Here is a 109,321-nt window from a genome sequence, read left to right as displayed (position 1 = left end):
GTGATTTTTTTTAATTTTAATTTCGACTGTGTTGGGTCTTAGTTGCGGCACACAGGATCATTCATTGTGGTGTGCAGGCTCTTTGTTGAGGTGTGCGGGCTTTTTTCTAGTTGTGGCGTGCGGGTTTTCTCTTCTCTAGTTGTAGCACACAGGCTCCGGGGCGCATGGGCTCTGTAGTTGTGGCGTGCGGGTTCCAGAGTGCGTGGGCTCTGTAGTTTGCTGCACGCAGGCTGTCCAGTTGAGGCGCGCGAGCTCAGTAGTTGTGGCACGCCGGCCTGTGGGATCCTAGTTCCCGGACCAGGGATTGAACCCGCATCCCCTGCATTGCAAGGTGGATTCTTTACCACTGGACCACCAGGGAAGTCCCGATAAGTGTTGTTTTAATAACTATAGTTTTTGTTGCACACTCTGCCTATTGTAATCTTTGCTCTTTTCTTGACTGAGCGAAAAGTTAAGAAAGGAACAGACAGTTAACCCTGTCTGGCAACAGAAGATATAATTTGTTTGAGGAGAAAAAGTATTTCAGTTAAAAAATGGAAAGAATAATTAAATCCATTGCCTGCCTTAAGTCCTTCAATTGCACTGCATACCTATTCTTACTTCTTCCCCTTAGTCAGTCCGTCATGACAAAGGTATGGTTCCCATCTCTGTGACGCTTGAGTGTATGATGAGCGATGAAATAACTCATTCATTCACTCCGCAGATATTAAGTAAGCTCTGACTATTTACCAGATATTGCTTTTGACACTGGGGATAGTGCAGTCAACAAAACAGGAATCCCCATGCTCATGTTGGTATGTGCATACCAGTGGGAAAACAACTACAAACGGATAAGTAATGTATATGTATATTAGGAGGAGACGAGCGCTGGAGAGAAATTGAAGGAAGTGAATGAGACCTTAGGAGAGTAGAGTGGGGAGGAAAATCTTAAATAGTGTGGTCAGGGAGGCCCTTAATGAAAAGGTGACATTTGAGTCAACATTTGAAGGAGATGAAGGAATGATCCGTGAGGACAAATGCGGGAAGAGCATTCTAGGCCAAGAGGAAAGAAAGACTTGCTCAGCACTGAAGCACGTTAGAGGAACAGCAAGGAAGCTGGTGTAAACGGAGCAGAGTAAAGGAGGGGGAGAAGAGTTAAGAATACAGGGGAGGAGGATATATTGTAAAGGCCCTTGTGCCCCATTACATGGACTTTGTCTTCTCTGAGAGATATTGTAGGCCCCTGGCAGGTTTTGAGCAGCGGGCTGACGTGATCTGACTAACATTTTAATGCTGCGTTGAGGACACTGGTTGGGAGGTAGGGGTGGGAGCAGGGAGGCTCGTTAGGAGGCTATGGTACTAATCTCAGCACGAGCAGTAGAAATGGTGAAAGTGGTCAGATTCTGGAAATGTTTTGAAGGTTCAGTCCGAGAGTTTGCTGACAGATTGAATTTGTGTATGAGAGCAATGGAGGAGTCAAGAATGACTCCAGGGCTTTTGTTCTGATGATAAGTTAGAAGGACAGAGTTACCGTCAACCAAGAGAGGAACACTGTGAAAGAGTGGTTTCTTAGGGGAAGATCAGGGGGTTGATTTTGAACATGTTAAATTGGAGATGCCTATTAGACATCTGAGTAAGAGATGTTGAGGAGATGAACGTGACAGGAATCTGGGTTCAGGAGAGAGGTCTAGACTGGAGACACTTATATGGTATTCATCAGCTTATATGTAAACCCATGAAACTGGATGAGAGTCCCAAAGGAGTGGCAGAAATGGAAAAAAAGAGCCTCCCAAATGACTTCTGAGGGCTCTCCAAAATGCAGAGGATGGTGGAGTCAAGATGGCGGACTAGGAGGATGCAGAATTCGCATCTCTGTACAACTAGGGCACCTGCCAGGCACCAGTGGGGGACCACGGACACCTAAGGGGTCAGGAGGAATCCACAGTGACCAGGTAGGACATGGGGCGTGGGGGGGAGTGAGGGGGGAGGAGAAGTGGAGGCACTACGGGACTGGTGCCCCTGAGGGGCGGCTGGGGGACACGAAGGGATCCCATGCCCGAAGGGGGAAATTGGGGGACCACTGGGAGGGCAGAGGATCAAAAGGGAGTGTGGACAGGTTTCCCCTGCCCACTTGGGCCCCCGGGAGCCTGCTGAGATCCTGGGCCTGATCCTCTGCCCACCGAGGCCCCCTCCAGCCACGGGTCCTGAGGGAGTGGGAGGGAGGGAAGGGGAAGCAAAAATAAAAGCCGGACCTCCCGGACCGGCATCCCTGAGGGGCGGCTGGGGGAGGGGAGGAGTTCCTACACCCAGTGGGACCCACCCACGGTTAGGGGTCTGGTGGTGGCAATGGGGGAGACCCTTGGGGGAGGCCCTTGGCTGGGGTGGTGGGGGAGCAGAGAAACGGAAGGGAACGCAGCCAGCTCTTTCCCTGTCCACTTAGGCACCAGGGAGCCTACTGGGCTCCTGGGCCTAATCCTGCCCTCGGAGCCTCCCTCCTGCTACGCAGACCCCCAAGCCCCACTCCCTACACCCCCACCCAGGGCCCCACCTCTACGCTCGGAGACCCCCTCCCTCCAGCGTGCTGGGCCTAAACTCCACCCACAAACCCTCACTCAAGGGCCCTACCGCCAAACCCTGGAAGTCCACACTGCAGAGGCCCCCCTTTGGGCATACTGCCTCTCCCCTTCTGCACAGGACCTAAGCAGAGGCCCCACCCCATGCTTGAACGTTACCCCACCTAGGCACTGTCCCCGAGGCCTTTTCCAGCTGCACCGGCCCTGAGCCTAGGCCCTGCCACACGCTCATACATCACCCTGCTGCCTGCCTCGGTCCTGCCCCACCCTAAACCCCGCCCCTAAACTCCACCCCCGCCTAAACTCCACTCCCGTAGCCAAGGCCTTTTTTTTCTTTCTTCTTTTAGGTTGGGGTTCTGTTTTACCTTGTTGTTGTTGATTCATTTATATATATATATTTTCTAATCTTTTATTTTTCTAATTTTATTTTATTCTTTATACTTTGTTATTCTCCTTTTGGCTTGTCTTCTCCTTTTTTTTTTCATTTTTTTGTTGTGGTTTTGTTTTACCTTGTTGCCATTGTTTCAATTATATTTTTATTTTTCCTAATATATTTTTTTATCTTTCTAATTTTATTTTATTTTTTATTCTTTGTTATTGTACTGCCCTTATTTTCCTTTGTTTTTTTGGTTTTTTTTTGCTGTGCCATGTGGCTCGCAGGATCTTTGTTCCCAGGCTGGAGGTTGGGCCCGAGCTCCTGTTTTGGGAGCACCAAGTCCAAACTTATGGACTAATAGAGACCTCAAACCCCAAGGAATATTAATTGGAGTGAGGCCTCCCAGAGGTCTTCATCTTGGCACCAAGACCCGGCTCTACCCAACTGCCTGCAAACTCCAGTGCTGGATGCCTCAGGCCAAACAACCAGTAAGACAGGAATACAGCCCCACCTATCCAAAAAAAAAGAAATGACAAAAAAAAAAGTTACAGACGAAGAAGCAAGGTAAAAACCTACAAGACCAAATAAATGAAGATGAAATAGGCAACCTACCTGAAAAAGAATTCAGAGTAATGATAGCAAAGATGATCCAAAATCTCAGAAACAGAATGGAGAAAATACAAGAAACGCTTAACAAGGGTCTAGAAGAATGAAAGAGAAAAGTGATGAACAACACAGTAACTGAAATTAAAAATACTCTAGAAGGAATCAATAGCAGAATAACTGAGGCAGAAGAACGGATAGGTGAGCTGGAAGATAAAATGGTGGAAATAACTGCCGGGCAGCAGAATAAATAAAAAAGAATGAAAAGAATAGAGGACAGTCTCAGAGACCTGGGACAACATTAAACGCACCAACATTCAAATTATAGAGGTCCCAGAAGAAGAACAGAAAGAGAAAGGGTCTGAGAAAATATTTGAAGAGATTATAGTAGAAAACTTCCATAACATGGGAAAGGAAATAAGTCCAGGAAGTGCAGAGAGTCCCATACAGGATAAACCCAAAGAGAAACACACCGAGACATATATTAATCAAATTATCAAAAATTAAATACAAAGAAAATATATTAAAAGCATCAAAGGAAAATCAACAAATAACATACAAGGGAATCCCCATAAGGTTAACAGCTGATCTTTCAGCAGAAACTCTGCAAGCCAGAAGTGAGTGGCAGGACATACTTAAAATGATGAAAGGGAAAAACCTACCCAGCAAGGATCTCATTCAGACTTGACGGAGAAGTCAAAAGCTTTACAGACAAGCAAAGGCTACAAGAATTCAGCACCACCAAACCAGCTTTACAAAAAATGCTAAAGGAACTTCTCTAAGCGGGAAACACAAGAAGAAAAAGACGCACAAGAACAAACCCAAATCAATTAAGAAAATGGTAATAGGAACATACATTCAAGATAGTCACCTTGAATGTAAATGGATTAAATGCTCCAGCCAAAAGACACAGACTGGCTGAATGGATACAAAAATAAGACCCTTATATATGCTGTCTATAAGAAACCCACTTCAGACCTAGTGACACATACAGACTGAAAGTGAAGGGATGGAAGATATTCCATCAAATGGAAATCAAAAGAAAGCTGGAGTAGCAATACTCGTATCAGATGAAATAGACTTTAAAATGACTGTTACAAGAGATAAGGAAGGACACTACATAATGATTAAGGGATCAGTCTAAGAAGAAAACAACAATTATAAATATTTATGCACCCAACATAGGAGCACCTCAATACATAAGGCAAATGCTAACAGCCATAAAAGGAGAAATCAACAGTAACGCAATAGTAGTGGGGGACTTTAACACCCCACTTACACCCATAGATCATCTAGACAGAAAATAAATAAGGAAACACAAGCTTTAAATGACACAATAGAGCAGATAGAGTTAATTGATATTTTTAGGATATTCTGCTGGAAAGAGGAAGAATACACTTTCTTCTCAAGTGCACATGGAACCTTCTCCAGAATAGATCACATCTTGGGTCACAAATCAAGCCTTGGAAAATTTAAGAAAACTGAAATCATATCAAGCATCTTTTCCAACCACAAATGCTATGAGATTAGAAATTAATTACAGGAAAAAAACCCACAAATACATGGAGGCTAAACAGTGCGCTGCTAAATAACCAAGAGATCACGGAAGAAATCAAAGGAGAAATTCAAAAAAACCTAGAAACAAATGACAACAAAAACACCATGATCATGCTGATCCAAAACCTATGGGACACAGCAAAAGAAGTTCTAAGAGGGCAGTTCATAGCAATTCAAACTCACCTCAATTTTCTCACCTTTTATTTGAGAAAAATCTCAAATAAACAGCCTAACCTTACATTTAGAGCAACTAGAAAAAGAAGAACAAAGAAAACCCAAAGTTAATAGAAGGAAAGAAAGCATAAGGATCAGAACAGAGATAATTGAAATAGAAATGAAGAAAACAGTAGCAAAGATCAATAAAACTAAAAGTTGGTTCTTTGAGAAGATAAACAAAATTGATAAACCTTTAGCCAGACTCATCGAGAAAAAAAGGGAGAGGGCTCTAATCAGTAAAATTAGAAATGAAAAATGAGAAGTTACAATGGATACCACAGAAATACAAAGGATCATAAGAGACTACTACAAGCCACTATATGCCAATAAAATGGACAACCTGTAAGAAATGGACAAATTCTTGGAAAAGTACAACCTTCCAAGATTGAACCAGGAAGAATTAGAAAATATAAGCAGACAAATCACACGTAATGAAAATGAAACTGTAATTAAAAATCTTCCAGCAAACAAAAGTCCAGGACCAGATGGCTTCACAGGTTAATTCTATCAATCATTTAGAGAAGAGTTAACACCTATCCTCAAACTCTTCCAAAAAATTGCAGAGGGAGGAACACCCCCAAACTCATTCTACAAGGCCACCATCACCCTCGTAGCAAAACCAGAGAAAGGTAACACAAAAAGGAAAATTATAGTCCAATATCACTGATGAACATAGACACAAAAATCCTCAACAAAATACTAGCAAACAGAATCCAACAACACATTAAAAGGATCATACACCATGATCAAGTGGGATTTATCCCAGGGGTCCAAGGATTCTTCAATATATGTAAAACAATCAATGTGATACACCACATCGACAAACTGAAGAATAAAAACCATATGATCATCTCAATAGATGCAGAAAAAGCTTTTGACAAAATTCAACACCCATTTATGATAAAAACTCTCCAGAAAGTGGGCATAGAGGGAACCTACCTCAACATAATAAAAGCCATATATGACAAATCCACAGCCAACATCATTCTCAATGGTGAAAAACTGAAAGCATTTCCTCTAAGATCAGGAACATGACAAGGATGTCCACTCTCACCACTATTATTCAACATATTATTGGAAGTCCTAGCCACAGCAATCAGGGAAGAAAAAGAAATAAAAGGAATACAAATTGGAAAAGAAGAAGTAAAACTGTCACTGTTTGCCGGTGACATGATACTATGCATAGAAAATCCTAAAGATGCCACCAGAAAACTACTAGAACTAATCAATGAATTTATTTGGTAATGTTAACAGCAGGATACAAAATTAATGTACAGAATCTTTTGCATTCCTGTACACTAACAATGAAAGATCAGAAAGAGAAATTAAGGAAACACTTCCATTTACCATTGCAACAACAACAAAAAAAATACCTAGAATAAACCTAAGGAGGTAAAAGACCTGTACTCAGAAAACTATAAAACACTGATAAAAGAAATCAAAGATAACATAAACAGATGGAGAGATATACCATACTCCTGGATTGGAAGAATCAATATTGTGAATATGACTCTACTACCTAAAGCAATCTACAGGTTCAGTGCAATCCCTATCAAATTACCAGTGGCGTTTTTCACAGAACTAGAACAAGAAATTTTACAATTTGCATGGAAACAGAAAAGACCCCGAATAGCCAAAGCAATCTTAAGAAAGATAAATGGAGCTGGAGGAATCAGGCTCGCTGACTTCAGACTATACTACAGAGCTACAGTAATCAAGACAGTATGGTACTGGCACAAAAACAGAAATATAGATCAATGGAACAGGATAGAAAGCCCAGGGATAAACCCGTGCACGTATGGTCACCTTATCTTTGACAAAGGAGGCAAAAATATACAGTGGAGAAGATAGCCTCTTCAACAAGTCGTGCTGGAAAAAATGGATAGATACATGTAAAAGAATGAAATTAGGGTGTTAGAAGTTAGGGTGTTAGAACACACCCTAACACCATACACAAAAATAAACTCAAAATGGATTAAATGCCTAAATGTGAGGCCAGCCACTATAAAACACTTAGAGGAAAACATAGGCAGAACACTCTATGACATAAATCACCACAAGATCCTTTCTGACCCACCTCCTAGAGGAAGGGAAATAAAAATAAACAAATGGGACCTAATTAAACTTAAAAGCTTTTTCACAGCAAAGGAATCTATAAACAAGACAAAAAGACCTCAGAATGGGAGAAAATGTTTTCAAGTGAAACAACAGACAAAGGATTAATCTGCAAAATATACAAGCAGCTCATTCAGCTCGATATCACACACAAAAAAACAACCCAATCCATAAATGGGCAGAAGACCTAAACAGACATTTCCCCAAAGAAGACATCCAGTTGGCCAACAAATACATGAACAGATGCTCAACATTGCTAATCATCCGAGAAATGCAAGTCAAAACCACAATGAGGTATCACCTCACACCGATCAGAATGGCCATCATCAAAAAATCTAGAAACAATAAATGCTGGAGAGGGTGTGGAGAAAAGGGAACCCTCTTGCACTGTTGATGGGAATGTAAATTGATACAGCCACTATAGAGAACAGTATGGAGGTTCCTTAAAAAACTAAAAACAGAACTACCATGTGACCCAGCAACCCCATTACTGGGCATATACCCTGAGAAAACCATAATTCAAAAAGATACACGTGGGACTTCCCTGGTGGCGCAGTGGTTAAGAATCCACCTGCCAATGCAGGGGACATGGGTTCGGTCCCTGTCCGGGAAGATTGCACATGCTGCGGAGCAACTAAGCCCATATGCCACATACTGAGCCGGTGTGCCACAACTACTGAAGCCCGCGCACCTAGAGCCCATGCTCCGCAACAAGAGAAGCCACCGCAATGAGAAGCCCACCCACCACAATGAAGAGTAGCCCCTGCTCGCCACAACTAGAGAAAACCCACGCACAGAAACGAAGACCCAATGCAGCCAAAAATTAACTAATTAAAAATAAAAAGATACATGTACCACAGTGTTCATTGCAGCACTATTTACAATAGCCAGGGCATGGAAGCAACTTAAATGTCCATTAATAGATGAATGGATAAAGAAGATGTGGCACATATATACAATGGAATATTACTCAGCCATAAAAAGGAACGAAATTGAGTTATTTGTAGTGAAATGGATGGATCTAGAATCTGTCATACAGAGTGAAGTAAGTCAGAAAGAGAAAAATATTGTATGCTAATGCATATATATGGGATTTAAAAAAGCGGTACTGATGAACCTAGTGGCTAGGCAGGAATAAAGACGCAGACGTACAGAATGGGTTTGAGGGCACGGCGGGAAAGGGGAAGCTAGGGTGAAGTGAGAGAGTAGCATTGACATGTATACACTACCAAATGTAAAATGGATGGCTAGTGGGAAGCAGCCGCATAGCACAGGGAGATCATCTTGATGCTTTGTGATGACCTAGAGGGGTGGGATAGGGAGGGTGGGAGGGAGGGGATATGGGGATATATGTATATATATGGCTGATTCACTTTGTTGTACAGCAGAAACTAACACATTGTAAAGCACTTACGCTCCAATGAAGATGTGAAAAAAAAAATGCAGAGATCACAGAGGCAAAGAGGAACCAACAAGAGAGAGTTGGAAAGAAGCAGCTAGTGTAGTAAATAGAAGGAAAACCGGAATAATATTCTAGAAGCGTGAAGGAGAAGGTGATTCAGGAAAGAGGAAGTTGATGACTATGCCCAAAACTGGTTAATGAGTTAAGATGAGAATGAAGAAGTGACTGTTGGATTTAACAATGTGGAGGTGACCTTGATAAGATCAGTTTTTGTGGAGTGTGGAGGTGAGAACATGATTGGAGGTGGTTCAAGGAGAATGTTAGAACAAGTCTGGATTCAGCAAGTATAGATGAATTGTTTGAGTCTTGCTTTAAGGCAAGAGAAGGAGAATAAAAGTAATGGAAGGTTAAGAGCAGTTTGTCCTAAAAATTAGGAAAGTGATAGCATGTTTGTAGTTGACGGGAAAGATCTAGTCAAGAAGAGAAGATGTAGGAATGAGATGGGATACCTGCCAGGGTGACACCCTTGTGAAGAAGAGGGTAGTTATGTGGTGCACAGGAGAAAGGGCCTGTCTCTGATGGAAGCGTGAACAACAGTTCACCCACAGTAACAGGAGTGCAGGCAGGGCAGTTGGGCTCAGATGTACATAGATGGGTCAATGTGGTGGTTTGTGAAATTTGTGGAGTTCTATTTTTCTATTCTTTAATAATTTATTTTAGGTATAATATCCATCTAGAAAAGTATAAAATTTCCAAATATATAGCTTGTAATTTTTACAAAGTGAACAAAGCTGTATTAACTAGAACCCAGATCAAGAAACAGAACATTACCAGCAACCCAGAGGGCTCCTGTGTCCCTTTCCAGTTACTACCCAAGCTGCCGCAAGGATAACCACTGTCCTGACACTGAAACTGAGCAGGACCCTGCAGGGCGCTCCTGGATGCAAGCCCTCCTGTGTCTCCAGTTCTGGTTTGTAGAAAAAGCTTTCCTTTCCTAGGCCTTCCTGAAGTTTCGAATAGCAGACTCAAATTAATGATTAGAGAAGTAGAAAATGTGAAACAAAGGGCTTGAACAATAGAGTCAGAGGACTCCTAGTTCCTCCTGAAGGGATATAGATAACAGTCTGATGCATATCTTTGAGTTGTTCTGCAGAAACTAAGACTCACATCTGGTGGAGGGTGTTGACTACATGTGGATCACAAGATCATAGACCCCAGACTGGTAGGAACCAGAAGATTAATGATGAATATTCCTGAAACTTCACCCTGTTACCTCACCACCAACCAATCAGAAGTAAGTCCACAAGCTGATCACGAATCCTGCAACCCTCACCCCTAAAGTTGCCTTTAAAAACCAAAAGCCATTGGGAAGTTTGGGTCTTTTGAGCATTAGCTGCTAATTCTCCTTGCTTGGTGCCTTGCAAATAAATGCAGTACTTTCCTTTATTACAGCCTGGTGTTAGATTGGCTTTGCTGCGTGTCAGGTGAGTGGACCCAAGTTGCGTTCAGTAACAACACCATAGGTTTTTTGGCCTGTTTTTGAATTTTTAAAATAAATACTATGTTCTCTTTTGTTTATGGCTCCTTAAGCTCAACATTGAGGTTCACCTATGTTGTTGTGTGTAGCCATAGCTCAATGATTTTTACTGCTGTGTAATATTCCCTATATGAATATACCATACTTTATTCTATTGCTGATGGACATTTGGGTTGCTTTCAGCTTTTATCTATATATTATGAATTGTGCTCTATGAACCTCTTGAAATGTTTTATAGGGAACATATGCATACATTTCAATCGAGTAGGTACGTAGGAGTGAAATTGCTGGGCCATAAGGTATACATATGTTTACCTTTGGTAAATACTGTCATATAGTTTTTACAACATGATCTACCAATTTAACTCTCGCCAGCAACGTGTGAGAGGTGCATTTGCTTCACTTCCTTGCTAATATTATTCATCTGTCTTGGTCATTTTAATCATTCTGCTGGGTGTTGGTGGTATCAGATGGTGGTTTTAATTTGCATTTCCCTAATGACTGATGATGTTAAGTATCAGTTTGGCCAAAAAGTTCTTTTGGGTTTTTCCGTAAGATGGCACAGAAAAACCCGAACGAAATTTTTGGCCAACCCGGTAGCTTCTCATACGCTTATTGCCATTTGGTTATCCTGGAAATTCTTTTTTGATTACCTTTGTTTTGTTCAGTGAAATAAAGATGACTTTATGAGATGTGTATGGGGGAAGAGATATTGGAGGTTTAGAAAAGAGGAAAATGTATTAAATGATTGTTTCAGATTGGAAACTGGAAAAGAAGCCAGATTAAGGGGGGAAAAATGATGCCTGGCAGTATTAAGAACCCAATGACATTAGGGAAAGTGAGTTTGAAAAGAAATCAGCCACTCATTCACGTTCAGCTTCAAGACTACAGGCATACAGTAGGCAGAGGGTAGCATTTACTCAGGTTTGTGATTTATCCTAGCAAGTACGAGCGAGAGGCAAAGGAGCTGAGGTTACATTAAAGGGAGTGATCATAACGATGGACCATAGAATTTTATCTGAGTAACGTGGGGAGGGGAGGGGATGATGATGGGATGATATAAGGGGTGTACTGGAGTGTCATGTCCATGATGTGTTGGGATTGCTTTGAAGTGAGGGATTAATCCTACTTCAAGGAGTCTATTGAAGTGAGGGAGTAGTCCTATTTCAAGGAGTCTATTAAAGATTTTTAGAAACAGTGACACTTGAACTAGGTCTTGGAGTTCACAAAATGATGAAAGTAATGAAGGGTTTTCTAGGTAAGCAAGTGGGATTACCAAATGCACGAAAATACAGGGTATGTTCAGGGAAATAAATGTAGCTCTTTATAGGTAAAGAGGAGGTAGCTGGGAATGAGGCCAGGTGAAGATGAGCCTAGAAGGTGGCCAGATTACAGAAAACCTAGTGTTCTGCTTCTCTCAAGTAGTTTGGACTTTATCTGTAAGCAATGAGGATCTGTAGAAGATACTTTTAAAAGAGATCTTCAATCTGGAAATCTTCAAGCATATACGTAAATAGAGAGAATAGCATAATGAAATTCCCAAGTACCCATCATCCAGTTTCAAAAATTATCAACTCCTGACCACCCTTGTTTTATCTACCCTTGGCCTAAATTTCCAACCCCAACTGGGCTGTTTTGAAGTAAAGCCCAAATACATTTTTCCATTCATTCTTTAGTATGTATATCACAATTGAGATAAGTAATAAACATTTAAAAAACTCAACCAACTATATCATACCTAAAGTAGTAATAGTAATTCCTTAATTTAATGAGATACCAAATATTTTTAAATTTCCCCCACTGTGTCATAATTATGTTTTACAGTGGGTTATTTGAATTAAGACATGTTGGGTTGATATATCTCTTAAATCTCTTTTAATTGTAGATTCCTCCCTCTACGTTTATTGTATTGGCAGTTTATTTGTTGAACAAACTCGGTCTTTTTCCTCAACAGTTCCCCATATTTTGGATTCTGCTGATAGGATCTCAGCAATATTATTTAATATATTCCCATCCCCAATATTTCTTGTAAACTGGTATTTAGATTTAGAAGCTTGAAGGGATTCAGGTTTGAATTTTTGTCAAGAAAATTTCATTTTGGTATTTTGTATTTCCTATTCCATCACATCAGGAGGTACATATGTCTGTTTGGTCTGTTTTTTCTTCTTCTTCTTCTTTTTTAATGTTGGGATTGAACTGTGGGGTTTGGAAGTTGTCAGCCCGATTATACATTTCCCGTAACCTTTTTACCTAATCGTTTTAGTAGCCATTGATGATCACTGTTCTTTTATTTCATAACAAATTGCAAAATGGTGGTATCCTAATTCTACAAATTCCTTTTTTTTTTTTTTCGGTACGCAGGCCTCTCACTGTTGTGGCCTCTCCCGTTGTGGAGCACAGGCTCCTGAGGCGCAGGCTCAGCGGCCATGGCTCACGGGCCCAGCCGCTCCGCGGCACGTGGGATCTTCCCGGACCGGGGCACGAACCCGTGTCCCCTGCATCGGCAGGCGGACTCTCAACCACTGCGCCACCAGGGAAGCCCTACAAATCCTTTTTTATTTAAAAATTTTTATAAAGCAAAACTTTTCCTTATCAACAGTATTGCTACTCTGAAGAACAATTATTTCCCATTACCAGTTTTCAGAACAATGAATTGGTTACCTGATGACAAACAAATTTATGTGTATTCATTTAGCACTCAAGAATTGTTTAAAAAACACACACACACACACACACAAAACACCACATACTTCATATGCTGTGATTCACTGCAATTATTTGATGAAGCTCAAAATGCTCCATCTTTGGCTAGTGTATTTTCCTATGGCTACAGTACCAAATTATCACAAACATAGTGGCTTAAAACCATAGAAACTTATTGTTTCACAGTTCTGGATGCCAAAAGTTCAAAATCGGTTTCACTGGGCCAAGTCAAGGTGTTGGCGTGGCCACACTCCCTTTGGAGGCTTTAGGGGAGAATCTGTTCCTTGTCTCTTCCAGCTTCTGGTGGTTGCCAGCATTCCTTGGCTTGTAGCCACATCACTCTAAGCTCTACCTCCATGGTCATATTGCTTGCTTTTCTCCTGTATGTCAAATCTCCTTCTGCATCTCTCTTGTAAAAATACATGTGATTACACTTAGGACCTATCCTGATTATCCTATACTTTCCCCACCTCAAGATCCTTAGTAACATTTGCAAAATTTTTACCATATAAGGAAACATTTACACATTCTAGGGATTAGGACCTGATATCCCTGGGGACCATTATTCAGCATATGAAAACTAGTGAGAACCCTTTAAAGATGGCTCCTGTTTCCTTGTGACATGACTCTAGTAATTTTGGTTAACTTCCTTATTTTCTCTTTCAAGAAGACTTTCGAAGCTTATTATATTTCCTATCCCTTACCTTTAATCAGCCATTCTCATAGTTTTTATTTTTAAAGTGTGAATGGTATTTATAAACCACAATTCGTGCATTAGGGATGCTCTCTGCTAATGGGTTGTCATTGAATCAAAAGGTCCAGGAATCAAGGGGGTAAGTGAGAATGACACTTGGCAAAGTTACATCTAATAACCCACTCAAAGAATTTTTGCTTCCCGTACCTGTAATTTTGGGCTCTGCTGGTTGGGTCCCAAAGGAAGAACACATCCACTAGGAAACCAACAATGCTCCCAGTGAACTGGAAATTGAGACTCCCATTTGAGCATTTAGGGTTCTTGTGCCACTAGACCAATGGGAAAAGAAGGGGGTTATTATATTGACTGTGGTGCTTGATCCTAATTATCAAGGAACATATGGCTGCTGCTAAACAATGTGACTCTCTGGAGTGCCTCCTTAGTGCCCCCATATTCAGTTGTAAAAGTTAAGGCTATAGCAATTCATTAAAGGAAAATTCACTAAAAACTTAAATACTTCAGGAATGAAGTTTAGGGTCTCCCCACCAGGTAAAGACCCCCAGTCAGCTAAGGTGGTGACTGAAGGCAACTGGAAAATGATATGGGCTATGAAAAGAAAGATCAGTCTGATGGCTATTTAATTTATAAAAATGAGAACTATGCTGTCTGTTCCATGTGTGTGTGTGTGTGTGTGTGTGTGTGTGTGTGTATGTATAAACATTACATGTTAATCATTTCCCTCTCTCTTCTGTTGTTACATATAAAAGTTTCAGTGGCGACTAATTTTTATAACTTAGTCTTAACAGTACAGAATATCTGGGGAGTGGGTATGTGTGTTGAATTAACTAGGAAAGGAATTAACATCTCTAGCAGATGTTCATAGTGGTAGGAATTTGTGTCTTTCTTGTGGGGGACGGATTAAGCATATTTTGTAGAAGAGATAGTTTGTTGTTGTATGTAAACCTCAAAACAGGCAAAAGGACGGGAATATATGCTGAATATATATATATATATATATCCAGCACCTCTCAAAGGAGGGTGCTGGATATTCTCTTTTCTTTCAGATGCGTATCAACTCTTCTGTATTTCCCTTTGCACTGCTGTGGCAGGAGGAGATCCACAAGCTACATTCCCCAGACTCCCTGCAGCTGGATTTCTGTTTAGTTCTGCCTTTGAGAGGCACTACTGGGATACTGGAAGGTGAGAAGAAGGGAGAAACTACCTTTCTTAGACATTCTGGTAGTGTCACAAGCAACGGCAGTGATAGCAGAAGTGACAGTAGATGCAGTGGCAGCTGTGGCTGGTTAGTGTAGGACAATTAGTTTCTGATCAGGCAGATGGTTCAACAGTAGCAGCCTCAGTGGCATAGTGACTCTGGGCTCCGAGTCATACTGTTTTCCTTTTTGCTTCCTCCAGCACTAGGGATGTTAGCTGCTTCCTCAGTTCCTATTCTTTAGACACACTTACGTTTCATCTGTTGCTCAAGCTGTTTGAACACCTTTGTAACAAACTCCTTGTATTAAATTCCTTCCGTTTGAAATATTTAATGTGGTTTCTTTTTCCCAGTGGACAATGACCGATACATTTCCTCTAAAGTAGGCATAGACTTCCCTGGTGGCGCAGTGGTTGAGGATCTGCCTGCCAATGCAGGGGACACGGGTTCGAGCCCTGGTCCGGGAAGATCCCACATGCTGCAGAGCAGCTGAGCCTGTGCCTCACAACTACTGAGCCTGGGCTCTAGAGCCCATGAGCCACAACTACTGAAGCCCACACATCTAGAGCCGCAAGGAAGAGTAGCCCCCGCTCGCTGCAACTGGAGAGAACCCGCACGCAGCAACGAAAGACTCAACACAGCCAAAAAAAATAATAAATTTATTTAAAAAAATAAAGTAGGCACTAGAGGGGCCTCCAAACAAGCTGAAGACTTGGTCTTTTTCAAGGCTCCTGCAGGTTAAGTTTCAAGACAGGTAGATTACATAACACTACGTATGGTGGTCTGGGAGTTCAGGGGAGGTTAAGAAACGTGTGAAGCAGAATGGTGAGGAAATCTTAGAAGTGGTGAGGCTTGAGCAGAGCAAACAGATCTGTGATAGGCAGGGAGGAGACAGATTTTTCCCTCAGCATTTTTTATAAGTTTAATAACAGTTGTAAAATAGACATAAAATTTACCATCTTAATCATTTTTACGTGTACAGTTCATTCATGTTGTTGAGCAACCAATCTCCAGAACTTTTTCATTTTGCAAAACCAGAACTTTACACCCATTAAACAACTCAATCCTCTAGCCCTCACAGCCTGACAACCACCATTCTTTCTTTCTCTAAAAATTTGACTGCTCTCTATATAAATGGAATTATATAATGTTTATCTTTTTTTGACTGGCTTATTTCATTTAGCATAATGTCCTCAAGGTCCATCCATTTTAGCATGTGTCAGGATTTCTTTTTAAGGCCGAATGATATTTCATTGTATATGTATATACAATTTTGTTTATCCATTCAATTGTTGATAGACACTTGGGTTGCTTCCACCTTTTGGCTATTGTGAATAGTGCTGCTATGAACATGGGTGTACTGATATTTCTGAGTCTTTGCTTTCAATTCTTTTGGGTATAAATGCAGAAGTAAAGTTGCTGGATTATATCAAAATTCTATTTTTAACTTGTTTAGGAACTGCCATACTGTTTTCCATAGCAGCTGCAACATTTTACATTCACACCAACGGTGTACAAAAGTTCCAAGTTCTCTACATCCTCACCAACACATATTTTTTCTGTTTTTGATAGTGGCCATTTTAATGGATGTGAGGTGGCCCTTTTTAAGCACTTCTAAGATTTTGTTGTATTGTTTTCTAAGTACATAGTTTTTAACAAGAAACCCGTGGGTTATCTTCGTCTCTGTGGTTACAAAGTGACTTTTACCTCTGATTACTTAAAAAAATTTTCTCTTTATCACTGGTTTTTAGCAATGATATTATGAGGTATGTGGTTATCCTGTTTAGAGTTTATTAAGGCTTCTTTTCTCTGTTGATTTATCATTTTCATCAAATTTGGAAACATTTGGCTATTTCCTAAAAATTGTTCCTTTCCTTCTTGGGGTGGGGGGTGGTTGGCACACAATATGTAGAAATCTCCACTTGATATGATCCCGCACGTCACTGAGGCTCTTCATTTTCTCCAGTCTTTTTGTCTCTGTGCTGTATTTTTTTTTAAATTGGAGTATAATTGTTTTACAATGTTGTGTTAGTTTCTGCTGTACAATGCAGTGAATCAGCTATATGTATACCTATATTCCCTCCCTCTTGGACCTCCCTCCTACCCGCCCCCCCCCAACGCATCCCACCCATCTAGGTCGTCACAGAGCACCGAGCTGAGCTTCCTGTGCTTTATAGCTTGTTCCCACTAGCTGTCTATTTTCCTCATGGTAGTGTATATATGTCCATCCTAATCTCCCAATTCATCCCACCCTGCTCTTCCCTCACCCCCCACCCCGTGTCCACATGTCCATTCTCTACATCTATGTCTCTATTCCTGCCCTGTTCATTTGTACCATTTTTTTTCTCGGTTCCACATATATGTGTTAATATACGATATTTGTTTTTCTTTCTGGCCCACTTCACTCTGTATGACAGACTCTAGGTCCATCCACATCTCTACAAATGACCCAGTTTCATTCCTTTTTATGGCTGAGTAATATTCCATTGTATATACGTACCACACCTTTATCCATTCATCTGTCGTTGGACATTTAGGTTCTCCATAGCAGCTGTATCAATTTACATTCCCACCAACAGTACAAAAGGGTTCCCTTTTCTCCACACCCTCTCCAGCATTTATTGTTTGTAAATTTTTTGATGATGGCCATTCTGACTTGCGTGATTTGATACCTCATTGTAGTTTTGACTTGCATTTCTCTAATAATTAGTGATGTTGAGCATCTTTTCACGTGCCTCTTGGCCACCTGTATGTCTTCTTTGGAGAAATGTCTGTTTAGGTCTTCTGCCCATTTTTGGCTTGGGTTGTTTGCTTTTCTGATATTGAGTTCCATGAGCTGTTTGCATATTTTGGAGATTAATCCTTTGTCGCTTCATTTGCAAATATTTTCTCCCATTCTGAGGGTTGTCTTTTCGTCTTGTTTATGGTTTCCTTTGCTGTGCAAAAGCTTTTAAGTTTAATTAGGTCCCATTTGTTTATTTTTGTTCTTATTTTCATTATTCTAGGAGGTGGGTCAAAAAAAGAGCTTGCTGTGGTTTATGTCAGAGTATTTTTCCTGTTTTCCTCTAAGAGTTTTAGAGTGTCTAGTCTTACATTTAGGCCTTTAATCCATCTGGAGTTTATTTTTGTGTATGGTGTTAGGTAGTGTTCTAATTTCATTTCTACATTTAGCTGTCCAGTTTTCCCTGCACCACTTATCAAAGAGGCTGTCTTTTCTCCATTGTATGTTCTTGCCTCCTTTGTCATAGATTAGGTAGGTGACCATATGTGCGTGGGTTTATCTCTGGGCATTCTGTCCTGTAGCATTGATCTATATTTCTGTTTTTGTGCCAGTACCATACTGCCTTGGTTTACTGTAGTTTTGTAGTATGGTTTGAAGTTGGGGAGCCTGATTCCCCAAGCTCTATTTTTCTTTCTCAAGATTGCTTTGGCTATTCAGGGTCTTTTGTGTTCCCACACAAATTGTGGAATTTTTTGTCCTAATTCTGTGAAAACTGCTATATATATAAATGTTTTGACAATTATTTATTAATGTTTGATCCCCTCAAATCCTGTTTTTCACCTTAGCTAGGGTGGTTCTAAGCTAGAGTAGCTTTTACTCCATTTTAGCCTACTATTGAGGCATGACCCTCTGGGATCTCACTCTATTTGATGCCTTAGTGACTACTGAGAACAGTTTACTCTGGTTCCCCACCCTATGTGAGCTTTGGGAATTGCTGTTTATAACTAACTCCCTAGCTACTCTTTGCTTGGGTTTGTAAGGCGTCATTCTACTTATGTGCAACCAAGTACACAGCAAACACTCTAGGGGACCACTGTTTTGATTCCTTTCTAGAATGCTGCATCTTTCAATCATCTCAGCTTTCCTAAACTCTGATCTCAGAGTCTTCTCAACTCAGCAAGGTTGTCAGGCTCTGTTTAGGTTACCCTCTCCCTGTGTCTATAATCTGGGTATTTAAAAAAAAAAAAAAATATATATATATATATATTTATTTGGCTGCATCAGGTCTTAGTTGTGGCATGCAAGATCTTCGTTGCGGCATGTGGGATCTTTAGTTGTGGCATGCAGACTCTTAGTTGCGGCATGTGGGACCTAGTTCCCTGACTAGGGGTTGAACCTGGGCCCCCTGTACTGGGACCCAGTCTTAGCCACTGAACCACCAGGGAAGTTCCTAGAGTCTGGGTATTGCCTCCATGCAGTGAGATGGAAGGTTGTAGACCTCAACTATTGCTTTGCCCCCTTTCTCAGAGATTACAGCCTTGTGCTGCCTGTTTTCCAATGTCTGGAAAACACTTTCATATATTTTGTCTACTTTTCTAGTTGTTTATGGAAGGAAGTTAAGTCCTGTCCTTGTTATTCTGGAATGACTAGAAGTCTCTGAAGATGGGAACTTAAAAAAAAAAAATTGAGATTAAAATTGACATATAACATTAGTTTTAGGTGTACAAAATGGTGATTTTATATACATGTATACTGCAGAATGATTACCATCATGTTAATATCCATCACCATACAGTTAGAAATCTTTTTTCTTATGATGAGAACTTTTAAGATCTACTCTCAGCAACTTTTAAATATACACAGTTGACCCCTGAACAATGAGGGGGTTAGGGTTGCTGATCCTCTGCAGTTGAAAACCCATGTATAACTTATAGTTGGCCTTTTGTGTATGTGGTTCTTTTGCATCTGTGGTTCCACGTTTGTGGATTCAACCTACTGTGGACCGTGCAGCATTGTAGTATTTACTATTAAAAAATTCCTGTATAAGTGGACTCGCACAGTTCAAACTGGTGGTGTACAACACAGTATTGTTAACTATAGTCACTGTGCTGTACATTACGTTCCCTGGACTCGTTTATAACTGCACGTTTGCATCTCATGACCACTTTCCCTCATTTTGCTCACCCCGTCACCATCTGCCTCTGGCAACAACCCATCTGTTCTCTGTATCCATGAGTGCAATTTATTTGAGATTCCACATATGAGGTCATACATTATCTTTCTCTAACTTATTTCACTTGGCATAAGGCCCTCAGGATCCATCTGTTTTGTTGCAAATGACAGGATTTCCTTTTTTTAATGGCTGAATGATCTGGTCTTTGTGGGCCATAGATGACACATTTTCTTTATGCATTCATCCATCAATGGACACATATTTTCCTGTCTTGGCTATTGTAAATAATGCTGCTTTGAACATAGATGCAGATATCTTTTCAAGATAGTGATTTCATTCCCTTCACATAAATACCCAGAAGTGGAATTGCTGGATCATAAGGTAAATTTATTTTTAATTTTCTGAGGAATCTCCATACTTTTCCATACTGGTTGTACTAATTTACATTCTTCCCAGCAGTGCACGAGGGTTCCCTTTTCTCATCTTCACCAATGCTTGTTGTTTTTTGCTGGTAGCCATTCTAACAGGTGTGAGGTGATGTCTTACTGTGGTTTTGATTTGCATTTCCCTGGTTAATGATGAGCACAGTTTCATGTACCTGTTGGCTGTATTTATGTCTTCTTTGGGAAAATGTCTATTCAGAACTGTTTTTTAGCTATTGTCTGAATTCCTTATATTTTGGATATAAATCTATCAGGTATATAATTTGCAAATATTTTCTCCTCTTCTGTAGGCTGCCTGCTCATTTTATTGATGGTTTTTCCTTTGCTGTGCAGAGCTTTTTAGTTTGGTGTAGTTCCACTTAATTTTACTTTTGTTGCCTTCGCTTTTGGTATCAAACACAAAAAATTCACTGCCAAGACTGATGTCAGGGAGCTTTACACACGTTTTCTTCTAGTTTTATGGCTTCAGGTCTTAGGTTCAAGTCTAATTTAGTCCATTTTGGTTAATTTTTTGTGTGTAGTGTAAGAGAGTGGTCCAACACCATTTATGGACAAGACTGTCCTTTCCCCACTGTACACTCTTGCCTCCTTTGTCATAGATTAATTGACCATATACGTATGGCTTTATTTCTGGGCTCTCTATTCTGTTCCACTGATCTATGTGTCTGTTTTTATGCCAATATTATCATGCTGTTTTGATTACTATAGATTTGTAATATAGTCAGAAAGCAGGAAGGTGTGATGTTTTCAGCTTTGTTCTTGCTTTGGCTATTCAAGGTGTTTTGTGGCTCACTTTGGTAAACAGAATGAGTAAAAGCAGAGGAAGAAAGTATCAGAGAATAAGAGGACATTCACGAGAGAATACTGTTGACAGTTTTCTAGCACGATGCTCTCTTGAACTAATGCTGCTAAATCTTTTGCTGTATGTTGCAGAGTTCTTATACCTCTTACAAGGTAGAATGCCTTGCCCCAAACCCCAAGCACATTCTGTCTACCTATGTACTAGAAAAATAAGATTCTATTATTACTACGGCATATAAAAAAAATAGCTGGATGAATTTTCACCAAATTAGGGGGCATTTTTAGAATGGACTGACAGAACAAATGTTGCAGATTCTTATGGAGAATTTGCACTTTCCCTTACCATGCATTGTTTTATTGATTCCAAATTTTATAACTATGCTACAAATAATTGCTTCTCCAGTCGAGTGAAAACACACACATACGTTCCAATATATGTATGTATTTTACATATTTTACTATTAGTGATTCAATTCTGACCCACTCAAAACTGACGATAACATACCTTAAGACGCTGGGATTGATGTCAACCAATCTGTACTCCTGCCCAGGCGAAAAGAGAGGTGTGTATGTGGTGGCTGTCTATACCAGAATTGGTTTCAACTGGTGGAATGTGGTATAATCCCTAGGGTTTACACCTAGGTACACTATAAACCCTAGGTATTCCACACCAGTTACCTGGATGAGTATGAGTGAGCACTGAGAGTGATGTAAGTCCTTCCTGTCCTTTGCTGTGTTTTCTCATGACTCCTTTGTTAAGTAAGAGCTCACAAGGGAAGAGCTCAATATGGGTTGTACTCAGATACAAGCGGGTTTAAGTTTTGAATGATGGATAGGATCTTGATTCTGAAAGGAAAGTCATGAGAAATGAAGGAAACAGCATAACCAAGACAAAAGAGAAATCTGAGATCTGACTTGTTTCTTTCTCAAATTTAATTGGAGCAGACTATGTGCTCATTGGTAGGGAAGGTCACGAAGAGAACACTGGAATAGACTGTGCAGAATGGGCTACAAGGATGAAAGTTAGTTTTAATTTAAGAATCAAGGACTACACTGACGTGCTGAGGTAATACTAGGAGCACGAAGGCATTAGTCCAATTAGTAGGTCATGGCAGTCAACCACTTCCTGTAAGAAACTCATCATCTAGGTCAATGTTACTTTTGTATGTTTGAAAGCACAATCTAGTGACATCACTTATAGGATTTTAAATCCCCCAAAGTATACACCTCCAGCCCTGTACTTTTCTTAAGATCTCAGTGACTGTTAGTAACATGAAAAGAGTTTAAACCATAATTTACTCCTTAAGAAACAGAAATTTCTACAACCATTGTAAGTTTACTATCAACATAACCTGTCTCCTACCCATTATGTGGAACCTCCAAAATAAAAAGGTATTGATCTTGACCCACTGCAATTAAGAAAAATCCTAATTAGGTAACCTTTGGTAATTAAGCTTCTAAATCTGTAAAAGGGGAACAAAGTTCTTCCGGGGCTGTTGTGAGGATTATCCGGAAGAATATATGTAACGCAGCACTGATAATGAAGTTAGTGATGTTGGCCATTATCTTACATAGATCAGACCTGAGCACTGACTACTTAAAAATGATGAAACCTATTATATAACATGCTTCTACAACTAAAAAATAGGGCGACGGTGTGCAATATAAAGGTCTTTTTTAGTACTTTAATAGGTTTATGAAAAGCTATTTTGCTGACGATTACTGCCAACTCTATTCTCTCTCAGCAGTGAGAGTGAAAGGACGGCTTCACATTGAAAAGGGTTGAACTGGGAATGACCGCAGGATGGGGCTGTAAAAGCCTACTTCTACTAAATGATAAACATTCTCCCTCTGTGACATCTTAGAAATGCCACTTTCTTCATCATATATTCCTAGATTGACAAAGGAAACTTTTTCCTTCAAGTACACAAAGATATGGGATACGTTTAATAGGACTTTTTTTTTTTTTTTTTTTTTTTTGCAGTACGCAGGCCTCTCACTGTTGTGGCCTCTCCCGTTGCGGAGCACAGGCTCTGGACGTGCAGGCTCAGCGGCCATGGCTCACGGGCCCAGCCGCTCCGCGGCATGTGGGATCTTCCCGGACCGGGGCATGAACCCGTGTCCCCCTGCATCGGCAGGCGGACTCTCAACCACTGCGCCGCCGGAGAAGCCCGTAATAGGACTTTTTATTGAAAGTCCAATAACTGGTAAGATGTAGAATATTCTAAAAATGAAACCTGACTCATATGGACAATTTAAGAAATAATTTACATGTAAAGACTACATGCTGTTTAATTTTTCCTAGTTGAGTTCTACTTAGATTTTTCATGCCAATAATTACCCTTGGTTTTGTACTTCAAAACAAATTTTTGTAAGTAAAGTTCTAGTCTGGAATTTTGGTCTTGCCCCTGCTAATGCTTTCATCAGTTAAACTAACAATTGATAAAAACTAACTTTACTGAAATGAATGCATTTTCTAATTTCCTTTGCAAGGAACACGGTGCTCTGTCAAAATGCTTATCTAGTATCTCCATATTGCTCAGTAGCTCTAGCAGTTATTACTCACATTGAGTTTTAAAATGAATTTATTAAAGAATGGTCTTAGGAAGGCCACAATGTTTGAGTTGTCATTAAAAAAAAGTTCTGTTTCTTCATGCTGTATAATAAGGTAATGTAACAAGGTACAGAATTATAAGCTTCTTTCTACTGGAATTCTCTGATAGTACGGCACAGTGTAGTCATTTCTGCAATGCTAGAATAAATTAAAAAAAAAGGTCTCTTCTATGCTTCTCTTCAAAAAGCGATGAACAATAACAGGATGGCATTAAAAAGCCATTTTTTTCCTATTCATTCTGTAGTATTGGAGCCAGTATCTAGGAAACAGAGGAGAGACACAGTAAATTCAAGCAGCAACTTAAATTTAAATATGTTGAGAAAAATCTCTCTTTCAAAAGTAAAACAGGAACTAATGGTGGTGAAGAAGGGGAGACAAGGGTGGAAAAGAAAAGCTGACCACAGTAATACCTTGTGCACGTAAATGTCTTTTTCCCTCTGTCTTAAAAGGAAAGTTAACGCTCAGTCTCCACATTTACGTTAAGAGAAATCAAGTTATGCTACATTTGGTTCATACAGCTGCTATACTTTTTTTCAAGTCCTCTACTGTCCACAAATTTAAAACCACAAAGGACTATAACATAGAAGAGAATAGTTTTAATTCCTGGCGAGAAAAAGACCAAAATTCTAGCCACTATCAATCACTTTCTCTGCTTCTCTATTTGGAATTGAACTTTCTTTCAGAAAGCTGACTTTTAGAAGAAATGGGCTTATTTCGCAGTAGTACTGCCTTTATCTGGTTACTAAGGAATGGTATTATTAATTATTACTTAAGCTTCTACCTCTAAATGCCACAACTATTTCTACTTTAATGATTGATTGTATTTTCTGCTGACACGAGTGCATGGAACACAATCTAAGCTTTTCTTTCTTTCGATACGCGGGCCTCTCACTGTTGTGGCCTCTCCCGTTGCGGAGCACAGCCTCTGGACACGCAGGCTCAGCGGCCATGGCTCACGAGCCCAGCCGCTCCGCGGCATATGGGATCCTCCCGGACCGGGGCACGAACCCGCGTCCCCTGCAGCGGCAGGCAGACTCTCAACCACTGCGCCACCAGGGAAGCCCTAAGCTTTTCTTGAATACTCAACAATCGTTTCTTTGAAGAACAATTACTGTACTGTGCTGTAAGTGGGGCAAGTTCCTCAGAAGCCACTGCAGTAGGTAAGGCTGATTTGTATTTTATAGACACTGAAGTGTGAAAAAAACAGACAATCTTGTATCTTTAAGAAGCAAGAGAAATATACTCTAAAGACTACCTCTAAGTAAGATACATATGTTTACATGGACTCTTTGATATTATTAAGCTTGCTCAGGGGCCTTCACTGACTTTTTGGTTCTTGGCTATGTTTCAAATGATTGATCGATTGACACTCTACTAGTCTACATCTGTGCTGTCCAATGTGGTAGCTACTGGCTAACCACATGTGGCTATTTAAAGTTAAGAAAATTAAATAAAAATTAAAACATTAAATTTCTCACTTGCCCTAATCCATTTCAAGTGCTTAACAGTCAGATGTGGCTATTGGAGGGTACAGACAGGAAACATTTCCATCAGCATGCGAGTTTTATGAACAGTGCTGATCCATATCATTATTAACTCATTTTGATAGTGGTCTAGAAATTATACATTAATGCTCAAATTCTATAGTCTAGTAAAAATCTGAAAACCTAAGGGTTATAAGGGTACTATTAGCCTAAATTATAAGAAAGACATGAAAAAAGTATACATTATCTGACATACAGAAATGTTATCTGTGATCCAGGAACTATAAAATTATAAACAGAGATTTTTTTTGTTGTTACAGCAAAGAACAAGCTATTTGGTAATTATATAAAAAAGTCATCTTAAAGTTCTTAGAATGATTATCCCTAGTTAACCTTCCGAAATGAAATGTGTGAGCCACTGTAACATTGCTAGTTTCAGAGACTCTGACATCTGGAAGATATTTCTTTAAAAAGGGATAAAGGTATGTATATAATTCTAGGCAGCTACCAAAAATCAGGTTTAAGAGAACAGTTAATGACTTATGTGTGAAAAAGGATATATTTGCAGATGAGTACGTGCATACATATATTACTGTAAAGATATGTGTAAATAAAGACTAGAAGGTTACACATTAAAATATTAAGTGATAATGTTATCTCCAGATGACGTTACAAATGACGTTTTTCTTCTGTGTGGTTTTCTGTCTTTATAGCTTTTCAGTGATAGGGCATTTCTTTGAAACCCAAAACATAAAAACCTAACCTACAACCTGAGAAACGGAGGGTCCTGCTTTCTACATTTCTCTTTCTCTTGCTTTTCAAAATTCCCCTTCTTGGAAAGTGACAGTATTCTCTATTTAATTTCAGGAATAGCTGCTTTAAACGCAAATTGTTCAGATTACAAAGTAAAAGTAAGTATAATTTATATAGTTAAAATTCAACTAGTAAAAAGAAAATAATCAGGGAACAGAAAGCAGAGATGTATAGTTTTTGAAACATTTAAGGACCTGAAGAAGTTCCTAGGTCTGCTGTAAAAATATCTGCATGTAACAGATCAGAGGACTAGATATTTACTATTATGACTGATAAGGCTCTTATGGTTATTTAAAGTCTTTTGAATAATCATTTTTGAAATGTACGTATAGGTATCCAACAAAACAGAAACCACAGGATAAAATTGTTGAAATTAAACACTTCCTTAAAGAAAAAGGAAAGCTTTAGAAACACTTCAAATCTGCAACTGAAATAGGGAAGAAAAGCTGAGTAATATGCTTCCCCCCCCGACCCTGCACACAAAGTCAACCTGTGGAAGTAGTCTGTGTGTCCTATGAAATGTTTATGTTTATACCATATGAAATGTTTATACCTAAAGTTAGTAAGAGGACTATGTGAGATCTGGAATCCAGAATCTAGCTGAGAAAGAAGCCTGGTCTCTCTATCTGGGAGTGGATCACTGGCCCTTTTCTCCCTTAATGTCAGATGAAAGTTTTCTAAAGACTCATGAAAACAAGATTTCAAGTAGCTTTGCTTTCACAGTAATTAGGGCAAACACTTACTTTTACCATCACAGGCTACAATTTTCACTTTATCCACTTTAATAAGTTCTGTCACCTCTCTGAATTCAACATCATTCAATACAAAAGTCCACACATTATCGCAGAATCTGTATGTATTTAGAGAGCCCTTTAAAACAAAACATTTAGACAAACCATGAAAAGTCATTTTTTTTCTCCCTCACATTTTTCTCCAGACAATTTAAGAAAACCTAGCTACAAGTACATAATTCTCAAAATAGGATGAAAATTAAGGAAAATCTTAAGCAAGCACTCTTAAGTGTTAATCACTTACGGGAAGAGTTAAAAAATAGTTTAGTTAGCAGACTATTTTCAGCACTGGAAAAGCCTGCAAATTACTTACCTGAAATCTGAAGAAAAATTGAATGGAAATTTGAATCTGTATTTCTGCTGCCCTCATGTGGCTAAATTATGAAAATGCATTTGAATTTTTTATATAAATACTTTTTAAAAAATACTTTTTAAACGCAACCGATTTTACTGTGTATGTTGATTCTCTGAATTTGTACAAAAGCAGGGAATTCCTAGAAACGTTCATTTTCATCCTGTGACTTATAGCTCAGATGCACTACTGTATTAGCCACTAAAATTACATTATTGTCCTGTGCAACTCACATTCTTCTAATTAATTAATACATATTTCTCCTAAAAAAATTTTATCTGAACATTAAAAGGAACTTTTCGAAAAGTGTGATGAAGGTGCAAGGGTGGACACCAACAGAATATAATCAAAACCTGAGAGAGATATACAGGCACAAGTATTTACATATGAAATCTAGTATTCAATGAGACATTTATATGCCTTCAGAAAAAAAAATTCAGCACAAAACTGTTCCCTGCAGTGTTACTTGTGATATCAAAAATTGAGTTCTCATTAATGGCTTAAGTTAGAATGATTACGGGAATTATAATGGCTATGAATGAATAAATTTAATAAATATGAATAATTACTATTTGTTAGACTATACAAGGCACTGAGGACACAACGGTAAGCAATACACATAGGATCCCTGCCATCCAAGAAGCTTAGGTTAGCAGGGGAGATCACTAAAACAAGTAAATACATAGTGTAACAGTGCTATGAAAGATTGTTGCTGGGTACAATGGGAGTACAGTAGAGGCATCCAAGTAGGACAGAGAAAGCTTGACTCCCAAAGAATGAAAAAGAGTCAAGGGAAAGGTGGGACAGCAGAAAGAAAGACAAACACTTGGAATGGGATAGTAAGTTCCTGAAAGGAGAATATGACAGGAGGTCCTATGGTGAGAGAGATCATGGAGAACCTTGGGCAAGCTCTTCCCTATTGTGAGGGCATTAGGACGTCAATGAAGGATTTCAAGCAGAGGAGTAACATGATGAGATTTGCATTTTGCATTTTTGGTGATAACATGAACAGACTAGAGGGGAGTCTGACTGGAGGAAGGAGAGTCAAGCTAAGAAGCCGATAGCTTTTAGCTGGCTGAATCAGACAGGTGAAAGTGGCTGGGCGATAACAGAGGCAAGGGGATCCCGGGAAGTGGAGAGATTTTAAAAGGTAGATCTGTCAACGCTTGATAACCAACTGCATACGGTAGGGTGGGGAACACAGAAATCTTCGTTATTCCCAAGTTTCTGGCTTGTGTAACAACGCATTCATAGAAAAAACTGGTTTGGGAGGAAAGTTAAATTTGAGTTTCAGCTACATCTTACCATATCCAGTAAGCAGCTGGAGTGTAGAAGCAAGCATGGGAGCATATCAATTTTAAAGCCAAGGACTGGATGAGATCATTCAAGGAGAATATGTGGAGCCCTAGATAACCCTTAACGAAAACCAGCAATGAAGTGATGCAAAGTAGTCTGAGAAGAGAGGCCAGAGAATAGAAGAAAAAAGCCAGAATAGTAAGATTTCAAGGGAAGTATGCGTTTCAAAAGAGACTAATCAATAGTATCACTAATTATGCATTAGATTTAGCAATAAATAACTTGGCAAGAGAAGTTTCAGTGGAGAGGTGGGAGTAATGCATAGAAAATCACTCAGGACGTATTAAGTAAAAAGATGCAGAGTTGTAAACGTAAAAAAAAAATTTTTTTTTAATTAGATCTCTTCCTGGACTATAGTTTGAGCCGTTGGAAGGCTGAACAACCAAAGGCCAACCTCAGTGTTCATTTCTGGCTTGTGTATAATCAGTGATCTTATAAGTGTGTGGGTTACTGTCATATCCAGTTGGTGGCAGATGTATCAATGACTTGAACCAGGCAAGTCACTGCTATTTATGATTAGCATGTGAACATTCAACTATGCTGAAATTCTGTTCTTTATATTAAAAGTCTCCTTCTATATGATAGATAACATGTGGCTAAACTGTATCTTTAATGCACCTCTAATAAATACATATATTTTTTACATATATCTACTAACACTTTTTTACAGTTAATTTACCTTTTGCTAAAGAGATCCAAACTAGAAACCTACAATAATACAACTAGAAGACCACTCAGGCCTTGTGAACCCTACGACTCTGATAAGTAGTCAAACACATTTTCTACATGGGCAAGTATGTATCAACATGGATCAATTTAGAATTAAAGGATCAGGTTCTGAATGACAAACTAGGCACCGTTGTATGTAGGGTTGTACAAAAAGGAAGCTTTGCCAGCATTATTACTGTTAAACATTCAAGAATCCACTGATAAAATTTTATAAAGCCACGTTTTACTCCAGATAATTGTTAGGCATGTGAAAATCATGTGACTTATTTATATGAATATAAAATACATGCAGATTTTACCCCTTCACTAAAGTAAGTCAAACGGGGCCTGGCTTCTTTTGCCCTGTATACCCAATATCCAGAACAATGCCTCGTATTTAATAGGCATTGAAATGTTCGTTAAATAAATGATAAAATTTTTCTTTTGTGCTTTTCATCACAAACTAAAACCAAAAACCCCAAACACTGATGTTCTCTTAAATGCAAATTAACATCTATATTCTTTTCGTTTGTTGATTTTCATATCTTGTAATCTGAATTTACCATCGAATTGAGAAAGACAGTCTTGTTCAGTTTGGGATTTCAAAGTAGAAATGATTCAAATGAGACCAAGCTACCAGAAGAGACCATTATCTGCCAACAGGTCAGGTCTTTATAAAGAGTAGGTGGGAGGCTACGTGAAGTTTCTAGAAAGAACTCTGAACTTCCCTGGTCAGAGTTTAAAAAACATAACTGATCCTTAGAGATTACTCTCACTTACCTTCAATCCTGCAGATAATGTTTCAGACATTTGAAATCTCAGTAACTCTTCAGGGAAGGTAGCCAAACATACATAGGCTGATTTGTGAAAAACAATGGAATAAGAATCTAAAAACAACTCTGTATCTCACATTAAGTGGATGAACTTAGTATACAGATTTAATCAAGCAGGATTTAGTTGTTATCAAACAAGTTCCAAAGTTTGATTAAGCCATCTCTTTTTATGACTAATAAATATGTAGGTGTCCTAAAAAGCACTACTGTAACAACCATGGTGCAGCTTCTAGATTTAAGAAAATATCCTTACCCTGAAATTGACTCGGTTCCTGACCCTCTGTGCCAACGCTGAATTTATAGCCTTATCAAACTGAAGTAGAACTTGAAGGGCAAGCTGGGGGGTAATCTGTTGAGACTGAGAAAAAATAAAGGTCGTGAATCTTCTTAGAGAAGAACATTAAAGAAAAAATAAAACAAAAATACATGAATTATAGGGCTTCCCTGGTGGCACAGTGGTTGAGAGTCCGCCTGCCAATGCAGGGGACACGGGTTCGAGCCCTGGTCTGGGAAGATCCCACATGCCGCAGAGCAACTAAGCCCGTGAGCCACGACTACTGAGCCTGCGCGTCTGGAGCTTCTGCTCCACAACAAGAGAGGCCACGACAGTGAAAGGCCCACACACCGCGATGAAGAGCAGCCCCCGCTCGCCGCAACTAGAGAAAGCCCTCGCACAGAAACGAAGACCCAACACAGCAAAAAATAAAATTTTTCAAAAAGCTAAAAAAACAAAAAATTATGAATTATCATCTAAAATTTAACTGAGGTTAATTAACCAGAGCCTCTAAACTAGAATCCCTTTTTCTTTTTTTGCCATAACTGACAACTAAGAAGCAAAGGCTGACAATATTTTCTTGCATTATCTTGACACAAACATAATTTTGAAAAGAAAACATGCAGTGATGTTACAACACCAGGACAAAACTTTGTCTACCACTCCTTCACAGTATCTGGAAAGAAGTGTTCGATAAATTGAAGGAACCAAGTTTCTTTTAAATAAAAAACTTGGGACCAATAATACGTTAAAAAAAAAAAGTCTAATCTTATCAAAGCTCAAAATATATGAAAATAAATGGAAATATGTTCTTGGATGAGAGGTTTACATAAAAAGGTTAATTTTCCTAAAATTAAAATATAAATTCAAAATTCTAATTTAAATCTCAAGACTTGTATTAACTTATCCAAAGTTATCTTAAAGCTACGTAGACTATGCCATTCTCATAAGTATGAGAACAAGAATTATTATAGATCCATCTAAATAAAAATGTTGATTTTTACTCCCTCACCTGTATAAGCTCATCGAGGCTCTCCTGAAGACTGTTTCCCAAAGTGGTATTTCTGTACAACTGATATGCCATGGCTTAGGAGGGAGAAATTCTTTTTCTTGTTCAGGCTTGCATTGATATCCTAAAAATTTAATATGAAAGTATTAAAAAAATTATAAATTACATATGTAACAGTCTACTTCATATTTTCTAATATATACTATTAGCATACTATATAATAACTGAAGAATTGCAAGGAATAGTTAAAAATAGTTTTTCTATTTATTTTTTCTATTATTTCGACATAGGCATTTATACTCCTTTGTACAAAGTATAGATATATATATTAAAATGTACATCTTTACCATTTCTTTCAAATATCTACCTTTTGACCTAGTCTAGAATTTACCATGTACCATTCTTTTCTACTTACTGTCAAGCCACTGATCCAGACAATCTTCAGCTCACATTAGAATGCCTTCCCCCTCATTTTCCTGTTCTCTTACAATTCAGTATTTAGAGTGCCTACCCAGAAGATAGCACTGTGACAGGTACAATGGAGAGGAAGATAAAGAAACATACACTTCTGACCCTAAAAAATTTATACTTTAGAAAACGTAACAGACACATAAAAAAGTTAGAGAATAAGAACTGTGATAGAGATTATATAGAGTTATTATGGAGGCTGCCTGTGGACTGAATGAGTTGGCTAACAAAAGCTTCCTGATTCTTCAAGCTAGACTTTAGCCAAGCAAAGGAGGAAAGTCATCTTAGGCTGAAAAAATAAATAGAATGAGTAAAGCCATAGAAGGATGAAATACAGTCTGTAGACAGAACTATAAATTGTTCCATATTAGGGTATAGGTATGCATAGGAAGTGGTAGGAGATGAGGCTGAAAAAGATGACATGGATGGATTTGTCAGGAGAGGTGCCAGGATTTTATAATGCAGGTAATGGGGAGCCCCTGAAGCTTTCTAGACAGGAAAGGTCAGACAAATGGGCAGCAACGTAAACAATGTACTCAAGTGCAAGATTAGAAAGAGATGAGGGATGAGGGCTCTGAGAGGGTGCCAGTAGCACATATTCAGCAAATACTGAGCTTTTACTACATGTCATGTATTAGATACCTGACCTCATGGCACTTTCAGTTTAGAGATGGACAGAAGGAGACAGGCGTACTCAGGAGTAAACATCAGGTAAAACTCAGCAAAAATAATGTTATCAGTCTTCACATTACACACCTAGTGAGCATTTGATACACTTGATCATGTCTGCCTTCTTGAAGTCTTTTCTTTGGCTTCTGGGACCCCATACTCAGTTTTCTCCTCCCACCTCACTGGATAGTACTGTTTCTTGTTTCCTTCTGTTGGTTGCTCCTCAGCAATCTAACTTGTAACTGACTACTTGAGTGCCCCAAAGCTTCTCATGTCTTCTCTATACGCTTTACTCCCTTAGTTACCTCATCTAGGCTTATGGCTTTAAATATGTTCTATTTATCTGCTGATGATGTGCAAACTTACATTGCCAGTCCTGACCTTTTATATGCCCGTGTTGCCATGTATAAAACTGCCTACTTGACACACTGGATGGAAACATAAAGTGGTAGATCAAATTAAATTTGTTACAAACCAAATTCTGGATACTCCTTCAAACCTTTTCTGCCCTCGGTTTGTCCACCTCAATTAACAGTAAATCTAGTCTTCCAGTAAGACGGCCCCAAAACCTCATAGTCAAATTCTCTCTCACCCTGCGTGCCATCTGTCAGCCAATCCTTTCAGTTCTTCCTTCTGAATATAACCAGGATCCAACAACTTTGACCATCGCCACTGCTAGCACTAAGTCACCATCAACCTGTCACTAAGATTTATGGTGATAGCCAAGTAAGGCGTCTCCTTCTTTCTACCCTTGTCTATCCCACCCCTGCCCCCAGAGAAGCCATGCTGAGCCTTTTAAAACAAATAAAATCACATCACTCATCTGTTCAAAACCTCCCAACGCAGCATCCTATCTCAGAGTAAAAACCAAGGTCCTCCTAATGGTTTACAAGGCCTGCATGATCTGGGCCCCCCCGCCCCACTACCTCTCTGAACTTGACTTCTTCCACCTACTCCCTCATTCACTCTGCTTCAGCCATACTAGTCCCTTGCTCCAACATGGCAAGATGTTCCTGCTTTAGGGCCTTCGCACTGGCTGTTCTTTCTGTTTCAAATGTACTGCGCAGACACCTGCAGGGTTTACCTCTCATCCGATTCAGATCTCTGCTCAGATGTCACTTCATCAGAAATGACTTTTGTGACCAACCTATAAGAAGGAACTACCTCCCTTCCCCTTTACACTGCTTTATTTTCATTTATATCACTAATTGAAGCTGACATATATATGCTTATTCTATTTCCATCCACTAAAACAGACGTTCCCTCGAGATAAGACTTTTGCTCAGTTATATATTTACCATCTAGAACAATGCCTAGTATGAATTCAATAAGTATTTGTTAGTGAATAAATAACCAGGTGATATGTCAAAATGCTAATATCAAACTGTATTGCACTTAGATACATTTAGAATAGGTTTTCTACTTTACTGAGGAAAGTGAAGCAATGAAAACTTCAACTCTCAAAACTACATCTAACCACCTACCAATATCTACGCCCACATACTCTGCCTGTCACTACAGTCAAACTATCCATGCTGTTACCTAAATACAATCCTTCTAACTGTGGATCTGGTCCTATCTCCCCTGTTACAGACAGGATATTTTTCCAACAATTCAACTATTCCTTCTATCCCTATCAAATTTCCCATCTCTACGGATCCTTCCCATCAGCAAACAAACAGGCAGCACTTCTCCCATCTTAAAAAAAAATAGTCTCAACTCGCTTCTCTGGCCAGCTACACTCTATTTCTCTATTCCTCTTTGCAGCAAAAACTGCTGAGTTGTCTGTACTCACTGTCTCTCTTTCCTTTTCTCACATTTTCTCTTAAACTCACTCCTTATACAGTTTTGCCTCAAGCGCTCAAATGAAACATGGTGAAAACTCACCGGTGGCAATGCTAAAACTAATAATCCTCAATTCTTAGTTCTCACCAGACTTAATCATTTGACATGGCTGATTACTCCCTCCTCTTTGATAAAGGATCTTGGCTTAGCTTCTGGGACAGTACACTTTTTGGGCTGTTCTCTTAAACGCACTGGTTCATCCTTCTCAATATTGTTTGTTGGTTGAGGCTCTTCTCCCTTAACTCTTAATGTCACAAGACACCGCTTTGGTTCTCTGCTTTCTGTCTACACTTGTTCCTTGGTGATATCGCTTTGTGTCATGGTTTTACATACCATTGCTGATGATTCCCAAATTCATATACTAGAACCGACCTTGCCCTGAACTCTCACTCCTGGATCCAACTGCCTACTCAACATCTCTATGTGCTGTCCTTCCCATCTCCGTTGATGTAACTCCATACCTCTATGGGCTTAGGCAAAAACCTTCGCAGTTATTCCCGACCACCCCTCCCTACCCCCAGTCTGGCCATTTTACCTCCACATCCAATCCCTAGCATAACCTGTAAACTCTACCTTCAATATGGATTCAGAATCCAACCATTTCTCACCATGTCCATTGTTATCACCCTGGTATGTGCCACCATCACCTGTCATTGGGATTCCTGAAATAGCTTCCTAACTGCTTTCCCTGCTTCCATGCTTGCCCCTGAGATTCTAATCCCAATTCAGCAGTCAGGTGATCTTTTAAAACACAGGTTAGAACATATCTCTTCTCTGTGCAAACCTCCCATGGTTTCCATTTCATTCAGTCCTTATAATAATCTGGCTACCCATTATCTCACTGACCTCATTTGCCATCTCCCCCTTGATCTTGCCCTTCTCCAGACAAACTGGCTTCTCCTTGTTTTTCTTGGAACATGACAGACATGTTCCTGCCTATGTAAGCCTTTGTAAAGACTGTCCTTTTCACCCGGAATGCTCTTCTCCCAGATACCCTCTTGTTTTTCTTAATTCCTTCAAGTATAGCACATACTTAATGAGGCCTAAACAGACCACCATATTTAAAACCCCAACTCCCACCTCCACTCTGGAACTGCCCAATCCCCCTCACCCTGCTATGTTTCTTTGATGGCACCATCACCCTCTAACATGTTATACAGTTTCCTTAGTTTATGTTTATTTTCTGTATCCTTCAATAGACTGTACGACCTACCAGGACAGGGACTTTTGTCTGTTTTTGTTCACTGAAGTAAACCAGGCGTCTAGAACAAACACTACCTGAGACGTAATAGGAGACAATGAAATATTTGTTCAATAAATAAATGAACACAAAAAAAATCAGTTAGTAAAATGTATGTGGGTAGCTGAGGGGGGATAAAAAGGGCAAGAAGGGGTCCCAGTAAGAAGATATAAACTTGACAAAGTGAGAGTACAGAATCTTGTGTCCTGCCCATTTAACAAGTCTTAGAGTTACCAGAAAATAACTATAAGTTAATAATGAATTATCAGAAAGAGAAATAAGCCCATTTACGATTGCATCAAAAAGAACAAGATACTTAGAAATAAATTTAGCCAAAGAGAAATAAATTTAGCCAAAGAGATGAAAGACCTGGACATTGAAAACTATAAGACAATGATGAAAGAAACTGAATATGACACAAATGAACAGAAAGAAATTCCATGCACGTAGACTGGAAGAATCAAAATTATTAAAATATCCATACTACCTAGAGCAATCTACAGTTTCAACACAATTCCTATCAAAATTCCAATGGCATTTTTCAAAGAAATAGAACAAACAGTCCTAAAATATATATGAAACCACAAAGACGCCAAAATGCCAAAGCAATCTTGAGAAAGAAGGACAAAGCTCGAGGCATCATGTTTGCTGATATCTAATTCTATCACAAAGCTACAGTAATCAAAACAGTACATTACTGCCATAAAAACAGATGTTAGATGAATGGAATAGAATAAAGAGCCCAGAAATAAACTTACACATGTACGGTCAAGTAATTAACAACAAAGGAGGCGAGAATGTACAATTGGGAGGGCTTCCCTGATGGTGCAGTGGTTAACAATCTGCCTGCCACTGCAGGGGAACGGGTTTGGGCCCTGATCTGGGAAGATCCCACATGCCGCGGAGCAACTAAGCCCGTGCGCCACAGCTACTGAGCCTGCGCTGTAGATAGAGCCCCCCGCGCCTCAACTACTGAAGCCTGTGCGCCTAGAGCCTGTACTCTGCAACAAGAGAAGCCACTGCAATGAGACGCCCGCGCACCACAATGAAAAGTAGCCCCTGCTCGCTGCAACTAGAGAAAGACCGCGTGCAGCAACAAAGACCCAACACAGGGAGGGAGGGAGGGAGGGAGGGAGGGAAGGAAGGAAGGAAGGAAGGAAGGAAGCAAGGAAGGAAGGAAGGAAGGAAGAACAATGGGGAAAGGACAGTCTCTTCAATAAAGGGTGCTAGGAAAACTGGGCATCCACATCCAAGAAAAAAGACACTGGACCATTATCATACACCATACACAAAACTGAACTCAAAATGGATTAAAGGCTTGAAATGTAAGACCTAATACCATAAAACCCCTAAAACTCCTAGAAGAAAACATAGGTGGTAAGCTCCTTGACACAGGTCTTGGTGATGATTTTTTGAATCTGACACCAAAAGCAATAAAAGCAAAAATAAATGGGACAGGATAATACTAAAAAGCTTATGCACAGCAAAGGAAACCATAAAAAAAATAGGCTACCTACTGAATGGGGAAAAATATTTGCAAATCATGTATCTCATGTGGGCCTGATATCCAAAATATATAAAGAATACATAAAACTCAATAGTAAAAAAGAAAACAATCCAATTAAAAATTGGACAGAACATTTGCAGCAACATGGACGGACCTAGAGATGATCATATTAAGTAAAGACAGAGTAAGACAAAATATCATACGATATCACATGTGGAATCTAAAAAATGATATAAATAAACTTATTTACAAAACAGAAATCAACTCACAGACAGAAAACAAACTTATGGTTACCAAAAGAATTGGGGAGGGGAGGGGGCAGGGGATGAATCAGGAGTTTGGGATTAACATATACACAACACTACATATAAAATAGGTAAGCAACAAGGACCTACTGTATAGCAAAGGAAATTATACTCAATATCTTGTAATAACCTATAAGGGAAAAGAACTTGAAAATACATATATATATTTATAATATATGTATAACTGAATCACTTTGCTGTACACTTGAAACTAACACAATGTTGTAAATTAACTATACTTCTATAAAAAAAATTGGGCAAAGGATGTGAACACTTTTCCGAAGAACATATACAGATGGCCAACAGGTACATGAAAAGCTGCTCAACATCACTAATTATCAGGGAAATGCAAATCAAAACCACAGTGAAATATCACCTCACACCTGTTAAAATAACTATTATCAAAATGACAATTAATAGCAAGTGTCAGTGAAGATGTGGATTAAAGGGAACCCTTGTGCATTGTTGGTAGGCATGCAAAATGTGGTGCAGCCACTATGGACAAGTATGGACGTTTCTCAAAAAAGTAAAAGAGAACTCCCATATGATCCAACAATTCCACTTTGGAGTACTTATCCGAAGAAAAAGAAAACACTAACTGGAAGAGATATATGCACCCACATGTTCACTGTAGCACTATTCACAATAGCCAAGACATGAAAACAACTTAAGTGTCCATCAAAGGATGAATGGATAAAGAAACTGTGGGATGGGAGACAAGATGGCAGAGTAGAAGGACATGGGTTCACCTCCTCTCACAAAAACACTGAAATCACAACTAACTGCTGAACAACTATTGACAAAAAAAGACTGGAACCTACCGAAAAAGATATCCTATATCCAAAGACAAAGAAGAAGCCACATTGAGATGGCAGGATGGGCACAATCGCAATAAAATCAAATCCCATACCCAATGGGTGGGCGATCCACAAACTGGAAAATGATGATTACCACAGAGGTCATCTCATAGGAGTGAAAGTTCTGAGCCCCACATCAGGATCCCCAGCCTGGGAATCTGGCAATGGGAGGAGGAGCCCCCAGAGCATCTGGCTTTGAGCGTCTGTGGCGTTTGACTGCAGGAATTCCACAGGACTGGGGGAGACAGAAACTTCACTCTTAGCACACACAAGGTCTTGTGCACACCACGACCCAGGAGAAAAAGCAGTGAACTCACGGGATCCTGGGCCAGACCTACCTGCTGGTATTGGAGGGTCTCCTGTAGAGGCAGGGAGCAGCTGTGGCTCATTGCAGGTACAAAAACACAGGTGGAGGTAGTTCTGGGGAGTACTCATTGGTATGGGCCCTCCTAGAGGCCGCCATTTTCTCACCAACAGTTGGCCCCACCCAACACCCTCTAGGCTCCAGTGCGGGGACACCTCCGGCCAAAGAACTGACAGGGTGGGAACACATCCCACCCATCAGCAGACAGGCTGCCAAAAGTCATCCCGAGCCCACAGCTGCCTGCTAAACACACCTCTTTTTTTTTTTTTTTTTTTGTGGTACGCAGGCCTCTCACTGTTGTGGCCTCTCCCGTTGCGGAGCACAGGCTCCAGACGCGCAGGCTCAGTGGCCATGGCTCAAGGGCCTAGCCGCTCCGCGGCATGTGGGATCTTCCCAGACTGGGGCACGAACCCGTGTCCCCTGCATCGGCAGGCAGACTCTCAACCACTGCACCACGAGGGAAGCCCTAAACACACCTCTTGACACAGCCCTGCCCACCAGCGGGACAAGACCCAGCTGCACCCATCAGTGGGCAGGAACCAGTCCCTCCCACCAGGAAACCTGCAAAAGCCTCTTAGATCAGCCTCATCCACAAGGGGGCAGAAGCAAGAAGAACTACAACTCTGCAGCCTGTGGAACAGGCCCACAATACAGAAAGTCAGACAAAATGCGATATTGGAGAAATATGTCCCAGACGCAAAAACAAAATAAAGCCCCAGAAGAACAACTAAATGAAGTGGAGATAGGCAATCTACCCAAAAAAGAATTCAGAGTAACTATGGTAAGGACGATCCAAGATCTCGGAAAAAGAATGGAAGCACAGACCTAAAAAATGCAAGAAATGTTTAAGAGCAAGCTAGAAGGTCTAAAGAAGAAACAAACAGAAATGAACAATAAAATAACTGAAATGAAACTACACTAGAAGGAATAAATAGCAGAATAAATGAGGCAGAAGAACGGATAAGGGAGCTGGAAGAAGGAATGGTGGAAATGACTGCCACAGAACAGAGAAAAAAGAATGAAAAAAAAAATAGGACAGTTTAAGAGACCTCTGAGACTTTGTTAGATGCACCAACATTCACATTATATGAGTCCCAGAAGGACAAGAGACAGAAGACACCTGAGAAAATATTTGAAGAGATTAATAGCTGAAAAATTCCCTAACATGGGAAAGGAAAAAGTCACCCAAGTCCAGGAAGCACAGAGTCCCATAAAGGATTAAACCCAAGGAGGACCACGCCAAGACACACAGTAATGAAACTGACAAAAATTAAACACACAAAAAATATTAAAAGCAACAAGGGAAAAGCAACAAATAACATACAAGAGAATTCCCATAAGGTTATCAGTTAATTTTTCAGCAGAAACTGCAGACTAGAAGGGAGTGGCAAAATATATTTAAAGTGATGAAAGGTAAGAACCTACAACCAAAAATACTCTACCCAGCAAGGCTCTCATTCAGATTCGACAACAAAATCAAAAGCTTCACACAGGCAACAGCTAAGAGAATTCAGCACCACCAGACCAGCTTTGCAAAAAATGCTAAAGAAAGTTCTCTAGGTAGACAAGAAAAGGCCACAATGAGAAACAGGAAAATTACAAACGGAAAAACTCACTGTTAAAGGCAAACATACAGTAAAGGTAGGAAATCATCCACACACAAATATGATATCAAAATCAGCAATTCGATATCATATCAAAAATATGATATCGAAATCAGCACAAATACAGGATATGGGAAATACATTTGAAATTAAGACCAGCAACAGAAAACAATCTTATTTATATATAGACTGCTATATCAAAGCCTCATGGTAATCACAAACTGAAAATCTACAACAGATACACACACAAAAAAGAAAAAAGGATCCAAACACAACACTAAAGTTAGTCATCAAAAGAGAACAGAACAAAAGAGGAATGGGAGGAAAAAGACCTAAAAAGAAAATCCAAAACAATTAAGAAAATGGCAATAAGAACATACATAAAGATAATTACCTTAAATGTAAATGGAATAAATGCTCCAACCAAAAGACAAAGACTGGATGAATGAATACAAAAACAAGACCCCGTATACACACAGTCTACAAGAGATCCACTTCAGACCTAGGAACACATACAGACAGAAAGTGAAGGGATGGAAAAAGATACTCCATGCAAATGGAAATTAAAAGAAATCTGGAGTAGCAATACTCATATCAGATAAAACAGACTTTAAAATAAAGAATGTTACAAGAGACAAGGAAGGACACTACATGATGATCAAGGGATCAATCCAAGATATGACAATTGTAAATACATATGCACCCAACACGGGAGCTCCTCAATATATGAGGCAAATGCTAACAGGCATAAAAGGGGAAATCAATAGTAACACAATAATAGTGGGGGACTTTAACACCCCAGTTTCATCAATGAACAGATCATCCAGACAGAAAGTCAATGAGGAAACACAGGCCTTAAATGACACGTTAGACTTAATTGATATTTATAGAGCATTCCATCCCAAAGCAGCAGAATACGCATTCTTTTCAAGTGCACATGGTACACTGTCCAGGCTTGATCACATCTTGGGCCACAAAGTGAACCTTGGTAAATTTAGGAAAACTGAAATCATATCAAGCATCTTTTCTGACTTCAACGCTATGAGATTAGAAATCAACTATAAGAAAAAAACTGTAAAAAACACAAACACATGGAGGCTAAACAACATGCTACTAAACAACCAATGGATCACTGAAGAAATCAAAGAGGAAATCAAAAAATACCTAGAGACAACTGAAAATGAAAGCACGACGATCCAAAACCTATGGCACGTAGCAAAAGCAGTTCTAAGAGGGGAGTTTATAGCACTACAATTTTACCTCAGGAAATAAGAAACATCTCAAACAACCTAACCTTACACCTAAAGCAACTAGAGAAAGAAGAACAAACAAAACTGCAAGTCAGTATAAGGAAAGAAATCATAAAGATGAGAGCATAAGTAAGTGAAATACAGATGAAGAAAATGACAGAAAAGATCAATGAAACTAAAAGCTGGTTCTCTGAAAAGATGAACCTGATAAACCTTTAGCCAGACTCATCAAGAAAAAAAGGAGAGGGCTCAAATCAATAAAATTAGAAATGGACATAGTGAGAGAATGGCATGGACATATATACACTATCAAACGTAAAATAGGTAGCTAGTGGGAAGCAGCTGCATAGCACAGGGAGATTATCTCGGTGCTTTGTGACCACCTAGAGGGGTGGCATAGGGAGGGTGGGAGGGACGGAGACGCAAGAGGGAAGAGATATGGGAACATATGTATATGTGTAACTGATTCACTTTGTTATAAAGCAGAAACTAACACACCATTGTAAAGCAATTATACTCCAATAAAGATGTTTAAAAAAAATGAAAACTGAGAAGTTACAATGGACACCACAGAAATACAAAGGATTGTAAGAGACTACTACAAGCAACTATATGCCAATAAACTGGACAACTATATGCCAATAAACTGGACAAATTCTTGGAAAGGTATAACTTTCCAAGACTGAACCAGGAAGAATTAGAAAATATAAACAGACCAATCACAAGTAGTGAAATTGAAACTGTAATTAAAAACTTCTAACAAACAAAAGTCCAAGACCAGATGGCTTCAGAGGCAAATTCTATCAACCACTTAGAGAAGAGTTAACACCTATCCTTCTGGAACTATTCCCCAAAATTGCAGAGGAACACTCCCAAACACATTCTATGAGGCCACCATCACCCTGATACCCAAACCAGATAAAGATACCACAAAAAAAGAAAATTACAGGCCGATATGACAGATGAACATAGATACAAAATTCCTCAAGAAAACACTAGCAAACCAAATCCAACAACACATTAAAAGGATCATACATCATGATCAAGTGGGAATTATGCCAGGGATGCAAGGATTCTTCAATATCCACAAATCAATCAGTGTGATACACCACACCAATAAAATGAAGAATAAAAACCATATGATCATCTCAACAGATGCAGAAAACACTTTTAACAAAATTCAACACCCATTTATGATAAGAACTCTCCAGAAAGTGGGCATAGAGGGAACCTACCTCAACATAATAAAGGCCATATATAACAAACCTACAGTTAACATCATACTCAACAGTGAAAAGCTGAAAGCATTTCCTCTAAGATAGGAACAAGACAAGGATGTCCACTCTCACCACTTTTTTTTTTTTGCAGTACGCGGGCCTCTCACTGTCACGGCCTCTCCCGTTGCGGAGCACAGGCTCCGGACGCGCAGGCTCAGCGGCCATGGCTCACGGGCCCAGCCACTCCGTGGCATGTGGCATCCTCCCGGACCAGGGCACAAACCTGTGTCCCCTGCATCGGCAGGCAGACTCTCAACCACTGTGCCACCAGGGAAGCCCTCTCACCACTTTTATTCAACATAGTTTTGGAAGTCCTAGCCATGGCAATCAGAGAAGAAAAAGAAATAAAAGGAATCCAAATTGGAAAAGAAAAAAAAATAAAACTGTCACTGTTTGCAGATGACATGATACTGTACATAGAAAATCCTAAAGATGCTACCAGAAAACTGCTAGAGCTCATCAATGAATCTGGTAAACTTGTAGCACGCAAAATTAATACACAGAAATCTGATGCATTTCTATACACTAACAACGAAAGAGCAGAAGGAGAAATTAAAGAAACAATCCCATTTACCATTGCATCAAAAAGAATAAAATATCTAGGAATAAATCTACCTAAGGAGGCAAAAGACCTGTACTCTGAAAACTATAAAACGCTGATGAAAGAACTTGAAAGATGACACAAACATATGGAGAGACATAACATGTTCTTGGATTGGAAGAATCAACATTGTCCAAATGACTATACTAACTGGGGCAATCTACAGATTCAGTGCAATCCCTATCAAATTATCAATGACATTTTTCACAGAATTAGAACAAAAACTTTCACAATTTGTATGGAAACACAAAAGACCCCGAATAGCCAAAGCAATCTTGAGAAAGAAAAATGGAGCTGTGGGAATCGGGCTCCCTGACTTCAAAGTGTGCTGCAAAGCTGTAGTAATCAGAACAGTATAGTACTGGCACAAAACCAGAAATATACATCAATGGAACAGGATGGAAAGTCCAGAAATAAACCCATGCACCCATGGTCAACTAGTCTATGACAAAGGAGGCAAGAATATACAATGGAGAAAAGACTGTCTCTTCAGTAAGTAGTGCTGGGAAAACTGGACAGCTACATGTAAAAAGAAATTAGAACACTCTCTAACACCATACACAAAAATAAACTTGACATGGATTAAAGACCTGCATGTAAGACCAGATACTATAAAACTCTTAGAGGAAAACACAGGCAGAACACTCTCTGACATAAATCACAGCAATATCTTTTTTGACCCACCTTTTAGAGTAATGAAAATAAAGACAAAAATGAACAGGTGGGACCTAATTAAACTTAAAAGCTTTTGCACAGCAAAGGAAACCATAAACAAAACGAAAATAACCCAGAGAATAGGAGAAAATATTTGCAAACGAGGCGCTCTACAAAGGATTAATCTCCAAAATATACAAACAGCTCATGCAGCTCAATATACAAAACAAAGAAAACAATCAAACAATAGGCAGAAGATCAAAATGGATGTTTCTCCAAAGCGGACATACAGATTGCCAAGAAGCACATGAAAAGATGCTCAAGATCACTGGTTATTGGAGAAACGCAGATCAAAGCTGCAATAAGGTATCAGTCAGAATGGGCATCATCAAAAAAATCTACAAACAATAAATGCTGGAGAGTGTGTGGAGAAAAGGGAACCCTCCCTACACTGATGGTGCATCCATTATGGAGAACAGTGTGGAGGTTCCTTAAAAAACTGAATATATTGGGCTTCCCTGGTGGCACAGTGGTTGCGAGTCTGCTTGCCGATGCAGGGGACACGGGTTCGTGCCCCGGTACGGGAAGATCCCACATGCCACGAAGTGGCTGGGCCCGCGAGCCATGGCCACTGAGCCTGCGCGTCCGAAGCCTGTGCTCTGCAACGGAAGACGCCACAACAGTGAGAGGCCCACGTACTGCAAAACAAAACAAAAGTGAATATAGAGCTGCCACATGATCCAGCAATCCCAATCCTGGGCATATAACTGGAGAAAACTGTACTTCGAAAAGATACATGCACCGCAGTGTTCATTACAGAATTATTTATGATAGCCAGGACACAGAAGCAACCTAAACGTCCACTGACAGAGGAGTGGATAAAAAAGATGTGGCATATATACAATGGAATATTACTCAGCCACAAAAATAGAATGAAATAGGGAGAGAGGGGAAAGATGGCAGAAAAGTAAGACGCGGAGATCACCTTCCTCCCCACAGACACATCAGAAACACAACTACACGTGGAAGAACTCCTACAGAACACCTACTGAACGCTGGCAGAAGACCTCAGACCTCCCAAAAAGCAAGAAACTCCCCACGTACCTGAGTAGGGCAAAAGAAAAAAGAATAAACAGAGACAAAAGAATAGGGACGGGACCTGCACCACTGGGAGGGAGCCGTGAAGGAGGAAAGGTTTCCACACACTAGAAGCCCCTTCACGGGCGGAGACTGCGGGTGGCGGATGGGGGGAGCTTTGGGGTCGCAGAGCAGAGCACAGCAACAGGGGTGCAGAGGGCAAAGCGGAGAGATTTCTGCACATAGGATCGGTGCCGACCAGCACTCATCAGCTGGAGAGGCTTGTCTGCTCACCCGCCAGAATGGGCGGGACTGGGAGCTGAGGCTTGGGCTTTGGTCGGAGCACAGGGAGAGGACTGGGATTGGCGGCATGAACGCAGCCTGCAGGGGGTTAGTGCGCCACGGCTGGCCGGGAGGGAGTCCGGGGAAAAGTCTGGACCTGCCGAAGAGGCAAGAGCCTTTTTCTTCCCTCTTGGTTTCCTGGTGCTCGAGGAGAGGGGATTAAGAGCACTGCTTAAAGGAGCTCCAGAGACGGGCGCCAGCCGCGGCTAAAAGCACGGACCCCAAGACGGGCAGGAGACGCTAAGGCTGCTGCTGCCGCCACCAAGAAGCCTGTGTGTGAGCACAGGTCACTATCCACAGCCCCCTTCCGGGGAGCCTATGCAGCCCGCCCCTGCCAGGGTCCCGGGATCCAGGGACAACTTCCCTGGTAAAACACACGGCGCACTTCAAGCTGCTGCTGCATCACACCGGCCTCTGCCGCTGCAGGCTCGCCCCGCACTCCGTACCCCTCCCTCCCCCTGGCCTGAGTGAGCCAGAGCCCCCGAATCAGCATTTCCTTTAACCCCATCCTGTCTGAGCGAAGAACAGACGCCCTCTGGCGACCTACACGCAGAGACGGGGCCAAATCCAAAGCTGAACCCCGGGAGCTGTGAGAACAAAGAAGAGAAAGGGAAATCTCTCCCAGCAGCCTCAGGAGCAGTGGATTAAATATCCACAATCAACTTGATGTACCCTGCACCTGTGAAATACCTGAATAGACAACGAATCATCCCAAATTGAGGAGGTGGACTTTGAGAGCAAAATTTATTATTTTTTCCCCTTTACCTCTTTTTGTGAGTGTGTATGTGTATGCTTCTGTGTGAGATTTTGTCTGTATAGCTTTGCTTTCACCATTTGTCCTAGGGTTCTATCCGTCCATTTTTTTTTACTTAAAAAAATTTTTTTTCTTAATATATTTTTATTTTAATACTTTATTTTACCTTACTTTATTTTCTTTTATCCTCTTTCTTTCTCTCTCTCCCTCCCTCCCTCCCTCTCTTTCTTTCTTTCTTTCTTTCTACTCTCTCTCCCTTTTATTCTGAGCCGTGTGGATGAAAGGCTCTTGGTGCTGCAGCCAGGAGTCAGTGCTGTGCTACTGAGGTGGGAGAGCTAACTTCAGGACACTGGTCCACAAGAGACCTCCCAGCTCCACATAATATCAAACGGCGAAAATCTCCCAGAGATCTCCATTTCAACACCAGCACCCAGCTTCACTCAATGACCAGCAAGCTGCAGTGCTGGACACCCTATGCCAAACAACTAGCAAGACAGGAACACAACCCCACCCATTAGCAGAGAGGCTGCCTAAAATCATAATAAGTCCACAGACACCCCAAAACACACCACCAGACGTGGACCTGCCCACCAGAAAGGCAAGATCCAGCCTCATCCACCAGAACACAGGCACTACTCCCCTCCGCAAGGAAGCCCACACAACCGACTGAACCAACTTTAGCCACTGGGGACAGACACCAAAAACAACGGGAACTACGAACCTGCAGCCTGCAAAAAGGAGACCCCAAACACAGTAAGATAAGCAAAATGAGAAGACAGAAAAACACACAGCAGATGAAGGAGCAAGATAAAAACCCACCAGACCTAACAAGTGAAGAGGAAATAGGCAGTCTACCTGAAAAAGAATTCAGAATAATGATAGTAAAGATGTATCAAAATCTTGGAACTAGAATAGACAAAATGCAAGAAACATTTAACAAGGACCTAGAAGAACTAAACATGAAACAAACAACGATGAACGCCACAATAAATGAAATTAAAAATACTCTAGATGGGATCAATAGCAGAATAACTGAGGCAGAAGAATGGATAAGTGACCTGGAAGATAAAATAGTGGAAAAAACTACTGCAGAGCAGAATAAAGAAAAAAGAATGAAAAGAACTGAGGACAGTCTCAGAGACCTCTGGGACAACATTAAACGCACCAACATTCGAATTATAGGGGTTCCAGAAGAAGAAGAGAAAAAGAAAGGGACTGAGAAAATATTTGAAGAGTTTATATTTGAAAACTTCCCTAATATGGGAAAAGAAATAGTTAATCAAGTCCAGGAAGCACAGAGAGTCCCATACAGGATAAATCCAAGGAGAAATATGCCAAGACACATATTAATCAAACTGTCAAAAATTAAATACAAAGAAAACATATTAAAAGCAGCAAGGGGAAAACAACAAATAACACACAAGGGAATCCCCATAAGGTTAACAGCTGATCTTTCAGCAGAAACTCTTCAAGCCAGAAGAGTGGCAGGACATATTTAAAGTGATGAAGGAGAAAAACCTACAACCAAGATTACTCTACCCAGCAAGGATCTCATTCAGATTCGACGGAGAAATTAAAACCTTTACAGACGAGCAAAAACTGAGAGAGTTCAGCACCACCAAACCAGCTTTACAACAAATGCTAAAGGATCTTCTCTAGGAAAGAAACACAAGAGAAGGAAAAGACCTATAATAACAAACCCAAAACAATTAAGAAAATGGGAATAGGAACATACATATCAATAATTACCTTAAATGTAAATGGAGTAAATGCTCCCACCGAAAGACACAAACGGGCTGAATGGATACAAAAAACAAGATCCGTATATATGCTGTCTACAAAAGACCCACTCCAGACCTAGAGACACATACAGACTGAAAGTGAGGGGATGGAAAAAGATATTCCATGCAAATGGAAACCAAAAGAAAGCTGGAGTAGCAAATCTCATATCAGACAAAATAGACTTTAAAATAAAGACTATTAGATGAGACAAAGAAGGACACTAGATAATGATCAACGGATCGATCCAAGAACGAGATATAACAATTGTAAATATTTATGCACCCAACATAGGAGCACCTCAATACATAAGGCAAATACTAACAGCCATAAAAGGGGAAATCGACAGTAACACATTCATAGTAGGGGACTTCAACACCCCACTTTCACCAATGGACAGATCACCCAAAATGAAAATATATAAGGAAACACAAGCTTTAAATGATACATTAAACAAGATGGACTTAATATTTATAGGACATTCCATCCAAAAACAACAGAATACACATTTTTCTCAAGTGCTCATGGAACATTCTCCAGGACAGATCATATCTTGGGTCACAAATCAAGCCTTGGTAAATTTAAGAAACTTGAAATTGTATCAAGTATCTTTCCCGACCACAATGCTATGAGACTAGATATCAATTACAGGAAAAGATCTGTAAAAAATACAAACACGTGGAGGCTAAACAATACACTACTTAATAACGAAGTGATCACTGAAGAAATCTAAGAGGAAATAAAAAAATACCTAGAAACAAATGACAATGGAGACACGACAGCCCAAAACCTATGGGATGCAGCAAAAGCAGTTCTAAGACGGAAGTTTACAGCAATACAATCCTACCTTATTAAACAGGAAACATCTCGAATATACAACCTAAGCTTGCACCTAAAGCAATTAGAGAAAGAACAAAAAAACCCCAAAGTTAGCAGAAGGAAAGAAATCATAAAGATCAGTTCAGAAATAAATAAAAAAGAAATGAAGGAAATGATACCAAAGATCAATAAAAAAGATGGTTCTTTGAGAAGATAAACAAAATTGATAAACCATTAGCCAGACTCATCAAGAAAAACAGGGAGAAGACTCAAATCAATAGAATTAGAAATAAAAAAGGAGAAGTAACAACTGACACTGCAGAAATACAAAAGATCATGAGAGATTACTACAAGCAACTCTATGCCAATAAAACGGACAACCTGGAAGAAATGGACAAATTCTTAGAAATGCACAACCTGCCAAGACTGAATCAGGAAGAAACAGAAAATATGAACAGACCAATCACAAGCACTGAAATTGAAACTGTGATTAAAAAATCTTCCAACAAACAAAAGCCCAGGACCAGATGGCTTCAGAGGCGAATTCTATCAAACATTTAGAGAAGAGCTAACACCTAGCCTTCTCAAACTCTTCCAAAATATAGCACAGGGAGGAACTCCCAAATTCATTCTACGAGGCCACCATGACCCTGATACCAACACCAGACAAGGATGTCACAAAGAAAGAAAACTACAGGCCAATATCACTGATAAACATAGATGCAAAAATCCTCAACAAAATACTAGCAAACAGAATCCAACAGCACATTAAAAGGATCATACACCATGACCAAGTGGCGTTTATTCCAGGAATGCAAGGATTCTTCAATATACGCCAATCAATCAATGTGATACACCATATTAACAAACTGAAGGAGAAAAACCATATGGTCATCTCAATAGATGCAGAGAAAACTTTCGACAAAATTCAACACCCATTTATGATAAAAACCCTCCAGAAAGGAGGCATAGAGGGAACTTCCCTCTACATAATAAAGGCCATATATGACAAACCCACAGCCAACATCATCCTCAATGGTGAAAAACTGAAACAATTTCCACTAAGATCAGGAACAAGACAAGGTTGCCCACTCTCACCACTCTTATTCAACATAGTTTTGAAAGTTTTAACCACAGCAATCAGAGAAGAAAAGGAAATAAAAGGAATCCAAATCAGAAAAGAAGTAAAGCTGTCACTGATTGCAGATGACATGATACTATACATAGAGAATCCTAAAGATGCTACCGGAAAACTACTAGAGCTAATCAATGAATTTGGTAAAGTAGCAGGATACAAAATTAATGCACAGAAATCTCTGGCATTCCTATACACTAATGATGAAAAATCTGAAAGTGAAATCAAGAAAACACTCCTGTTTACCACTGCAACAAAAAGAATAAAATATCTAGGAATAAACCTACTTAAGGAGACAAAAGACCTGTATGCAGAAAATTATAAGACACTGATGAAAGAAATTAAAGATGATACAAATAGATGGAGATACATACCATGTGTTTGGATTGGAAGAATCAACATTGTGAAAATGACTCTACTACCCAGAGCAATCTACTGATTCAATGCAATCCCTATCAAACTACCACTGACATTTTTCACAGAACTAGAACAAAAAATTTCACAATTTGTATGGAAACGCAAAAGACCGCGAATAGACAAAGCAATCTTGAGAACGAAAAACGGAGCTGGAGGAATCAGGCTCCCTGACTTCAGACTATACTACAAAGCTACAGTAATCAAGACAGTATGGTACTGGTACAAAAACAGAAAGATAGATCAATGGAACAGGATAGAAAGCCCAGAGATAAACCCACGCACATATGGTCACCTTAGCTTTGATAAAGGAGGCAGGAATGTACAGTGGAGAAAGGACAGCCTCTTCAATAAGTGGTGCTGGGAAAACTGGACAGGTACATGTACAAGTTTGAGATTAGATCACTCCCTAACACCATAGACAAAAATAAGCTCAAAATGGATTAAAGACCTAAATGTAAGGCCAGACACTATCAAACTCTTAGAGGAAAACATAGGCAGAACACTATGACATAAATCACAGCAAGATCCTTTTTGACCCACCTCCTAGAGAAATGCAAATAAAAACAAAAACAAACAAATGGGACCTAATGAAACTTAAAAGCTTTTGCACAGCAAAGGAAACCATAAACAAAACCAAAAGACAACCCTCAGAATGGGAGAAAATATTTGCAAATGAAGCAACTGACAAAGGATTAATCTCCAAAATTTACAGGTAGCTCATGCAGCTCAATAACAGAAAAACAAACAACTCAATCCAAAAATGGGCAGAAGACCTAAATAGACATTTCTCCAAAGAAGATATACAGACTGCCAACAAACACAAGAATGTTCAACATCATTAATCATTAGAGAAATGAAAATCAAAACTACAATAAGATATTATCTCACACCGGGCAGAATGGCCATCATCAAAAAATCTACAAACAATAAATGCTGGAGACGGTGTGGAGAAAAGGGAACACTCTTGCACTGCTGGTGGGAATGTGAATTGATACAGCCACTATGGAGAACAGTATGGAGGTTCCTTAAAAAACTAAAAATAGAACTACCATATGATCCAGCAATCCCACTACTGGGCATATACCCTGAGAAAACCATAATTCAAAAAGAGTCATGTACCAAAATGTTCACTGCAGCTCTATTTACAATAGCCCGGAGATGGAAACAACCTAAGTGTCCATCATCGGATGAATGGGTAAAGAAGATGTGGCACATATATACAATGGAATACTACTCAGCCATAAAAAGAAACGAAATTGAGCTATTTGTAATGAGGTGGATGGACCTAGAGTGTGTCATACAGAGTGAAGTAAGTCAGAAAGAGAAAGACAAATACCGTATGCTAACACGTGTGTATGGAATTTAAGAAAAAAAATGTCATGAAGAACCTAGGGGTAAGACAGGAATAAAGACACAGACCTACCAGAGAATGGACCTGAGGATATGGGGAGGGGGAAGGGTAAGCTGTGACAAAGTGAGAGAGTGGCATGGACATGTATACACTACCAAACGTAAAATAGATAGCTAGTGGGAAGCAGCCGCATAGCACAGGGAGATCAGCTCAGTGCTTTGTGACCACCTAGAGGGGTGGGACAGGGAGGGTGTGAGGGAGGCAGACGCAAGAGGGAAGAGATATGGGAACATATGTATAACTGATTCACTTTGTTATAAAGCAGAAACTAACACATCATTGTAAAGCAATTATACTCCAATAAAGATGAAAAAAAAAAAAGAATGAAGTAATGCCATTTGCAGCAACATGGATGGACCCAGAGATTGTCATACTGAGTGAAGTAAGTCAGACAACGACAAATATCATATGGTATCACTTATATGTGGAATCTCCAAAAATGGTACAAATGAACTTATTTACAAAACAGAAACAGAGTCACAGATGTAGAAAACAAATTTATGGTTACCAGGGGGAAAAGCGGGGGGATAAATTGGGACATTGGGATTGACATATACATACTACTATCTATAAAACAGATAACTAATAAGGACCTACTGTAAAGTACAGGGAACTCTACTCAATACTCTGTAATGACCTATATGGGAAAAGAATCTTAAAAAAAAAAAGTGGATATATGTATAACTGATTCACTTTGCTATACACCTAAAAGTAACATAACATTGTAAATCAACTATATCTCCCCCCCCAAAAAAAAACCCCAAGAAGATACATGCATTTTTCTTTCACTGCAGCATTATTTACAATAGCCAAGCTACACAAACAATCAAAGTGTCCATCCAGGGATGAATGGATAAAAACAATGCGGTAAATACAATGGAATATTATTCAGACATTTAGAAAAATGAAATCCTGCCATTTGGGGCAATGTGAATGGGCTTTGAGGTCATTACACCAAGTGAAATAAGTCAGAGAAAAAAACACCACGTGATCTCACTTACATGTGGAAACTAAAAAACAAAATAGAAGAAAATTAAGCTCATAGATAGAAGATTGGGGGTTGGGGAAAAGGATGGGTGAAACTACAAACTTGCAATTATAAAATAAGTCATGGGGATATAATGTACAGGATGGTGACCAGAGTTACTAATACTGCATTGCATATTTGAAAGTTGCTAAGAGAGTAGATCTTAAAAGTCCTCATCACATGAAAAAAAATTTTTTTGCAACTATGGTGACGGTTGTTAACTAGACTTATTGTGGTGATCTTTTCACAAGGTGTGCAAACATTGAACCATTATGCTGTACACCTGAAAGTAACGTAGTCAAGTTATATGTCAATTACACCTCAATAAAAAATAATTTTAGAAATAGCTATATGTTATTTAAATGTTTGTTTAAATTACTTGCTTTAATAATCTCAGATTTCTAAAAATTCCCTGTGAAATGTTTAATTCTTTCAGATGTGGTATGAGCCACGTAAATTTAGTACTACTATATTTTGCAGTTTAGAAAATTGAAGTAGAAGGCTCCACATTCGGAAGTAACCTCACAGTCCTAGTCTTTCTTGAGCAAACCATCCAGTTTAAATTCATTCCGGTACGAGTTCACATGAGGTTGGAAAGCGGACTTCAAGCACCGAAGACACACAAGAATGAGACACTTAAGAAACGGGCCGCCCGCCCCCGCAAGCCCGCCCCGATACTGTGGGGAAAAATCACCATGTAAGCTTTAAGACGTTCATCTGGCTAAAAATATGGTGCTGGGCTGAGGACCCCTGCCCCCCAACCCCTCACCCTCCGGACTGTTCACAGGGCGCTCCGAGTACAACAAGCCGCCTCCCGGCCGCCTCCCTTTCCTTCCCTTCCCACCCCGGGAAGCGCCGCGAGGCCATCCCGGCAGCGAAGTCGGTAACGGGCCGAACCCAGGCCGGAAAGGCCCTCGCAGAAGACCCAACGGACGCAATGCCTGCTCTGAATGGTGGCAGGGAGCGCGGGCAGGCTCACCCAGTACCTGTGGAAAAGGCGCTTCCCGCCTCGGAGGCAACAGAAGTGGTTCGGCCAGGAACCCAGGAAGAGATACCTACTTCGCCAAAGTACCTCTCGTTCCGCCGCACATAAAGCGGCGCTGGGTCGACGTCCCGGAAGCACTCGCAGAAGCTGGAAATGACGTAGGCCCGTGAGCCCCGCCCATTCCTGCTCCCGCCAGCCACTCAAGTCTTAAGAGAGGGGAGGGATGTGGAGAAAGGAGCGTGCGGCCGCAGCTTTCAAGCCTCAGACCGCTAAACAGGTTTAGCTCCCAAGTAATTCACCAGGTTCAGTAAATCGTTAATAAGAGAATTACAATTTTACAGACTCTTCTCCACTGTTAGACGCACAATTAGAAAATGTAAGGCAGTCACATTTTATGCCGCAAGTGTGTTCAGCGTAATACTGTTGAAGACCCAGTAATACAGAATTGAAGCCAAATTCTGAGAAGTTTATAGCCAAGTATTTCTTAACGAACCAGGGCGGCAATTCATTTAACTCTGCAAGCGTTTAGTTTGTGAATCACAGAATTTCAATTCGGGAGAATCTGTATTTAAAATTTATGCTTAATGCAAGACAAATACTTCAGTTTGTATTTGCGTTTACGTAATCCCAAACGGTATCCTAACTGGATTAAAGGCAGCAGTAATGTGCACAGCTGTTTGCCGTTAAGCAGTTGAACAGTGATTAAGGAGTAAATGCAAAACAACTGCAACCAACTTGAACCTCTGCGCAGGTCCATAGAGTAAACAGGTTATTTTTTTATGCCATGTTTTCAGCCACTTATTGAACTGATTTCACTGGTGGATTCCCCATAACTAAAATAATTCTAAACTATGAAATACAAAGTGTGCTTATAGTTAAGATAATGTTTAAAATTGAAGCAGGGTGAACTCTTCACCCCCTTGAATAGGAAGCAGCACCCAAACTACAGAAACAAAAGGTTTAAAACTATCTGAAAATCTTACAAGATAAACTTTGTAAAAACTCAGTAGTGAAATGGGAGGCAGAAAAATGTGACAAATGAGTCAAAACCAAAACTTTCCAATTAATTTATTTAAATTCATTAACCTTGCAAAAATACGATGCGCAACAAATCAGGACACAAGTTATTGTATTCCTAACAAGTCAGAGAAAAAGAAAATATTACATCTTCTTAGTAAATCAAGACCAACCTTAGTATTTCTTACAGGGACCACATCAACATCTTGCACACACAGTCTTCAGAACTGAATTTCTCTCACTGTAAAAGGAGAGCACTAGGCTATGCAACATTATCTGTCAACAGTGATAAAATGATCACAGTACATTAACTGTGTCTAAATGACAGCATGTGAATTTATGGTAAGAAAAATGTATTAATCTTTGAAACATATATCAAAGTGCATTAGTGTCTAACGAACTCTGAATTGTGTTCCATGTGCCCCAAGGGCTGTGCAAGTCAGTGCCCTGAACACCACAAATATTTACTAGCTAGTTTATGTAAATAAACTGTTTAAGGGACATAACTTCAGAAAATTCAAATACAAAAAGTGCAGTAGAGTAGCTAATTAACATTATTTTCCAAGTTCCTCCTTAGCTACACTGAATGTGAGAAAGCACAAAAATTTCAAAATGCAAATGTTTTAACCTCTTGTAGAATGTCTTATAAAATAGAATGAGACAGATATTATAATAATTCTTTAGTAACATGAAAGCATTAAACTTTGATTTTCTTCTGGTGTTTGATGTGTTATATTAAGTGCTTCATGTAAACTTTTCATAAAAGTAGTTCTCAAAACATAAGAAATTAAGTAGATCTATCATATATAGCTGCAACAAAGTAACAGTTCTGTTCAAATTTTAGTGTCACTCCTTGCTGGTCAACACATTATTTTCAATTACCATTGAGAATTTTAAAGGATCACATTACTGGGACTCACCACTGATATGATTCTAATTCATTCTGAATCTTGGGACGGGAAGAGGGGGATGAAAGACTCTCCAGGTAATTCTTCCTTACTATTAGAACATTGAGAATCTCCCACTTCTCTTACCAGCTGACCTTCTCATGCAAGTCTAAGTCCTTAACTCTTTCTCCCAGCAACTCAAATTACACAATCCCTGTTCCTACAAGATAAACTCTAATGGAATAGTTGGTCTAACTTTTAAGTACATTAATTCCTCTAGCTATCCCACCCTTCTGACATTTGTGATCCACTTCTCAAATAGCTATACAGGATGAGAAAAAATAGGCATGAAAACAAAACACAATGTGGTAGCCATATCTACCTATTTTCAGTCTATTTCCTCCTCCTCCTGTAGGAGCAATGTTAGCAATTTTCCACATATCACATGGGGAAAAGGATGAAGCTACTGTCACCTTATATACAACTTTACCAATCTCATTAGGAAACTGGACATATCCTAATGCTAATTTTTAACTATCAATTGAAGAAATATAAAAAGCCCCTTCTCCTTTAATTCAAACACTTTCAAATTCCCTGAGCAATCACGTAAAAACAGCCAGAGTAACACAGTCATTTAAAAGAAGACTCTCAAAAAAGCAGATTCCTTACCTTTTTAAATTCTGGAATTGCAGTTGAAGAAAGTCTAGCAACCTATATATACCTGTCAATCAGCAAATTTCAGTATTCAGTATAGTTACTAAAGAGTGATGTCCATTTTGGAACAATACATTAAATGTTTACCAGCTATGAATGTCAAAAGTAACGTAACCCTACACTTTAATTTGAGCATTGTAATTGCTGACCCTCCCTGTTTAAACTTGCTTTTGTATGAAGAGACAAAGCAGAGGAAAATATGAATTTTCATGGTAAGTATTACCAGCCTTTGCCCCCTTCACTCCACAGTCTTATTCACATATTCTGTATGTAGCCTGCAGGTTTTCCTGACTGATACAAGAAATGGTACCAACCGCTGCCATATACAGCACTCCCCTTAACAAGGACACATTCAGTGGAATCTTAGCTAACTCACTATCCCTTTATAGTTTTCTTTCTCTTACTTCCTTGTTTTGTTATCTTCCTTTCCAGGTCCTGCTAGGCCCTACTTGGAATCATATTTCTTTACACTCCCCCCACCTCCAGTTAAAGACTATTAAGCTTAAACTGTGGGATCAATAAAGTATCTTCCCTTGGTGCTAATAAGGAATATGACCAAGGAGAACACAATCAGATTAGTTTATAAAAGAAACTTTTGACTAAAAAGAGGCACTCAGAACCTAAACACAACAAAAAATAGTGGCATAAGCATCAAATTAAACAAGTTAGAACCATGATCCCAGCAGAAAGATAAAATAACACAATTATATGTACTTTCACCTCAATCACTAATGGAAAATTAAAACTGAATATGGGGAAAATGTCACATAGCTAGTAATTACAAATAACCAGTTTAATAAATGCTTTTCCTCTGACCTACTTGTTATGATCTTAAGTCTCACAGCTATGAAACATTACGGAGCATGTCCCTATACCAGATTTCATCAAGGTATAGGTTAGAACAGGTATTCTTTTAAATCTAGTGATTCACAGCACATCCCTTTGGTTATATCCCAAATGGTATCACTGTTCCCTCTAAATTTTAATGTTCTGATAGAATATAGGCTATCTCTACTTTAAAAAAATATGTAGGAAAATGCACCACTTTTGCAACGAGTTGTATCTATAATCAGGGACAATGCTTGGAAATGCGAAAGTCAATAAACAGTAACGTGTTGAAACTGAAGAACTGGGTATTTAATGTGGAGGAAAGCCACCTATTTAAAAAGCTCAGCCAGGTTTGACTGAGACACAAATTTATAGATGAAAGACTACTTTTACTGATGAAAGGTCACTTAAAGCACTCTACAAATATAGACTCTAATCACAATTAAATTCAATATGATCTTTTATTCGTAAATTCAGAAGGAATGCCTAAACTGTTACTGTTAATTTGCTTTTTGAACACACAGTATTTCTAAGATCTGAGCAAGCAATAATGGTTTTAGCTTTATTGACTATAATGACATTAGTTCAGGATCTGCCTACAGCAGCTGGATCCAAGTGAAGTCAGGAGGCTGCTAAAGAAAGTCTCATCCTGGGAATCCTCCAGCATCTGCCATAATTGGACTTGGGTTACTGTGTCAAGTGTATGACTGAGGAGGACAAAAAGTAAAGGAAATTCTCTTTTGTAATAGAAAACTTTACACTAAAAACAGCAATGATAAAAGCCAGTCTAGGATAGAATAAATCCTAGAGGTTTAGCTCCTGCACTTCAATTTTAGTACTCTGTTGTAAATTACCTTATAAGAAGGGCTGGAGTGTGGTGTGACCCTTAAATCAGGCAGGTACTAAGGTTACCAAATGTATAAGCCACACAAGTATATGACACAGTATTAGACCAACCTGTTGTTTTTGAGTGATTTTGTGGGTAATTAAGTTCTATCTGGGGCATAAATACAATTTCAACGCAGAGTCAAGGTACTTACCAAATTAAACAAGGAGTTCATATGCTGACACCAAACGCAAAACACCATAATATGATGATGCTCTCAGACTTACAAAGTAACTTAATTTACAGTACTGTCAACGTAATTCAACAGAAAATGGGAAAACACACCTTATCTGACTGGGTCAAACACCTGATATGAAAGTATTTTGGTAAAGTGCCCACATTGAAAGTAGTTAAAAAAGCAGCCCCTATTTTCTAAAGAAAAGTAGTGACAGTGAATAACTCATCACATTCTCTGAATATTACACTGCACTCACACAAATTCAGGAGAGTGATACCCTGGACACACAGCTTATTTCACATTAGTGAACAAACCTACAATTTTTATGAAGTTCTGGCTTTTGGCCAGAAGATAAAATGTCTGATATATACATATATACAAGCCCCAATTCTTAACCTCTTAAATTCTCTAATTCTAAAAATGGCTTTTTGACTTGTCTTTATGTTTAAAAAAAAAGTGTGCAATACACTTGTATTTGTGTCTGAATTAAGAAATAAATGTTAAGTGAGAAAAAAACTCAGAATGGTACTAATCTACTTAGATTATGTATATGACCTTTGGGTATTCATGAGAACCAGTTTAACTGTCCCTCACCTTATGAGCATATTTTCTAAGTGACCCAGGAAGTGTATTTAACCATTTACAAAAACAAATATTTTAACATGCACTTTACAAAATCATGGTCTTATTTACCTGCATATTCTTCCATAAGAAAGATATACATTAAAAAATACTGCTCAAAAACATAAAAATATATATTATCTCTTTCCTTTTCCATTTAGGCATATAAATATTTTACTGAAGAAAATGCATCATTTAATAAACAAATGCAAAAACTGCTTTATATAAAGTGTGGTTCTCTGCTATTTAGCAATATAAAATATAAAATGATTACAATATAATTAGCTAGTAAAGAGCTAAATTCAAGAGATCTGCAAACCAGTACAGCAGTGAACAGTCCCTTATACAAAAGTCCATTAAGAAAAAGTCAAGTCAGTTTTGTAACAGGTTACATAAAAATCAGGACCAATAAATGCATTATAAATGCAAAAAAGCACTGCTTCATCAGCACATTCTTCAGTGTTTGGACTAGATGCCAAACTTACTGTTCACTTTTCGGCTCATCTTGTTTTCCATTAAGCTCTTGATCAACTCTATTTAATGAAAAACAATATAGATAATAAGATATCAGCAAATGAACAATTCTCTTTCTAAAAATAATGGCTGATTTTACCATAGATTATTATTCTGTTATAAACAAAGCTTTGCAAAGAAGCAGACATAGTAAAAGGGTTACCAAACATTTTCCCAACCAGGAAAGATAATTTTTAAAGGTAAGAGGACACTGGCAAGAATGTGATTACTGTTTTTTTTTAAAGATTGTATGATACTTTATATACAAACGCATATAAACTTTATTAAAAGTTCAAATCACAACAGGCATATTAAAATGTTGAACTGTAGCATGGCTGAGGCAGGGAGCTAAGTGATCTGAGTGGCAGGAAAAATAATTCCCTCAAAAATGATGTTGTTAACTGAAATATTTAAATGCCACTAATGCCATCAACTGATCAACTTTTAAGTTCAGTGGTAAAAGTACATATTTATGGATGCCATAATTATTCTCCAAAATTTACTGGTACACTTAGAATGTGAATACTTTTTATTTATCTTGATAGTAAGAAGCCACAGAATTTAATAATCAGAAGTATCTAGATGTAGATTAAAAATATGACTGGATCAGGAGTGGGATGCATAGAGATCACATCAAAATTTAGGCAAGTGGGGATTAGAAGAATTATGTAATTACCACACAAAAATTATAGACAACCCTTCACAGATAATGTACAACAATCTCTTACTATTATATTTGTATATTTATATTTGTAGTAGTTTGAATCAGATGGAGGAGAGTTTAAAACAACTTGGTATGATATATGAAGATACTTTTCACACTTGTTTCCATTACTACAATCACCTGAACATTAGTGAGTCAGACCTAAAAGCCTTGGCCTGTGGTAAAGCCAGATTAACAACATTTTAAAATATTTTTTATATTGGTAACAAAAATCTGAAAGGTACATATTCTTGATAAGGCATGCAAAACACATCAATCTTTTCAACATGTGAAATATCGGTATGAACTAATTTCATAATCACTTTATTTTTAAACTCTGTTCAAATATTTTAACAATCAACATCTACCTGGCTACACTTGCACTGAGTTATTTGAAACAAACATCTAAAACATTTAAAACTGCTATATTTCAGCACACTCAGTTTTGAATCCTTATCACCAGTACTCATAGAAATTTCACCTTGGGTAATAAGCTCCCCCATGCAGTTTCTGTCAACTTGGTTTTAAAAACATGCCCTTCTATTTTTAAAACTTGAGTGTTACCCTTTTCAAGCTGACAAGGATTTATTATTTTTCAAGGCTAAAGAAACTCTGTACAAAAACTCAGAAGTGCCTAAAAGATATATGTAATGATTCTATTTAAGATTAAATGAAACGAAAATTTTTTAAAAATCAAGATAAAATAATATTGGTAGGTTTCAAACAATACATTTAAATAAAAAGTACAATTCTACTTTTTTTCTGATGCCTAAGTTACTTAACTAAGAATTTTGTAAAAAGGCACAACATAGCAGATTTCATCAACAAAGGCAATTCATTTTGAAATCCATGAAGCAGCCGGCTTCAAAATACCCTACAATTATAGACTACATTTTAAACTTCAGCCTCGTCTGGCAAATTCACACCAATGTCTTGAGAGGAACGAGAAATTAGCAAGATTTAAAATCACTGTCCTTATCTCTATCTTAAAATGTTTAGCTGTAAAGTGTCACATAGAAATGTAAAGCTATGACTCTATCACATGGTCAACTGAATTCTTGCTCATCAACAGAGCCAAAATGTGTTCGAAGTTAAGAATATTCCAGCTCCAGTTCCTTACAATGGTCCAAATGATAACTACATACAGATCTCTCACCTCAACTCTTATGAGACTGTATCAATCTGTTTTGCTAATTTAGTTGTTAATATTTTAAAAATCCATTAACAAGTTAGATCTAAATCCTGTAATTTTCTAAATTACTATATAAAATGGTAACTATTTTATACACTTGCCTTTCATCTTCTATGTAAAGATATTAACAGATGACAGTTTGTTATGCTCAAAGCAGAAGTATTCAAAATTAAATTAAAGATGGAAAGCAGAGTGTTTAACTATTAAATGGTACATTGAACTTTTAGGTATTTTATCACATGTAGAATTTGACTAGTTAGCAGGCCATTTAAGCATACAAGAAAATCAATGTTGGTTAGCCAAAGAACATGTGCATTGCAAATATAATCATCAACCCCAGGGGGAAAAACTGATACATTAAAAAAGTGCACAAATATTTCAAAAGCGCAAGTTAGAGATTTAAAGTATGGTGAAACTGATAAGGTATTATAAATAATTGGTTTTCCAAATAGTATTCTTAGGAATTTACTGTCAGTATTTATACCAAAAGCAGGGAGGAGGAGGTGTGGTCTTTATTTTGTAACTGGCATTATTATGGTGTTAAAACAGAGTGAATCCAAGCCATACTCAGCATCAGGAACTTTGGATTCACTCTACATTTGAATCCTGGGGTATATTTATATTTACAAATGCTATTATCTTTGTCTACGAGCTAACCAACCAATAAGGAAGAGTTAGTCTGTGCAATGCAAATGGACTAGTCTAGATGCAACCCAGTCAAGGTGTGCATATACCTTTTCTGTTTCTTTTTAAACTTTTCTTCTTCATACCTTGGTAGGGAAGAGTTATTTTAGTAAACATACATGTTATGAAGATGAACAAAAACTCAAAAAAAGGCACTAAAAATAAACTCAAAAGTTTGCAGGCAAACCCAAAAATATTTAACATACTGCACAGGAAGTCAGAACTGACTTAAGAAATGTGGTTTTGACACATTCAACAGACTAAAACATCACATTAATAGAACAAAGAAACATTTTTCTATATTATAGCACTATGATACTCAAGTATTTATGTTAACAGTCTTCTACCAATTCCTTTTAGAAGTTAGATAAGTGAATTTGGTAAACAGAACAAACTCCAGCCACTGGAAAGTATTAAGATTAGACAGATATAAATATTTTACTTCCCTAATAATATTATTTGATGCCGTGACAAGCTTACTCAAATTTGGAGACCAGCATGTTCAAGTCTGGAGAATGTTCCTTAGTACTAACCAATCAAGAGACCATCTCTTAAGACTGTAACTATCTTTAAAAATATAAATGAACCAAACCAGAAACAATTCCTCCTACTCAACTGATAGCCTAAAGAAAATGGTGACTTATGGGGAAAGTGTTGGAAAGTGTCTTCTTCCCCCTTTTGTTATATAAACAAGAGCAGTTATAAAATAATTATAATATATGAAGGGAGAAAGAATGGGTACTGAAATATTTACCTCTTGCACATCAAAATATAAAGATCCAATACAATTAAAGAAATGAAACAAAACATACTGTTTTATGCATTCTGGTATTCCAACATATTCCATGGGGACAAGTTCCGCTAGTTCTGCCAAATTAAAGACGTATCTAATTTTTTGGCTGAATTTTGAGCTATGGAAAGAAATAAAGATAATTACCTTAATATTTCTGACCAACAGAACGGACAAGAAATTCATACAAGGAGTCTGTGGGGGTTTCTTTAAGAGTCAATGGTTCTCAGAAAATTACCTAATAAATGGTCTTGTAACAGCCAGAAGTGTTCTGATAAACCAAGAGGGATGTACAATAATGAGAGACTTTAGGTTTTTCCGTAACCTGGAGTTTAAAAGAAAAAGAAAAACTTATAAGTTCTACAAATTCTAATGCTAGAAGAAAAGCTAGGATATCAGTAAGTATGTGCAAATCTATACAAAAAATTGAAAAAATCCTCATTCAAGAGCTGTCATTTGGATATGATATTCCTAAAGACAACAAAAGATAACAAACAAAAGAAAATGCACTCCTGAATTCCAATGGTCCTTCCCACTGCCACAAAATGAACTCTACTTCATTTGCCTAAATTTATGTTCACAGTGTAGCCTGTTATTAAATGTCTCCTAATATACATTCACTTGTCTTCAAGACTGTCAACCAGGGGTAGAAGCCAATACTGAATATAAAAGTAAGCTCTTTTCATTTTTCAGGATGGAGGGGAAACTGTTATTAATTTCTTCAACACCATGAAAGGCACTGGGCAGGCAGAAAGGTGAGAGGAGAGATCACCACAGGAACAGGCAACATGAATCAGATCTAATGTATTCTTATGGAGTCTAAAATTTTGATTAAAAGTTAAAAGCATTATTCTAGGGCTTCCCAGGTGGCGCAGTGGTTGAGAGTCCGCCTGCTGATGCAGGGGACACGGGTTCATGCCCTGGTCCGGGAAAATCCCACATGCCGCAGAGCGGCTGGGCCCGTGAGCCATGGCCGCTGAGCCTGCGCGTCCAGAGCCTGTGCTCCGCAACGGGAGAGGCGGCAACAGTGAGAGGCCCGCGTACCACAAAAAAAAATAAATTAATTAAAAAAAAGGATTATCCTGGACAACTTAAAATGATGAAATAAAAACTGCTGTTTTTATCATCATATTTCACACTTACAGTGATGACTAAGTATTAAAAAAAAAAAAAAATCACAAGAACCAGCCAATGTCATGTTCAGGTATGAAGAGAAACCTGTTACTGGATCTGAGTTGATTAAACCTAGTTTGAATTAGCTGTGGTCAAATCAAACCAAATAGAGGATCAAAATTCCTTTCATTAGCATGGATGACTAACTCCCAAGAGTACATTTCTAGAACTCATTCCAAAGAAAGATTACAGCTAAATAAGCATCTTAACTAACAAAATATACTAAGCACTATAAATGAGGCAAAATCCAGAATGTAATAAAATAGGAAATGTACTAAATTCTCTATCCTTTCCCAAAATGTAAATTATAGGAAAATGTTTGATGTGGTACAAACGAGAAATAAAGAGCTATTTTATAAGTTTGAAAATAGAAACTTGTTATGAAATTAATAAATGTAATTTCTGAAGAAATACATGGTGACTTCAAGTGGCAACAGAAATAAAATTTAATCTAATAAGGACATAATAAACATTATTCAGACTAGCTTTCCACTTGCATTTACAATACCTTCTATCAATTTGTTGATAGCATTTCCTGAGCCATCCCAGACTGGGCATTTTTCTTCGAGTTGTTGCACCATTTAAATAAACGATCATGTAGTTTTCTGCTACTAACAGCTCCAAAGTGCCAATAACATACCTGTAAAAATAAAGTCTTAGAAACATTGCTATGCAGAACCAAACCAGGTTATCCAAATAACACAATTCCCTTCCCTCCCCTTCAGTGAGAGCAAAAATTTAAAACAGCATTAGTTGGTACTATGGTTATTTAAAGAAAAAAAGTTCTTTTCTTTTAGAAATACATCTTAAAATGTTTATAAATGATATGATGTCTGGGATTTGCTTCAAAATTATGCCATGGGGAGGTATTTGTGGGAATAAAGTATAAACTGATAATTGTGGAACTGGGTGATTGTTGTTACACAAAGATTTAATATACTTTTCTCTGCCTTTGTATATGTTTGAAATTTTCCCCAATAAAGCACTTAATGTGTCCTCAAGTGTAAAATGAAGTTGGAACACATAATCTGTAATATCTCTTCCAGTTTTAAAATGACAATTCTTCTGTTGAGTTGGAAAATGGATAGTTTTTATAATGCCAAGGGACAGACGTAAGGAATTAGAACTAGGATTATTTATATTGAGTTGGCCAAAAAGTTCCCTCAGGTTTTTCTGTAACATCTTACGGAAAAACCCGAATGAACTTTTTGGCCAAGGCAATAATTTCTACCCAGCTAAATAAAGTTCTCTTCCTTAAACTGGAGATCTAATGTACTCAATTCTGTCCAAACATTTTTGTGATGATCTACTTACTTGAAGAGATTGTCCATCAGGTATCTATAGTTAGGTTGACCACTTTCAGGCATAAAACAGACAGCAAACACAACAATGGCATTTAATCCATCCCCATAATATCCTGAAAAAGACACCAGCATGATTATACTCTGAAGATGTTTCAGGGGATATCATTTATGGTTGATAAATTATAGTGGTGCATGTTCCACACATTTCTGAATCAAAAAGTATGGTTTTTTTTGTTCTGACCCTGTATAGTCTTACAGAGCTCTTTAAATCCTCTCTTCTCAAAAAGAGAACAATAAAATTTAAAGAGGAAAGAGTGGGCATAAAAACCAGAAACCCACTTAAATTAGCATACTCAGAAAGCTGCCTTATTTTAGCAAGTAGATAGATAATAATCCAACCAGATACAACATCTGCAATAAAACATTCTTATGCAACTTCTGCTTAAAGTAGTTGCTCTTTAAAAAATAGTTTTACATTCGATGATGTCTAGCATTTTGTAGCTTTTAGGGTATTAAAAAGAAAAGATTATGTCTGACCTAAGTCTAAGTGAAGAAAAAGAGCACTAAAATATATGTTTTAATTACAATCTCTAAAATATAAATGTTTTAATTCTCATATAGATATTAAGCTGTAACCAGCAACAAATACTTCTGCTTTAATTTTCATTCCTATTGTTTACAAACATGCACTAAAAAGGAACATTTCAAGTACATTAGAATATTCACTACCTTTCTTAATCCCTTAGTCACAAAACACCTTGTGGTAACTCAATAGGATAAAATGGCCCTAATTATGTTCTCCTAAAAAAATAAAGTGCTATTTCTCAAAAATATTAGGTTTAAACAATGAGGCAGGTCTCACAACTTGCTTCCAATGAACTAGATGAATTAATACATGTCTGTGGACTTCGTGATCCATATTATCCTGTTTTCTTCACTGAGTAAGACTAAATTAGGCAGAATAATGTAACTGCAAATATTCAAGAGATCTGCTTTCAGATGAATGAAGACTACAGAAATAAACAGAATGCATTTGGCAGAGAGTAAATTAAGCAGAAACGACTATGTGAAAAAACCAATCTGCTTGACCTATGTGGCCCCCTGTCCTGAATTAGGAGGATTTCAGGTAGAATGACATGCTCTATAGAGTTGTATTTTGACTACCACTAACATTCTGGTGCTATTTACTCAGTGACTATGTAAACTTCTACATACAAGACAGTCAGACTGATAGATGTTATAACCGCACTTCATAGCTTTTCCTATTTGACTTGTAAATTTCTTAAGGAACAAAGCCTTATTTTTATATATTCCATAAATATGCAAAGTGGGTGTTCCAAAAAAAAAAATGTGGAATGAACTAACTGTCTACTTTGTGGTAAAGCTAAATGATTTGTTCAGGGTTTTTAGGCAAATTAAGATTCATATTTTAAAGGGCCAGGTTGTATTTATAAGCGCAAAAGAGTATAACAACGTTCACAGGGGACTTCCCTGGTGGTGCAGTGGTTAAGAATCCATCTGCCAATGCAGGGGACACAGGTTTGATCCCTGGTCCTGGAAGATCCCACATGCTGCAGAGCAACTAAGCCCGTGCGCCACAACTACTGAGCCTGCGCTCTAGAGCCCGCGAGCCGCAACTACTGAAGCCCCCGTGCCAAGAGCCCGTGCTCCACAACAAGAGAAGCCACCACAGCGAAAAGCCTGTGCACTGTTAACGAAGAGTAGCCCCCACTCGCTGCAACTAGAGAAAGCCTGCGCGCAGCAACGAAAGAAACCTGTGTGCAACCCAACACAGCTCCCCGACCCCCCGCCAAAAACGAATGGCAAAGCCAAAAAAAAAAAAAGTGTTCACAGCAGTTTTAATCATAATAGCTCAAACTGGAAAATAACTCACAAGGCCATCAAAATAGTGATGGATAAGCAAACCGGCAGTAACAAGGAATGAACTATGGATACATGCAACAACATGGATAAATGTCAAAATCATTATGCTGAGTGAAAGTAGACAGAGTGTAAACTATGATTCCAGTTACATGAAATTCTTTAACAAGCAAAACTAATCACGGGGTAGGCATGAGAATAGTGGTTATTGGAGAGAGGGTATTCATTGAGAGGGAGAACCAGAGAATTTTCTGGGGCAATGAAAATGTTCTGTCTGTCTGGGGGTGTAGATTTCAAGTGTATATACTTTATATGGGCATTCATCAAAATTCAGTGAACTGTACACTTAAGATTAGAGCATTTCTTGTGAAGTAAGTCAGACAGAAGAATGACAAATACTGTATGTCACTTGTATCTGAAATCTAAAAGAGCTGAACTCACAGAAACCGAGACTAAAATGGTGGTTACCAGGGGCTGGGGTTAAAGGGGAGATGTTGATCAAAGTAAAAACTTCGAGTTAGAAGATGAATAATTTCTGGGGATTAATGTACCACATAGTGACTATAGTTAACAATACTGAATTATGTACTTGAAAGTTGCTAAAAGAGTAGACTAGACCTTAAATGTTCCCAACACAAAAAAGAAATGGTAATTATGTGATGTGATACAGGTGTTAGCAAATGCTATGGTAGCAATCACTCGCAGTATATAATGTATCAAGGACTTTCCTGATGGTCCACTGGTTAAGAATACGCCTTCCAGGGACTTCCCTGGTGGTCCAGTGGTAAAGAATCCGCCTTACAATTCAGGGGACTCGGGTTTGATCCCTGGTCAGTGAACTAGGATCCCACATGCTGCAGGCCAATCCGCGTGCCTCAACTAGAGAGTCTGCGTGCCGCAAACTACAGAGCCCATGTGCTCTGGAACCTGCGCGCCACAACTACAGAGCCCAGGCGCCCTGGAGCCTGCTCACCACAACTAGAGAAGAGAAAACCTGCACGCCACTGCTAGAGAGAAGCCCACGCACTGCAACGAATGATCCCACATGCCACAACTAAGACCCAACGCAGCCAAAAATAAACAAAATAAATAACAAATACAACTTTTTTAAAAAAAAAGAAAAAAGAGAATCCACCTTCCAATGCAGGGGACGCATTTTCGATCCCTGGTTGGGGAATTAAGATCCCACATGCCGTGGGGCAACTAAGCCTGCGCGCTCTAAAGCCCACATGCCACAACTGAGCCCGAGGGCCACAACTAAAGAGAAGCCCACGTTGCAACGAAAGAGCCCACGTGCTGCAACAAAAGATCCCACGTGCCACAAGTAAGACCTGAGGTAGCCAAATAACTAAATAAATATTAAAATTAAAAGAAAAAAAATATATAACGTATCAAATCAACATATTTTACACCTCAAACTTACACACTTTGTCAGTTTTATCTCAATGAAGGTGGAAAAAAAAGGAATATACAAATGCTACAAAAAAAGGATTAGAGTAGTTCACTGTATATAAATTATAAATGGAGAAAAAAGGGAGAAAGTCCCAGTTTAGGGGTGTCTAGGGATAAGGGTGGAAGGAGACAGTTTTCACCGTACACTCTTACACCTTTTGAACTTACTGTATGCACATGTTAACAATTTTTAAATGTTGGCTTTAGCCTTTTACTTCAAACCTGTTACATTTCTAAAAGAACATGATGTTTATTATGCTTTCAAAATTATGTAATACCTCAAAGGAGAGATTCTCTTAAGCATTCAGATTTCTGATATTGTATTAAAAAATCTAAAAAAACTTTGGTAACCGTTACCTCCATGGCTAATAACTTTTTTATAGGGTTCAATTGCTTTCATATCAACCCTGTGGTCCTGTTCTCCAATTCTGAACATACGCCAGCGTCGTCCATCTTCTTTTTCCTCTGCTGCTGTATATTCAGTAATTGAGCCTTTCCTAATAACTTCAGTAGTCTTGGGTTTTGGAAGATCATCTGTCAAAATAAAAGGTTTTTGAATCACAGATTGTTATTTATAAAATAAAAATCAAATTACATGTTAACCACTTTACTATCGAATTAGATTGTTCAGAGAATTTTTTTATTATACCTTCTGTGGAATTTTATTTATTTTTTAACTTTTTATTTTATATTGAAGTATAGTTGATTAACAATGTTGCGATAGTTTCAGGTGTACAGCAAAGTGATTCTTTTCCCATTTAGGTTGTTACATAATACTGAGCAAAGTTCCCTGTGTGTGGAATTTTAAATATTTCTTCTGTAATAGAGGAAAAGGCTTATTCTTGATATAAGGCCATTTTGTTTTTTGGAAATCATGGTTCTTTAACTTTTTTTGAATCGCTTAATTCAGAAAGGACCTAATTGCAGTACAACGTACATCCACAAATTCAGAAACGATAATTCACACAGCCATCAAAATCTTAGTACACTGGCCCTACAATGCCTTTCCAGATTCTATTTACAACACTGTCCTTGACAGACAGTTACCACTATAGGTTACTTAAAGCAACTCTCTGGGAGCCAATGTTTTTTGTTGTTGAGCACATAAATTATTCCCCAAACATTATAATACCAGATAGAAAGTGGTTAACGAGTCAATGATTATTTCTCATTTGATCAGTCTTATAAAGCAGAAAATTACTGATAATATTCTGAAGTGTACATGCAAAAGTCTATTTTAAATTGACATTAGTCAAAGCACAAGCACCAATGATTAGGTATAATTTACATTTTAAGATTGCACTTTAGCTGATTTTTAATGAAGCAATGATTTTCGAAATTTTAATATCATAGTCCTTACCAAAAGATGGGGGAAGGGGAAACCTACTGTATGTTAGTTGTTTGTTTCCAAGACAAAGCTGTTAACGGAAAATATCCTTCCAGGAAATGACTACAGCAGCATTAAAGAAAGAAGAGACAAAACACATAGGCAGAAAACTATTTCAGTATCTTTATAAAATATTGCTTATTACCGGATTGCATATTGAACGAGTGAAACAGGGAAGAAAAAAGGAACAGAAGATAACAGCACATTAAGGATCTTACTCTTTACTGCAGATAACATACCTAGTGATAAACACTGCTTTGAAATAAAAATCACTTTAAAGATGAACTAAACATATATAAATTATTAACAACTATAAAGACACTGTAGACAGCAATTATCTAATTAAAGAAAGCATGCAAAGCAAAACACATGCCAATTCCTTTCAATTCCAAATAACTAATGATAAAGAATATAAGGCTGGAGGCTAGGAGAACACATTAATTCAAGGTAGTTGTTTACAAAGTGCAGCACTATCAGGCAAACCTATTTTTAAAAAAAAACACCCTCAAAAAAAACCCACTCCCTTCAGAACTCCCTCTCTGCAAAGTCTTAACTACTTTTAGCACATTCCCTAAAGCATAAGTTTCTTCAAAGCTTTTCTTCTTAGTTATCTACTGAATAAAAGAACATGCCATAATTATCAAGCAATATCGGGAGCTACATGGAAAAACATAAGTTTACAGCATTGGGCAATTAAGAAAAAAATAAAGCCACATGTGTAATCTACTATAAACGGTTTTGAAAGCCATCATATTCAGTGTTTAGCCGAATTTCATATCTTTGCAACAAATATATGAACTTTAGAAAGTGTAACATTTCAACAAAATCCCTTAGCTGGTTTCATGATCAAGTTTTAAGTTTTTCCAATTATCCTAATATGAAAATGCTACTATGTATGTATATAAACACGAACATTCATTAATAAAAGTCAGGTAAAAATAATGAAACACTTACCTTCCCACTCAAATTCATTACTGTCCTCCGATGGTGTATCTAAGTCATCTAAGTCAATCTCCCCACTTTCACCCAAATCATCTGACCACACAGAGCCATCACTAGGATCCAGGGTTAGGCTAATGTCAGGAGCCATTAGTTTCTTTCTCACTTTATTGCCATTAACTTCTAGTGAGCCTGAAATGGGTTAAAAAAAAAAAAAAAAAAGTGAAAGATATATTTAGAAAAAATGCTTAGATGTATAAACTGAATAAGAGAAAAACTTTAATCACTTTATTCTTGAGAAAATAACATTAATTAAACACAATTCCAAAGCACTTATTTACAAACTTTGGATTTTGATCACTATTGCTTCTGTATCACAGCAAGATGACACATCCCAGCAAGGATATGCCTTTTTAAATAACAGCAGCAGACCTCATAGTCACCTTTTACTATTAAAAACGATCTCCTCTCACCCCTTTATGGTTGAAATTTCTAAAACCCAAAGGTATGTTTCTGAAAAGTATTCCAAAGCAATCCAAAAACGCTTTCCTAAACATTCAAATTACCCTCTGGCACCCTATGATGTAATAAAAACTGAGTATATTTTTTATCTTGACAAAGAAATGTGTTCAAAAAATAGCACAGTTAGTCTATCGCTAAGTGTCAAGTTCTTACCAGGCTGACTCTCTGGTCCAGTTACAGCTAATATATCTGCTTCAATACTATCATCTTCCGGTAAAGGTCTAGAACACACAGACACAATTTTTAACCCAGAAATTAAAAAAAATTTTTTTTGAAGTTCAAAGATCTATTAAAATAGCTTATAGAAACAATTATGTGGAAAACTGAATAAACCAATGTTTCTTAAGGTTTACTAATTTACAAACCACCGTCAAAGAAAATTTTCAGACTGTCTGAATTGACTTACATATTTACATAAGCAACACATAAAAGTAGATATATATTCCTTATGTAACTGCTCTTAAATACAACTACAAAACAAATTAAAAAATCATTAATCTACAGAACAAATATATTTCAAATGCATGAATTTAATGCGATGCATGACACAATGTATAATGAAGCTGAATTGTCACTCACAATGGGAATATGGTAATGATGATTACATATTTTGAGCTCTGCATTTCTTTATTACTATTATCATGCTATGCTATGCAATGACTCAGTACTCTCACCAGCTGTCCATATTCCAACTGCTAAGGAACCTTCTTATGCACTGGGATGGTCTTCTGACCAAGATGGCATGGAAGCATCACTTAAATATAAAGTCTGCCTTTGCTCTTTTTCTGTTAACCCAACTGGTGCCAATACAATTGTAAACACAAATGCAAATGTGTCAAGGTAGCTCGCCAGATAACCTAGAAAGCTCTTCCTTGTTTACTTAACAAGCTTTTTCTCAAAATAAAAGCATACAACTTACCAATTCCTATAGACTTCTAAAGACCACCTTCCCCTAGAAACCCCTCGGACTCTATTACCAGCATTAAATGAATACTTTGCAACACTGGGTTTCTTTAAGAAGCCTGATATTCATTTAGTAAGTCAGCAATCCCCAACCTTTTCTGCACCAGGGACCGGTTTCGTGGAAGACAATTCTTCCACAGACAGAGGGGCAGTGGGGGGATGGTTCAGGCGGGAATGCGAGTGATGGAGCGGCACTGAAGCGGCAGATGAAGCTTCACTCACTCGCCCTCCGCTCACCTCCTGCTGTGTGGCCGGGTTCCTAACAGGCCACAGACCGGTAGTGGTCCGTGGCCTGGGGGTTGGCGACCCCTGTAGTAAGTGACATCTCAATAAAGAAACTGTGAAGTTTTGTTTACTTGTTTTCATTTAAAAGCATTGCTCACATTGGAAAATCTTCATCTTGCCATTCTTCCTTAAGCTCAACACCTTCCATCCTCAGCCTGGACTCAATGTCAACTACAAGCTCCCGATAATCCAGAGAGCCAAGGTCCTGTAAAAAACGAAAAAAAAATTTATAGGCTTATTTTTCACTTTATCTGCTGAAAAGATGCAATAATCTTATACCTTAGTTCATACTTCCATCCTGATCATGAAATAAATTTAGTTGGTTGCAACTACAACTTTTTTCCCCCAAGAATTAGAACAGGAAACAGAGTGTATATATTCCAGTAATTACTGTTTGTAATAAGGGTATTGTGCAGTGAAGGACCTGCTTTCATTTGCATATATGCATGTGTGCCCCAGGACACGATTTAAAATTTATTAGGTACTGTAAATTATGTAAAAGCAATTTGCGGGATGGGGGGCACAAATAATAAAAGTAAATAAATATATGCTCTATTCTACACCCATAATTAAATTTTCTGTCGTTTGGAGAGAGGTTAATTCTAGAAATTGAACACTAGGTAAATAGCATTTACACTCGCTTGATTCAGCAGAGTCCAAGTGGTATGCTGTCTCTTATATTACTTCTCTATAGTTCCAATGACATAACTCCTGAGCCACTTAAAGAAGGCTATTCAGTACCTGTCCAGTAAATGAATTATGCTACGTTCTGATTTGCTTCATATCTATAACAAGCTTTTCTCATGTAGTTTAGCATGAGTTTTCAGACACTGAATTTGGTGAATGTTTCTTTTCACGCAACTCCATGTTTTAACTTAGTTTCAGTTTTTCCAAGAAAGGATGTGGGTGTTACTATCCTTAGTTTATAAAATGAAGGATCTAGAGTTTGGTATGGTTGATGGAATAAGAAATACAGGTTTAAGTATATTAGTTAAGAAGTCATTAAGATCAACTGGTTAACAGTGCAACAAAAATCGTGGCAACTTTAGGGGGCAAGAGGTATAAACGGAATATTTAGTTCACTTACATTAGAGTAAGTGCCACAATAGATGTCTAAAGTTATCTTTTAAAAAAGAAGTAAAACATAGATGTCTTAAGAGATAGAAAGTATTACTAGTTATCACTAGCAGTTTTAAAACAAAGTTAAAAGTGGTTGACACCAGTGGAAGGAGAAATAAGGTGGGAGGGGGAGAAGATGCTATTCATGGTAAATCCTTCTAAATTATTTAACTTTAAAACCATGTATGTATAACTTGTGGTCATATTTTATGGTTGCCTTATCTGCTGTGTCATTACAACATTCAAAAGATACACAAAGTTGTACCAAAAAACCATTATGTTCCAGAACAACAACAAGAACAAAATTACATTGGAAATTTTCTAAAGTGTTAGATTTCACATAATAAACTACATTCATATCTCTGCCAAGACTGGGAGGCTCTTTTCCCAGTTTGAATTCTTACTTATGCTCAAGAGATTTCAAACATTCTCAAAAGGTCTTGCAAATAGAAAAAAGCAAATGCTGTCTTTTCTTCACCAACATGTTTGCTGGGAAAAGTCAGTTAATTTATACATAGTAGAAGTAAGGCATTTTTAATTCTCCGGGAAAAACTGAGCCAGGCAATTTTGAGAAATGAATGGAAAACACACTTAAAATATAATAATCTTGACTTATTTAGCAGTTTCTCTGTTTCTGATACATAACCTATAAAGTAATCTGACACACCTTCAAGGACCACTTCATAGACTGTTCTCTGACAGCAACTCTTCCTCTCTGTAGAGAGGAAAACAAACAAAAAAGGGATACCTACTTTAACAAATAATTTTCTATTTAGAACACAGAATTATTAGAAAAGACCCCCAAATTATGATCAATAAAACCCAAATACTTAATATTTATTACTCTAGAATTCATGTTCAAGTGAGAGTGCAGCATTCTATTACTTAAGGTTGAAAACTGACAGTCTATTCCAACTTCTATAACTTTTTTTCTTTTTTGGCTGCATTGGGTCTTCATTCCTGCGCACTGGCTCTCTCCAGTTGCAGCAAGCGGGGGCTACTCTTCGTTGAGGTGTGCAGGCTTCTCATTGCAGTGCCTTTTCTTGTTGCAGAGCACGGCCTTCAGGAGTTGTGGCTCACGGGCTCTAGGGTGCAGGCTCAGTACTTGCGGCACACGGGCTTGGTTACTCCGCGGCATGTGGGATCTTCCCAGACCAGGGACCGAACCCATGTCCCCTGCACTGGCAGGCGGATTCTTAACCACTGTGACACCAGGGAAGTCCCTCAACTTTTAAATTCATTACACTTCTCAGTGTTTTTTCAAATCTTTGATACTCACTATGAAGTGAATTAATGTTTTTTCCTAGATTTAATAATCAGAGCTTTCATTATTTCGTTTCACATTTTTACTGGGTGTTGGAAAAATAACAGGATGTTCTGAGTGTTTTTTTCAAATACCCCACATACTCAGAAAAACATTTAATATTTCAAAAATATAAGCGGTGACTGGAAGTTGCTACCACTATACTCCCAGCATCTAGCACAGTGTCCGGCACAGAATGGGTCTTTAAACATTAGTTAAATTTAAAAATAAACATTTAATTGTAAGGTTTAACACTGAATAGTAACCATTTGTTTTGCTCAACCTGTTAAGTTTTTTTTCCTAATTAAACTACATAAATAGTCTTCCTGTTAAGTTTTACCCCTCAAAAAGAGTAGTGAAAATATTTGGGGCAACCTACATACAAGCAGTGTCTATTTCCATTGGTAAAATTATTCCTTGTTTGTAAGAGAAAATACATACCTTGTGAAATTCTAAAAGATAAACCATGTCTTTTAGCTGCTTTACCACTTGAACAAGTCAACCACATGAAAATACTTCTCTAGACACAGGCAGCCAGAGTCTGTTAGCTCATTTAGCTGATTCATTCAACTTTTACTTTAATATCATTGAGTCATGTGATGTTAATACACCCCGGCATATGGACATGGATATTTAGTTTGGGCATAATTAATTAAGCTAGTTAAACGAAACCTAGGAGGAGAGAGTAATACAGATTCACTCTTAACCATTTCATCACAAATTTTAGGGGAAAAGTACACTAGGTAAACGACAGAGAGGACTGTTCTTAGAAGCACAGCAGCTGTAAGAACAGGAAACAAGACAGGAGCAATATAAGCACAACTACTCTGAAGGAAATCAGGATACTGCTGATTCACAAGTTAATCGTGGCTGTTTCCCGTTTTTTGTTCATTGATTTGGTAAATCAGAATGGGGAAGTAATACTTTAAGATGCCAACTGTTCAAATAACCAAATGCAAGAGGAATACCCTGATTTCTCAACAAATGTGTGGTAGTGGTGGTACATCATTACTTATGCCAGTTAGCAGTGGAGGTCACAGAGACAAATTCAAAAACAGTAGCTGACCTCAGTGAGGTGTGGTGGTAAATTCAACCAAGATGAAAACGGGGATTTCCCCATGCAGCCTAACAATATAAGCAAAAATTAAATATTAAGATCATATTTAGAACTGCCTGAATTATAACTTACAATTTTACATGACAACTTTACTATTATGTAGTTTAACCTAGATGCTGGAATAGGTGCTAATAACCAACATGTATGCTGAAATCAATCTGGCAAAAGGAAATGCTTAGGCAAGGCTTTCACATCCCCATTTAAAGGAAAGGGCTTCATTCTAAATATTTATGTTCACTTTTTCCTGTGAAGCTGGCAATGCTGGTAGCACTACAAGAAAATACTTTAGGCCCAGCCTACGTGTTTAGGAAGGTCACCAAAACACCTGTAAAAATCCTATATGCTTGTCATTGTTTCCTTGAGAGCAGAGTCATGCAGGTTTTTAAAAATGAAATGACACGAAGATATCATATCGCCTCACACCTTAAGACGGCTATTATCAAAAAGACCAGAAATAACAAACGTTAGCGAGGATGAGGAGAAAAGGGAATCCTTGATGGGAATGTAAACTGGTGCAGCCACTACACAAAACAGTAAGGAGGTTCCTCAAAAAATTAAAAACAGAACTCCCATATGATCCATCAATTCCACTTTTGAGTATTTATCGGAAGAAAATGAAAACGTTAACTGGAAAAGATATCTGTACCCTCACATTCACAGCAGCATTATTTACAATAACCAACATATGCAAGTAACCTAAGTGTCCATCGATGAATAAACACACACACACACACACACACACACACACACACGCACACAAAGGAATATTATTCAGCTATTTAAAAAAAAACTCTGCCATTTGCAACAACACGTATGGACCCTGAGGGCATTATGCTAAGTAACATAAGTCAGACAGAGAAAGATGAACACCATATGATCTCACTTATGTGTAAAATCTTTAAAAAAAAAAACCAAAAAACAGAAAAAAACCCAAACCCCCCGAAACCAAGCTCATAGATACAGAGAACATACTGGTGGTTGCCAGAGGTCGTGGGGTGGGAGGTGGGTGAAATGGATGAAGGGGGTCAAAAGGTACAAACTTCCAGCTATAAAATAAGTCTGTCCTGGAAATATAATGTACAGCATAGTGACTATAGTTAATAAAACTGTATTAGATATATGCAACCTGCTAAGAGAGTAAATATTAAAAGTCCTCATCACAAGAAAAAAAATTTGTAACTAAGTGTGGATGTTAAGTAGACATATTGTGGTGATCATTTTGCAATATATTCAAATATCGAATCATGATGTTGTACACCTGAAACTAAAAAAAGTCATGTCAATTATATATCTCAATTAAATGTGACACCCTATCAGAAATGTTAACACAAAATTCAAGAGAAATTACAATAGTGCTGTTTCTCAAAATTGTGACGATAAAGCACAGGGTAATTATGCCAACTATACAAGGTACATTATATTATCAGTATGCAGAACGTACTGGAAATGCTCTGAGACCTTTAAGAAGATTAAAGTCTAAAAAACTGATCTGTAACACTTTGCTGTGGAGTTACAAATACTGGATGTAACATAAAATTATAACTTTGGAATATTATTATCATCACATTATACTAGCACTCTGCTTTATAGGATGCAAACTTCACATGGCATCTTTTGATCCACTATCAGCCAAGGTTAAATTATCGGATCTGGCTATATATATACTTCCTTTCTTAGATGCCTTTCTCCACCACTGCTCCTTCTACGAGCATTACACCAGGAGAAGGAAGAGAACTACTTTCCCAAAGAGGGCTTTTCCCCTTTACTAACCACTTGTACATCCATCATCTCATGCATTCCACCCAAAAACTTTGTGCCGTATAAAACACTGATGTTATTACCCCCATTTTATCTTATATATGAGGCAAATAACACTACATTCTGGTTTCCAGATTAGACCTAGACTGTTTCTAATACAGCACACCGTCTCCAGTTCACTGGCAACTTTCTACAGAATAAGCCTGCAATGCCAGATATGGCTACACTTAGCTTCAAAGGTCCTGTAATGCCTAAAGACTACAATAGCACGGACTTATGATGATCTAGTTCAAGCCCCATGTTTGCAGAAGTGGACCTGTCATACTTCCCGTCTAAACCCAACAATATTAGGCTGCAATAGAGGAGATCATAAAAATCAAAAAGATTGTGTGGAGAAAATGTAAAATGATAAGAACTAAGGAGAAGATATGCAAAATCATAAGAAAATAGTCTGTAGGGTAACTAGACACGGTAACTTCAGTTATAATTTTGAGGAAACAACACCCATTTACAAATGGCAGAAATTCTTATATAATTTTAGAGAAAAAATACGTTTAATTTTAAAAATTAAGTAAGCATTGGGAGAAATAGCCTGATTTTTTTTAAAAGGGCGAAAAAAAAAAAACCCCACCAAAACACAATCACACTTCATTAAACTAACTATATGCAAGGCGCTACGACTACCTAGATGACAAAAGCCGTGGTCTCAAAGAGCTGCCCAGAACAGGGAAGACCAAGGGGGTTTCAAAGCAATGTAACAGACCCCAATACATTTCTGATTTAATAGAAGTTGCTCTAGTAGATCTCCAGTGGCATCAAAAAAACTCAAACCACTTTTGCCAGGTACGAAAGTAAAAGGCAGTGTCTGAATCCACGCAGGAATTGGGCTTTTCACCTATCAAGGTCCATTAAAGCCCTGATTACGGATGCCGCTTCCGTGTCTATATTCCCGGAGAATGTGGAGCACATTAGACGTCCAAGTTTCTTTGTTCTGCACCAGGACCAACGCTGGTGACAAACAAGGGACCAACGTGCCCCCAGAGCGGGGAATGTGCAGAGGGGCAGAGAAGAGAGCACCACCCCTACAAACGGAAAAGGGGTGGGAGAAGGGGGGACGCAAGGGTGGCAAAAAGCAATCAGAAGACTGGCCAAGGGCGGGGGCCTAAGCGGGGCGGGGATCCGGGAAGCGCCTCCGGGCAGTTTCCGCGGCGCCTCCTACAGCGGATACCGCTCTGGGCTTCCCTTGTCGGGCGGTCCGGGATACGTGCCCCTCGGACGTCCCCCCCGTCCACCCCAGGACTGTTCCCAGCTCAGACCCGCCGTGCCCAGCCTTCCCGAGTCTCACTGACCCCGGAGGAACCCTTGGCCTCCTCGTCTTCTTCGCCCCTCCAGGCCGGCGACGCAGGGCTGACGGCCAGGTCGCAGAAGGTAGCGCCGAGCGGAGCCCGCTCCCCTCCCACGGTGAGACCCGGGCCCAGTCCCTCAGCCACAGCGGCAACAGCCGACCCGGATGCAGAGAGCGGCTCCGGAGGAAGTGACAACATCCCGACCTTCTCCAGGCGCCGCAGCTGGCGGAAGCCGAGGCGGAGCCGTGGCGTCTTCGGAAAGCCTCAGGGCTCCTTCTCCCGACCACACCCTCAGCCGTGGGGTGGGAGGAAGGGAGGGAGGAGCTAATGCCTGCGCGCAGGCGCCCGCGACTTGGCCCGCGGGGCTGTCAAGCGTTTCTGTCCGGCGGGCGACCTGTTAAACACCCCTGCGGCCCTTGAGAGGCTACAGGCGCTTCCTCGCCCGGCTCAGGACCGCCGCCCTCGAGTCTCAAGGAGCCATTTTTATATTCTTTATGTTTCCTTTACTGATCATTATGATAGCGCTATATAATAAAATAGATGCAAAAAGAGGAGGAAAAATATCAAATGTCTCACTGGGGAAGTTAACCTCAGAAGAAATCCTTAGAGTTTGGTAAAATTGTCCCGGGCGAACAGCTTTATAACAGTGCTTTTCAAATTGTTACCAGAAAATTGGGTTCACCTCTTAGAGGGAGTTGAGCCAAAAGACAACCAAGGTAAAGATCAGGAGAAGGAAGGATTTATTACTGGCACCAAATAAGGAGGAAGCTGGGGAATCTTTCCCAAAGCAGTGTCTGCCAAGCAGAGAACTTAGGGAAGTTTTAAGCTAAAGGTTCATGCACAGTCATGAAGGGGCTTGAGCAGAGGAGACTGCGGCATAGAATTGGGGTAAAGGTTGACGGAGTCCAAGCTTTAGTTGATTGAAGTCACTTGAGGCTGAGAAAAGGTCAACATCATCATCTCTTAGGTTCCAGTTGATCTGGTGGTTGAGTGCTTCCGGCTAATCTTCACCATTGAAACGGAGCTGGGAAGCTGGGAGTCTTCACAACTGACGTATTATCTTTGCTATTGTTTCTTCTCTTGCCAGATAACAGTCATTTGTTCTTTTGTTCCTGTAAGATCCTTATTACTGACACCTGTTCAATGGCAAGCATTGTGGCCAGGCTTGGATCACAAAAGGGCTTAGGCCTAAAATGGCTTCTCTCATGTCAAAAAAGCTGGATCTAGTTCTTTTTCTCCGGGGACCCACTACCCTATCTGCTTACAAAAATATATGTAGAGAACGATCAACTTATTATTTTTACAAATTTCCAATTAGTTGTGGACCATGCTTTGGTAAGATAAAAAATTAGAAACATTTCATCATTAGAGTCAACAGCCATAAAATTACCTGCAAAATCACCGTAAAGTTTCCTAAGCACTTATTCTCAATTTCTGTACTACCTGTCTCGCCGTGGACCAGTAACAAACAGTTCTCTGAAGGGTTCAGGTCAATGGGCCATATTTTGAGTAGCAACACTGCTCTACAGCTTCAAGGAACTAAGATTAATTTGGAGAATGTAATGATCCCTCTTAAATCCCAAACACTAAATCCCTGCAAAGGCCCAGTAGTCAACCCTTTGGGCAAGGCATTATGGAATGGTGGGGTTTGAGGGAACTGAAAAGCTCAAAATTTTAAATCATTGACCCAAAATGCAGCTCGTGGGTTTACATTGCTTTGGCAACATTTACTGCTAGCAGGGGGTTAAACTCTCTGTGTCTCATCTATAAAATGGGGAAAAAGTAATACCTACTTCATAGGATCTTTGTGAGATAAAGTCCTATGTATATTGGAACAGTGCACAGCATTGGAATTATACATGTGTTAGGTATTATTATTTTCCTCCTATCAATTTTGTTAAGTTGCTGGCAGAGTGAACAAACAAAACTGATCATAATAGAGGGTTTTTAAAAATAAATTTATTTATTTTATTTATTTATTTTTGGATGCATTGGGTCTTCGTTGTGCCCAGGCTTTCTCTAGTCGCGGCGAGCGGGGGCTACTCTTCGCTGAGGTGCGTGGGCTTCTCATTGCGGTGGCTTCTCTTGTTTCGGAGCAGGGTTCTAGGCGTGCGCGCTTCAGTAGTTGTAGCATGCGGGCTCAGTAGTTGTTGCTTGCGGGCTCTAGAGCGCAGACTAAGTAGTTGCGGCGCATGGGCTTAGGTGCTCTGTGGCACGTAGGATCTTCCTGGACCAGGGCTTGAACCCGTTGTGCCCTACACTAGCAAGCAGATTCGTAACCACTGCGCCACCAGGGAAACCCTAATAAATCGACCTTTAAACAACTTCTTGGGCCATGCCCCTAGGCAATTTCATCCTCAGTTATATTTTTATTAGTTCCATGTCCTGCAATGAGTAGTATTCTCCACAGGGTGGCAGAAAATCATTTGAAATCGTATACAGTTATGTGGTTTTGCAATCTTTACTTTCTTCTTCATTTCACTAACTTTATTGTTTAAATAAGTTTGGTCAGTATTTGCTTTGGTTTTGAGTAAGCCATTCTACTATTTGACTTTTTATCCCCATCTCATGAATTATCTATTCTTATTGCTGAAACATTAGAAACTCAGATAAGGCAAGAAGGGTAGTCACTATTATCACATTTATGTATATCCTTTCAGATTTTTGTATACATATAACTATAAAAATAGCATATATTTTATAAAAATAAAATAATTTACCTAACAGTTTATAATCTCATATTTTCTTTTCATTTAAAAATATATCCTGGGGACTTCCCTGGTGGTCCAGTGGTTAAGAATCCGCCTGCCAATGCAGGGGACACAGGTTCAAGCCATGGTCTGCGAAGACACCACATGCCACGGAACAACTAAGCCCATGTGCCACAACTACTGAGCCTGTGCTCTAGAGCCCGAGAGCCACAGCTACTGAGCCCGTGTGCCACAACTACTGAAACTCGCGTGCCTAGAGCCCGTGCTCCACAACAAAGAGAAGCCACTGCAATGAGAAGCCCGTGCACCGCAATGAAGAGGAGCCCCCGCTCGCCGCAACTAGAGAAAGCCCGCGTGCAGCAATGAAGACCCAACACAGCCAAAAATAAATAAATTAAAAAAAAAAAAAAAGAATCTGGCTTGCAATGCAGGGGACACCAGTTTGATCCCTGGTCAGGGAACTAAGATCCCACATGCCGCGAGGCAACTAAGCCCGTGCGCTGCAACTACTGAGCCTGTGCTCCACAACTAGAGAGAAGCCCTGCACCGCAACAAAAGACCCTGCATGCCACAACAAAGGCCCAATGCAGCCAAAAAATAAACAAATAAATATTTTAAAAATATGTCCTGAATTCCTTTTCAGGTCAATACGTGTATTTCAACACCATAATTTTTATTATGGATAATTTATGTACTAACAAGTCCGCATTGAACATTTAGGTTGCTCAATTTTGGATACTCTATGCACTGTTAAAGACAACACTGCATGGAGTATCCAAAAGGTCAGAAACATAGGACTCACTTATTTTCAAACAATATACTAGTTATATTTTCAAATAATATGCTCAATATATTTTCCTTCAACCTTTACGTGAAATACCTTGAAGCAATGGGTTCAATTATTAATCTGAAAAAAGAATAATAGACACTATTTTCCCTGTGTTTCCAAAATTTTGGACAACGTTTAGTGTATTGTTACAATCACTTATTTTTCCTATGTGGCTCCTTGAATAGGCAGATATTTAGACTCTTAACAATTGGAAAATAATTCAGAGGTGCCAACTAAAGAATGTTGCTAGCCATGTGGTCCTACAAGGATTGAGTCATTAGCCATTGCAGTTGCTGACTTTTAACAGACTCTGAAAGGAGTTCAGGGCAGAGATCAGGAATGAGGCGCTCTGTGCTAAAAAGCTAGCAGAACAGACCTTTAGATAATTAGGTATTTTCAGGAGAAATTTTTTATGAACCTGGATTGTTGCATCTGCCCATACTTAGAAAAGCACTAAAACCTTTAAGATGTGTGTTCCTCGTGATTAGCAGCAAACTTCTCCCAAGATGTGTGCTTGGTTGCACATACCCCCTTTGCCAGACTCACATGTATACTGACCTCCCCCTTTACCTCTTTGGAGCAGCTTCTCAGAGCTATCTGAAAGGCTGTCTCCCAGGCTATAGTCTTCAGGAAGACACTGAATAAACTCTACTAGCAACTTTTACATTGTGAGTTTTTTTAAGTCCACAAAGGAAAAAAGTATGTCTTCCAGACCCTAAGCAGAAAGTGATACATTTGGAAAAGTGATACATTAGCTCAGAGCCACCATCAATCTTTTCCTTTGTGGTTTTTGGTTTTGGTGCTATGTTTAAATAGGCCCTCCTCACCCTAAAATTATACAAGTAGTCATAGTTGTTTAGAGTTCATTTTTTAAAAAATACGAACATTAAATCCAATTGAAATTTTGTACATATGCTTATGATATGAGGTAGAGAATCTGATTTTTACTTTACTGACAAAATATTCCACCTAACATCATTTATTAAATAATCCAGTAATTTTTTAAACTTGACTAGGACTCAATCAAGTGAATGTTTACCTTCAAAGTTATCATCTAAGGCAATGGTCCCCAGCCTTTTTGGCACCAGGGACTGGTTTCATCAAAGACAATTTTTCCACAGACCGGGGTGGGGCAGGGATAGTTCAGGCGGTAATGCGAGCAATGGGGGGTGGCAGATGAAGCTTCGCTCATAGGTCATTCACCTCCTGCTGTGTGGCCCGGTTCCTAAAAGGCCGTGGACCAGTACCGGTCTGCAGCCCAGGGGTTGGGGACCCCTGATCTAAGGTTACCAACTTCGTTCAAGTATCCATTCACAAACATTTTGACAAACCTTTGTATCCATTCACAAACCATCATTGGACAAACCTTTACTGGACAATATTGTGAGTCCTGAGGGTTGGGCCCTGAGGGTACAGATGAAAAAGACACAATGTTTGTCTTCAAGAAACTCATAGACTAGTCAGGGAGAAGGGCAAATGAAGACCTTAAACAATTTGGTGGATTGAGGTGATGTTGGTACTTCCAAGGTGCAGCTAAATAGAAGGGAGCTAAACAGATTGGGGGTGGGGGAGTGGAAGGTAGGGTCAGGAAAGGAAGACTTTCTGAAAGAAATGATATTGACCTTAAGAATAAAAGGAGGCTCTTCCAAGCAGAGGGAATGGCATATGCAAATGCATGGAGTCTTCTAGGAAGTGCCCACCGTTCATCATGACTAGAGCACAAGCAGTGAGATAAGCAGGTATGAATGGCTAGTAACACTAATAAGTAATTAAAGGCCAGATTAAAAAGGGACTTTTTGGACTTCCCTGGTGGTCCAGAAGTTAAGACTCCACCCTTCCAATGCAGGGAGCACGGGTTTGATCCCTGGTCAGGGAAGTTCTGCATACCGCAGGGTGTGGCCATAAATAAATAAGTAAATTTTTTAAAAAGGGATTTTTACCTAAAAATAGGAATAGCATATGATCCTGCAATCTTACATCTGGGTGTATATCTGAAGAAGAACATAATTCGAAAAGATACATGCACCCCCATGTTCATAGCAGCACTATTTACAATAGCCAGGACGTGGAAGCAACCTAAATGTCCATCGACAGAGAAATGGATAAAGAATATGTGGTACATATATACAATGGAATATTACCCAGCCATTAAAAAGAATGAAATAGTGCTATTTGCAGCAACATGGATTATCATACTAAGTGAAGTAAGCCAGACAAAGACAAATATCATATGATATCACTTATATGTGGAATCTAAAAAAATGATGCAAATGAACTTATTTATAAAACAGAAACAAACTCACAGACATAGAAAACGAACTTATGGTTACCAAAGGGGAGAGGGGGAAGGATAAATTAGGAGTTTGGGATTAAAATATACACCCTACTATATGTAAAATAGATAACCAACAAGGACCTACTGTATAGCACAGGAAATTATACTCAACATCTTGTAATAACCTATAATTAAAAAAAGATATATATGTATAAAAAACTGAATCACTTTGCTGCACACCTGAAACTAACACAACATTGTGAATCAACTATATTTCAATAAAAATATTTTTTTAAAGTAAAAAGGGATTTTTTTAATACTAAGGATTTTTTCAAGCCAATATAATGAATGACAGAGAAAAGCAATCAATTATCACTTTATAATTACCCTCCAAAAGAAGAAATTGAAAGATGTCCTACAGGACGGCAGCCTCGTTAGGATAAGTCCTAAGAGAACAACTCTGAGAGGGATAACACTCATTGGAATATATACTGTAGTATGTGTGTTACTTTGTCATACTTCATACATCAAAACAAAAGCACTCAGTCAAGATGGACTTAAGAGGTGCTGTCCTGTTCCACCCCCACCCCAACCTTGGACCAGAGGTCAGATGAGGGGTGATGAAGAAGAAGACATCTGAGACAATGCTAAGACAATGCTTGTGTAAATTCAAATTTCAGAAGACATAATGTATATTAAACAAAATTCCTGAATGCTGCTGCACTCTCCAGTGTATAATTTTATAGAGAGATTGTTGTTCTTGCTTATGAGCATACAAATTCAGTGATGTTTGGCAGCTCACTCACAATTTTGAAAAAAAATGAAGTATCCTTTTTACATGGGCTGAAGATGTCTCTGCTGGTTGAGCTTGAGGGTAAAACCGGATACAATTATATATTCAGTTAATTATTCATAACTTGAGTCTGAAATGAATGTGTATATATTTCTCACTTATTCACTTCATAAAATTCAAAACTAAACCCAGCAGCAGTTTTGTCTTTGGCATGGTGACAAGTTTCTTTTCTACAGTGAATCAGTAAAAGAAATTGTTCCAGAGAGAATTTCTGCTTCCCTATTTCAGAAAATTCAAACTGGACTGCATACATATATTACACTTCACTCCTGAGTGATGCATCCACATCCCACAGGATAGGTACGGGGACGCAGCAGCACACATTCCTATGAAATATTTTCACACGCAGAGTTAGGTTATGGCCATTTTAGAGGAAAACTAGGCTTATTTACTGGATAATTTAAGTCCGCAGGATTTTAAGGATTCAACTCATACAGGGAAATAGCTAGGTTATGGGTTAAAGTCATGTGAGAATAAGAGTTCAGATCTAGACATGGTCATGTTTGTTGGGGATGACAGGAGATGTGCATTTCATCCAGCAGAAGTTAGGAAAGACTAGTACTACCTCAGATTACTGATCAAAACTAATAGTGTGAACAAAGCTTCAAGTCCATATTCAAGTCCTCTGTGAAGATGTTAATGCAGTGTCATAAAAGAAATGGCAAGTATGAGTTAAAAACTATCTGACAGTATACATTTTATAATATAAAAGCACAAAATTTGGCAAAATCATGGCAACAAACAGATTGGAGATCGTGATTCTCATTTGGAAAGAAGATGATGGACAGAGATCCATCTACCCTGAGTAGGGGTCGTTACCAAAAAATCACTCCACTTATTAATTAATGCTCTTGCAAAAGTATGAGACATAGTATTACCATGCTTGGTTTATTACTAAAATAAACATTAATTTTGAAGAGGGAAGTTGATTTTACTCTTCCTTCTCTCCTTTAAGATATGAAATGTTAATAGCAGTATGACCATCTATAATTAGAAACATACAAATAAGTAATAGCCTCCAATTACAAAAAGCAGAGTTGGATTGATGATGATGGTGATGGTGTTCATTTTTACCAATGACAATGCTTTTCTAATTCTTTATGGGCTGGGTAAAGAAAAGTGAGAATTGATAACTAAAGTGAACTGTCCCACAGCCAATTGCAGTTCCTGCATCCAGATTAGCACAAAATTAGATATAGCATTGTCATTCAACAAAGCATTAACAATTTGTTCTGCACCTTTAGAATCAAAGTACAATTTTACTTGCTTCAAGAAGACAAGTAAGTGCATTTTAAAATACACAAACAATTACTGGGTCAACTGGGAATTTCATTCTATTTAACAAAATGAAGTGCTAACATGGCTCTATGTAAGGCAAATGCACTTTTTTTTAATTTTTAAATTTTATTTTTTTATACAGCAGGTTCTTATTAGTCATCAAATTTATACGCATCAGTGTATACATGCTAATCCCAGTCGCCCAATTCATCACACCACCACCCCTACCCCCCAGTGGCATTCCCCCCTTGGTGTCCATACGTTTGTTCTCTACAACTGTGTCTCAATTTCTGCCCTGCAAACCAGTTCATCTGTACAATTTTTCTAGGTTCCACATATATGTGCTAATATACGATATTTGTTTTTCTTTTTCTGACTTATTTTACTCCGTATGACAGTCTCTAGATCCATCCACGTCTCAACAAATGACTCAATTTCATTCCTTTTTATGGCTGAGTAATATTCCATTGTATATATGTACCACATATTCTTTATCCATTCGTCTGACAATGGGCATTTAGGTTGCCCATTGACAACCTAATGAACATTGGGGTGCATGTGTCTTTTTGAATTATGGTTTTCTCTGGGTATATGCCCAGGAGTGGGATTGCTGGGTCATACGGTAATTCAATTTTTTGTTTTTTAAGGAGCCTCCATACTGTTCTCCACAGTGGCTGTTTCAATTTACATTCCCACCAACAGAGCAAGAGGGTTCCCTTTTCTCCACACCCTCTCCAGCATTTGTTGTTTGTAGATTTTCTGATGATGCCCATTCTAACTGGTGTGAGGTGATACCTCATTGTACTTTTGATTTGCATTTCTCTAATAATTTGTGATGTTGAGCAGCTTTTCATGTGCTTCTTGGCCATCTGTATGTCTTCTTTGGAGAAATGTCTATTTAGGTCTTCTGCCCATGTTTGGATTGGGTTGTTTGTTTTTTTAATATTGAGCTGCATGAGCTGTTTATATATTTTGGAGATTAATCCTTTGTCTGTTGATGCGTTTGCAAATATTTTCTCCCATTCTGAGGGTTGTCTTTTCATCTTGTTTATGGTTTCCTTTGCTGTGCAAAAGCTCTGAAGTTTTATTAGGTTCCATTTGTTTATTATTGTTTTTATTTCCATTACTCTAGGAGGTGGATCAAAAAAGATCTTGCTGTGATATATGTCAAAGAGTGTTCTTCCTATGTTTTCCTCTAAGAGTTTTATAGTGTCTGGTCTGACATTTAGGACTCTAATCCTTTTTGAGTTTATTTTTGTGTATGGTGTTAGGGAGTGTTCTAATTTCATTCTTTTACATGTAGCTGTCCAGTTTTCCCAGCACCACTTATTGAAGAGACTGTCTTTTCTCCATTGTATATCTTTGCCTCCTTCGTCATAGATTAGTTGGCCATAGGTGCGTGGGTTTATCTCTGGGCTTTCTATCTTGTTCCATTGATCTGTGTTTCTGTTTTTGTGCCAGTACCATACTGTTTTGATTACTGTACCTTTGTAGAAGAGTCTGAAGTCAGGGGGTCTGATTCCTCCAGCTCTGTTTTGTTCCCTCAAGACTGCTGTGGCTATTCGGGGTCTTTTGTGTCTCCATACAAACTTTAGGATTTTTTGTTCTATTCTGTAAAAAATGCCATTGGTAATTTGATAGGGGTTGCATTGAATCTGTAGATTGCTTTGGGTAGTACAGTCATTTTCACAATATTGATTCTTCCACTCCAAGAACATGGTATATCTCTCCATCTGTTGGTATCATCTTTAATTTCTTTCATCAGTGTCTTATAGTTTTCTGCATACAGTTCTCTTGTCTCCTTAAGTAGGTTTATTCCTAGGTATTTTATTCTTTTTGTTGCAATGGTAAATGGGAGTGTTTCCTTAATTTCTCTTTCAGATTTTTCATCATTAGTGTATAGGAATGCAAGAGATTTCTGCATTAATTTTGTATCCTGCAACTTTACCAAATTCATTGATTAGCTCTAGTAGTTTTCTGGTGGCATCTATAGGACTCTCTATGTATAGTATCAGGTCATCTGCAAACAGTGACAGTTTTACTTCTTCTTTGCCAATTTGTATTCCCTTTATTTCTTTTTCTTCTCTGATTGCCATGGCTAGGACTTCCAAAACTAAGTTGAATAATAGTGGTGAGAGTGGACATCCTTGTCTCGTTCCTGATCTTAGAGGAAACGCTTTCAGTTTTTCACCATTAAGAATGATGTTTACTGTGGGTTTGTTGTATGTGGCCTTTATTACGTTGAGGTCGGTTCCCTCTCTGCCCACTTTCTGGAGAGTTTTTATCATAAATCGGTGTTGAATTTTGTCAAAAGCGTTTTCTGCATCTATTGAGATTATCATATGGCTTTTCTTCTTCAATTTGTTGATGTGGTGTATCACATTGATTGTTTTGCGTATACTGAAGAATCCTTGCACCCCTGGGATAAATCCCACTTGATCATGGTATAAGATCCCTTCAATGTGTTGTTGGATTCTGTTTGCTAGTATTTTGTTGAGGATTCTGGCATCTATATTCATTAGTGATATTCGTCTGTAATTTTTCTTTTTTTGTAGTATCTTTGTCTGGTTTTGGTATCAGGGTGATGGTGGCCTCATAGAATGAGTTTGGGAGTGTTCCTTTCTCTGCAATTTTTTGGAAGAGTTTGAGAAGGATGGGTGTTAGCTCTTCTCTATATGTTTGATAGAATTCACCTGTGAAGCCATCTGGTCCTGGACTTTTGTTTGACGGAAATTTTTAATGACAGTTTCAATTTCATTACTTGTGATTGGTCTGTTCATATTTTCTATTTCTTCCTGGTTCAGTCTTGGAAGGTTATATCTTTCTAAGAATTTGTCCATTTCTTCCAGGTTGTCCATTTTATTAGCATAGAGTTGCTTGTAGTAGTCTTTTAGGATGCTTTGTATTTCTGCGGTGTCTGTTGTAACTTCTCCTTTTTCATTTCTAATTTTATTGATTTGAGTCCTCTACCTCTTTTTCCTGATGTGTCTGGTTAATGGTTTATCAATTTTGTTTATCTTCTCAAAGAACCAGCTTTTAGTTTTATTGATCTTTGCTATTGTTTTCTTTGTTTCTATTTCATTTATTTCTGCTCTGATCTTTATGATTTCTTTCCTTCTGCTAACTTTGGGTTTTGTTTGCTCTTCTTTCTCTAGTTCCTTTAGGTGTAAGATTAGAGTGTTTATTTGAGATTTTTCTTGTTTCTTGAGGTAGGCTTGTATTGCTGTAAACTTCCCTCTTAGAACTGCTTTTGCTGCATCCCATAGGTTTTGGATCATTGTGTTTTCATTGTCATTTGTCTCTAGGTATTTTTTGATTTCCTCTTTGCTTTCTTCAGTGATCTCTTGGTTATTTAGTAACATATTGTTTAGCCTCCATGTGTTTGTGTTTTTTACGTTTTTCACCCTGTAATAGATTTCTAATCTCATAGCACTGTGGTCCGAAAAGATGCTTGATATGACTTCAATTTTCTTAAATTTTCCTTTTTTTTTTTTTTTTTTTCCGGTATGCGGGCCTCTCACTGTTGTGGCCTCTCCCATTGCACAGCACAGGCTCCGGATGCGCAGGCTCAGCGGCCATGGCTCACGGGCCCAGCCGTTCTGCCGCATGTGGGATCTTCCCGGACCGGGGCACGAACCCGTGTCCCCTGCACCGGCAAGTGGACTCTCAACCACTGCGCCACCAGGGAAGCCCTCTTAAATTTACTGAGGCTTGATTTGTGACCCAAGATGTGATCTATCCTGGAGAATGTTCCGTGTGCAGTTGAGAAGTGTAATCTGCTGTTTTTGGATGGAATGTCCTATAAATACCAATTAAATCTATCTGGTCTATTGTGTCATTTAAAGCTTGTGTTTCCTTATTAATTTTCATATTGGATGATATGTCCATTTGTGTAAGTGAGGTGTTAAAGTCCCCTACTATTATTGGGTTACTGTCAATTTCCTCCTTTATAGCTGTTAGCAGTTGCCTTATGTATTGAGGTGCTCCTATGTTGGATGCATATATAATTGTTATATCTTCTTCTTGGATTGATCCCTTGATCACTATGTAGTGTCCTTCCTTGTCTCCTGAAACATTCTTTATTTTAAAGTCTATTATATCTGATATGAGTATTGCTACTCCAGCTTTCTTTTGATTTCCATTTGCATGGAATATCTTCTTCCATTCCCTCACTTTCAGTCTGTGTGTGTCCCTAGGTCTGAAGTGGGTCTCTAGTAGACAGCATATATATGGGTCTTGTTTTTGTATCCATTCAGCGAGCCTGTGTCTTTTGGTTGGAGCATTTACTCCATTCACGCTTAAGGTAATTATCGATATGTATGTTCCTATGACCATTTTCTTAATTGTTTTGGGTTTGTTTTTGTAGGTCCTTTTCTTCTCTTGTGTTTCCCACTTAGAGACGTTCCTTTAGCATTTGTTGTAGAGCTGGTTTGGTAGTGCTGAATTCTCTTAGCTTTTGCTTGTCTGTAAAGCTTTTGATTTCTCCATTGAATCTGAATGAGACCCTTGCTGGTAGAGTAATCTTGGTTGTAGGTTCTTCCCTTTCAGCACTTTAAGTAGGTCATGCCACTCCCTTCTGGCTTGTAGAGTTTCTGCTGAGAAATCAGCTGTTAACCTTATGGGAGTTCCCTTGTATGTTATTTGTCATTTTTCCCTTGCTGCTTTCAATAATTTGTCCTTGTCTTTAATTTTTTGTCAATTTGATTACTATGTGTCTCAGCATGTTTCTCCTTGGGTTTATCCTGTATGGGACTCTCTGTGCTTCCCAGACTTGGGTGGCTATTTCCTTTCCCATGTTAGGGAAGTTTTTGACTATAATCTCCTCAAATATTTTCTCTGGTCCTTTCTCTCTGTCTTCTCCTTCTGGGACCCCTCTAACGTGAATGTTGCTGTGCTTAATGTTGTCCCAAAGGTCTCTTAGGCTGTCTTCATTCCTTTTCATTCTTTTTTCTTTATTCTGTTCCACAGTAGTGAATTCCACCATCTGTCTCCCAGGTCACTTATCCGTTCGTCTGCCTCAGTTATTCTGCTATTGATTTCTTCTAGTGTAGTTTTCATTTCAGTTATTGTATTGTTCATCTCTGTTTGCTTGTTCTTTAATTCTTCTAGGTCTTTGTTAAACATTTCTTGCATCCTCTCGTTTTGCCTCCATTGTTTTTCCGAGGCCCTGGATCATCTTCACTATCATTATTCTGAATTCTTTTTGTGGAAGGTTGCCTATCTCCACTTCATTTAGTTGTTTTTACGGGGTTTTACCTTGTTCCTTCATCTGGTACATAGCCCTCTCCCTTTTTATCTTGTCTACCTTTCTGTGAATGTGGTTTTTGTTTCACAGTCTGCAGGACTGTTGTTCTTCTTGCTTCTGCTGTCTGCCCTCTGGTGGATGAGGCTATCTAGGCAAATGCATTTTTTTTTTTTTTTAAATTTTATTTATTTATTTTTGGCTGCATTGGGTCTTTGTTTCTGTGCGAGGGCTTTCTCTAATTGCATCAAGGGGGGGGCCACTCTTCATCGCGGTGCGCGGGCCCCTCACTGTCACGACCTCTCCTGCTGCGGAGCACAGGCTCCAGACGCGCAGGCTCAGTAGTTGTGGCTCACGGCCCCAGTGCTCCGCGGCATGTGGGATCCTCCCAGACCAGGGCTCGAACCCACGTCCCCTGCATTGGCAGGCAGATTCTCAACCACTGCGCCACCAGGGAAGCCCCTAGGCAAATGCATTTTTATTTCATACAAATATAAAAATGAAAAGGCTGTATTATCTAACTCACTATTGTGATGCGCTAAATGTTCTGGAAACATATTTCCCAAAATACTTCACCTCCTAAAAGTACCTCAACTGAGGGAATCTAGGTGATTATTTATATTCTGAAACATTGGAACTCTGTAAATAAGTAAAATGTACTAACTCAATTTTTTAAATGAATTTCAGTAAAACCGAGGAGACAATATTAATATTGTAACATTCTTTTTCACTTACACAGTTCCCTTATACTTAAAGACAAATACCTTTCTTCTCATATAATTACTAAAGCACCAAATTAAGAAAAAGAACGCTTTCTAAGATGGACCTAGAGTCTGTGACACAGAGTGAAGTAAGTCAGAAAGAGAAAAACAAATGCCATATGCTAACACATATATGTGGAATCTAAGAAAAAAATAAAATAAAGGTTCTGAAGAACCCAACGGCAGGACAGGAATACAGACGCAGATGTAGAGAATGGACTTGAGGACACGGGGAGCGGGAAGGGTAAGCTGGGACGAAGTGAGAGAGTGGCATGGACATATATACACTACCAAATGTAAAATAGATAGCTAGTGGGAAGCAGCTGCATAGCACAGGGAGATCAGCCGGGTGCTCTGTGACCACCTAGAGGGGTGGGATAGGGAGGGTGGGAGGGAGATGCAAGAGGGAGGAGATATGGGGATATATGTATATGTATAGCTGATTCACTTTGTTATAAAGCAGAAACTAACACACCATTGTAAAGCAATTATACCCCAATAAAAAGTTTTTAAAAAAGAACACTTTGTAGTTTCAGGTAGTTATAGAATGGGGAGAGATGAAATGACAGAAGTTTAGCATGAATTGTCATCTTTAAAAGATCCTTAATCTCTAAAATTCTAGAGTATTAACCCTTCAGCAGATAACCCATTAATATGAGGACCTTTACATATATATATATATATATATATATATATATATATATATATATATATATATATATATATGAGGTGCTATTCCATCTGACAATGACCTTACCCAGGCACTATGTACAAATACTGTATCTAATATGCCTTGTGTGTAGTCTGGGATATGAGAGAGTGTAGGGGTGAATTTGAATCAATATGATGACTAATGCCTGAAATTGCATTATTAGTCTTTCCTTAATTAGCTAATGGCACTGATTCATGTTAGAATGCAATTATTTTTCATAGAATGGCTTAATACATAAACCTTATGCTAAAACGGAAGGCTAGGACTGGATTGGGATTAGGAGAGGCATTTTAGTCCTTATTCCAGTACAGTCTCTGTGACCTTGGGCAAGTTACCCATTTCCCCTAGAACTTCAGTTTCCTTGTCAGTAATTTATGAGGTACCAGAGACTCATTTTTACCTAATTTAGCATTTTGTCTGAAGCTGGGCTTATCATTTCATTAAATTTTCGGGATTCACTAAAATGTTAAGTGGATATTTAAGTACAAACATCTGAAAATGACACGCCTTACATGTTATCATCTATCTTTTCTAAAATTGGCATAACAAAAGAAGACAATCAAAATACATACATAAAATCCATGCCAGGTGATAGGAAAGATACTGTAAAGAATCTGAATATTTACCAGGGATATCGGTATTTACAGTTTGCAGGTTTGCACAATACAGTAGACAGAGCCTTGAACTCAGAATCAGCAAATTTCCATTGAAATTCCAACCTGACCATTGAATTTGTAAGTCTCCCCCCTTCTCTACCCACCGCGCCCCATGTAATATGCATTCTCTAAAACTAGGAAACAGGCAACAGCAAATGAAGAAATAGAAGGTAGTCTCAGGGAGTCTTAGGAATTGCCTTGAATTGATATTTATTGTTTAAGGACCATTCTGAAAATGAGGAGTTGCTTCAAAGTTTAGTTTATAGGCATGCCTCTTCTTATAATAGTTTTTGCTTCAGTTCTTTATTTGATTGGAGGTACAGAAAACACATGCTGCAATGAAATCACTTGAAACTTGTTTCTCTTTTTGATCTTAATAATTCGTTCTGTGTTTTGCCTACTAAAAAAGCCGTTCTCTAGCAAACCAATATCATGGCATAGCTATCTATTTTAAAAGTATTAATAAAAATGTATATATTTTTAGGTTCTTATAGCTAGGGTATATTTTCTAAAGGTGTCCCAGGGGCCACCTCAAGAAGGGATCTTTTTGTTAAATTAATAAATCTATCCAAAGATAAGATTCTCATTTCAATCTATTTTAGAAAAAACAAAAAACTCACAGGTTGAGGTCTTTACTGCCCATCTTCCCTCACATCCTCATAAATTGGTTTGGTGTTTAATTTTTGATCTAGGAAAGAATAATTCATTTTTATCTTCATTTAATTTAAGTAGTCAAGGAGTAGTCTATAGAGATTGAATAAATTTAATCCTTCTGCAGTTAGTGTCAAATTAATTCATTCTGGATGTGGATAACTAAAGAAATACAGACCCTCCCACACACTGACAGAAACCTTTATCAGGTTTAATGTTTTATGTAAATGATACTACTTCAACGGAAGCTTGTCCTGTTTCTCCCTCCTCCCTTTCTGTCCTTGTTAATTGTTTATTTTTAAACTAAACTTTCTTTTTCAGCGTCCTCTGAGGACTGTAGTCTTCACTGGATCAACTGTGTGATACTACAAGGATAATATTCTGCCACTGATTTGGCTCCTTTGGGTAGAGAAATTAAATTTTCTCCCCTAATAAAGTTCATAGCTACATAACTTCTGTGGGATGCTCCAGCGAGGATGACCTCACGAGGACGATCTGGCTATGTCTTGTGTGCAGCAAGCAGATAGGGTCATTGTAAAGAGCCACTGGTTTCACAGGACACGATCCATCTGGCTCATTCCAGGCTTGTCACAAGGGATGATTTCTGAGGACTGTTGTCCCTTCTATCGAGAAGCCCAGACACAAAAAGCTACCAAGTAGGTCAGCATCCAAAACATTTAAAGCACCCTTTCTTCTTTCTTTCCTTTAAGGTTAGCATTTGGGGTTATATGGTTAATGTCCATATAGGTTTTATAATTAATCATCTTAATAGATGAAGAATATAACAATTTAATACACTTCTTTTAATTACTCGTACAGCTATGAGTGCATAGTGGCGATTGCTAAACATGACGCTTCAAGATTTCTTTTAAAAAGATAATTTAGTTATCTCTTGTCAAGTCACTATTTAATGTTACTTTCTATATTTGCTGTGATAAGCATTAAAATCTGTATATTGGTTGATAAATCATTGTTTAGGAGTGTCTAAAGGGTAGAGTAAATGGTATGAAATTGCCATAGTGTAATAAATAGTTATTTGATAATGAATGAAATTGTTTGAAAATACTGTTAAAATGTCAGGTTTAAACATATACATCATTACTCAAAAGGAAGGCAAACATGGAAACCACAGTGACATCATAAATATACTGCAATAAACACATTTATTTATACTGGGCAAGTTGTAGGTACTTTGTATAAATGGGTACAAATTGATATATGAAGTTAATTTCAATCTGTAAAAGTAATTGCATTGGTTTAACTTATTTAACTCTCCTTACAATAATATTTATTGCAGAAAGAGAAGGTAAAGAAATAAATGATGATAAATAGATAAAATACATAGGAAATGGGAATTGTTTTACAATTTAATTACACTGTCACATAAAATTATCACACAAATACACCAACCTGACAGCAGAAATACATTAAAATTCTATTATCTAATGCAGAGAACAGTTTTTTGTTGGCTGTTATTTCACTTGCACATTTAAAATACTTTAATTTTTTTCCACCAACATGAAATGTCAAACGATCTCAAAAGCAAAAAGGGTAAGCTGGGAACAAAAACTGTCTAAAAGAAATGTTCTGCTTTGTCCCATATTGTGAAGATTGAAACACAGTCTAAGAAAAGGGCAACAAAAGCACCCCGTCCCTCATGATTGGTATATGGAAGCAATGTAAACTCCAAAACTCACAATAGAAAATGAAGTTAATCGATTTGTTAGACTTGTGCAGAACTCACAGGATGTGCAAATAACTTACTAGTTGTACATCTTAAATAGCATAACATTTCATTTGGGGATAAGTAAATATACACGGCCAAAGATTCATTGGTCTTATAAAACCAACTTGGGCTTCCCTGGTGGCGCAGTGGTTGGGAGTCTGCCTGCCAATGCAGGGGATGAGGGTTCAAGCCCTGGTTTGGGAGGATCCCACATGCCACAGAGCAACTAAGCCCGTGCACCACAACTACTGAGCCTGCACTCTAGAGCCCGCAGGCCGCAACTACCAAGCCCACGTGCCACAACTACTGAAGCCCGCACGCCAAGAGCCCGTGCTCCACAACAAGAGAAACCACTGCAATGACAAGCCCACACACCACAACAACGAGCAGACTCTGCTCACTGCAACTAGAGAAAGTCCGCGCGCAGCAACGAAGACCCAACACAGCCAAACTAATAATAATAACAAATAAGTTAATTAATTAATTTTTTAAAAAGTAAAACCAACTCAAATATTTATTTCCTAATACTTTCTAGGTATACGCTAGATGCTGGGGCATTATTTTGACTCTGTCTTTAAAAACTAACCATATAATAAGGGAGATGAGACATGTTCATATGAAATAAGGCATTTATGTCAGTGTTGGTTATTTATTTGTTGATCTGTATATGTAGAGTTATTCTGCTCTAAGTTTCTAAGCCATAAGTTGCGACCAGAATATAGTGTCAAAAAACTCTCCATTAAAAATCTTCAACCTTGTTGTCACAATTTCTGTCTCTGATATCTAATCCTAAAAATTCTGCAACACACTTAATAATAACTAATCTTGTAACATATTTAGGTCATTAGGCCAAGAATAATGTTACCTAGTTTATGGAAATACAAAATTTATAAAGGAAAGTACAAAATTTAGTTTGAGAAAAGTGAACATGATAATTAAACTACTCAAAGGGGAAAAGTAATTGAAGGAATGGGTGAGAATTAAAAATAATTATGGGAGTGAAAACTTAAAGGTTTAATGCAATTAATAATATAAAGTGATTCAAAAGCATATCGTGCAATTTCTTCATGAGCGTCAAATATTTAACCATGGTCAGTAAACTAACTTTTTAGATGATATTTACCATTTATGAAACAAAGCCATATTTCTCTTTCTCTTTCATTTCTCTTAATATCCATTCAAATAGAAGGCAAATGGATCTTTTATAGTCTGGGGGGTTAAATAAGACACTGCAAACACAATACTTGAATCTTAACAAATTGGACTTCTGATTTGTTATAAAATGACTAATGGGGAATCACAAGTGATGAATGAAAAACAAGAAGACAGTTTTCATGGACTTAACTGGCCAGTCAGGGCTTATCTAAAGAAATACAGACCCTCCCACACACTGACAGACTTCTTCTTTCCTAAAGAAATCTCTGATAATTCTCTTATCACTGTATTTGAAGCATTTTTAATAGCAGAAGTTTTACGGAGTCATTTTACAGTTTTGTCTGCTGATATGCATATGTATATACATTCTATGTATATTTATTTATGTATAGGTTCTATCACATGTACGTTTTCAATGGTAACATTTTTTTCTTACGTAAAACAAGCAGAGGGAATGACGAAAATACAGTTGCAACAGCATCCAAATAGTTTTAAAATTTTAAAATAATAAAATAAGAATACAAACTTTTAATGTTACTTCCATTTTTATTGCTGTTAAAAGATTATTTTTAATGTCAGATTTAATGATGAGATAAATGTAAACATAATTCTTATTAGAGAGAGAGAGAGAGATCTGATTTTTCTTAATGGCATGATATATGATAATTAAAGTGTGTTTTAAATCTTAAGGGTTTCTAGGCTCATTTTGGCTCCAACTGGTGAATTCATTTATAAAAGAAAAGAAGTAGACAGTGAAATAGGTAAAATACAATAATTAAAGTAATTCAGACATGACAATGGAAAATGGAGATGCTTAAAAAGAAGATTTAGAGTATCAGATATCGATGAGAGTAGAATCGTAAAATGTTATTCCTAGAATGGTTTTCATATTCCTATAAATTAAATAAATTGACTCACTTCTGAACATTAGGTCTTCAAAAGGATATGTATATACTGAAAATATGATCTGTTTTTTATTGGCTACTACTATAGAAAGGGTCATAAGTAATGCCAACCATTATTAGAATCTAGAAGACATCATTTATTATACTTCAGAATGGCCTGTTAAATACAATCATTATCTAAGAAAATATTGAACATGGGTTGTAGTTAACTTTTAACATATTGGAAATACTGTTAATATAAAATTCAAATTCCTCTATTCTCAAAGGGTACAGTATTTAACCATTGTAAAAATTTATACCCCATCTTAAATTTAAAGACACAACTCAAGAAAGATAACCAATGTAGTAAAACAGAAATGCCTACAACTCTCTGACCACATAAGATGCTATCATGCTAACACAGAACTCTTTTGCCTTTCTTTTCTAATGTCATCCCAGCATTAATGCTTTCACTAATCCTAGTACACCACTTTCTCATTTGACACACTTTCCTAAACTGTGTCATTTGGGTGCCTGTTTTGTGTGATTGTGTATGAAATTGCAAGAAGAGAATAGGGAAACAGGAGAAATTCTCCTCCTCTTCCCTAAGATTAGAGGTGGTCTTATAATAGTCCACTCCCCCTGTTTACACAGAAATTACATTCAAGTCAGGTGAGATAAAAATAGAAAATTACCAGTTGTGTCTGCCTATTATGTCAGTAGAAGTATGAACTCTGAAATGCTGCACAGATCTTCCTAAGACTTGACCTGTCATAGATGCCTGTGGAAGTCTATAGGCAGAGACTTCTCTAAGATGTGGAAAGTAGGGGTTAAAAAATTGCCTAGAGTCTTATGTTTGGAGTGGTTCTAAACTCTTTCAGGATTTAAGCAGCTGTTGCTACATGGTGCCAAAGAAAGTAGAGGATGGAGGAGGCTACCAATTGGTGCTAAAAAGAGATTGAAAGTCCAGGTACACATTTGATTGATATGCTGTCCCAGCTTGGCAGGGCTTCCTTGCTTTCAGACCTCTTCCTCACCTTGAACATGACCTGTGGAAATATTTTGTTTTCTTCCTTCCCCCCTTAGTATATCCATTGTTGTTTTTGTCAATTTCTCTGTGTAAAAATAAATTATTTTACTTAATTTAATAAATATATATTTCTTGCTGAGGTTGAGGGGTAGAGCTAGGAAGAGGATATTACATATGTCAATGAAAAATTAATCAGTTGATCTAAGAAAGAAGCTCTCAGCCCAAAATTTTTAAATTTTGCCTTTAAAAACTCTTCCCTGAAAACCATCAGGGAGTTTGGGTCTTTTGAGCTTGAGCTGCCTGTCCTCCTTGCTTGGCCCCCACAATAAACTTTTCTCTGCTCCAAACTCTAATACTTTTGTTTGTTTGGCCTCACTATGTGCTGGGCACATGAATTTGGGTTCAATAACAGCTGTACCATTTTTCATTCCCCCTGCAATGCATGTCAGTTACAGTTGCTCTGCATCCTTGCCAGCACTTGACATTGTCAGCTCCTTCTGATCTGAGCCAGTCTAACAGACGTGGTAAAATATGTTGTAATTTAATTAAACCATTTCATACCTATGACATTTGTTTCCATGGGGGAATTCAGTAAAGTTTAAACAATTCTGTCCACAAGGAGCTTGTCTTCTAGTTGAGAAGCTAATACAAACACACAAAAATCAAATGGAATAGTAGTCCAATATAATAGCATGGTTACCCAAAAACTGGGTTCACCTCTTGGTTGGTGTTGAGCCAAAAGACACAATCAAGCCAAAGATTTGGAGAAGGAAGGATTTATCACTTGCAGCAAGTAAGGAAAACACTGGGATCTTTCCCAAAGCAGTGTTTCCCTGCAAAATTGGGGAATTTTTAAGCTAAGGGTATATGCATATTCATGAAGGGTGTCAACAGAGTCCAACCTTTAGTTGATTGAAGTCACTGAAGGTCAGAAAAGGTCAGTCAACATCACCATCCCTTAGGTTCCAGTTGATCTGGCGGTTGAGGCGTCAGGCTAATCTTTACCATTGAAACAGAACAGGGAATCTTCACAACTGATTTATTATCATTTCTATTGTTACTTCTCTTGCCTGATAATAGAATTTGTTCCTGAATTCTTTTGTTCCATTGAGATCATTAATTACTGAGACATGTTCAAGGGCAAGCACTGTGGTCAGGCTTAGGTCACATAATGGCTTAGGCCAAAAATAACCTCTTTTCTGTCAAGAAAGCCACGCCTGGTTCTCTTTCTCTGGGGACCTTCTACCCTATCTTTTTACAGCAGGAAAGCCAACAAAAGAAAGTTCATGATTGATTCCAATGAATTCTTTGATTAATCATTGCTATAGTAGTTAACTATCCCTGAACGTTTTTGAGGACACCAAGTCTAAAGGACTCTTCCTTCACAATGTTTCTAGTTTTTTCTTTCTCGTATCATCTCATCGTAGATTACTACAGCAATTTCTAACTTGTTTTGTTTCCTCGAGATTCTTTCTACTACAATCAGTCCTAATTTAGCCATTGAACTAATGTACCTAAAACAGTTTTCTATTGCTGCCTAACAAATTACCACAAATTTAGTGGCTGAAAACAATACTCTTTTAAATGTTCACAGTTCTGTGGGTCAGGAGTCTGGACATAGTGTGACTGGGTTCTCTGCTTAGGGTCTCACAAAGCTAAAATCAAGTTGTTGGCTGGGCTGCATTCCCATCTGGAACTGGGGCCCTCTTCCAAGCTTATGTGGAAAGTTCAGTTCTTGTGGTTGTAGGACTCAGGTTCCCATTTCTTACTGGCTAACAACTGGGAGATGCTTTCAGTTCCTTAAGGCCATTCTCATTCTCTGATAGGTGACCCTCTTTATCTTCAAAGAGCAATCTTCCATCAAATTCTTCTCATACTTCAAGTATTTCTCTCTAAGGACTGATCAATCCCATTTAAGGGCTCATTGGATTAGGTCAGGTCCACCCAGGATAATCTACTTTCCTTAGAATCAACTATTCTATAAAACATAACCTAATCATGGTTGTAATGTCCCATTCACACTCAAGGATAGGAAGTAGACTAAGGAGAGGGAATCTTGGGGCCATCTTATAATTCTATCTACCGTATACAGTAAACAGCTATTTAAACTTAGCAACATTAAAAACAAACCTAATTTCAATGCTCACCGTTTATTGCATCTTACTTCTTTCCTCTGGGTTCACTTTTCTCTTTGACAAGATTATTTATGATTTGACATTGATTATATTATTATTTGACAAGATTCTTCAGTGATTATTTTATTGAGGGTCAGTAACAGGTAAACAATTTTAGTTGCCAGAAAATGTCTTCATTTTATTCCCACTCTTAAATTACAGTTCAGACTTGTGTGGAATTCTAATTGACATTTACAGCTACTTCTCCATTGCCTTCTGGCATCTGAAGACTGAAGTTGGATATTAGTTTAATTGTACTTCCTTTGTCACTAATGTTTTCCCCTCCTCGATAGCATTTAAATTTTTAACAGTGATATTTTCCAGTTCCACTAGAACAAGTCTAAGTGTGTACTTATTTATTTTCCTCTTGGTTTCTAGAGTACATTTTCAGTTTAAGGATGCCTGTCTCTCTCAAATTTTGCAAAATTCTTTATTTTTTTCAAATATTGCTATTCCCGTATTCTTTTCATCTTTTTTCCAGGAACTCTTAATAGAATTACATCCAAAACAATTTATTCTCCATGTACATTAACTGTTCTTTCATATTTTTATGTCTTTGTATCTAAGTACTGCATACTCAGGGAATCCCCCAGTGTTGTCCTCTAGTTCAGTAATTCTCTCTTCAACTCTTATCCAGAGTTTGTCCCTTCTACTGATTTTTTTAAAAAGTCCAGTCAGTATAATACTCCATTTGAACACTTTCTAATTAGTTTGCTTTATTAGCCATGAATTTTATTTTTTTTTAACCTATTCTATACTTTAAAAAAAATTTGTATTTCTTTGCAGAAACAAACTATATTTGTTAGATTTTTAAAAAATTACTTTCTTTTGTCTCAAGTAACTTTGCTTTTTGACCATAGTTTTGTTTGGCTCCCCTTCTTAGAATTAGTTTCCTTCTTATGTTTTAGAATTTAGGTTTTCAGATTCTGGGGTGGGAGGTTTTTATTTTTCTCTCTTTTTTTTGTGTGTTTACCTCCTGCTGTCTAGTGATTTTACAGTTGCCTTCACAGGATCTCCCCTAGAGGCCTTAGGTGAGAACTCAGTGTAGTGGCAGCTGTTCCCAGCTCCCATCCTAGGGGATATTATTAATATACAAGGCAATATTGGATCAGGTCCAGGTAAAGAGGATGTGTCTGTGTCCTTTCACCTCTCTAGATGCTGATTTTCTCATAAATCATATTCCTTGGCCAAAGCATCCTTGAACTTGACAGAGGAGCTCCACCCCTAGTCATGGCTTCAAGCAGTGAGAGGGGCTTAATTCCCCAACTCTTCATGAGCACTTTACTCCCTGTTATCCCACAGAAGCTGATCTGCTGACCTCCTCTATATGCTTCCAGACCCAGAACATGTTCCACAGCTTCAGCCCTAGACACCTGCTCAAGATTTTCAGCAGAGGACTGACATAATATCATGCACATTTTAAGGAATTATACCAGCTTCTGCATTGAGAATAGACTTTGGCGATCAGTGGTGTGGCTGAGGGGAGCAAGAATGGAAGCAGAGAGGCTAGTGAGGAGGCTGTTGCAATGACCAGAGACGATGGTGGCTCAGACTGACACAAGGGAAAGCAAAGAATCAAGGATGACTGCTAGAGTTCTGCTTGGGGCAGCTGGGTGGATGCAATGATCTTCACTGAAATAGGGAAAAAACTAGATCTTTTCCCAAACAAGTGAGGTGGTTGTCCAAACCCAGATGATTAGGGTTTGTTGCAGGCCCCTCAACTCCAGATGTGAAGCCAAGAGTCAGAGGAAATTTTGTCTCCAACATAAAGGTCAGACATCTATTGGACCAAAGGATCAGAGATCCCAAAAGGATCAGCCCCTCTAAAATTGGGATGGGTCACCCTGATAAAGGAGCTCTTTGGTATTGACAGTTAATGGCTAATTTACCCTAGACCCAGCTTAGCTTCTGTTTCTGTATATTCACTGCCGCCTACTTGCCTGAAACAGCCTGTGTCCAGTCTGATTTTTGGGAGTGGGGCTATCTTCTTTCTCTGTGATACCTCAGGTTTAATCCTGTTACCCTGGCAGTTAGCCTTGGCATCCATACCACCAACGAAAAATCAAAAGATAATTTAGATTCATTACCAAAGTATCATTTAGGGTATGTCTCTGTGTATAGAAAGTGAAGTCAAATGTTGAGGCATTATGAGAATTATTCAGGCAAAGACATTTCTTCCTCCCTTATATGGATATTGCATGAAAATTTTCTAGGCTTGTCATTAACTAGCTCATTACCTTAATTAACCAGTTCATTATGTAATTTTAGACACTGCCTTAAAATTATTTGTACTGTTTCTTTCTGTGTGTAAATAACTGTGAAGTAAAAATATTAATTTATGAATGTAATTGTGTAGGTGATCTCTCCACATTTACTCAGAATTAGCAATTAGTGCATGCAAATCAGCTAAGACAAAAGTCTCTCAGATCCTGTTCAGAATACAGGAAGAGTTAATTTGCAAGGACGCCTGCTTCTGGCCCATGTGATTCTCAAAAGTCACGTTCTTGCTTCTGAAAATCAGAAACCGACCATATTTGTTGTGAGCTTTATGATCAGTGTTAATTCCCTTGCAAACACAAGAAATAAAATGCTAACAAATCATCATCCATTACCTAATTATATTTACCTAGACAGATAAAGTTGGAGGGAAAAGAGTGGATCATATTTTTTTAAAGGCATTTCTCATTTTGCAAACAAAGATGAAATTTATAGCTTAATTATTCCTCATAGTACCATACAGAGCCTTTGCTGTTAATCACACCCAAGTCCTGAGATTTTGCTCCCAAAGAAGTATAAAATGTGTATTGACTCCCAATTAAATCAATTCTCCTGCCAGTGTGGGTAGTAGTGCTAATGGGATTTAATGTTCCTGAGGTTTCACTGGGGTCCACAGTAGAAAAAACTCTGATGTAGATGGAGTATCATTCCTTCAGCAACACAAATATCAACTAACACAGAATAGTACATCTGTCTCTGACACCTTGAATTGTGGAAGTTATAAGAATTAGTCATCTTCATTAAAAATCATGCTTGTGGATATCGTAGGGAAGATGGCGGAAGAGTAAGACAATGAGATCACCTTCCTCCCCACAGATACACCAGAAATACGTCTCCACATGGAACAACTCCTACAGAACACCTACTGAATGCTGGCAGAAGACCTCTGACCTCCCAAAAGGCAAGAAACTCCCCACGTACCTGGGTAGGGCAAAAGAAAAAAGAATAAACAGAGACAAAAGGATAGGGACGGGACCTGCACCAGTGGGAGGGAGCCGTGAAGGAGGAAATGTTTCCACACATTAGAAGCCCCTTCGCGGGCAGAGACTGCGGGTGGCAGAGGGGGAAAGCTTCGGAGCCGCGGAGGAGAGCACAGCAACAGGGCTGCGGAGAGCAAAGCGGAGAGATTTCCGCACAGAGGATCGGTGCCGACCATCACTCACCAGCCCGGGCGGGCGGGGCTGGGAGCTGAGGCTCGGGCTTCGGTCGGAGCACAGGGAGAGCACTGGGGTTGGCGGCGTGAACACAGCCTGAAGGGGCTAGTGCGCCACGGCTAGCCGGGAGGGAGTCTGGGGGAAAGTCTGGACCTGCCAAAGAGGCAAGAGACTTTTTCTTCCCTCTGTTTCCTGGTGCTCGAGGAGAGGAGATTAAGAGTGCTGCTTAAAGGAGCTCCAGAGACAGGCGCCAGCCGCAGCTAAAAGCCTGGACCCCAGAGACGGGCATGAGACGCTAAGGCTGCTGCCGCTGCCACCAAGAAGCCTGTGGGTGAGCACAGGTCACTCTCCACACCCCTCTTCCGGGGAGCCGGTGCAGCCCGTCACTGCCAGGGTCCCGGGATCCAGGGACAACTTCCCCGGGAGAACGCACTGCGCGCCTCAGGCTGGTGCAACGTCACGCCGGCATCTGCCGCCGCAGGCCCACCCCGCACTCCGTGCCCCTCCCTCCCCTTGGCCTGAGTGAGCCAGAGTCCCCGAAGCAGCTGCTCCTTTAACCCCGTCCTGTCTGAGCGAAGTACAGACACCCAACAGCGACCTACACGCAGAGACGGGGCCAAATCCAAAGCTGAACCCCGGGAGCTGTGAGAACAAAGAAGAGAAAGGGAACCTCTCCCAGCAGCCTCAGGAGCAGCGGATTAAATATCCACAATCAACTTGATGTACCCTGCATCTGTGAAATACCTGAATAGACAACGAATCATCCCAAATTGAGGAGGTGGACTTTGAGAGCAAGATTTATTATTTTTTCCCCTTTTTTTGTGAGTGTGTATGTGTATGCTTCTGTGTGACATTTTGGCTGTATAGCTTTGCTTCCACCATTTGTCCTAGGGTTCTATCAGTCCATTTTTCTTTTGTTGTTGTTTTTCTTAAAAAAATTTTTTTTCTTAATAATTATTTTTTATTTTAATAACTTTTATTTTATCTTACTTTTTTATTTTACTTTTTCTTTCTTTCTTTGCTTCCTTCCTTCCCTCCTTCCTCCCTCCCTCCCTCCTTTTTCTCTCTTTCTTTCTTATTTACTTTCTTACTACTTTTTCTCCCTTTTATTCTGAGCCGTGTGGATGACAGGCTCTTGGTGCTGCAACCAGGAGTCAGTGCTGTGCCTCTGAGGTGGGAGAGCCAACTTCAGGACAGTGGTCCACAAGAGACCTCCCAGCTCCACGTAATATCAAATGGTGAAAATCTCCCAGAGATCTCCATCTCAACACCAGCACCCAGCTTCACTCAATGACCAGCAAGCTACAGTGCTGGACACCCTATGCCAAACAACTAGCAAGACAGGAACACAACCCCACCCATTAGCAGAGAGGCTGCCTAAAATCATAATAAGTCCACAGGCACCCCAAAACACACCACCAGACATGGACCTGCCCACCAGAAAGACAAAATCCAGCCTCATCCACCAGAACACAGGCACTAGTCCCCTCCACAAGGAAGCCTACACAACCCACTGAACCAACTTTAGCCACTGGGGACAGACACCAGAAACAACGGGAACTACGAACCTAAAGCCTGCAAAAAGGAGACCCCAAACACAGTAAGATAAGCAAAATGAGAAGACAGAAAAACACACAGCAGATGAAGGAGCAAGATAAAAACCCACCAGACCTAACAAGTGAAGAGGAAATAGGCAGTCTACCTGAAAAAGAATTCAGAATAATGATAGTAAAGATGATCCAAAATCTTGGAAATAGACAAAATGCAAGAAACATTTAACAAGGACCTAGAAGAACTAAACATGAAACAAACAACGATGAACACCACAATAAATGAAATTAAAAATACTCTAGATGGGATCAATAGCAGAATAACTGAGGCAGAAGAACGGATAAGTGACCTGGAAGATAAAATAGTGGAAAAAACTACTGCAGAGCAGAATAAAGAAAAAAGAATGAAAAGAACGAGGACAGTCTCAGAGACCTTTGGGAGAACATTAAGCGCACCAACATTCAAATCATAGGGGTTCCAGAAGAAGAAGAGAAGAAGAAAGGGACTGAGAAAATATTTGGAGAGTTTATACTTGAAAACTTCCCTAATATGGGAAAGGAAATAGTTAACCAAGTCCAGGAAGCACAGAGAGTCCCATACAGGATAAATCCAAGGAGAATTACGCCAAGACATATATTAGTCACACTGTCAAAAATTAAATACAAAGAAAACATATTAAAAGCAGCAAGGGAAAAATAACACACAAGGGAATCCCCATAAGGTTAACAGCTGATCTTTCAGCAGAAACTCTGCAAGCCAGAAGGGACTGGCAGGACATATTTAAAGTGATGAAGGAGAAAAACCTGCAACCAAGATTACTCTACCCAGCAAGGATCTCATTCAGATTTGGTGGAGAAATTAAAAACTTTACAGACAAGCAAAAGCTGAGAGTTCAGCACCACCAAACCAGCTTTACAACAAATGCTAAAGGAACTTCTCTAGGCAAGAAACACAAGAGAAGGAAAGGACCTACAATAACAAACCCAAAACAATTAAGAAAATGGGAATAGGAACATACATATCAATAATTACCTTAAATGTAAATGGACTAAATGCTCCCACCAAAAGACACAGGTTGGCTGAATGGATACAAAAACAAGACCCATATATATGCTGTCTACAAGAGACCCACTTCAGACCTAGAGACACATACAGACTGAAAGTAAGGGTATGGAAAAAGATATTCCATGCAAATGGAAACCAAAAGAAAGCTGGAGTAGCAATCCTCATATCAGACAAAATAGGCTTTAAAATAATGACTATTAGAAGACACAAAGAAGGACACTACATAATGATCAAGGGATCTATCCAAGAAGAAGATGTAACAATTGTAAATATTTATGCACCCAACGTAGGAGCACCTCAATACATAAGTCATAACAGCCATAAATACATAACAGCCATAAAAGGGGAAATCGACAGTAACACATTCATAGTAGGGGACTTCAACACCCCACTCGCACCAATAGACAGAACTTCCAAAATGAAAATAAATAAGGAAACACAAGCTTTAAATGATACATTAAACAAGATGGACTTAATTGATATTTATAGGACATTACATCTAAAAACAACAGAATACACATTTTTTCTCCAGTGCTCATGGAACATTCTCCAGGACAGATCATATCTTGGGTCACAAATCAGCCTTGGTAAATTTAAGGAAACTGAAATTGTATCAAGTATCTTTCCCGACCACAACGCTATGAGACTAGATATCAATTATAGGAAAAGATCTGTAAAAAATACAAACACATGGAGGCTAAACAATACACTACTTAATAACGAAGTGATCACTGAAGAAATCTAAGAGGAAATTAAAAAATACCTAGAAACAAATGACAATGGAGACACGACAACCCAAAACCTATAGGATGCAGCAAAAGTAGTTCTAACAGGGAAGTTTATAGCAATACAATAATACCGTAAGAAACAGGAAACATCTCGAATAAACAACCTAACCTTGCACCTAAAGCAATTAGAGAAAGAAGAACGAAAAAACCAAAAGTCAGCAGAAGGAAAGAAGTCAAGAAAATCAGATCAGAAATAAATGAAAAAGAAATGAAGGAAACGATAGCACAGATCAATAAAACTAAAATCTGGTTCTTTGAG

At 38.6% G+C, this 109,321-nt stretch overlaps 2 protein-coding genes and 1 long non-coding RNA gene across 13 annotated transcripts; 1 reads left to right on the top strand and 2 right to left on the bottom strand.

Annotated features, from left to right (window-relative positions):
• The first annotated feature begins 12,839 nt into the window (after nucleotides 1-12,839).
• On the top strand, nucleotides 12,840-25,963 carry LOC116748939. Its single transcript, XR_004348449.1, has 2 exons — nucleotides 12,840-14,955; nucleotides 23,092-25,963. It is a non-coding gene; the product is annotated as an uncharacterized LOC116748939 (long non-coding RNA).
• Nucleotides 23,675-53,855, bottom strand: GTF2A2 (general transcription factor IIA subunit 2). 3 transcript variants are annotated; one of them, XM_032622640.1, is made up of 5 exons: nucleotides 53,730-53,855; nucleotides 31,345-31,465; nucleotides 30,312-30,416; nucleotides 26,762-26,888; nucleotides 23,675-23,980 (listed from the first exon to the last, which is right to left on the bottom strand). In XM_032622640.1, the coding sequence occupies exons 2-5, from the start codon at nucleotides 31,414-31,416 to the stop codon at nucleotides 23,955-23,957; spliced, it is 330 nt and encodes a 109-aa protein (XP_032478531.1). In that variant the 5' UTR covers nucleotides 31,417-31,465; nucleotides 53,730-53,855; the 3' UTR covers nucleotides 23,675-23,954. The 3 variants fall into 3 exon arrangements, with proteins under 3 accessions (XP_032478531.1, XP_032478532.1, XP_032478533.1); XM_032622641.1 differs by having other exon boundaries at nucleotides 53,803-53,849; XM_032622642.1 differs by lacking the exon at nucleotides 53,730-53,855 and adding an exon at nucleotides 38,571-38,594.
• A 916-nt stretch (nucleotides 53,856-54,771) lies between these two features.
• On the bottom strand, nucleotides 54,772-79,589 carry BNIP2 (BCL2 interacting protein 2). Of its 9 annotated transcripts, none has more exons than XR_004348447.1 (14): nucleotides 79,294-79,522; nucleotides 74,434-74,481; nucleotides 72,746-72,852; nucleotides 71,553-71,620; nucleotides 70,893-71,069; nucleotides 68,909-69,085; nucleotides 65,229-65,331; nucleotides 64,423-64,554; nucleotides 62,980-63,066; nucleotides 62,764-62,862; nucleotides 62,002-62,037; nucleotides 59,345-59,392; nucleotides 56,302-57,881; nucleotides 54,772-54,986 (listed from the first exon to the last, which is right to left on the bottom strand). XR_004348447.1 is itself a non-coding variant. In XM_032622622.1 (14 exons), the coding sequence occupies exons 1-13, from the start codon at nucleotides 79,486-79,488 to the stop codon at nucleotides 56,344-56,346; spliced, it is 1,287 nt and encodes a 428-aa protein (XP_032478513.1). In that variant the 5' UTR covers nucleotides 79,489-79,519; the 3' UTR covers nucleotides 54,772-54,986; nucleotides 56,302-56,343. The 9 variants fall into 9 exon arrangements, 8 of the variants coding, with proteins under 8 accessions (XP_032478513.1, XP_032478508.1, XP_032478512.1 ...); XM_032622622.1 differs by having other exon boundaries at nucleotides 56,302-56,353; nucleotides 79,294-79,519; XM_032622617.1 differs by having other exon boundaries at nucleotides 54,772-57,881.
• Between the last annotated feature and the right edge of the window lie 29,732 nt (nucleotides 79,590-109,321).

This window comes from Phocoena sinus, chromosome 2 (genome assembly GCF_008692025.1).
Source record: "Phocoena sinus isolate mPhoSin1 chromosome 2, mPhoSin1.pri, whole genome shotgun sequence".
In the NCBI taxonomy this organism is placed as follows: domain Eukaryota; kingdom Metazoa; phylum Chordata; class Mammalia; order Artiodactyla; family Phocoenidae; genus Phocoena; species Phocoena sinus.
This window is presented reverse-complemented; position numbering and strand designations above follow the sequence as displayed.

Excerpts from the sequence above, each read along its gene's own strand:
- GTF2A2 (XM_032622640.1), bottom strand. The coding sequence starts at position 31,416 with ATGGCATATCAGTTGTACAGAAATACCACTTTGGGAAACAGTCTTCAG. Across the intron at positions 30,417-31,344 it reads GCCTCGATGAGCTTATACAG|TCTCAACAGATTACCCCCCA; the intron begins GTGAGGGAGTAA and ends ATTTTTTCTCAG. Across the intron at positions 26,889-30,311 it reads GGAACCGAGTCAATTTCAGG|GGCTCTCTAAATACATACAG; the intron begins GTAAGGATATTT and ends TTTGTTTTAAAG.
- BNIP2 (XM_032622617.1), bottom strand. The coding sequence starts at position 79,488 with ATGTTGTCACTTCCTCCGGAGCCGCTCTCTGCATCCGGGTCGGCTGTT. Across the intron at positions 69,086-70,892 it reads TAATGAATTTGAGTGGGAAG|ATGATCTTCCAAAACCCAAG; the intron begins GTAAGTGTTTCA and ends TTATTTTGACAG. Across the intron at positions 64,555-65,228 it reads CTGATGGACAATCTCTTCAA|GTATGTTATTGGCACTTTGG; the intron begins GTAAGTAGATCA and ends TTATTTTTACAG.